Here is a 144,179-nt window from a genome sequence, read left to right as displayed (position 1 = left end):
TATAACATAGTTTTTTGCATATTGTTACTCCACTGCATGTGAAAATATTCCCGCTTGTGCGAAATTTCTTAGTTCTTTTCACTCTTTGGTTAACTGTAACTACATTAAATATGCACAAATAAGTACCATTTTAATATTCAAAATAAGTAGCAGCATGCAGACCTGGCAGAATTTAAGATCTCAAAGGCAGGCCAAGATTTTAGCATATATCTGTCATGATTCTGCCTCATCTTGTCATGTCTTTCTTCATCTTGTGGCAGAATCACGGCAGGATCCCCTGTTTAATGTGGAGAGAAGCATTTTGGCCCACTTGGCTTTCCACATGCTCTCTCCAGGTCGTCTTTGTCCCCGCCCTCTTGTATCCCTCGTTATTGATTGTTAATTAGTTCATGCCCCGCACCTGTCCCTTCTTGATTTCCTACCCTTTAAATAGTCCTCATGTCTATTGTTCTGTGCTCGGTCATTGTATTCATGTGTGTGTGCGCGCGCGCACTCGGTCTGCTTACCTGTTCCTGTTGATGGATATCCCGTCAAGTCTAGTAAGTGTTTAGTTTAGTTTAGTTTGTCAAGTGTTGTTTAGTGTTAGTTAGTCTACGTCCTGTTTATTATCCTGTTTGTTCAGTTATACCCCATCGTGGGTTTTTGTTTCGTTTTCGTGTTCAAATAAATATCCTTGTTAACCGCGAAAGTGCTCATGACAATATCAAGGTTCAGCAGAATCTCTTCAACAGACCTGCCTTCACAGAAACCCTTCGAGATATAATCTAACACCAATTCTTCTAACACCAGTCTAGCTATTTTAGTCCGCTATTCTTACGAGCAGTCTGTTCTAAACACTCTCTTTGATTCTTAAAAATATGTATAATTTTAGTCTCTTAGATTTTTTTGCATTACTTTTAAAGCATCGTGCTTCTATAAGCAAACTGTCTTAAAAAAGTTGCTTTGATTATTGTGTGATACTAAAGAATTCAAGCAATTCAGCCTTGATGGATCATTTTAGATTGCTGTTTTGTGAACAGTAAAGCATCGTAATGATTTCATTTTAATTGTTCATTGTTTGGTCTGTGAGCAAGGCAAAGAGTTTCTCTGCTCCACTGCGTCTTGTCTGAGAGTGAGAGTCCATCAGGTCTGCTCACATCCACGGCTTCATAATGTCAGGCCTTTGAGCACAGATTCACTGAATAAAACATGAATTCTCTTGATGTTCTGCAAACAGAAGGAATTAAATAAAAATATATTTCTTTCCCAATATTTTATCACTCCTCATCTCTAATGTTTGGCTTTCAGTGGCTTGTATTTTGCACGTATTTTTATCCGTTTGCTGGTGTATATTTCACAGGCCCTGGCCTGGACTATATTTATAATAACAGTGTAATCTAATCAGACACTTTTATGAACATGCACTGTTACAATGAGATTAAGGTAGTATTGAGATCATGTAAACGTAATACTGTTATTAAATTAATTTGATCATGGTTATACAAATATCAACACTCATATCAACACTCAAGTACATTTTCGTATTTCATTTCTTACACAAGCAAATAAAGAATCACTTCTGGGAAGCTCAGGAAATAAAAAGCAGCATGGACATGTATTTTATTAATGGTGGGAAACATGCTGAAAAAGGCTGTGTTCCAACCAAGACCTCTGCTAATGGGGTAAAAGGTGATACTAACTCTAGGGTCAAGTGGTCCAGGGGGTCCGCAACAACTTAGTTTTATGTGTTATATATACTTAATTATAAATTATTCAGCTAAACACACAGCATGCTTTAGATTCTTAAGTTCAGCACGCACACACACACATAGATAACTGCACAAACACTAAAACCGACACAATGCCACTTTATATCATCTGCCTGTAAATATGAAAGGCCCCTGGGTTCGTTGTGCCATGTTTTGCAGACATTTGAGATAATTGAGGAAATGATGTGCTACTTGCGGTTATGCGCAGGGGTCAGAATGGCTGTTGGTAGTAAATGCATATGACTTTGTGCCTTATTAATTGTGAGAATAGCTGTTTCTGCTCCTCTTTTCCAGTTGGAATCATTAGTCACTTGACAGGTTCGCCGCAAGCCATCCTGCCCACCAGCTAAGACATGCAGAGAGAGAGAGAGAGGGGGGAAAGAAAGAAAGAAAGAAAGAAAGAAAGAAAGAAAGAAAGAAAGAAAGAAAGAAAGAAAGAAAGAAAGAAAGAATGTCATCATAACATTCTTGTGTTTTGGGGGCGTGGTTTTAGACAGCGCTCTGAAGTAAAGGCGGGATCTTATGCTCAGTGCTAGCTTGCTAACTTTTTAGCCTCTCTGAAAATGCCTACCTTTCCTTTAAAGGGATAGTTCACCCCGTTCACCCCATAGGTACAGCCCCGCGAGCGTGACGTTTTGCTTTGCCGACGCAGCTCGTCTTTCTCTTGGTCTATCTGTGCAGCGTCAGGCAGAAAGCAGCAGCTCATTCAACTGACCGAACAAAACAGCGTTTCCAAAATTCTGTCACTGTTACTGACTGCCTGGGCATATGAACATGAACGTTCACGCTAAAGCCTACATAATGTAATAAAATAATGTTTTAAAAATGGTAATTTCAATAAGGCAGCGTTAAGCGTATGCGCATCATCCTCGGCCAAACAAGTTGGCACAGTTTATCTTTTAATTGATCTTTTGAATGATTGTAAGAGAATTCATAAAGAAAAAGGAAGAAAGCAAGATCCCCACATTTCTAGCCTCACCTACACAGGAGAGAAGCATTTCTCAACATGGCGATGAAGACATCACAGGACTTGGCTCTAAACCGCAAAAATTACCCATCTTCCAACCCAAACCAAACCTGACAGCGCGGCCGCACGAAGCCATTTCAGTTTGTCTGAAGAATTTACACGTCATTTAAAAGGACTGGATGGGTCTTGATCACTGCTAGATTAAAGTCTGCTAATGGAGACTGGAGCAGGCAGGAGAGCTGCTGTTACCATGAAAACGAGCCATGAGTTTAATCGTAAAGGACAGGAGCGTTGTTTGTGAGATGGGAGAGCCCATATCAACGTGTTCCAAAAGCACGGCAGTAAGTGTCATCAGTATATTTCTCTTTTTGCACCAAACGCATGCAAACAACAAATAGCCCATTCCGTTTCATCTACAGAAGCGCACTGTGAATATTAAGACATAACCTAACAATTCCAGAACACTTATCTGGAAACTCAAAGGGCACCTCTCCTTGTATGATTGTCCCAGAAAAGGTTGACTTCACGCTGTATTGCTCAGCCCGTCCCCTGATAACCAGCGCTTAGCATCTGTTTTCAATGGCACAGTGAGGCGTTTGATGCTCATGCTGCATGCTGACAAATAAGCAAATTGCACTGATAATTTGCGACCAATAGGCTGCCAGGAAACTGTGTTTTGTCCTCGTGTATTCCCAGCCACTGAACAAAATGATGTTGTTTTTTCGACATGTTTTTTCAAAGTTTCAAGGCAATATGATCTTCTTGAGACGTTTCCCAGCCTACAGGAAACTCACTGGCATTTTCTAGTGCAGTATTTAAATATCTGTAGCTCAATTCAAGGTAGAGCATGACGCTAGCAACGTCAAGGTCATGGGTTTGTTTTCCAGAGAATGCATGAACATGTACCTGCACTTCAATTCACTGTGAATAAAAGCGCATGCATAAAAATGTATTTGAATGCATACATTTATGAACATTTTCCAGCATGTAATCCATTGTCACCTATGCTTTTTCATGACGTGAATGCTTTCCAAGTAGTCTTTTAGCAAATGCTAGCAGAGTGACTCACAGAATACTTACAGTAATACAGGCACTGCCCATGTCACTATAGTATTGAAAAATACAGCTATTGTGCAAAATCAAAACCAGATGCAATTAATGTTTTCCTGCAATAAACTAATTTTATTTTTTTTACTCTATGAACTATAGTTGTATTTTTCTCATCTTTAAGTTCACAAAATAGCAAATTGCAGTGATGAATTCATATCTTCCTGCCAGATCCATCACACCCCCTTAAAGAGATCACCTAGAAATGAAAATGTATTCATCATTTACTCACCTTCATGTCATTCCAAACCTGTATGACTTTCTTTCTTGTGTAGAACACAAAACACGATATTCTGAAGAACAGTGGTAACCAAACAACTTCCATTGGATGGACACAAAACCGCTGAGACATTTCTCAAAATATCTTATTTTGTGTTCCACGGAAGAAAGAGCTTTGCAACTTGGCAGATGTTGTTTATGCTCAAATAGCTATACTACTCACTAACTAAATATAAAGAGTTAAATTCCATCAGACCTCACCAATTCATGACAATAGCACTACAAGAAGACCATACGTTTGGTTCACAGTGTCTTGAGTGTGGCGCATAGATCTGAAACTCTTACACAGTGTTAATTTGCAAATGTAATCTCCCATCGCTCATCCACTGTCTGGGATTCATCAGCACGGAGGAGAGTGAGAGCAGGAGGAAGCAAGGCAAACATGTCACTCTAATGGTTCCCTCATTCTACAGCAGCGGGCAGGTTAATATTTGTACTGGATGATCTCCCAGCTCTCTGACAAACAAAAGAGGGGTAATAATAAAATGGACCAAGATGGAGGCTTTGAAAACCATTTAAAAGCTGGTTTCATGGACTGCTGCCTTAAAGTGGTTGATTTATATAGTATGTTGATTTGTCCTAACTACTTTTTCTGAGTGTATAACAGTTCCAACAAAATGTGATAAATTGTCCTGTATATTTCTGTAGCCGAACAGTATGGAACTATTTTTGATCCCAATGGAGTACATTGATAAATCAAAGTCGTATACAGGTTACTTTGGATAACAGTGTCTGCTAAAAATATAAATGTATAACCAGAGATAACGATTAACAGAGGAAACCAGTAGACTTTTTCTATCATGAAGTTATTACAGGGTATTTGTACAATTCATCCAAGTATATTAAAATAGCAACCGACAATATGGACAGCAATGGGGCAACATGCTTCAGCTCTTTTAAACCAATGTGGCGTAACAAAAAGCTCTTTAAGGAAAATGTTACCTGTTATCATTAGTTCGACTTCATAAAAATTAAACAGACTTTTTTAGTTAATGTTGGTGCAATCACAATGAACAGTCCCTATTCTTCTTCGCAAATAGTCATTGCATTGCCTGTTTTTTCCTAAACCACTGTTTAGGAATGCATTGGATTTAAATGAACACTCAAAAGACACAGCAGATAAGACTGATAAACCAAATCATGAGGTGTAAATTAGTCAGAGAGCCTCCATCCGAATTGCTTAAAATGCAAGGCATCTAAATTAAAGGTTACAAGACTCTAAAATGTAAACAATGTATATTCATTGTTCCACAATTATGCGTGTAAACGATACACGTATTGCATATACTATATAATATACGTCTTCAGCCTAACAACAATGCAATAAAAACAGCAGGGGAAAACTGTTACTAAGAAAATAAAATATCAATCATCTATCTTTCTGAAACATCCACATCATTGTGTGAGCGCATCTGCTCCCCCAGGTCCAGTTTTCCCTATATCTGTATGTAAATGTGAAAAGGGATGTAGTTCCCACAGTCTATATACACATTAAACTAATATACATATTAAAGAGTCCTTGAAAGCCTACATTATAATATGATGATGAAGGATATTACCTCTTATCCTCACTCAGCCCTACAGGATGAAAGATGAGAGAATGTATTCATTTAATCCATTTAAATGCGCAGTGTACATGAAGCTTCTAAAGAGAAAAAGTTTCCGCTGTACGAAGCAATTACACAGAACATTCAATCTAAATGTTGCGGTAGACGTTGCAGATGTAATATCTAAGACTGAATGAAGTAGGATGAATAGCATTTGCACTCTGTGCCATCAATATCCTAAAGTCATAGATGTCACACAAGCTAATATTTCAATCAATTCTCAGTATTAAAGGCGGGGTAACCGATTTCCGAATTACGCTTTAGACAACTGAGTCGGGCCGAGTACCAAAACAACCTTGTAGTCAATCAGCAGTAAGGTGCGCAGTGCACAGGACAAACATTCGCCGAGCCGAGCGCTGACGAAAGCGAAAGATGGGGTTAGGGGTGTGTTTGTTTTGGTGATTTGAACATCAACAATGGCTAAGAGAAATCGGACACCCCGCCTCTAAGTCGAAGAATAAGCCACGGCCTGCGTCCAAATGTACAGGACATGTTTACGCTGAAGCTCTTTCTCAAGCCTGGACGGACAAAACTGCACACATTCACAAGGTGAAGTCACTCTTTCCATAGCATACTAATTCAGTCGATTACAAATGTTTATTTAAGTACTCTTGTTATTATTTTGGCGAGCCTCACATTGATTTACTGCCAAAGCGGGGCGTTAATATGTGACAGGGAATCTGTAAGAATGTCAGCGGTGGTCATTTAGTCTGTCACCTCTCTTCCATTCCTAATTAGCGAGTGTGACGGACCTCAGGCAGAAGAGGGTGAGATTTCAGGATCAACAGTCAGTAGGTGTGACATGTCGGCTGGCGGGGCATCTCCTTAATCTGCTGGCTGCTTTCTTGACTCTTAAAATCACCAGAAGAGATGCATTCAACAGAGAGAGAGGTAAAACTAGGGTTGGGTATCCATATATCAGGTATGTAACTAGACCGAATAAAAACGCAGAGTTCGGTGCCCCATTTCGGTGCCACTTAAACTGAGCCGCCGATCAAAACATTTACCCTCATTCATATGAACGAGTCGGAAAGCTCTGATAATACAAATTCAACACACCTTAATGGTTAAACGGATCGCGAATTATAAGTGATCCACACGGATTATGGGATTACTTTTGTGTCAATAAAATTTAACGCAAACTTTAAAAAAACGAACAAAAATATACAATGAGAAAGAAAAACAACACTTTGATAATGAAAACAATAAACTCAATTGCAAGAATGTGACATGATTTTCCAATAAACTGCTATAAACAATTTTCTACATTTCATTTTGGCAAATAATAGTTTTGTATTTTAGTTTATCTTGTCAGTCACCCCCTCGTGGGTATTTCTTTTGTTTTGTGTTTATTTAAATAAAAGTCTTTGTTTACCCCTTTACCACCGCCTGCCTGCAATTGGGTTCTCCACACCTCACTTCTCATGACAGTTAGAACCCACCTGTTAAGTGCGTGAAAGTTGGCAACCCTGCTAATATATTAACAAAGTAAGAAAGTAATTTAAGTACAAACACTAAAACAATTAGGGATGCACCAAAACGAAAATTCTTGGCCGAAGCCGAACATGATGTGAAACACTTGGCCGAATGCCGAATAATACCGAACATGGTTTTTTGCATTTCTTCTATTTATTAAGCTATTTTTTCACTATTGCACAAACTGAATAGTCAAAATGTGCTTTTTATAATTTGTCTTGCTTTTCAATAAAATACAATACAACTTAATATAAAATTGAGCAAAACAGTAAATTCAAACAAAAGATTGAGCCCTCTCCCTTCATGAATAGCCTATATTAATTAGGCCTATAACTGACTGCTAAAGGAATGTAATGTAAGTTACTCTGTACCCCTACAACAAAACAGTTCTTTAAAAACTGTCATTACACATTAGGCCTATAAGCTAAAAATACGAATAAACTAAAACTGTTTGGATTATTATAGGCTACATAGCAAAATGGTTTGAGAAAAAAAAACATCCAATGCAAGCAATTCTGACTGATGCTGACTGACAACCATATCAGTTCACGTCTTTCCTCCAAATTCCGCCCACAAAAACTGACTGTTCTCTCAGAAGGTGCACAGAACATACTTTGACAAGTTGTTTAGTACAGGGAACTGTGTGCACGCGACCACTGTATGATGTCAAAGGATGTCGCGAGCGGCGGGGCTACTGTCAGACAGCCCGCTTCCGTCGGAAGTAAAGTTACCGACCGGTAAAGACGCTTTCATTCAGAAATTTACTTCCGTGCGGCAAGTCCCGTGCTGTGTCTTTCTCTGACACTTTAAAATGCTCCACGCACACACGCACACACACACGCACTGCCAAAATGTTTGCGGCAGTAATAAAGCACACGCGTGTCTCTGTCTCTTTCTCTCTCTGCGCTGGTTGCTGTTTGATCGTATCATGAGTCATGTTCAGTCAAATTTATTCGGCCATTTCACACATTCATTTGCTATTTTCGGCCGAACATTTGGTGCATCCCTAAAAACAATACAATACAGAAAACCGCAATCAGATTGCTCTCTAATCCGCTGCACTGTCTTCAGTGTCGACTTCCTGGTCAGGGAACTGTCAATCCAAATCTCACTAACCAATGAGAGTAAAGTGGCCATAAATCCCGCCCACACGTTAGATTTGTGCCAGAAAGGCGAACGAAAACTTGAGAAGCGTAAACAAAAACTCGGAAAGCGCAAATTAAAAATCTAGCAGCGAATTCAAAACTATTATTTGCAAAAACGAAACTTAGAAAATTGTTAAGAAAATTAGCAGTTTATTTGAAAATCATGTCACATTCTTGCAATTGAGTTTATTGTTTTCATTATCAAAGTGTTTCTTTTTTCTTTCTCACTGTATATTTTTGTTCGTTTTTTTTTAAGTTTGTCTGTTTTTAAAATAATGCACATATAATGTAACCTAGAAGGCTCCCTGTTGATATATTCAACGCATGTTCTGCCCATATTTAATACAACTTTGGTGAGCATTTAGTTGTAGCTGGTGGGTAAACAAAGTGAACAGTAAATACTATAATATATTTTAATCAATGTTAGTGTCCGTGATCATTTCACATTCACTTAAACCTTTATTTGTGAATTTGTTGTGAAATTGTTTTTAATTATTTAATAAATGTTTTTTAATTGAATATATTGTTCTTTAATGTCATCCACTGGTGTTTTGTGGCTCTTTTTTAGAGACCGTTTAAGCACCGGTGTAGTTTTAAAAGTATCGATTTGGCACCAATATCGAAAAAACCCCAACGGTACCCAACCCTATAGGTAAAACCAGGTTTTATCCAAACTGGTCTATTACACCACAATGTACACTGTAAAAAAAATACTTTTACAGAATTTTACAGTTTTTTTTCCATTTATAATGTAAAAAAAAACTGTAATTTCATGATTTACAAATTTTTGAATTACGGTCAAAAACCAGACGGCAAATTTACAAAGAAAACAGTATTTTTTTTATTTTATGCTAAAGCTGTTATTTTTACTGTATTTAATTTTTTATTTTACGGTCTATTTTTGAAATACGGTTAAAACAGTCAAATGTCAGAAAAACAGACAAAACCATGTAATTTTACAGGAAAAAACTGTTACTCTACAAAATATTTTAGAAAATAACAGAAAGTCTATAGTCTATAACAGAAAATTTCAGGTTTTTTACAGGAGAAAATTTGGTCATCTTTTATTCATCCTCTTGTCATTTCAAACCAGTGTGATTTTCTTTCTTCTGCAGAACTCAGAATAAGATATTTTGATAAATGTTGGTAATTAAACATAGGTGGTACCCATTGACTTCTATTGTATGAACACCAAACCAATGCAAACAAATGGGTACCACCATTGTTTGGTTACCAACATTCTTTAAAATATATTTTGTCTTAGCAGACGAAAGAAAGACCTTAAACCTAATCCTGAAATCTGACTGGTTGATAGAAATGTTGTTCAATGACCAAATAACATTGACCCAGGAACCCAGCCCTACTTGGGAAACTTGAGTTCACCTCAAAATTACTCAATTTACTTAAAATCCAAAGCAAAAGAGCTCTCACGTTGCATGTGTCTTCTTAGTCCACCTTTTCTTTCTGTTTTCACTTTTTTACTAGTTGAATCTTTTTTCATCAGATAAATCGTGACCTTCAACTGAATCTCACAGATTTGCATGTAAAAGGAACGTTTAAAGAGTTCAAATGAAGATGAAAGGACACTATTCCCTTACTGGATTTTAATGGTTCCCGCCTGGAGGCTTGTACTCGTGTTGCTTTATCTTGGTCTGACAACCTCGTGCCCGATTCTCACATCTCTCCTCGAGCTCTTGAACTCCATAAATAAGTTAAGAAGCTGACATAAACACACAAAATAATGGCATACTCAATTAAGCCCAATATGAATAAGAACATGCAGATGAGAAATGTCTACAAATACAGAGAGCTGAGATTTCTCTCTCTCTCTCTCTCTCTCTCTCTTTCTCTCCCTCTTTTTCCGTTTAAAGTCTCTCCTGAGCTCTTGTCTTGTCTTCTGTGGATTCTGCCTGGACCTCTTTGTGTTCCTGTGCCTCAGGCAGCCACTGCGAAGACCCGTCTCGAGACGAAATGCTCTCTGGACAGCAAGACTATACAGAACAGCAGGTTCCAGACTTCATATGTGTCTGCCTGTGTAATGAAATTGTCCCTGGCCAATAGGGTTTGTTCTTAACCTCACTGTGATCTGACTTGTTTTTTTTCCTGAGAGGGAGCTTTTACTTTTGGACAGATGACATTTCAGCATTTACATTTTACTCTGATTTATGTCATTTTACAACTGTTCAAATATATGTGGGTCAAGCTTAAAAATCGAACGCAATTATGTAAAGATACAGTTTTCTTCTGTGACCTGTACGAATAACACATCTTCAACCAAATTTGACTGGGATGCCCTACTGTACCATAAGACGGCAGAACTCAGCTGCAGGATATCTTTGAGCCACTGGTACTGTTATGATCCTGTCCTTCTTGTCCAGAGTTTTCTAGTTCGGTGGACAGGGTCGTGACAGTACCATGTCTTGTGTGTGTGTGTTATGTCTTGTGTGGAGACACGTGGCTATAGGCTTGTTCGACTTGATGCGGCGCCGCAAGATCCGACAGGTGGATGACATCAAAGTACCACGAGAGCTATTCGAAAAACTATAAAAAGTTTGCTTTCGAATCGACCTCGCGGTACTTTGATGTCATCCGCCTGTCGGATCTTGCGGCGCCGCATCAAGTCGAACAAGCCTTATATGTTTTGACATTACACCACATGTCTCCTTGTCCCGTGCTGTAGCCCCGCCTCCTTGTTTCCCATCATTGTTCCGATTAATGTTTATCCTCTTCACCTGCCCCATGTCATCTTCCCTTTAGTGTTAATTCTTCCCACCTGACCCTTGTCATTAACCCTCATTAGTTTTCCCTATATCTAGTCCCAGTTTCCCTCTGTCCAGTGTCGGTTTGTCTGTTGTACCGTCGTCTTGCCATTACGTGCTATCCCGCGAGTTTATCCTGTCGTCCAAATTCCCTAGCCTTGTCTTGCGTTTGATTAGTTTCTTTAGTGGTTTCCCCATCGTGGGTTTTTATTTCAGTTTTGTACAAATAAAGTCTTTTTGTTATTATTCGTTAATTATTGTTAGTTACTCTGACAGCTTATTTCACGATCATTTCAAAGCTATAGTCAAATACACACTAAAACTCTTAGTGTCTTTTGGCGTCTTCCAAAATACTTCAGTATTTGCTATAGAAAATTGTAGTGGCCTTGTAGTAAATTGATCAACTGTAGTCAACAATAGTAAGGTTCAAAAACACTATGGTATCTAGGAATTTTACTGCAGTTTACTATAGTAAATATTATAGTACACTACAGTCATTTATGCGGCCAAATATACCACTTTTGTATAGTAAAAATTGAAAAACACAGAACTTTAAAATTAAAACAAATGTAGGTAAATTAAAAATTATATGGCCCTAATTTATCCATCTGTATGTGACAATGTCATTTGTCAGTTACTTGCCTATTCATGTGATGAACTGCACTTTGTCAGGCCCTGTCTCTAGTTTTTTTTAGTTCCCCACGTGCTTTTTTCTGTTTTGTTTTCACTGTCACTCCTCTCCCGCCTGGTCCCTGGTTAGGCAACTCACGACTTCACTTTATTTATTACCCACACCTGTTCCTCATTATTTCGCCACCTATTTATGCCATTTCCTTTCCTTCACTCAGTGTGGCGATGTATTGTATCTCATCTCGTCTCATCTCATCTGGAATGTACTGATGGTTTTTGCTTGCTGGTCCATACGCAGAATTCGCGAGCTACGACTTAATCTCCGCATCTCTCGACAGTGAGGCTGTTCAAGAGAGAGCCGGTTTGAACTTTTCTCCCGTTCGGCTGTTACCTCTCTGCTCACTACCCTTGCGGACACTGAGGCCTGAGTGAACTATTTTTGTTTTGCTGTGTGCCAGGAGTACCCTGTCACTTTTGTGTTCTTTGGATTATTTTTCTGCACGTGTGAATAAACTCTCTGTTTGACTATTTCCTGCATCTGAGTCCTTCTGTTTCGTGACACACTTGCATATTTTTTTGATGACAACAGACGTTTTATACTTGTGCTACAACTTTTTGGCCTGTGCTACAAAACTTTAAACCTCTGTAGCACCAGTGCTATGAGCAAAAAATTAAACGTACAGCCCTGCTTTGAGTAAGGAGGTAGGCTACTGGTGAAAATGACAAACATGACAACATCTTTGTTCTGTGTCAGCCACCATAGTGCTTCAAAAGGAAGGGGTGGAGTGAGCCGCTGGTTGAAATTTGCAACCTCACCGCTAGATGCTGCTAAATGTTATATACTGGACCTTTAACTCTATTTTTTTAGGGTTTTTACAGTAAGATAGAACCTTAACAACTGCCACCAAGTGTCTACACGCTTAGAATATTAACGTGGCTTCTTTATCACAGATAGTAATAGAATTTATTGAAGTAATAACAGTGTCCCTCTGGCCATTTTACATTTATGCATTTGGCAGATGCTTTTATCCAAAGTGACTTACAGGGCATTGAAGGTACATTTTATCACTTTGTGCGTCAGTGGACATCAAACCCATGACCTTGGCATTGCCAGCACCATATACACTTTAATACATTCAACAAAAGTTATTATCCAAAGCGACCTACGGTACAGTGTTCAGATTCAGAATGCACATTTTATTAATACTGTACATGCATTGCAAGGGAATCAAACTCGTGATCATAATCCTCAATTCTATACTTAGAGCAAGATCATTTTGAAAAGTTACATTTTACTTTAGAAACAGAACCAAGTGCTTACTCAAAACATGAGTTTTTCGTTGGTTCACATAAGGTCATTTATGTTTGATCTGATTGTGAGTATTCATATCCCCCCTGCTTTTCATCTATTTTTATCACTGAATCCCTGTAATGAAGCTTTTGGCAGGCAATATTCAGAATAACACTATCAATATTTATTGCCTAGCTATTTGTCACATTTGTTCTCATGATATATTGCTGGTGTTGTATTGAAACACAGTAATTACATCTGAGATCAAGGTAGACAAAAAGTTAAAATTAAAAAGGTTTTGTACAAACAGTGCAAGTTGTATATGTAGCTACTCTGCCTGTTATTTATCCTGTTTATCTGAATATGATAACAAATAGCTAAAGGTATCCCAGATGGCCCTGCTTTACGCAATAACATTAGATGATGCATGAGTCATTTGCCACAAAATCAATATAAAAAGTATTTAATAAGCTCATAACGTGAGGCACATGATAATGTAGATCAAAAAGAAAATGTAAAAAACATCACAACACAAGTGTGTGATTAGTTCATAAAGAAAGCCTCACATTATTAAACTGTAGGAAAAGATAAGATTGTTTGTCGCCACTGCTAAACAGAAAATGATACAATTCAGTCAAACATTAAATTGAGAAAATGTTCAATTCAATTCAATTCAATTTTATTTATATAGCGCTTTTCACAATGTGCATTGTTCCAAAGCAGCTTTACAGGAGCAAATAAGAAAAACACAGAAAGGTAAAACACAGCACAGTGCATGGTGTGTATAGACCAAGCAAGATCATTATAATAAATAATATCTAATAAATAAATGAATAAATAAATAAATGCAGTCTCCCGGTGAGCAAGCCAACACTGCTCTGCTGTGGCGAGGAACCCAAACTCCAATGATGAATAAATGGAGAAAGAAAACCTCGGGAGAAACCAGGCTCAGCCGGGAGGGCCAGATCTCCTCTGACGTGTCATAGCTGCAATCAGTGACCCCGACCAAAGCCACCTAGCAACGTCCACGAAGAACAGGGAGAGCCCACGAGCCGCGACCCAGGAAGCCCCACCTGCCGAAACCGTGCAGGTCCAACCCGGTCCCATTCCGCGATCAACAACAGACAACAGAGGAACAACCAGGGAAAAGTAGTAATGGCATAATTAACTTTATTCCTCTGTTGTCCGACATCGACCACAAAACAAGACCAACCAGACCAGACCCACACAGTCCCAACAATGAAACGCCCCGAACCACAACCAACAAGCCCCCCCACTCCCCACAAACACCCACCCAGCTACCTCCAATCAAAGTCACTGAGTGCAGCCATAACTTCAAACTGCTGCCGTGTGATGTAAGTTTAGCATTAAATACCAACTATTGTAAATTTAGCATTTATGTGACAGCTAGTCCGTCTTTGCTCTCGGTTGGGGATGGAATTGTCTGAGCTGGGCCGGTCAGATGGTCGCCTTTTTCTTGGGTGGTGATGGAATTGCCTTGGATGGAGCTGGATGGTCAGTCAGTCCGCAGGCTCTCGCAGGAGGATGGCACGGGATTTTCCGATGTAACTGGCGTAATCTCCAGTTGGGGATGGGCATATGACGTTCATCTGGGCCTGGCGGATTCTCTCCCTACCTCGGGATGGGCATCCCGAGGACGAGGGCAGAAAGAGAATAATTAGCGTAGCTGCTGTTCATTAGCTATGTATTAGTGAATGCTTGGCTGAAAAGATGTGTCTTTAATCTAGATTTGAATTGGGAAGTGTGTCTGACCCTCGAATAGTATCAGGGAGGCTATTCCAGAGTTTAGGTGCTACGTATGAGAAAGCTCTACCCCCTTTGGTGGATTTAGTTATTCTAGGTGTTATCAAAAGTCTGGAGTTTTGAGATCTTAGAGAGAGTGATGGGTTGTAGTGTGGTAGAAGCTCTGTTATGTAGGTATATAAATGTAATTTATATAAATATAAATGTGTGTATATTTCCAGATAAACACCACAAAATGATTTGGTATTCATTGGATTGTGTTTCCCTTAGACCTTTTGAAATTAATTTCCACAAAAAAAAGTGAATTAATAGGAAGTCTAGCCATGTTTTTTTTGTCCCCATAATGGATATGATGTGTGAATATAAAGTTTACAAATGAAACTGTAACACTGCCATTGAAGTCGGAAGCCTTAACTGAACTTCTGTTGTAACAAGCTTGACATGATGAAGTCTTGACATGTGACAGTTAAAGCCAAAGTGTTTCTGCCCTCTCCTGGGTTTCATGGCAACACGCTGGTAAGTTAATGCTTAGGGGAGGCTTTATCGTCCAAGTGTAAAGAGTCTGTTTTAAACTGTCTTAACTTCCATTGGGCCTGACGGACAACTTAGAACGTACGCATATCACTCTCTCTCCTTCTCATTTACTGCACTGACCCACAGAAGGGAATGACAACAAGTAACTATATTACCCACCGAAACCCCCCTCAAAAAAGATTGTCATTGTCTTTTCCAGTTAATGGATATTGTTTCACATATTTTCTTTAAGATGATGACAAAGGTTGTGCATTATTTTTGTTTGCCACTTTCTCCATTTTAGTCTATAATCTCCTATTAATACTGTCTTCTTCCAAGAAATAGATGCTATATTTTACTGACTTGATTAAGGTGATGGCACCTTGACAAGATTAATTTCTGCAATTCGTTAATTGCTGTCCAATTACACCCATGTCAAGCTTAACACGTCTCAAATTGAAGAGTACATGGCCTTCTCGGTGGAATTAATTTTTTAATGATATGTCAATAAAAGTGCAGAAGTCATGTGACCCAGCACAGCGGGAGAGCAGAGGTGATGCATGATGGATGAGCACACTGGAAGAAGATTATAACTGTACACACACACAAGAAATTATCCACTAGTTGTATTTGGGTATTGTTCTATTTTTAATTTATCCACTAACAATGGACAATGACTTGTGAATATTTCCACCACAGACAATTATTCTCAGATAGTTTCGAAAAACTTTTTGAAATATTTGCAGTAATAACACATATTATGATGTATTCCATACATTTCATAATTTCAGTTTTTTCTTCTTCTAGTTCTTTTACCACTACCTGTATGAATGTTTGTACAGTAAAGCTGCTTTGCAAAATTGTGAAAGAATACATTTCCATTGAACTAAATCTTATGGTTGAAATAATGCCACAAAAAAAGAGACTTTGGGTCAAATGTGCTATAAAACTTCTAAGAAATATTGAAATGGTTTATGTGTATTTTACTATTTGTATAGATTATCTTTTTTTAATTGTTTGTATGATATATTTTCATAGTCTGTGTCTGGGAAAAATAACATCCCAAGCACGTAAAGCATATAAAATTCAACAACAAAGACATGGTTAATATAAAGTCTGCAAGATATTTGCAATGTGACCTTCATTTACCAAAATGAAAATAAAGTTCTACCACTGCAACACAGCGTGCCCATAACTGAAAATCACCTACACGTTCTTTACCATCGCACCTGAAATCTCAGTGAACTGTATTATTTCAACAATAAACCTATTTTACTTCCTTTTTATGTCTACTTTCACTCTTATACTCTCTGTTTAAATCTGGCAGTATTCCTCTCACATCTGTCCCAAATGCCCATTCCTTCTCTCATAGCTGAATCCTCTCTCCTCAGGCACTGATCTTAATAGCAATCCTGTCCATTGGGACTTTCTCCCAGACCCAACTCTCCAAAACAGCAGTGCATTCAGGAATAAATACCAGCCTATCCCGCCAGCTCTCAGCAGTGGAGCTGCCATCTCATCAAGACCCCGAAATGAGCACCCACCCCAGAGCGTGGACCTCAGTGGAGCTCCACAAATAGACTAGTCCAGCAGTGTTTAAAGCTGGAGTTTCTCTCTCTCTCTCCATCTAGTAAGGAGCATAAACAAGTCAGCTACATACGGTGACAATGAAGCCAAAAATCCCTGCTGTTTAGAGACACAACCTGTAGATGAGATTGTTTAGTCTTGTTGTTTCATTTTCACCTCTGAGGTTATGAAGGTCGTTCTGTTGATAATGAGTCGGTAAGCTTTGTAATGAGGAGTATTCAAAGACTGTGATTATTCCATTCACGCTAAGCTCCGTTGGCGACGCGCACATCCCATTTATTACATTATTCTTGTTAGCGTTCTTTCCTCGCTACCTTCCAGCGCTCGCAGCGTTGACAGTCAAACAATACGGAATAATGAATATTCTAATCTTGAGCTCATTTACAAACTTTGCTTTAGAATGGCATGTTTTGAAAGTGAATTGATGCACAGAGCGGCTTGAGGTTTTGTTCACGCGGTGTTGGTGAGGTTTCAGAAAAATCCACGTAAATTGCTAATTACTTTGTCTAAATTGTTATGGAATTGCTTCACTAATGACTCTAAACTGAATTAATTACATTAATTATAATAATTAACTTTTCAAAAACCTTACCAGACGTTAAAATTCACATCAAAGGACCCGGGGCTACAATTCTGTTTGTCTACCCGACAGCTTTAACATGCACTGGCACATGGATTGAAATCGCAGTCTATCACGGTTGCTCGCCTTGAAGTCTTTCGTAGTAACCATTTCAATCATTTAACTATTGTATTTAAATAATAACATTAAAACTAACATCAACTAATGCCACCGGTGTCAGCGTGTTCTGACTTTCAAAGACCAAAACATGAGCCAAAGCACTGCATAATATTTCATAAAGTGCTTTAGATGTCTCACAGAGTTTATGGCATCAACACAACATTTTAAAGCAAAGTTGTCCATTTATTGTACATATAATGGTGCGTTATGTAAGTCCAAACAGTGATGAAATCCACAATGTGCAGCATCCTGTGAAGACACCATGTCGATGTACTAAATGATGCACGGCAGCGAACGTTAAAACGCATTACTGGACGTTCCATGCCCACCACCCACATTCATTACATCTCCAGGAAAATAATGGAAGCAATTTACCGTTCCCCAAGAGCATCAACCAAAACATGTCCATCTCTTTTCAAAATTTGTCATGTGTTTATTTGTAACGCCTGCAAATTACGGATATTTCTCTTCATAATGTGTTGGATCCCACTTGGCAAATATGCAAAATTATGAAGAGTGCATCTTTTCGCCGGATCACACGCATTGTACTGATGGCATTACCAGGAAACTCAATCCGATGCTAATACATTCGATTTGACATTCGGATGCTGGGGAAGATGGTAAATTATTCGATCTACCATACAAGGAAGATTATTCATTCTCTCCTGCTTAAATATTTACTTTGATAGTGGAAAGTGCACACATACATTTGCAAGTCACATAATCAACAAATCATAAAAAGTGGATAGCTGCTTTCTGCAGTATTTCTGGTAAAAATAATTAGGCCTTAATTCCTCCCGGGTGGTGATGGAGGAAGCATATAAATGACAGCCTATGAGGCTTCACCATAAATTGTTGTCACTTAAGAAATAATAGATTCTCCCTGATCAGGAGAGGGATGAATATTTATAGGGTAAGGAATTTATTAAAAGTCACTTGATATTCTACTTTTTGCTTGATTGGCTCTCGTGGCGAGTGTGCGAGGCAGCGTTGATCTTAAAGCATACACGGTGACTGAATTAATGGGCTCACATTAGACAAAAAAATAACTGGGGGTAAAAAAAGAAAAAGCAGAGAAAGAAAATTTGTGACAGTGATTGCAAATCATTACATTTTTGTGACTTAAAGGAGTCATATTGCACAGCTAAAAGGAATATTATTGTTTGTTTTAGATGTAACGCAATGTGTATACACCATTGAAAGTTTAAAAAACGCTGTATTTTCCACATACCATGCATGTTTGTATCTCCTCTTTGCCCCGCCTCTCTGAAACGCGTTGATTTTTTACAAAGCTCATCGCTCTGAAAAGCGAGGTGTGCTATGATTGGCCAGTTCACCAGTGCGTAGTGATTGGTCGAATACTGCAAGCATTTCACGGAAATGTAACGCCTCTTACCATATTCGGAACATCAGGTTCCAAAGCAATTGTACTGACAGGCGATACAATGAGATTTACAATTACGCCACCTTAACTACGTGTAGATTTGGGCGGTCTTAGTCAAATCATGTTATGAAGTTACGTAGATTCGCCGGGGTGTGGTTACACGAGGTGTTTCAGGCAAGTCTGGTTGAGCATTCGCTTTTAGATAGAATGCATCTTTTGTTCCCACACTTTCATTTGTGCAATTTTACGTGTCTAATACATGCATGGGCAACTTATAACACACCAAAGACACAGAAAAACACGTACTTCCGCCATATGACCCCTTTAACATGCCCCGCATCTTTTATGATGTATTGAAGGGCAGACTTACAGTAGGTTGGTTCAGCAGTCCCCTGAACATAAATTGAACAGAACATAATGTCTCTAGTGTAATATTGTTAGGTGGAAATATAATGTATATAACTCAATGGACACTCAAGTGTTTTTCTGGGAACAGTTTGAATTGTTTGTGTTGGATTGTGGTTCAAGTTGACAGTTTTGCATCACACAGTTTGCTGGCTGCCCATTCATGCTGTGAAACTGCCACTACACCTCACAGGTGCTCTACTGTATAATATTGGACTGAGAGCTGGTGACTCTTGGAGTACAGCAAATGAAGCCTCGAGAAATGAACCCTTTTGTGAACCACTTCGCTGAAAAGCTTCAATGCTTCACTGGGCTTCATCTCGCCACCACTACTGGGCAGGAACAAGACGGACAAGGTATCAGGGAAAGACATTTTCACCCCGGACGTTCTTTGTTTTTCCTCACCAAATTCTAGGGGCTGCCAAAGAGATTCCAGGAGATTGGCAGTTTCTGAGATACTCAAACTTCCCTGTCTTGGCTCCAATAAGCATTCAAAAGTCACTTTGATCACATTTCATACCCATTCTGATGTTTGGATTGAACAATAACACACAATCTCTTGACCATGCCTGTGTCCAAATTCTGAAAATGTAGACTTACGGAAGGCATCAAGGCACATCAAGTCCTGTACACAAAGACGTTTTTATCATAGATGCTATCCAGTGTGTTGCAGTTGCTCACACAGACGTTGTTGGAGAGTATAAGGCCCGATTCACATTTAGCGTCTTTTCCGCGTGCATATTCATTATTTTAAATGTAGACTCGCGGCAGGCGCGCGGAAATAGGGAGCGACGCGCTCTTTATTTCAGGCGCGTCGGCGCCACTTCGAGATGAAAAAATCTCAACTTTTCAGAAAGCCGCAAGCGTACCGCAGGTCATGTGACAAGAACCAACCAGACAAGCTCAATGAAGATGGAGACACAGATGATCACAGCAGAACTAAATCTAGTAGCAGAGTTATTGCAAGGTGTTTTCAGTGCATATAGTCCATATATCCTTTGTTTATACCTCCTCGTCTCAACGGCTATCGTGGCCCATGGTTGCTTAGCGACAACAGACGCCAGGAGAGCGCAAAGTCCAGGCGTTTTGGAAAAAAAGGAGAACGCAGTGCAGCTTGCGTTTTCCGCGTGGTTTTAGATGCGAAATTTGAATCGGGCCTAATGGTGTTAATAAAAGTATTTAAAAAATAACAGCATTTTTTTGTGTTTGTATGTGCTTGTTGTATAGGTCCATGTGACATCAGATTCACTTCCTCACTTAACTAACAAAGAACAGAACTGATTAGATTACAGGATTCATTGTGCTTGACATCAGGGGAATTAAACACCGTACACAGATCGACCAAAGATACTAAGCCTCTGACTTCTGTATCGATGGACCGCTGTTGACTGCACAGCAGTGAACAGAAAACAAGCCTGTTCTTTTGAAAGACCACCTTTAGTCCTGACGTGTCATCAAGATGTGTTATCACAACAGGAGAGAACTCTGTGTATTTAAGACAGAGTGTGTGTCTGCTCGCTTCACGTCTCGACACGGTGTGTGAGGTTTAGCTAAGGTGGATGAGCAAAGAAAGTTTCAAGCCCCTCTAGACCAGGAGAAACACTGGAGTAGCACTCAAGAATGATTTGATAAAGGCTTTAGTCTGTCTGTCTCCGCTTGTCATCTTTCTATCAGTTCTAAACCTGTGAATGATTGTCAAACACTATCCAGACTCTTACTGTGCGTTCAGACCACCGCCGTCGAGAGCATCAAAAATCGCTCTGGCCGCCTTGCCAACAGCGCTGTAGAAAGATTCGTGGACGCTCTGGCGCTCTGACGTAGACCAAAGTTTACAGGGCTGCGTTCTCTGGAATCCTCTCAAGCGGTGGGCTTCTACGTTCCGATTGGTTGCCGCCGAATTGGTTGGTTGCCATAGCTCATTACCATAAAGTTGACCTGATTTCAACTCTCCTTGATGCCCTCAACGGCCAAGACGCGCCGCGCCGCTGCTCGCTGCCGGCTCACATTGAAAATGAATGACTTCCGGCCACTTTGACGCTCTCGACGGCGGCGGTCTGAACACACAGTTACAGTGGGATATGTGGTGGACTTTCCAGTAGCTTTCCTGTAGCTCAGTGGTTAGAGCATGGCACGAGCAACGCCAAGGTCATGGGTTTGATCCCAGTGATTCCACATACTTAGAAAACAAATGTATAATATAATGCAATGTAAGTCGCTTTGGACAAAAGCATCTGCCAAATGGGTAAATGTAATGGTTAATAGGGTGGTATTTCAGCTAGGTAGGTACAAGACAATACCTAAAGGAAAATGTACTGCTCGGTGATTGCTCTTCAAAAAGGGAAATGGAAATCTTAGTTTATGACAGTATCAACAGAGACTTAGATGTTTCTAAGCATGTCTTAACAAACCTGAAAGGCAAGTAAGACCAGTAATGAATGTGTATAACTGGGCGCTGGAAGAATTTGATGAGATCTGTTTGTCATATTGAAAATATATTTGGTTACAGAGCAAAATATGTAAGCACAACTAAGGACAGCTTATTGAGCCTATTAAGTTGAGCCTATTGCTGAAATTCAGCAACTTTGAATTTCATTGGTTCTTGCATGTCGTCATGACGCAGCATGTGTATGTTTGTAGCATCTTTATCCACAATGCAGTATTTTTTGACTAGATTTGACTAGACAGAGATGGAAGACGTGCAGTGTTTAGGGTGAATGTTTTAACACTGTGTGGGTAGTGCCAAAGTATTCAGAAGTTACTGTCAAAACTAAAAGGTTTTTCATAAGTGATTATGATGCCCTGGGATACAGCAGACACGACATCAGAGAGCAATAGGCTCAACTTAATTATAGGCAAGCTAAAGCCTTATGCAAGATTTTTTATTTATTCTGTCTATATTATTATCTCCCACACAATAAGAAACTTAGAATCTGTCACTTCTCAGTATGCACTCCCACACAGACAGCACAGACTTACAGTGATGTTTTTATCCACTGTGATTTTAGAATAAAGGGCACCCACAGACTATGATTTCATTGATTTGATCTAGAGTTTGTGTTAGGAACAGAAAAAAATGATTTAAAGGAATAGGTCACCCAAAAATGATTTTATAAATATCAAAAATTATTTAGAAAATTTCATATCAAATGAAAAATCTATTTAAATATCACATTTTCCAAACAAATCATAAATCAGGTAAAATACCAAATTAAATATCAATATTTACACAACCTCATGTGGTTCGTGAATGCTAAGGTAATAAACACCACTTTGTCTCATCTAATCACAGTTTAGTAACCATGTTAAGTCTTATTAAACGTATTCAAATGAACAACAAAATGAAAGTAATTATATTCTGAAAATCACAAATGACACTTTTTATGCATCATGTCAGGTTGCATGTCAATCACATCCTTGAATGTCATTGGTTAATGTGTCTCATAATCATATTTAATTGGAGGCCTATGGCAAACAACTAGACTTCCAGTTAATTCAATTTCTGCCCGTTTATCTCACCCAGTTTTTAAATGACAATGAACAACTTTATGGTGCTTTTTGGTCCATTTTGGTGCTTGACAGACAGAGGTGGAAAGAAATAAGGGTGTGTTCACATATGCCATGTTCGGTTTGATTAAAATGAACTCTGGTGCGATTGCTCTGTTAGTGCGGTTTATTCTTGTAAGTGTGAACACTGACACCCGTACCCTGCTGCGCACCAAAGAAGCTGACCGAGACCGCTGAAAAGATGGTTCTCGGTCCACTTTCAAACAAACTCTGCCGTGGTTCGATTGAAATATGAATGCAACATGGACCAAAGGCATCGAACCGAACCAAAAACAGGAAGTCATAACAATATATGACCCGAAAGTCAAGTGATTTGGTAATACAAAAAAGGAGTGTTTATTAGAGCTGTGCTTGCGCATGTAATGGAGAAATTCCTGGTGCTGTTTTGACTGCTTTAAACACTTCATGAGGTCTTCGCGAGTGACTTGCTTAAAATACCCTCATATGTGCAGGCATACACTGAGCATGTATAACCCAGCACACAGCATTGTTTTGGATGTCCGGTAAGTTCCGTTTTAAAATATAAATCAAACAAGCTGTCCAATCACGTTTTGACTTTACACAAAAGCTGTTAGGTTTGATATCTTTAAGTTCGCTGTTAAAATGCCAGTCTGAACCAGAACTTTTTTTTTGATGCGGACCAAAATAACCCAAAGAACCGAACTACAAATATGAATGCACTCTATGATTCTTCAAATTCCTTCTTTTAAAAACCAAAGAAGGTTTGGAAGGATGAGGCTACGTAAGTAATGCTATTTTTCCTTTTTGAGTGAACTGTTCCTCTGATTATGTAGCACACTTAAAACTTTTATGTTTCTGTTTTTTGTTTTCTAGTTAAATTATTTATATAATCCTTTAGTCAGATATGTAATGCCTCACAGGGCTATATGGTAACTTGTTTTTTAGGAGCACAGACAAAAATTTAGGCGCACAGAAAATTGAAGTGTTTTTTTAAGAAACACGTATAGCATGCAAAAAAATGATAAACTAAGCTAATTGGTTATTATTGATTATACCAAGGGGGCTGTTGAATGCCTCATTGTGATATGCCCTTTTCACATGACGTCACGCATCCTCCATTCTGCTGCGAAGCAGTGTATCGTTGCTTCCGCTAGCACTCCAGTTCATAAGGTGGCGGTAATGCACCTATGAACTGGTTTGCCAACCGTCAGTAAAACTCAAGAAGAAGAACAAGTTACTTCCGCTAGCGCCTCAGAATGGAGTTTACCAAGTCCATTGCACATCTGCCACAAATACGGCTAGATGATGTACAACGTCTTGCAGACAAATTTTCGCTAACGACAAGATCAAATCTAGAGAAAGGATACAAATTCTTCGTTGAACAGTACCTGTTTGATTATGAAGGTAAGTGTTTTGTTTCCTTTTTGTGTTAGCGAAGGTGCTAGGATAAGTACTTGAATACGTGTTCTGTCAGTTTTTTTTCACTGTTGTTAAATTCCAGCGCGACAGCAAAACGAAAGTTCTTCTTCTTCTTCTTCTTCTAGTTTGTTGAAAGACGGATGTTATGATACACTGCTTTGCGAAAAGGCGGAAGTTAAGTGACGTCATTGTGAAAAGGGCCTATTGACTGGCGAACATTCTAAGGGTGTGCATTGTTTTTCAGGAACCGCACACCTATAAAGTAGTTCCAGATCTGTCAACCACATTACAGCTTCATATCACTACGCCAAGTTTAACTGAATGACGTTATTATACCGTAGCATACTGTCCACCACAGAATACAGACAAGCCGAAACACGCAGGGAATCATTAAAATATGTTAAATATGCATATGCCTAATTTAAAACATTTGATTTGAGATTTACAAACGATGAAATCAAATTGGACTTTAGTCTCGTGTGAACTTTGTGTCTTGCCTTGGTTACAGCCAGCTCTCAAACTGCAACAAAAGAGGGAGATCAGACGCAGCACTTTAATAAATTGTTTCTGTAAGAACTTGTTGGGAATATCATAGTGGGCGTTCCGTCCAATTGGCTACTCCGCTTTTCGATTCCAGCACTCACAGTATGTGGTTCCCAAACTGTCATTTGGGGAAGGCCACTTGGCTGTTGTGGTGCATTACACTTAAAGACAGTTTATTCCTATGACTCAAAAATGTCACTTGTTCATTGGTTTATGCGTTTTTGTGCTTGGACACTGGATGCACAACAAGCGCAGCGAGCTTGTGATGCACGCATCTGGACTGGAGTTGGCTCTCTGTCTTCCGCAAATATAACTCGAGTGTGTGCAACGGGACATGGTGAGAAAGTGGAGTTTTAGATGTTAATGGCCCCAACAATACACCCCACCACCTAATGGTCGCAGTGTAGAGCTCTGCCTCATATCCATTACGAGGCATTTATCCTCAATGACACATGCACTACTTTACCAAATGCACTATAAATGATTTTTATTCTCAACAACAAAAAAAAATAACTGGTCAAGAGGATAAATTCATAGAGAGCTAAGATACCATTTACTATAATCTTTATATTTTAACATTGCCGTCTAAACCCAAACACACACAAGCTGCATTTCCATTACCCTTCAAATTGTTCAAATTGAAATTGAGAATCCACCCAACGGAAACACATTAATTTAGCAAAAAAAGGTTTTTTGCTCATATGAGGTGTTTTTTGAAAAAAAAAGGAATATTTCGCAAAACTGCATTTACAAGTCACCTGGCATATGATCATTCCTTAAAGACTTGAAATTGCAATCGTTTGTATCGACATTTAGAAAAATCCTTAAAGTTTTGTGCAAATCTGTAATGAAAACCAGGCTGCTGAAGGACAGAAGCTTGTCACCATATGGGCACATTTAAAGACACAGTTTTCTGTCATGATCATGTACACCTTACACAAATTATGATAGAATATGTGTGTCAGGCTAAAAGGTGAGCTTTCTTGTAGGATGTTTTTGGATTCATTTCACTCACAAACAACATTAAACCCTTCCCGGTCACACAGAAACTCATCTCTCACAGGATGTGATCCAGGCTCAACAGAGCTGCAAGTAATTATCCTTCAATCAAGCTCTTCGGCACCTCCACAGGGAAGATCCGTAATTACACCACCGCCACTCTGGACCGCTACAGCCGCCACCAGCAATGACAACATTAAGGCAACAGTGGACACGATTTCCTTTGAAATGAATGAATGGTAAAAACTTACTCTGCATACACGAGAACTGCTGGCTGAGAACAGGAAGAAAGGTAAGAAATACGATTAGACAACCTAGACACCATTAGTAGCAGAGGAGGGCAGGGACAAGGAAGACATAGAGGAACTCATTCATGGCCAACGGGGACTCTACTATGTGTTTGCTGAGACTGAGCACTGCACACTTCTGCGCTGATTACCGCCCCACTGTCAACTCCACAGTCCTCATTCATTTATCAAGAGAATCAAGAGCATTGCTATCTCACGAGGCCCCGTGTACCTTGCATTTGCACATCAAAGACTCTCTTATTTCTAATTCCATCTAAAGTAATTGTTAAATGAACATTGTTAACTGCTGACGGAGGCTTGGATATTGAAGGAAAGAGGAGCTACATGCCGGAAGGGGTGATGGTGTGATCAAAGGTATGGAAATATCTTCATAAAACAGGCTTGGTGTGTGAGGAGCTTTGACAATACTGAGCAGGTGGTACCAAATATAGGCTTGGGCGATGCCTACCAAATTAGCATCGGACGATGTCTACAGTGAAACATCACGACGGACGATGACATCGCCCTGCGGTGTTATAAAGTGAGGCGCGTCTAGGCACGAGCTGTGCAGAGATACATCTTCTTTGTACAGCGCAATCTGGGCAGTTATTAACTCAGGCATATGTCATCTGTACAGTGTGAGCTTCACAGTTATAAAGTGATACTTGATTGCATTGTTGTTCTGATGTTATATTCAATAAAAAAAAGTTATAAAAGTGGGGTGCGTCTTTATACATCATGGGCTGCGCAGACACGCATCTTCTTTATACAGTTATAAAGTCAGGCGGGTCTGCGCAAACTGCACATCCTCTAAAACGCAAGCTCCACAGTTATAAAGGCCCAATCCCAATTCTATTGTATACCCCTTCACCTACCCCTCGCCCCTTCCCCTTGCCCCTTGAAACAGAGTGGCAATGGGAAGGGCTAAAAACATTCCCCTATATTGGGACACCACTACTACACTGTCATACATCATTATAATAAGTCACTTATCCTACGGAGAGGATGCGGCAATGTTTATCACAAACTTCCAAGATTCAGCTGTAGTCATATCTGTTTCGTGGATTGCAGCCTAAAAATTGACCCAGAACTTTTTCGTCAAAAGCAGCTTACCACACACCCCTCCGTTTGCTGTCTCCGGAGTGCGGTCGCAAGCGTTTTGATTAACCCAGTGTTTGTGATCGCATTCCGTTGATCTCTCCTTCCGGGTGGGTAATCGGAGGGCGATCGCAAACAGACAACCCGGTCTGTTCAACGCATTGGTCGGAGGCTCATCCCCCGGTTCGTGATTGCATTCCGGAGACGGCCCTCGTTATGTGCAATCAGTAATGCGTAACGTTTGGAAAATTGAGGGACTTTATAAACGTTTCAAGTATTCAAGATAAGAAACTGAACACAACATTAAATTTAACATAAACAAGATGATTATTTGTTGTTTAAATCCTTATTAAAGCCTAAGTAAAGGCTTACATTATACTCGCATGAGCAGCCATGTTAGAAAATTTCATACCCCTTCGTTTGAAGTGAGGTCCCAAAAAATCTTCATTTGAAGGGCTATATGGCCCTTCCCCTTACCCCTACCCCTCCACCTAAAAGAGAATCGAGACATCCCTACCTCTTCACATGAACACGCTAAACAGAGGGGTAGGGAAAAGTGTAGGGTAAGGGTAGAAATGGGATTGGGCCAAGGCCAGTCTAATCTGTACAGTGCAAGCTTATGTGCCCCTTAGCCTTGTTCACAGGGTTTTTTTGTTTACAACGCGATTTGCAGCCTGCAGCACAGAGCAGCGAGAGTCATGTGGCGAAAGTGAAACATTTGTTGGAATCACATTGCCGGCTCAACATCTCCATGTCTGTCAGCCATCAGCGATGGATGATGGCATCGTCTATCGGCTCAACCCTAACCAAGTATGATCTTTCTTCGCTAGGGAGAAAAAGAAGTTTGAAAAGAGTGAGGGTATACTGTCTTCAAACATCCACACCCCTTTGTTTATAGATACAGGGTTTACATTGAGATCTGTTTTTTTAACAAAAACGCATTTCGAAACAACTAGAAACAAACAAGAAACAAAGACATTACAAATTCAATAGTGTTTAGTTTACCTCAACGCCTTATTGCCAGTATTACTTTTATCCTGGTTATCTTGGTTTTTGAAAACATCCTTCATTGCAAAAATCAGCCTTTGTTTAACGCATTTCCAAATGTTTTACTCTGTATTCATGTTACTTGTATCTTACTGTTTTGTTTATGTTGTGTCTGACCTCCACAGAATTAAGTAAAGAGGAAACGATTCCCATGCATGTCAATGAAGGCTAAATGACGTCACACCAGTTTACCCAAAGCACATCAAGGCCTTAAGGGGCATTTACCCAACAACGCTTTCCACTTTCTACAAATGTTAATCTTTAATTTTTTATGCACTTTGGCCATTTATTTACATCACAATAGCATTTTTGAGGCCTGAAAACGCAAACTTCTGGAAACTTGTTTCACAGTGCAAGATTTTGACGAAATATTTCTAAGGTGATGTCATGTGCATATACTGTGACATTTTCAGTCTATCTGCTTGTCTATCTGACATCACGCACCACCGCTTCCGGGTCCAAACACTGCTGGATTTCATGGATTTCATAAAATGTGAATATACACTCATGGCGTACACATTGAGCTTATGAAAGTTTCACTTAAATTTGTTATATGAATAAATAGTGCAATGGCTGTATAAATAGGACCTTTACCAGAAATGAGTAGGTGATTGGACCCAGAAACTGTATTCTTTACGTTATGACTTAACAAGCAGGCATGCATGACAGGTATGTTTTTTAAACACCTACTGGCCTAGAATTCAGAATTATTTTTTAGTGATTTTTGCAGATTTGTTTGTATGCTAAGGAAATGCTAAGGAAAACCTTTTCCGTTTTCAGTAAATGTAAACAAACCCTTAAAGTATGTGAAATCCTCCCTGTGCTTTCTAAATAGTGTCTGAGCAGTGTCTCATTAACCTCATGCTGTGTGTGTCCTCTTCAACAATCAAGCTCATTAGGACACTCACTCCACAGGGCCATTTTTCAATTCGTACCTTTTAATTTAATTAGAGCTAAAGGGCAAAGACGAAGTCACCTAGACGTTAGTTATAGCCATCCACAATGGATCAATTTCACATGTGGGTGCTGAAATCCCAATTTGCAAAGTTAACAATGGCATTACAAAAGAATCACAGGGAATGGTTTGGTTAGATTTGTTGTGAAACTAGATAGAAAAACTGTATCCACCCACATTGGGTCACAGGGAATACTGGAGCATATTCTCGAATATCCTGGCCCAAAGGCAACAACAAACCTGAACAGGGGCCCATTTCAGAAAGGAGGTTTAGTGAAAACTCGGAGTATATTAACCCTGAAATGAGGGAAACTCTGGGTTTTCCGTTTCAGAATGCGAGGTATGTCAAACCCGAGAAAGCGGGGTAACTCAAGCCCATTTCTAAAAGAGAGGTAACTTATACTCATAGTCAGTATCCATAGTAACTTACTCTGTGAACCTAACCTGGTCGGAAGCTGGTTTTCTTTGGTAGACCATTTTTACAGCACAAGCGGTGTAACTCATTCATTTATACAGTCATTCATGGCACACATTTTGATCACACAGAGACCATCTCAGTGACTAATATCTCATTTGTGCTTTTATAGAGGATGTGAAGAGCCTGCGTTAATTCATATAGATGTTCTTTGATTTCAGGAGTGCAAATTATTAAAATATATCTCATCCATCCTCAATCAATCAATAACATCAGCCATGGTGGCCGTGTATTACATCAGAGCAGATTCTTCCCTTTACATTTTCTCACAAATGGTAGTTTTCTATGGAGGATGAGAAATGACTTAATAAAGTGTATAAATAAAGTGCATGAATAAATGAATTAATAAATGCAGAAATTAAGCGATAAAGGTAATAAACAATTCATTTAGACGTGCAGCCATTCCTACCCAAAACTGCTCCAAGCAGGGTTCGAACCAGCCTAAAACTCTCATGAGAGTCTGACATACTAACAAGTGTCCTATATACCATGACGTCTCACTCTACTCAATAGAACACTGATGGGGTCATTTTAAATAGGCTTGTTCGACTTGATACGGCGCCGCAAGATCCGACAGGGGAATGACATCAAAGTACCGCGAGAGTGATTCGAAAAACTATAAAAAAAAGTTTGCTTTCGAATCGCTCTCGCTGTACTTTGATGTCATCCGCTTGTCGGATCTTGCGGCGCCGTATCAAGTCGAACAAGCCTATTGGTTCTCGTGTATCTTGTGACCGAGTGCGTCATTACGTCTGCACTGAATGTGAAGTCTTATTGGCTCTCAGTTGTGTCATGACGTCAGTCTGAACGAGCTCTGCCTACATGCGTTGCATACATGGATAATCTTCGTCTAAACTTATTTTTGGCTTCAATTCAGAAGGTTTGCAACGCGATTTGTTTTGTAATATACTGTTTGTTTGTCAATTTATGCAATAAATACCTGTGACTGTACATTTACATGTGTTGCGTTTTGTATGGGAGTAGGGTTAGGGGTTCAAAAATATCTTTAAAACTATAAATATTGATGAAATTATTGATACTATAGCAAATACGAATATTAAATCCATAAAAAGTGTAAAAAAACAAGCTAAATAGAATGACTGTACTTTATAATAAGCTGCTGGTGCTAGAGGGCGACCGACTGGGTTGTATTTTGGGAGTCTGTATACAAGGAAGAATTAGAAACATCTCAGTGGACAGTCAGCTGGAAAAGGATCTGCTCCTTCTTCGTGTACTGACACATGACCCAGAGTAATTCTGTGTCGCAGACATCAGTAATGATGCTGTAAATTCAACCTTTAGAACATGTTTAAGTATAAAGCTTATGGGAAAAACAGACAGTTCCAAGATTTCTGTGAAGCAAAGAGAGAACTTTGAAGTCACCGAAAGCCTTGTTTTGCCTTTGTCTTTTTTTTAATTTAACAAATTTAAGTAGATCAGGGCTGCGTTTCCCAAAAGCATTGTAGCTTTAAATTGATTTTAGAACCATTGTTACCAATGGAGCTACGATCAACTGAAGGCTATGATGCTTTTGGGAAACTCAGCCCAGACTGTTAAATAAATACTTCAGTTTGAAGTCTTGTAAAACTTAATCCAAATGTCAAAACAAAATATAAACTAACTACTTATATAGCAAGGCAGAAAGATGACAAGGGATTACCCATCAACCCTCATCGCCATGTTTATGCTCTTCTAATAAAGACACACCATTCTGTTTTCTCTAAAGAGCCTGTTAAAGTGTGCTTTGCATTGCTTTTACCACTTGTTTCTATTTTGTTCTTTCTAAGGCTCTTCTTGTTCCTCAAAGCCCTTCGTCAAGTAAACGGCTTTCTCACCACACCATGAAAGCCAGCAACAACTATGGTTTCAAAATCAATCTGGTGGAACTGCCTATAGCCTCGAAAGAGGTTCATGAAAGTATATTCATATATTGATGTATTGATGTTGTTTTGACAGATCACATGTAATGTTCTTTAATTAGATGTAATTTGCTACATACATCAGTCAAATGTTAATCTTACTAGCTAATCTGGATTTAATGCAGTGTAATTAGTCACAGGGACGGCAACGTCAATATTCTTTGTTTCAGTGAACGTTTTGTCTTTGATCTAGAGTTCAATCTCACCCTGTTCAGGGTTCAATCTATTTTTCTTTAAAGAGCCTAGTCAACATTTTTTCTAAATTCACTTATTTTATTATTATAATTAAATTGTTTAGATGTGCCATGGTTTCAAAGCCTTAAACAGTGTTAATGAACAAGCAAATGTCATTGTCTTCATTTTATAGACAAAATGTAAACACTGGCCCAGAAGAACTTCCGGTTCCATTAGGGGCCAAGCCCCGAAGGGGCTATGGCCTCTATTGTTCTTGTCAGTATTATTATTATTCTAAACCAATGGTAGTCTATGCTAGCCCTATGAACCGTATGTAGGAAAATGGTGAAAATTGGCACACTCGTAGAGGTCGTACTCATTAGTCATGTGACCAAGTATGGGGTCTCTAGCACTCACTCTATAGCGCCACCAGCAGTTCAAAAATGCACTTTTCAAACGGCTGTAACTTTTGAACCCATTGATGTACAAAAATTGTACTCAACACACGTCACGCACTTGTCACGCTCATCGCATTCCGTGCCTTATACTAAGACTCCACCCATTACAGTTGTGGCCATCTTGAAAAGTACAGTATTGCGTTTTTTTGCTACTAGTCCTAGAAATTGTGACCGATTATCACGAAAATCGGCTGAGACGATCTTTGGACTAAGCCGCATAGAAGAGATGCTCCGGAATGGAGATTTTCGCTGTTGCTCAAAAGTTACGACGCCGCAAACTTTTCAAAGTTGACCCAAAAATGGATCTTAGGCCGTATCTCAAATATTTATTGATCTATCGGTAAGAAACTTGGTACACTTCATTGACACCTCGGACTGGGGGTCCTTGCTAAAATGGCGAACAGCGCCACCTATGGGTCGCGAGATTTGAAAAATGGCAATTTTTGCTCGTAACTTTTGAAATGTTTCTCAGAAAACCGAGATCTCGGTGTCTACGGATTCCTTGTGTCATGCCGGATCGTGCGATTACGATTCTGTCAAGATTAGATGATCGGCCTGTCCGCCATTTTGAAATTTGTCATCAATCGTGATATCTTTTGAACCGTATGATATATCGGTACCAAATTTGACACGCTTCACCAAATTACAGTCCCAAACGTACCCTTTAATTTTCAAGACAGTGCCACCTAGCGTTCATGAGATATTACTCTTTTATATAATGTTTTATAACACACCAACTGAGTGGCACACCTGATAAATTGCAAGTTTAGGGTGCAAGAGGTCGCTGGTTCGAACCTCGTGTTGCAAATTTCAATTTGCAAGTATGTGTACAAATATTGCAAGTATGTAAACAAACGAATTGTGATGTCATTTTAGTAATGAAATAAAATAAAGTGCGATGTACGTAGTGCAACTTAAAGTGTTTTATAATACATATAAATAGATACAAACAGAAACAAGGTAAGTACAAAATGAAATTCTTTCTTTCATTGTTACTTCAAACATCTGTTCCTCCTATACACTGTATTTCAGCTACTTCGGGATTGGCACATCAATGTTTGAACCTCTGAAAACTCTCCTCGGGATGCTAGGTCAAGCACATCAACTGAGTGGCACATCTTATAAACTGCAAGCCTCGGGTATAAGAGGTCGCGCGTTCGAATCTCGTGTTGTGCTTTACTATACAAAACGATGTTCTTGATTTCATTCTCACTCCTGACATCTGCTTCTCCTGTACACTGTAGTTCTTCTTCTTTTGCTTTACTGTCTCATTTCATGTTGTGGGTACACGGGGGGAAGCGTGGGCTGGGTGTGGGCATGTGGGGGAAGTGTGGGCATGCTGTGGGTACACTGGGGGACGTGTGGGCATGCTGTGGGTACACTGGGGGACATGTGGGCATGCTGTGGGTACACTGGGGAAGTGTGGGCTGTGTGTGGGCATGGGGGGGAAGTGTGGGCTGGGTGTAGTGGGTACGCTGGGTAAAGTGTGGGTACGCTGGGCAAAGTGTGTGCTTGGCCCCGGTGGTGTTGCTTGCAGCTCTTGTTTTCAATTATTTTCTTTTTAAATCTTATATATAATTAAATCTTAAAGATATTCGTTTAACATTTTGATTTGGTTATAAATGCTCTGTTGGTTGTGTTTTGTTCAAACATTTGTGTAGAGTTAAAAAATCTGAAACAGGAAGTCCTTCTGGACCAGCGTTGGATCAGCATTGCTCACATATCCAAAGTGGTCTATATGATATATGTAAGGGCTTTCTTCGGTTTGCATTTAATTAATATTTTGCACTGCTATGTGCATGAACAGATATAGTACACAGATATGTTTAGTGCGTTCTTATGAAAAAAAAACAATGGCTACAATTAAAACAATTATTTCTCTGCTGCTTTTAAGCTATTTAAAATATGTATGTCTTACGAAAGAGGCAGCGTAAGACACATTGTACAAGAAAACTCCCAAGAAAAGATTATCAGAATTTTTTTTCATACAACAAGAACCTAAATGTGTAGCATGATAAAGAGTAAACTAGTAAACTGATTGAAAAGGGCGGGCCGGAAAGAGAGTGCTAATGGGAAGTGTCAACAGAGGTATGAAACTGGCAGCAGTTCCCTGTAGTTTGTCAAATCATGTCACCATGGCAAAGCAACATGTGCCTGGTAATACAGAGGACCATGCTAATGCAGCTCAACACTCTTCTCATTTCAAGCTTCATTTGTTTGACTCTGAAACTGTGTCTGTTTTTTACACTACAGCAACATTGACACTTCTGGGATGAATTCACATGAAATTATCATATTTTATGAAAGTAAACTGATACTGTTTCTTCTTGTACAGGATCCACAGAATCATCTGATGGATTTAAAGCATGTCCAAACAGGATAAACACATGCACAAATAGATAAGCAAGCAGCCTCCTACACAAGGTTTCATTTGATCTAAACCGCAACAACAAATTTACCATGTAGCGTTACCATATGCCATGTAATTATATACCATTGAGAAGCAGGGTTTCTACTCATAGAATGCCAATGATAGCAATAATACTGTGACAGAAATGATTGATTTACAGGTCTCTTCATCCTTGGTAAATCTAATAATAATTGGTCAATCTAATAATGAATCTAACAACAAGGTTTTAAAAGTATTACATTAGACTCTAATACAATAAAACAATAACTCTTTGTGTCATAATAATCCTATTTAGTTTTAAATATGACAGTAAGATATATGCACAATTTCAAGGAAAATAATGAATGATATTATCATAACAAAGACAAACAAACATGGCACACAAGCTAACACACAAACATTATCACCTGCAAAACACTAAGTCTAAAGGGATAGTTTACCCAAAAACTAAAATTCTGTCATCATTAATTCACCCTCTTGTCATATAAAACAAATATAACAAAATAAAACAAAAGATTTGCACATACAGATCTCACAAAGTACCTGTTATTCACTGACAGAGCTTCAATGAAACACCCAACGTCCAGGCATAAGATGCCATTTGTTCTGTCCTAGTTTAAACACACAAGGTCACTTTTTGAAGGCTGCACAGCGCTGGGTTCAAATCAGGCAAAACACAGAAAAATCACTAAGCTGTCGACGCCTTCATTCCAAAGGCTCAGCTCATACATTCCACAGTGTGCTAAATATTTAGACATTTTGACAAACAGCGTGTCAGCATAAGTCAGCGGTGAGCTGCAAGACCCACAAACACCCAGCCAGAGCAAAGTTAAGAATCTACAGTATGTTCTACCTCATCTTTCACCTTATGGAACAATTCTGCCAAGTACACAGGCTTTATTAAAGCAGCTCAGAGCAGCGGATTCAGCCTCTGCGTCAAACAGAGTCATTGATGGGAAGGGAGGATAGAGATGGGACGAAGAAATGTTGCTTTTTTATGGATTACATGATTACATATTATTCACAGAATTGCCATAAATTGTTTAAAGCAGCTGTACAGTATCTCTCTTTTATAAATTTGATCAAACTAAATACTCTTCGAAGATGCGACGTATGCAATACTACTGTACAGGTAGTCAAGATTAATATGAGTTTAAACTACTGCCATCTTCTGGTGATCGTCATCTTCTCTATTTAGTTATATTCTTGCTATAAATCCTGTTTAGCTAGATACCAGAATAGGTATTTTCTACCTTGAACACTTCTGATACATTCTAGTATATCCTTAAATTCTTGTCCCACTAATTCTACTTTTACGAGCTGCTGCTTTCTCACATAACTTTATTTAACTGCTACCAGAAACAAAACATCCCCACATGACCACCAGTTGACATAATGCCATGCTACCAATAGCCGCCATGTCACATCAAATACACACATTGTTTACATCAGCTTTCGAGTGAAATCACGTGATGTGCGCGTTCTCAGGTACGATAATCGTAATATTATCTTGTAGTGTGTGATGAGCCAGGAGTTTCAAATTATGAACACGATTAAGACTTGACATAAGAGAATCTGTGTGTGCTGCAACCAGATTTTATAATCGGTAAGGATTTTTAAACTCCTGTAGTCTGAGGCAGGTTTACCGCGAGAACGATTAAAGAGCATACGGACCAGTCTGCTCTCACGGTACTTGTGGCTCAGATCAGACTGCAAAGAAAAGGCATGCGTTCTAGAAAGGTTGGTTGAGGTTTACAACCAAACAATCTTGTGTTCTTGATGTAGTCATGAAATAATAATGTAAAACGATTGCGTTTATTTTGAGGAAGTTTGCATTTTGTACTGTTCTCACAGCTCAGTCGGCATGGGCAAAATGGTTTGATTCCTAAAGAACACAAATACTGATAATTATCCAAAATAACTTTAATGCAGCTCGCTTTGAAAGTGTCTGCTGAATACAATAGGTGGGTGTATTTACTAGAGGACTAAAAATAGGTAAAGAGTGAGCTTTGATGTTCGGCCTTTGACCCATTCTATAGTAATTGTCATGGTGTCAGTTACCAGCAGGTTTACAGGGAGAAAATCTTCATCATTATCTGCTTTCAGCATTTGGCCTTTGTGCAGGTTCAATACAACAAATAAATGCACCTGTATGTGCTTGGAATATCTATACCTTTGTAAGTAAATGAATATGTTTGTACAGGCCTGTTTTTTCTCGTTAGATCTTTTTATTATTCACATTTATGTTAAATGTAGTTGCCTAGGTAACACAGACTGTATTTTGCTCTCTTCACTCTTCACTTTACTATTTAGGCTTTTAGTGTCTGCTTATTTAAAAAAAAATGTAAAGGAATCCTTATTCTCTTGTCTTTAGTCTCTCATCTCCAGAGTATCTTTGTAATATTGGACCATTTAAACAGAAATTCATTCTTGACATGTTTCATGAATGAGGCACATCATTGCAAAGATACTGTTTTATTTAATACAGGAACACAAACCTGAAGTCAAACAACATTGCAGCTCTACCAAATCCTGAACAGCAGGTTTGTAAATGATTATGGTCAGACAGTAAATAAATTCTCTCTTGTTCACTCTAAATGATTGTCAGATAGTCCCACAGTCTAGATGTGTCCATAAGATTTGTTTCTGGAACAGCTCGACTGAAGCACACGTGACATAATAAGAATTATGACCATTACAATGTCTCAACCTATGTGCCATTCTCACCAACTGAACACTAATAAGGGGCAAAGAAAAGAAAATATATATAAACAATGTGACTAATTGAATTTGTACATGACCGCAGGCTAAAGGAGGGGAATTCAATGTAATCAAAGGTGACAGTTGCACAGAGAAATTATGCAAATGTGCTTACGGCTCAAGATTTAGGGAGCCGACACAGAACAAAAAAATTATACACATGCATGTGTGCCCACAAAACAAATCATATGGCATTTTATATTTAACATAAAAATAACCAAAAATGTAAATTCAGCCCAAACATAACGTGACTTTCTTCTCCAAAACACAAAATAATATTTTGAAGAACGATGGTAACCTAACAACACTGGATTGTATTGACACCAACCACTAATTAAGATATATATTTTTTTATTATATAACAATGGTTACAGGGGTTTAAGTTAACATGGCCAATGAGGTAAGAAAAATATCCAACATGATTGAATAACTTAATTCAACATAATTTAACCTCTATTAGAATGTAGAGGGTTTTTGCCCCTTTAGTCCTGTTTTATCCCATTTATTTTGCATATCAATTAAATTTTATATCAAGTAAATTTGGTTATTTTTACTGCTCATTACTTTTTTGTGTATAGCCTAAAACAATTCACCTTTTGAGGGAATAAGAATCTTTTCGGAGCACTGGTCATTTGAGTACAGTTTTCACAATTGCCTCTTAAGAAATGTTCAGCAAACGTTATTGCTCTGTTAATTTTAGCAATGCTCTGCTGGAGAAAAATATAAACCTTTAAAGGCTTTGCAGCCATCAATGCCATCAGTCGAACACTTTTTGTGAGGTCTGGATGACATGATGTGCTTTCAGGAGCTGAGTAAAAAGTTCAATCCATATGCCACCATCATGCAAGAATTATATTACCTGATACATCATCATTTTCAGCCGTGAGCCATAATGTGCTTATGCCTGTGAGGCAGCTTACAGTATTGTGAACCCCATCAGCCAATGCTTTTCATCTTATTTTCCTCTACTATCTTCATCAAAACAAATGACCCAAAAATAATGGACATTTAGCTCACTATAAACAATGTTTCATTAACATATAGAAAATGCAACTGTTAGTGTAAACAAGGTCCACATTAATTAACTGCTAAATTCCAACTTAAAAGAGGACCATCACATCATCAGCATCAAATGTGCAGCCGCGAGTAACATCACATTGAGTTAAAGTCAAGTTGGAAGTTTGATGTTGGCGGGGTTGCTTCAGGTTTTGAATGAGGACGTTAGTCAAGCCCATTTGTACCTAACACAGCGCTTCAGAAGTGCCATGAGGCAGCATGGGCTTAGTTAAGCGCTAGCTGACCCACTCTTAGTAATGAATCTTTCATCAGAACCACATTACACTTCCTCAGTCTGGTGCCTGATCTGTGTGCAAAGCCATCTCCGTGCGCTATCCATTATTAAACATAACGAAGAGAAACCCGGGACAGCGGGGCTGGAAGGAGATATTTCAAGCACAGCACGTGAATAAGCAAAAGTGTGGAAGAGCAAAAAACACCACCTGTTGTGTTTTACAGGTAGGTAAGAACAGAGGTTGAAGTGTTATTAAAGGGATAGTTCACCCAAAAGTGAAAATTATTTGATCATTTGCTCACCCTCAGGTCATACCAAAACTGTATGACTTTCTTTCAAAAGACACAAAAGAAGATATTTTGAAAGAATGTTGGTAACCTCCCCCAAATTGACCATTGAATAAAATGCCCCCATGTTTCTCAAAACTTTATTTGTATATTTATACAGATTTCTACTTTATACCAAAGGGCAAGACTTGCAGATTCACTGTGCTTCCTTAAGCATGAACTTCTAGTTCCATTTTTGTATGTTCACAAATGCCACCAGTGACCTTTCCAGGATTTGACTGAAAAGCAAAATGTGAAGTGGCAGGTAATTACTCATGTGTGATGGCTCCCTGTCAATCTCCCCTCCGTAAGCCATTGTTAGTTCGCCCTATTTCACTTCATGTTCTTTTCTTGATGCACATTTCTTTAGGGTTTAAAATTAACATTCTGGTTCTTTGTCCGGTTCGATACAGTCACATTGGCAATTGCCTATATGACTATACAGAGCAGAATTTGCATGTACAGTAAAAACAAAATAAGAGAAACTTTTAAAAAAGGCGGCAACAACACCTTATGCTTTAACCTTCAGAGCATTTTTTCAGTCTCGTAATGAACTTGCATGCAAACACATTCTGTGTATTCTGGCTAAGCCCTTTAACTTTTTGTCAACATAACTGCTCTTCGTCCCCGATGGGCGCTCAACTCTTCGACTCCACTACAAAGGCAGAAATTTGCAAATGTAAAGAGTGCCTCTCCCCAGGGCACCAATTAAAACTTCCTTTGACTGAACGACAGCATGAATTCCATCTTTTGGTTGCTTTTTCCTCCATCTCCCAACTTGCAACAAACTCTTGAAAACTGCACAATAGCAAGCTATTAAAAGCCCTGATAGAGATGGAGGAAGATGCTATTAGTCACGCATTAGGCTTAAATTATGGAATCATTTCCGAATGTATAATCAAATATCTGGCGCTTGGGAATCATTATCATATGCTTTGCATGAACTTAAATCGTAGTGCATCCAGCGGACTGAGGCGGACGAATGGAAATGAGATTTTACACTCTGTGCCATTTTAATTCCAGTGAACAGCAGACCTTCATACTCGTCATCCGGCTGTGCGCCCTAAATCAGTTTACCACGGTGTGCTGCAGGTTTTAGTAAACTGAATATGCAGCATTTATTCGCATTGGACAGGGCAGACCAAGACAACACTGAGCACGACCGCAGGCAGATGTATCACTCAAAATTATTGTTTGGCCTGTTGCCTAAAATCTGAGGAGGACAAAGACAAGATGGCAGCAGGTGGCTGTGCAACCTCGTTTTTAATTTGAGGGAGAAAATCTGTTTTTTCCATCAGAGAGACAAAATACTTGGTGGTATTGTCCACAGCATCAGTCTCTGGATGTCCATCTGTCTGTGGCTATAAGAAATCAGACATGTGGGATTATCCAGTGATGGAGAGCTTGAGGGTCAATGATGCAATCAACTTTTAATTTCAGTTGCTGATTGTTTGGATACAAATGAATAGATAATTTTGAGCGAAGCCGTTTGTTGGTGTAACCAGTGGCAACAGCAATATATTCTGGAACATTATGCGACTCAAATTTCCATTACTTTTCCAACAGGCAAAGGTTCTTCATACTGAATATTGTGTTGATGTTTATCATTTTGATGATGTTAATAGTTTCTGTGCAAAGACAGTTATAAACAAATTTGTTCCTCGCAATTATAACTCGTAAATTATCATTTGTAATATTGGCTTTGATACTGCATTGCTGTGTCACTATCAAAACATCTGCAATATAACTTGGTGCAATATTTTATATATGTAATTTTTAATTTTATATGTGATTTTGTGATTTTTATTTTTGCCATAAATCATTATAATTATTCACCCTTTATGTTTGTCAAATATTTTACCAATAAAAAGTAATAAAAAGTGCTAGTCAATTTTGACAACACAGTATTTCATCATTTAAAAAGAACAGTGTTTGTTCCATTTCCAGAAAAACAGCGAATTTGGACCTCTGATGTTTCGGAAGGACACTGGCGATTTGTAATTCGAGTTCGCCTATGCAGATAATAACAATAGCAGGGGTAGAAAGGTTATGTGTATTTGGCGTGCTATCCGGGGAGTGCGCTGCGAGCGGTATCGACTTGAACCCAGAGTGCTCCCCCCTGGGATCCTGCTAGATGATCGGGTTCGGGGAGAGGAGCCAGGGTGGTGGAGGGATGATGATAGGCTGAGAGATGTCGCAGGTAATCGTATTGTCTATATATATATGCTCGCTCGCTTGAGTTGATAGGGTAGGTGCCGTAATTGCTGATAGCGAAAGAGCCGGACTTAATGCTCCGGCTCCTCCCGAACTTTGTTACTAAAACATCATTATGATTTTTGTGTCTAGTACTAAGGGAAGCAAATCCTAATTTTTAAGTCCTAATTCAAGGCCTAATTTTGTTGTACATTAGTATAATTTAGTCATTCATCAACCATCCCAACACAGTAGCCTTCAAAAATGGCTTGAGGTTTGGCCATCCAATGACAAATACGACATAGCAGACAGCATTAGCAAGTAAACAGCGCTATTAATTTTTATTGAATAACCTTCCCGTTTTTCTGCAGTTTTGTTTAGTGCCACAGAAGTGGTGTAAAAATTACACACACTGCCTTTAAGTGTCAAACTTAGAACTTGTGTCCGTTGGATGGCACTGCTTAATATTTGATTTCATAAAATTCATTTTTATAGCCAAGCAGAGGGGTTGAAAAAAAGATGCAGGGTCATCCAGTAAAGTGCTGAGCAAAGAGAGAGAGAGAATTTTAAATCCATTTCTGATCTCAAGATAAAGAACAGTACTACTGTCTTGGCTGTTGTTGAAAAACAGTGGAACACCAGCTTGACTCAAGCTCCTCCAGCCTGAAACACACTCTGTCCCAAGTGATCAATTTTGATTCAGGCTTGTGCTGCAACATCATCTCAACTAACAGAAAACGTCTTGTATCCACAGTGTATACAGTTCGTAAAATCTATAGTGCAAAAAAAAGTTTGAGGTTAAGAGGAAGAGAAGAAAAATATATTATAGTCAGCATGACCGCAGTCAATAAATATCACAGACAAGTTTGATATTTGTTTTTTGTCAGACGGGCTTTAAATTGGGTCTGGGGATTGTGCAACAATATCAGATTTTAGCTGATATATGATCCTACTTACAACAGCTGTAGCTGCACAATAGAATCAGATGTGGTGATTTCATCTAAAAAAAATATTGAATTTTTGTGTTCAGTTAAACACAAAAGAAGATATTTTGAAGAATTTAGGAAAACTGAGAGTTCTGGGGCACCATCGACTACCATTTTTTGACTACCCCAGAAACTTCAGTTGAGAACATTCTTCTTAATATCTTTCTTTGTGTTCAACAGAACAAACTAATTTATTCAGGTTTGAAACTACTTGAGGGTGAATAATTCATGACAGAATTTTCATTTTTGAGTGGAGGATCCCTTTAAACCTGACACCCACAACGTTTGTTTCCTAAACTTAAATTGCACTTCTTTTATCAGGTCGCTTCAGCAACCGAGCATGCGCGCAGGTTGGCAAGCATCTTACATGCCTCTGTTAAAGACAAGCCCTGCCCCAGAGAATCATCAGTCTGTATCGATTCACGATTGGCTCTTTTTATTGGAGATCGAACTTCCTTCGCTAAAGCGGTCATATTGAGTATCGTAATCCCTGCACATAGTAATGGTGCATCTTTGTAACTTGAACTAGCCCCACTTAGGAATAGCCTAAAATCACATTGTATTGTTTTACATGTCATGCAGGGGTGGGTTTATCCTATTATTTATATTATAGAGCAATAATGTAACAATAAAATGATTGTGCTTGATGAGACTGGATCAGAATCCCGCCAAAAGTATTGCGGGCATATTTAAAAATAGAATAAGCGTAAATCAAAAAATTAAAACCTTGAGTCAGAACTTTAAACACATTTAAATTATATTGCACAAAATTAATGCATAAAGACAAAGTTGTCCAAATTGCACACAAATTAATGTTTTCCTTGGTTGTTTTTTCAAGTTCTGCGCTTGTTTTTCCAAATGCTGCAGTTCGAGTTTCATGGTAATTAGGGCGGGCTTTAGCGTCACCATTGGTCCACTAGTTCTAGGTTGACAGCTCCTCCTCTAGCCAATCAGTCGAAGAGGGTGTTGACGTCACTTCAAACGCGACTCGCGGCATATACGATTGAAGATGGATTATAACCGTCAGCTGCAAATCCCGGACAATCACAGGTAATTGAACATAATTATATCGTTACTGAGTGTCAGATACACTTCTTATATCTGTTATGAGTATTCTCTGCCAGGTTTAAGTAATTTGTTCAAAAAAAAATATTTACGCTTATTCTATTTTTAAATATGCCCGCAATACTTGGCGGGATTCTGATCCCATATGAGACTACCTGACTGCTGTTGATTTAAAAAGTTTTGATTGGCTTGACAGCAGTCTGCTTCGCTACAAGCTCTATCAATAACAATACACATAAAAACATGCTTGAAAACTGTCATAGCTGAATTGATTGCATTGTGCATGATAAAAAGACTATCACTTTGAAATAAAATATTTAAAACTGATGTTGAAGAGTTTGCAGCATAAGAAGACTGACAGATTTGTGGACTAAACTTGTCAAGCGCTCCAAAAATCCCTGATTGATCATAATTTGTCATTCTAATCAGAATTCAACAAAGGAATCACACAGCACTTTTCACTTAGGGAAAGTAGGGTGGCGACGCATTTCAGTCTGAATAAAGAATGTAAAATTTTGTGGGCAGATGGAAATTTGTGATAACTACCCTTGAGCCATTGTTTCATTATTTCCTCTGGGGTGGATATGCACATTTCATCAAGAAATAAACATAGTGATCAAAATCACTTTAATCTTTTAGACTTCTGCAATTCAAAAGTAGGCTAGATTTTGGAAGACTGTGCATTAGCATCATGCTTCTGTGTGCACATTTTATGAGCGGTGCTCCGGACGTGCAGCATTTGAATTCATTCATTCGACTCATTTGAATTCAGAAACATTCTCACTAAGAAGCTAAGGTAAATCACACATTATATAGTCATGAAAGTCCAGCATAGTATATTATGATTAATGAGCAAAGCTGTCCTCAGAAAATGACATTTAATGTGTAATAAAATAATTAAAGGTGAAGTTAGATGCCCGGCTCTCTAAAGCCGGGGCCACACCAAAATATTTTTTTAAATCTTAGAAGAGTTTTAAACTGTGAGAGACCACAAACATGAGGACAAAAAACCCTAGATTTAATCATTTTGCTCCTATCATGTGTGGTGCGCCGTGATGTGATGAAGAAAGAACACCACACACGAACAGGTTTTCAAACAGAGTCATGACTGAAAGCTCGCAAATTCTCTCGAGATTTCAGAATAAGTTTTTTTTTTATTTCACTGTAGGCTATGTTTATTATTTATGTGTTCAATATAAACAAATGCATATAACCTTTTATGCGATTTTGAAAATATCATTTATCGTTGAGAAATTGTTCAAGCAGCGTCGTCTAAAGCATTTAAGGTGGCACAGCACTAGATATCATTTTATTGCAACTCAAATATTGTTTTAATAATGTCTTCACAGTAATTAAAAAATAATATTTTACTATTACTATATACAATTTTTTCAGTTTTACCTTAAAGCATTCGCACACCCGGACTCCTACCACTACTGTCACTTGCACATAGCCTGAATTGTTTTATTTAAATTATTTGTAATTGAGATGATAGTGTTTGTAATGCTTTTGACAGAACATTTACAGAATAAACAAAAGGGTTTGGTTGAAGTCATGACTATGGTTGTTCTGCTTCTGTCCGCTGGCTTTCTGATTGGGTAAATTCCGTTCCACGTGACAATCAACAGAGTTCTTGTGTGTTTGTCCTCTGGGTTTCCCTCACACATCAGGATTTCTGATTGTAAATATTCAGCATGTTGAATATTTACGATTCGCGATTGGGGCGGCTCCGATGTTCTTTCGATCAGGTTCATTCACTCTTAACACACATCAAACCACAGGAAAATCTGATAAGATCTTTAGAGCTGTTTAAGATCATCGGGACTATAGGATTGTCGGAAGGGGAAAAATCGGCCGGATTATCTTGTGGTGAGGCCCCGGCATTAGAATTTGTGTGTAAATATCGAAAGTAAGATGACTCTTAATGCAATGAATGCTCTGATCTCTTGTTATCGTCCTCTGCTCACTCCCTTTTATCCCATAATTGACTCACTTACGGGCCATGTTGTGTTATTCAACTGCAGGTATAAATAGCACTTTGATCCACCAACAATGGACCCATGGTCTTGAGGATAATGCTCCCATCATTCAGCCTCAGCATCTGCTCTTTGTCTCTAAAGATACCCACTCGACTATGTGGGCACACTCAAGCACTGTGGGTGGACACAAACAAATGACCTTCAATCTGCGCATTATCATCGACATCTGACTCCATACCACTGCCAATACGGTAGATTAACCATCTTGATGCTGTTTAAACAATTCAAGTTTTCTTTAAAGCTTCCAGTGTGGTTTCATATACCAGAATGCTTGAGATATGAGACTGTTCGCTGAGCGATTCAGTTGGGTCCACTCCATGTGACATTTTTATATATTGAAGTGGGTAAACACAAATAAAGATGTCCGTACTAATGGGCTGGTGGGTTGAAATTTAAACACAAAATGCATCAGCTAGACACTTTGTCTGCATCTCTGCCTGTGTCTGTATCCGTGACTGCATCTGCACCTGTGCCTGTGTCTCAATGAATCTTGAATGCATATAAAAAACTGTAAAGGAAAGCCTACTTTATAGCGATTTTAGCATGTTTATTAGTTAGTACTATGTTTAGAATGGAAGCCAAACCAGTAACCCATACAGAAAACTAATGTATGGATATACAGTATAGTAAATGTAAAACAATATAGCCTATGTTCATATATGTATTTCACAAATGCAAAAATCTCACATGTATAGGATGCAAAATATATACATCATATATTTCAAAATACTACTGAACTGGCTGTTTTAATATATAGTTTATATTAGATAGACTTCTGACACCTCTTAAAGTGATAGTTCCCCAAAAATGAAAATTCTGTCATCATTTACTCACCCTCTTGTCAAACCTGTATGACTGACTTTCTTCTGCAGAACACAAAAGAAAATATTTGTAAGTTGGTAACCGAACAGCACTGGCCCCATTCTTTTCTATTGTATGAACACAAAACCATTGCAAGTGAATAGGGGCCAGTTAACAACATTCTTCTAAATATCTTCTTTCGTGTTCTGTGGAAGAAAATCATGCAGGTTTGAAATGACAGGGTGAGTTAATGATGACAGAATTTTTATTTTGGGGTGAACTATCTTTTAAAGCAAAGAGAGAAATAAAAGGTAGATATAAGGCTTTGGTCCTCATAATCTCTGGGGTTAAATGTAAAAAAAGGCACTGCACCAGATTTGATACTATTTATCATCAACGGGGACACAATTGCCTGTTCATGAACTCTAATAATACATTGTACATTAATATTTACTTAACTAGTCCTTAGGTTATCTTTAACTCCTTACATGCCATATTGAACCAGACATATAGACACAATTTGCTTTTCTTCATTGTGACAAGATATTGCACTGGCTGCTTATGCTGTATACTTATATTGTCTCCATTTTTGCAAAATGTCTGTAAAATTTTACTAGTGTGTTTTTGTGTATTGTGTATAGTCTATAAGTGTATTTCTACTGAATATTACCTTTACCTACAAAAAAATGTGCTATATTTTCAAAAAAGATTTAAGATAAATTACTGTTTTTATGTGTTTCCATGTGTGACTGCATTTTCACAGCTACATTTAAATGCAACCCATGGTTTCCCCATTGTTGTGTCTGTGTGTGAATGTGTGACATGGGAAAATTAACCAACATGCTCTTTTATTCAGTAAATGGCTGCAAGTGGAGGCAATTGTGTCCTGCCTGGTCATGCATCACATGTCAACAGACTTAATAGTCTGATAATTCAAGAATTCAATACGTCCCAAACTATTCTGATAGAACTGAAAGGGTAAGATAAAGTTTATCTCTCTAGGGGCATTTTACATGCTACGTTCATTTACTGTCCCCTTTGCCGCGCATCTATAATTTTAGTATGCACTACACACTTGGACAGATCTGGCTCTAAATCTTGCCTCAGTGATGCAACACTAGAGCCATCATGTGGCTGAAATAGAAGTTGCGGTTCACTATCTCCATCATAATAGGGGCCACTAACATCTCCCAAAAATGTCACCCCGATCCCATGTGAATTAAAGTGATATTCCTGACATTTCTGTTCTCTAACTCAGGTGAAGTATATATTTGTGGTTGAAAGTATTGGATAGAAACAATGGTCTAATGGCAAAAAATCAAATAAGTGAAGATAATAGTTCCATTACCACTATTTTACAAAGTCAGATCACTTTTATAAACTCATGACATTCTGTGAATAACTGTAGGTGTAACTTGTATTACGTTTGTATAATAGGGTAGTGGGGCACAACCTAATGGACTTTGTTTTTGGATCAGTCATTAAAAAACATTTGAGTTAGATTATTAGTATTTGTAATATACTGTATATTTATATGTATATGTGGGCCATTCTACAGAATTGGTGCAAAATAAAAAGAAATGTTTTTTTCAGTTTTTTTCAAATTCCGCCATGTAAATAGCGAATCCGTCATGGCGCGACCGCAACTGGCTCTTAAAGGGAATGAGAGATGAGACTCTGATTGGTTTACTGCACGTTACGCCCAAAAAACACCCATTACTCATTAAGAGAATCGGGACAAACTGTAGACCATGCGCCCGGTGCGACGACCGTTTTCCCGTCATTAAACTGTTAATGTATTGATTTTGATGCTGACAAATTAAAACACTTTATTTGTTACAATAAGGGTGAGCAGCTAGACACTGTACAGTTCAGTTCAGCATAACAATTAAGAGTCAAAAACAGCTGCAGGGCATGTTAAGCTACAGGCCAAATAACTTTGACATGCTTCTCAAGATGTGTCAAGACATTTGGACTGTTGAGATAATCTAACCCATAATAATAAAATAAACTACAGTTTCGCTTGTCAAGCTGTTATAATGAATAAAAATCAATCGGATAAATTAACAGACTTAAAGGGATACTTCACCCAAAAATGAAAGTTCTGTCATCATTTACTCACTTTAGAGTTGTTCCTAATCTGTATCAATTTCTTTGTTGAACACAGAGAAAGATATTTGGAAGAATGCTTATAACCACACAGATTTTGCCCCCCATTGACTCACTTTTTGGGTGAAGCATCCCTTTAAAGATGTTGAATCCCTGTTTGAAAATGAAGCAGTTTTGCTCTGAAGCACCAACAAATAGATGTGTTCATATCATTCTGTGATTACTGGGAGAAAACTCATGGGTGCACTGAGCAGAAACAATTGTTCAAAACAAATTAATTATTGTGTTAAACATATATTTATTCCTATTTATTTATCAGTTACTAATGACAGTAACCATAAGGGTTTGATTTTCTCAGACGTGACAGAAGCAATCTAATGTTTCAAGCAAAACTCATTAGTAACAACAAAGAGCACAATCTGCATTTTTGAAGGAAAAATAGCATGATTTTATTTTTAAAAGATCTTAGTTTTATAATTGCATTATGGTATTGCATGAAAATGCAATAGGAATTAAAAAACGCTATAATATTTGTTCAAATCCAGCATTGGTTTTTTGGCAGAAGATAATCCTAACATGAGTTCATATTACTTACGTATGAGCAACATAATGTTTGCATTTTAGCATAAATGAGATAAAGTAATTTTCCTGTGTAAAAAAGTCAGAGTCAGATCCTTCAAGGAAATTGAGGAAATTGAACTTCCCACATGGGCTGTTAATGGGCTGATAATTTGATGAAGACCCAAAACATTTTGGGGATGGTTGAGGGGGAAATACCTGGGGGTAATAGATTTGTTACAAATGACGTGTAAACTGGGCCCATGTTAGTTTGCTTATAGCTTAAAAATGTGTAGCCTACTGTTTGTTATTTCAGCAGAATAATCGCCAATGAAAAAATTACTTAAACTTAAGTTACAAACACTTGAAATTAGGGCTGTACTCAAAATATCGATATGGCGATACATCGTCATGAGACGATGCGCGCATCGATACACCTGCCTCCGTATCGATTCTGCAGCACTTTTGAAATTAGCCATTATTACGCAAAAATATTGTCTAACAATTATTAGTGGTATAAGGATCTGATCGGAGTTTATCCGTGATCCGTACAGATCGCTCCTCATGATTCTATATTCATGTGACCCGCATGTGATCATGAAGAGCGCGCTCTCTCACCTTCTCTCTGCATCCGTGAGCGCAGTAAGTTAAACATGAAAGTCGTATCATTCACTTAAATGGTTTCGTTTAAGGCGAAGTGTAAAGTGAGTGTCGTGTAGGCGCTAATTCAACACACACATAACGCTGTCTTATCCACTATATAAAACTATTGCACGCGTTTAAAATCAATGAAACTCCCGCCGCGGAGCGATGCAGTGATGCGTCGCTCGCTCATAATACATGAAAAGTAAGACGTGGAAGAGCGACAGTAAATGTGGGTGTAATAGAAAGTGAAGAGCAAAGACCTGCTTAAATCTTACAGCACCCATACATTAACAACATTATATCTAGAAATCTGACAACTAGAAAGAAATAAGTCATCTATTTAAATTCAACACTTTCTTGTTTAATTAAATCTATTTACTCTGACTGCACGTCAATGCATATATTCATATCTATTCGTTAGACATATAGTCTATTTGTAAAACACATGCACACATATGATGTAGCCTAGACACCCTGTAGAAACAAGGGTCTCTGTATAAGGACTTCTTTTGCAACTACTCATCCTCAAAGCTATTTTATGCATTGATTTGTCAGATTAACTGATAAGTACACAGATAAAGTAGGCTACTGGCAGAAAATTACCAGTACATTTTCCTTTATTTTACGGACATTTCCGTTAATGCTAAAATGCAAATGAATGCAGTGTAAAATGTAAAATACAGGTAAAATAACTGTAAAAATGAACATGGAAAATTCCTTCATATTAATACAGTATATTGTGCCCTATTTTTACGGCTTTTTTACAGTGTATGGCAGTTTTCTGCAAGTATATTTTGCTGTAAATCTGTCGTATGATAAGTGTAATTAAAAAATTGACCCGTATCGTGGCCTTGTATCGGGATGCGTATCGTATTGTAAAGTTGTTGGCGATACACAGCCCTACTTGAAATATTATGAAATGTTTAAAGTGATTGAAATAACAGGAATGATATCATATTCCTGTTACCCAACCCCTGTTTATTGCTCCATACAGTGGCTTGCAAAAGTATTCATCCCCCTTCATTTTATTCAAATTTTGTTATGTTGCTGCCTTATCTTAAACTACTTTAAATTAAAAATAATTTACATTAATCTACACTCCATGCACAATAATGACAAAACAAAAAACAGGTTTGTGACAACTTTGCAAATTTATTAAAAATTAAAAACTGAAGTAAGTACATTGCATTAGTATTCATACCCTTTTCTGGGACACTTGAAATTTCGCTCAGAAGCATTAGTTTTGCTTGTTGATGTTTATACACTTCGAGTGGAGTTAACCTGTGCCAAATTCAATTGAATAAGTATGATTTGGAGCGGCACATACCTCTCTATAAAGGGTGCAACAGCTGAAAATGCATATCAAAGTAAAAACCAAGACATGAGGTCAAAAGAACTGCCAGTAGAGCTTTGAGACAGGACTGTATCAAGGCACAGATCTGGGGAAGACTTCTGAAAAAAATCTGCTGTATTGAAGGTTCACAGAAGCATGTAGCCTCCATTTATCCTCAATGAAAGAGGTTTGTAACCACCAGATCTCTTACTTGAGCTGACCTCCTGTCCAAACTGAGCCATCGATGGAGAAGGGTCTTGGTTAGAGCGGTGACCAAGAAGCTGATGATTACTCTGGTTGAGCTCCATGATCATATATGGAGATGGGAGAAACTTACAGAAGGACAAACATCACTGCAACACTCCACCAATCTGGGCTTTATGGCTTAGTGGCCAGACTCAAGCCTTTGCTCAGTGAAGACACATGGAAACTTGAAATATGCAAAAACATACTTCAACGAATCTTTCAAACTGTCAGAAACAAGATATTCTGGTCTGATAAATCTCAGATTCATGCATCATGTTGGAGAAAAACAAGCACTGCTCAACACCTGTACAATACCGTCTCAACAGTAAAGTGTGGTGGAAACAGCATCATGATGTGGGTGTTTTTCAGCTTCAGGGACTGTACACAAAATACGAAGATAATGATCATGAAAACCTAGCCCAGAACATTCAGAACCTCGGACAGGGCAGAAGGTTCATTCTCCAACATGACAATGATCCTAAGCACACAACTAAAACAATACAAGAGTGGCTTATGGACAACTCTGTCTATATCCTTGAGTGTCCCAGCTAGTGCTTGAACCCGACTCAACATCTCTGTAGAAACCTGAAAATGTCTGTCTACTGATGGTCTCCATCCAACCTGACAGAGTTTGAGAGGATCTGAGGAGAAGTATGATAGAAAATTGCCAAATGCAGATGTGTAAAGCTTTTCACATCATACCCAAAAAGATTTGAGTCTGTAAAGGCGCTATAACCATTTTCTGAGTTGAGGGTATGAATACTTATGCAATGTACTTATTTTTGTTTTTTATTTTTAATAAATTTGCAAAGCTGTCAAAAATCAGTTTGTTTTGTCATTATTGTGTATGGAGTATAGATTAATGTAAAAAAATAATCCTTTAAAGTAGTTTAAGATAAGGCAGCAGCATTACAAAATGTGAATAAAATGAAGGGGGATGAATACTTTTGCAAGCCACAGCATCTATACAACGTAACTGGTTGCCATTTGATTCATGCTATGCGCTTTCACCCTAAGTGTAGGCTAGGGGGCAAATAATAAAGCTTTTCATGATATATGGTAAAAATGATCACTTTCACAGACTTTAAGATTAAATCTCAAAAATTTGTAATGATGCGTTCAAGACGTTCATCTTGCTTAAGACTAGATATTTTCCACTACAAACCCAGAAATGTCTGGATGGAGTTACATTAAAAGTATTTAGTGACATTAAAACATGTTACTAATGATTTAGTAGCCTAGTAAAACATTACAAGTATATTTATTAACATTAAGAGAGCGCAGTTCTAGAAATTAGTCGCGAGAGTGATTAGAAAGCACCGCTTGCTCTTTCCGGTGTGATGACCTCAAGTCTGTACCAAAATGCACTCCCATGTAACCTTGTGGACTCATGTATAGTGCCCTGTAGGTCTGCACTTACTGACGTCACCGAGTGTGGACTCTGGGGAGGTCCACAAGACCGGAGTGCGCCATTTGGGCAAGTGGTAACGAGTGTACAACTGATGTACACTCACGGCTAGCTGCTAGCCATCTATCGTGATGCTCGCGCTGATGAATTCCCGCCTCTCGACAGAAGATGGTGCCCGCAGCACTTCCAGTGCACCGAGTGTCCGAATTTACTCACTCGTTAGGTAATAGTGAATGAGGGTATAGTGGGCGATTTCGGACACAGCCAACGTGTGATCCAAACCCTTACGCGCGCCACTAGAGTGCGCCAGAACGTCAGTGGCTGTTAAGGATTTGATTTGGGGCGGAGGCTCGTGAGCTCATCCGCCTTCCCACTTCTATGCTCTTCATCACTGCAGCACGAGCACGGCCATTTTACAAGCCGTTTGTGCGAGATAAGAAGACACATTCCTCAACGGTATTTATCGGCAGTTCTTGACCACCGTGTGTTTTTAATCGTATCTATCATTTTCTTAACCCCTTTCAAGTCAGCAATAGTGTGATTATGTCTCGTGACCGTTCCCGTAACCGCGGAGGAGGATTCCAGCAACGAGGCCGCGGAGGAATAATGGGAATGCGTGGTGCAATGGGAAACCCCTACTTTCGGAATCAAAACCAGCAACCTTTTCAAAACCGTGGAGGCCATGTGGGTGGTGGATTTAACGCAAACCAGGATGTGGGTGGTGGATTTAAGGCAAACCAGGGGAATCAACCCAATCCAGCAGCTAACGTTAACGTTACGCCTCAGAAACCGCAAGAATCCGTACAGAATAAGCCTGCCATTCAGTCGCCCCCTGCCCAGGGCCCAACTTTGGCCCAGCAGGGTAACAACAATAAAGCCCCGTCGACACCCCAGACTGCCATTCCCGCTAACGTTGCGCCGAAGATTCAGTCTCCACCGCCTCAGAATAACGCCAACGTAAAGACCCCGGACCTCGGTTCTCCACAGAACCAGCCTAAACAAAACACTCCTCGAGGTGGGATGGGGAATGGCCAGAAACAGCATGTTCCGCCTGCGAAGAAAGCGCCAGAGCAGAAGCCACAACAAAATCCAAAAAACGAGGACGTGTCTCATTCTCAGGTATAATAACTAAGAATTTACCGCAAACAGTCATTTATAGCGAAAAATTGGTGTTTGAGCAAGCTGTGTGTGAAATTGTACTTTAAAAGATTTTTTGGTAGAATGGCGTTGCTGCGGCAGAGCAGCCATTTTGTAGGCGCCTTAAACAATAGGTAGGACTCACGGTGCTGGGCCGCTCATTTGGATGTCCTTTTTATGTAAAAAATGGCAAAACCTTTAGTTGTCTTTGTTAGTGTTGCGTGTTTGTATTTTATTTAGCTAAAAACCTCTTAATGGCTTAGCACGGCCTTGTCTGTTGTAAAAGTAGGTTATGTTTGTGTTGCGCAAGCGTTTGGATCTGAAGCAGGATTATTGATGGTAGAAGCGAGGCCTCTCGAAGGTTCGCATCTGTTTAAAAAGTGATTAAGACATCTTTTTAAACGCGTATGGTTAAGAGATATTATTTTAAAACTTGTATATAATTTTTTTATCTTGTATTTTAGGAGTTGAAGGCAACATTATCTTTGCTTCGCAAACCTGGGGAGAAAACCTATACTCAACGTTGCAGATTGTTCATTGGCAACCTGCCAAACGACATCACCGATGTAGAATTCAGGAGGTTGTTCGCCAAATTTGGAGACCCCAGTGAGGTCTTCATCAATCAAAGCAAAGGTTTCGGCTTCATAAGACTGGTAAGATTTAATAGTCACTCCATTTTGGCTGTTCTATAAATTATCCTCTGCACTGCTGGATTGTGTAAATGCATACATCATACACATTCAAATCCTAATCTTTTTATTTATAGGAATCTCGTGCCTTGGCTGAGATTGCGAAAGCCGAGCTGGATGATACTCCAATGAAAGGCAGACCACTCAGAGTTCGCTTTGCCACTCACTCTGCTGCACTGTCTGTGCGTAACTTATCCCCCTTTGTCTCGAATGAGCTGCTGGATGAGGCCTTCTCTCAGTTTGGAGTAGTGGAAAGAGCTATAGTTATCGTAGATGATCGTGGCCGCTCAACAGGAAAAGGCATTGTCGAGTTCTCTTCCAAACCCGCAGCTCGGAAGGCAATGGATCGTGTTAATGATGGGGTGTTCCTTCTCACATCGTAAGATGGAGTTCTTTGTACAATGAAGCAGTGTGTTTTATTGAATGTTTGGAAAATGTGTTGATGCTACTGTGTGTCTTTTGTTAGGGCGCCCCGTCCAATTGTTGTTGAATTATTAGAGCAATTTGATGAGGAGGATGGTTTGCCAGAGAAGCTTGCGCAGAAGAACCCCACGTATCAAAAGTAAGCTATGTTGATTTATCGCTTTTTTCTATGAGTACAATCACAGTTTTTTAATCTCTCTTAGGGTTTAAAACTATTTCTTGTCCTTATCATGTAAATCAAGCTGGACAGATGGTGTAATAATTTGGGTGGCATGTGGCAGCAGTAACAGATGTTTTCTAGACTTAACATGCCGGTTTAACTTATTTGATATTTGAGTTTTTTTTAATGGGCATTTATTTCATTTCAGGGAGCGGGAGCAGCCTCCACGATTTGCCCGTCCTGGCACCTTTGAGTTTGAATACTCTCAGCGCTGGAAGTCCCTTGATGAGATGGAGAAACAACAGAGGCAGCAGGTAGAGAAGAACATCCGTGAAGCCCGTGAGAAGCTGGAAGCAGAGATGGAAGATGCCTACCATGAGCATCAGGCAAACATGCTCAGACAGGGCAAGTATAACGCTTCATTTATATCACCATAAGATTATGCTATCAAATAGGGCTGCAGCTATCGATTATTTTAGTAATCGAGTAATCTACTGATTTTCCATCGATTAATCGGGTATTCGGATAATAAGTACTTTTTCTTTATTAAAGAGCAACTCTAAATATACAAGAGAAAATAAGACGGGTCTCTTAAAATGAACAACTAATTCGTTTTCTTTTTAGAAAAATTCACATATTTATTGCTGAAATTGCATACATTAATATCTGTGAAAACTAAACGCATTTAGTACATTCCATTGCCATATTACATTCAAAATGCAATATAGGCCTAATACAAATGTATAAATAAGAAACATTAATAAAAATAGAAAGAATAATTTCAAAGGTAAACAACTAACTTCAGCTTATGCATGATGCATTTAGTTTATGTAAATTAGTTTTTCTTTTTTTACTATTAAATAGTAATATATTTGTCCACATAAAAATACAGAGTTAACTGGACTTTTATTTTGGCAGGTCGTCGGAAGACGCTTATTTTTTAGTGTGTTAGCTTCACTTAGTAAAATGTTCTGAAATAAACTCTCAGAGCAACTCTGGAGATGAAGTTCATGTCCTCATTCAGCGCAGACAAATTCATGAGCATCACGCTTGTGGCACGTTAAACTGTGCTGTTCATTCACTCAGAACAGACAGATGACGTGTAAATAACAGGATTCGGCATCCACTAGTCCGTATCTAGTTTGATGGACTCAATGCAGCTGGAAAACAAGTTTCACTCGCAAAATAGACTATAACTAAGTAAAATAGCAGTTCACCATTTCAATAAGCTATCACTTATTTATCAGCATGAGAGATACGTGTGAGCGTGTGAACAGACTAAAATGCGTGTCTCACGGTGAATGAGTGAGACTTGAGAGCCCTGTAACATGAATAGAGTTTAACGGGCTGTGCGTCAGTAATAACGGTCTGTGGGGAAACGCAGTGCTCCGTGTGTACTGTAGTTAAATGGATTAAACAAAGCTTCGAGCAACAAAAATTGCCTCAATGATTTTTTTGTATTCGAATTACTCGAGTTACTGAAGGAATCGTTTCAGCCCTACTATCAAATCTAATATGTTGTTTTATTGATTTTTTTTTTAATAGACCTCCTTAGACGGCAAGAGGAGCTCAGACGTATGGAAGAGATGCATAGTCAAGAGATGCAGAAACGTAAAGAAATGCAGCTCAGGTACGTCTTGTTGTGGTGCAGTTTTGATAGTAGTCCCTTTTTTGGTTCACCCTTTTTAATCACTGACCAATTGTTCTAATCTATAGACAAGAGGAGGAGCGCCGCAGAAGAGAGGAGGAGGTGATGCGTCAGAGGGAGATCGAGGAACAGATGAGACGCAAACGCGAGGAGTCTTACAGAATGGGTGGCTACATGGACAATGTAAGTGTTGCTGTCAGGGTGTTCTTAATATAATAATGCTATGTTGATTAAGCCCTTAAAGTATTTTTTGTGTGTGTTTCTACAGAGGGAAAGGGAGATGAGGATGAATACTGGTGGAGGCCTGGGATTGACCGGTAAGATTTGTATTAGACTTATAGTTCAGAAAAAATATGGTCGTTGAATTAAAGTTTTGAAGTTAAGAGAATATATTTAAGTTATTGTTTTTGTTGTTTTAACTTAAATTCATTCCACGTGCAGTTGATAATAATAATCTTCTTTGTGTATCAGATATGTCATATGGATCCCCTAACCAGAAGTTCCAGTTGGCTGGAATGAACTTTGATGCACACCAAGGGTTGGGTGGAGCAGCAGCAGGGGGCATGGCATCCAACGAAATGGTAATGTATTTCTGATATGAAAGGAAGTTGATGTATGTGTGTGTTATGTGGCTGTTGTGGTTCATAAGAACTGTAATTTGTTGCTTAGCTGTCAAAGATTTGATGTTAGGTTTGGGTTTGGAAGCTTGTGGACAATGTGATTTGATCCAGTTATGATTTTATTGTATTGCCACCAACAAATAGCACTAATAAAGTCAGTACTGAAGCTCAGCCCCTTTTGTTTTGCAAGTCTGTCTGTACTAAGGTCTAAGAAACGCAACCGTTTACTTGTATTATTTATTTGTAAGCCCTGTCTTAATTGCAAATACAGACAGGCACACGTATGCAATGTGTTGATGTGTAGTCTTGGCATTAGCAATGTGGCATCTTTTTTATGAAAAGCCTCGTGGTATTTAAAATGTGGTGGAACAATGCTTTATAAAATGCTGTGCTTGTTTTTGTGGTGAACACTGCTTTGGTCACTTCCCTGTTACAGCCCCCAGTCATATCAGTGCTGCACTGGTGCCCATATGAAACTCCTCTTTCTATGTAAGGAGCTCTCTTGTAAATGTACTTTTTGTAGTTTTGAGAGTAGGTTCTTAAGAGGCTTTTAGTGCAGATAGACTTCAAAGCAGCTTGTTCACAAAATGTGGAGTAAAGTAACTGTAAATGTTACATGGCTGAGCTTTTAATGAGCTGGTGTTGTTTGGCACCTGTTTTTTAGTTGTGCTAATTTTGGTTGGCAAGAATGGAGTAGGGCTTGACCCTGTTTGCTGTGAAGAGAGGTTGGCAGTTTTTTATTTGGGACTGTTGCTATAGCAAGGGGCAGTCGTGGCCTAATGGTTAGAGAGTCGGACTCGTGACCAGAAGGTTGCCGGTTCGATTCCCAGGGCCGGCGGGTAACGACTGAGGTGCCCTTGAGCAAGGCACCTTACCCCCACTTGCTCCCCGGGCGCTGCAGTGATAGCTGCCCACTGCTCTGGGTGTACGTGTGTTCACTACTCTCTGGATGGGTTAAATGCAGAGGTATGGGTCACCATATCTGACTAATAGGTCACTTTCAAACAACATGGCATACATTCTCATCCCCCAAGATATTGTGCGTGTATAATGTGGTGTAATTTCCTGGATTTCTAATTTGAAAAGTTTTGAAGCATTTGTCTTAAAGTACACCTGTAATGTGTGTTTTGGTGCATCTAGATAGAGACCTACCATCTATGCGTTTGAGAAAATTTATTAAAAACTGAGCTTGATGTTAAGCCTTTTCTTGGAAAGTAAAGTGCAATGCAGTTCTCAACAGCAGCAGCAAGGTCTTATGATTCTTTTTGATGACTATGTTTTGAAATAAAGGGAAATTATTAACTCCGAAACATGATCAATGTTGATCCTCTTAACTATAGTAAAGAAAATTAGTCTTATTGTGCACAATTCACTGGTGCACACTGGTTAAAAAAACAAGTGGTTTCTTGTAGGGGTGGGCCGATCCCAATACTCTGGATCGGCATCCGTCGATACGGACATTTTTTGCTGGATCGGGTATAGGGCTGAACGATTAATCGAATCGCGATGTGAGACGTTGCGATTTGCTAATCGCAAGAGGCTGCGATGTGAAAAATAGGAAACGCGTCTGTTCCAAGCCCGCTTCGAGTGGCATTCTTGCTAATCAACTGAGTGAGCGCACCTCCGTTATGCCTAATCAGCACTGCCCTAGCCAACTGTGAAACGTCCGACATAAAAAAAAAAAAACCAGAAGGCAGGAGAGAGAGTGTGTGTTATTATGGCATATGCAGAGTCAGATCGATCATATTAGGCAAATAAATACAAAAAAAACGTCCAATTCAGAAGACCGCACACACAGCCTGTCATACTCGCGCGACACTTCCCCGCGTCTCGCGGACGAGCCGTTTAAACTTGATGCGCACACACGGCCTGTTTCATACTCGCGCGTCTCGCGGACGAGCCGTTTAAACTTGTTGCGCACACACAGCCTGTTTCGTAATGATGTTTATAGTACTTGAGTCCGGCTCCACACGGGCATCTGGCAATATGGACGAGGCTTGACGCATGCGCGCACCCTGTGTCAACTCACGCCTATCTCCACGTTTCAAACAAATGTAAATTCTATCTAACTGTTTTGCTAATTTCACTTGGATGAAATTAAACATTCAGCACATTTTCTAATGGTTTTAAAAGATCCCACATACTTAAAAAATTATAAATCAGCCTATGTAACCTATGAACTATTTTAATAATTCACTAACACAATAGAAAATGTTATGGATTTAAGGGTTACAATGGGAGTTGTATTTGTTTTAATGGAAACTATAATAGTGTACACTGGTATTTGGATTTTATTGGTGTGATGTAATCTGGAAGTTGGGAGACACATTGAATAATGCCCTATTTGAATAATGCCAAAAACACACTACAAAAATTAATTTTGTAATGGTTTTAATGGAAACAATTAGAATTTCTGTAATGTTTTTTGTTGTTGTTTTCTTTTAGCAGGGTAACTATACCCATACTGTGCTCCACACAACAATATTGAGCTGAAGCTTGAATTAGAAAAGTTAAAATCGCAAATAAAATTGCAATCGCAATGTCCGTCAAAAATATCGCAATTAGATATTTTCCCCAAATCGCACAGTCCTAATCGGGTATTAGAAGTGGGGGACCGATCCAAAATCCGATCCTGTGCTGAATAATATTATCACGCTTCAAGAAGGTTGAGCTATTAGTAAACCGCTGTGAGTTTTCATGAGCTAAATAAATAAAATTCTTATGTCATTCGATAGCAGTCATCTGTCACTCTCCATTCAGCATTTTCTAGTGTTCGGTGACTGTCAGGATGCTTTTTTCAAGATGTTCCAATTATTCTGCAAAATCTGTTTAAAAGGACTGCATTTTGCTGGAGTTGGTAATCACTGATGGGTGTCTTAGATTAAAGCATTGGAAGTGTCTGAGTAAAATGCGTCACTCACACACAATGGGCCTCATTCATGAAACATTCGTGAATGAGTAAATTCTGAGTAATTTGCCTGTAAAACAGACCTTCCCGAAAACCCAAATACTTCGTAAATGTCCGATTTGATAGTAACGTGTGTGTATGTTAATAGATTCCAATCACTCATAAATAGGGCGCGTATACACACTCACTCACAATTAGCATAATCCCCGCCTATGAATTACAGCTACACAAATTATGTATCTAGGAATGCCGGAATCCTCTTGACTTCATTCTCTGGTTTGGCTACATTATATTGCATAAATAAATAAGATACTAATAGGCTATATGCTTACCAATAATTTAATCAACTAAACTGTCCACCAAAGCGTTTTTAGCCAGCTAAAATAATAATACCTGGTGCTCTTCTGAATACGACCAGCTGGTGGCGCCTGAGAATGCTTTGGAGGCACTGCGCGTTATTCCGGAGATGCGTTGGTTGCTGTGATTTTGAATATCCGCAACAGTTAGCCTACTTGTTACTAGTATCTTATTTTAAAGAATATTACTTGATATGAAAATGCAGTAACCATTAATATTAACTTCTCCATTGTGTATTATGGTTGGTAGTGTTGGGCGATTTCAATATAATCAGATCGTTCTATCGCCAGCCTGTGGGTCGCCGATACACGATAGTATCGAGGGGCGGGGCAATTACGCATTTATCTATGACAAGCTGGATTTGTGGACAAAAACAGAAGCTTGTGTCTAGAAAATGCTTATGTGTGACTGCAATTAGCATTCTATCAGAGATTAAGTTCAGTGCAGTTGGCAACAGTTACTTACCACCACAACCTTTTAAACAAGAGAAAGTAAACTATTGCTATAAATCAATATCATTCATCCAAATGCGTCATTGATGCATTGTTATTACTTGATTGCCAAACGGGAACAACTCGTGCGGTGGTTTTAAACCCTCACGCGCATAGCAATTCCTGCGAGGAAAAGCCCGAGCCACGCGCATCACAAGCTCTCTCGTGCACTGAAAACTCAAAGCCCGCACATTATAAACTCTCTGGTGTGAGGAAAAGCCTAAGCAGCGTGCATTGCAAGCTTTCTTGCATGAAGAAATGCGCAATGCGTGTTTGTAATATTGATTTGCAACATATATTGGCAAACAGCAACTATCGTCTAGGGAATCAGCTATCGCCGATAGGTCTGAGGATCGTCTATACACGATAGTATCGTCTATCGGAACAACCCTAATGGTTGGTCAATGTAGTTTTTTTGTCCCGCCTCTTCTCCGCTGTGATTGGGCGGCTGTGTAAAAAAGTAAATTGACGAGCTCTGCGGTTTACCTAAAGTTAAGAAGTAAAAAGTGATAAAGGACAGGGCAAAAGAACTCGTGAAATATCATAATGATACATAGTGCATCAGAAGAAGGTGCGTTAAGCACGATGTAAGCACATCATTCTGCGCCCGGGATGCTCATAGTATGCGTAAATAAGAGAATGAATTAAGCTCATCATCTAGCTCCCAGAATACGCAATACGGGTAGAGAAGCGGAGCCATTAAGGGCATCATTCTGCACCCGGGATTGACATGGACCCTTTTGTGCCACTTTACATTAGAGCAGAGATGTACAGTAGTAGTAGTACAAGTTTCTGTACTTATGAGTGTTTTTACTTGAAAAAAAAATATTGCACTACATTATAAAGCATATATGTTCAATCAACTTTCATAAATACGTTATAGTTTTGTTCAATACAATAAAATACATGCAATTCTACACTGATCAGGAAAAAGCAGTACTGTTATTGGATCGGTATCGGCTGATTCTTACAGCGGTTTCATACCGCACACGTAAGCAGCGCGTGCTCGCGGAGCAGAAGCGGCGCGTAAGCAGCAGTGCAGCGATCATTTCGGCGATAATCTATTTTTGCTGCGCTGCTAACGCTCAATTAAAGCGACAGTGCATTCTTTACGGACAAAATCCAAATGGATTGACAGGAAAAAGTAACACTTTTACCTTTAAAGCATGTAAGTGCTGTCTAATGTGTTTTTAACAGTCGCCATGAGTTTCAAAAACACTTTTGCCAGGAGTTTTTTGGCCAAAACCACAACAACACATTTAAAGGATTTATAATACAAGTATATCTTAGACTGCTGTCAGTGTACTGTCTGAAACCCACTGTCATCATAACCTTCTGAAAAAACAGATAAGACTACATAGACATCGTGTTATATGCTTATTGCTAGGGATGCACCGAATGTTCGGCCACCGAATATATTCGGCCGAAAATAGCAAAAAACGCATGTTCGGTATTCGGCCGAATATGTGAAATGGCCGAATAATTTTACCGAACATGACTCGAGAAACGATCAACTAGCAACCAGCGCAGAGAGAGAGAGAGAGAGAGAGAGAGAGAGACGTGCGCTTTATTAATGCCGCAAACATTTTGGCAGTGTGTGTGTGGAGCATTTTAAGGTGTCAGAGAAAGACAAAGCACGGGACTTGCCGCACGGAAGTAAATTTCCGAATGAAAGCGTCTTTACCGGTCGGTAACTTGTGGCTATTTCAGACGGGAGCGGGCTGTCTGACAGTAGCCCCGCCGCTCGCGACATCCTTTGACATCATACAGTGGTCGCGCGCACACAGTTCCCTGTACTAAACAACTTGTCAAAGTATGTTCTGTGCATCCCGGCCACGAGTGCACCAGAGAACAGTCAGCTTTTGTGGGCGGAGTTTGCAGGAGAGACGTGAACTGATGTGGTTGTCAGTCAGCATCAGTCAGAATAGCTTGCGTTCGATGTTTTTTTTTCTTACAATCATTTTGCAACGTAGCCTATAATAATCCAACAGTTTTAGTTTATTCGTATTTTTAGTTTATAGGCCTAATGTGGAATGACACTTTTTAATGAAGTGTTTTGTTGTAGGGGTACAGAGTAACTTACATTACATTCTTTTACCAGTCAGTTATAGGCCTAATTAATATAGGCTATTAAATTTTTTGTTTTAATGTATTTTGTTTTGCTCAATTTTATATTAAGTTGTATTGTATTTTATTGAAAAGCAAGACAAATTTTTAAAAGCAAATTTTGACTATTCAGTTTGTGCAATAGTGAAAAAATAGCTTAATAAATAGAAGAAATGCAAAAACCATATTCGGTGTTCGGTATTATTCGGCCTTCGGCCAAGTGTTTCACATCATGTTCGGCTTCGGCTTCGGCCAAGAATGTTAGATTCGGTGCATCCCTACTTATTGCAGTAAGTCAGTCACTCTCTCCTATGATAAGTTAACCCTTAAGTGACTTTGTATCCTTCAAAGCATGATGGCTTTTTATTTATAACTTGTACTACATAGATTTAAAAAAGCATGAAACAGGCGGATATAACAAGTCATAGTTATGCAATCTACTTAAAAGCGCTTTGATGAAGTTCTGGGAGATATTTTGCTCATTGATGTATGTAAATAACGTAATGTGAAATTGCATTGTTGTACTGTGGTAACCGTTACCCAGGCAGCACGGTGCATACGCTGCCGGTATGAAAGGACAATGGCACGCGCTGCTGCCGGTCCACCTACGCGCTGCTCACGCATGAAACGGGTGTTTCAATTCAGGTATCGGATCGGTAAAGGAAAAACTGGTATCGGCCTACCCCTAGTTTCTTGCTGCTTTCAGGTCTGGCTACATCTGATATAAAGCTGCTTTTATTGAATGATTATGCGGGTAGCACTGTCCTTTAGTGTAGCAACAAACGCTATAGATTAGTAGTAAATTGGTTTGCAAATGCAGTTTCTTGTTGACTTTAAATTCTCAATAATTGTTCCAAATGATTTGGCCATAGTAGCAATGTGTGAGTAAATTACAGAAATTAGTGATGCACCAAAAAGAAAATTCCTAGCCAAAACATCTCTGCTAAAAACTAAAAGTGCAGATTTCAGTTAGCCTTTTTTCAGACTAATTGAAATTTGAATGTGAATTTTTTTCTGTTGGTGCAAACCACCTGTTAACTTAGGACAGACTTAAATAAAAATAAACCTTTTTTTATTTATAGAGATGGGTTCCCCAGTATTAAACGAGCCACCGGGCTAAATTATGAGAGAGCAGCCTGTTGAAAACCTCTGCCCTTTTGAGTTCTGCTTTAGGTACCATAGAAGCATGCGGCATATAATAACAGATAACAACGTTGAAGTATTGGACTGAAAAGCAGTATCTGTAATAGTAATACCGTTAAAAACGTAACGATACCCATTAGGGGTGTGACGATACTTCGTAGTATGATATTTCACAATGCAAAAATGTTACAATACGCATCGTAGAGAGGTGGGGATAATTTGCGATATGAAGTTAATTCTATTCGTTGAGCGGTCAAGATGCTACCTACTCTGAGCCAGCACGTCACGTGTGCTCATCTCACATATGCCATAGAGAGAAGTCTCTGGGAGAAGGGGAAGCACAAGACACAATCTGTGTCTCCAAGTGGTTTACAAAGCGTCTTATGTTCCTTCACAATCGCCGGTAAAACACCGCAAACTTGACTGCTGGCAAGTCGCCCCGAAACTCATTACAAAGGCAAGCACAAATGTTTTTATATGCCAATGTTAATATATCCGCTAACGTGAGCTGCTGCATAACATGAAATGCAATATAAAGTAAGTCAAAAGAAACTAGCGCTGTTCCGATTAGAGAAGTGATGAAGTGAGTTGTGCTGTACATTAAAATATTGAATGACATGCTAAAGATCACACCAAGTATGTGATTTGCATGATTGAAGAAGTGTCATACAGTTTATGTAATATGTCTTTTTGAAAGATTAGATGTTTCTCATGCATTACTGTCTCAAGCAAAGACTTTTGAGGCTTTTCATAAGGCGTTTGAGTGTGAGCTCAGTACAGAATGTACTGAATGAATACGCCCTTCATTGAACGAACGAGTCAAAATGAGATCGAATGAACTGGTACATGTCGTTCGTGGTCTGATATTCTCTGTGTTGCAACAATGCATATCCAGTAGTTACTCAACTTTTCTGAAAAATAAAGGTAATGACCTGGGGCCTCATTTATCAAAAGTGCGTAGAAAAGGTTCAATATTTTGTCGTACGAATGAAATTTAGAACGTGTGTAAGTACAAAAAAAATCTGTATTTATCAAACGTGCACATGCACTTCTTACGCACATAAGCAATCATTGTTGATAAATCCCACATGTGCACAAGTACCAAGCTCGTTCACGGTCATTAGCATTTGGAAACGCCTCGAAATTTACCATATATGGTGACAACACCTGCCTTTATAAGTCACCTGAATGTATTCTGTGACCGCAGTCTTTTGGCTTGTTCGACTTCATGCATTAAGTCCTTTTGAAAACGCATTCTTTGCACAATGCATGGTTTGCTCAATTTGGGTTTTATTGTTAATTTGACAATTATTTATAGGAGATTTATTTTCCATAGCCTAAATTAAACTGTTCAGAAAACAAACAATATTTTCAGTTATTTTTGGTGTGATTGGTTAAATCTTATGATTTGGTAAAGCGATGTAGTAATAGAAAAGCAATAAGATGTCAAAATGTTTTATTTATATAATTTTATAATGATTGTGCAAACCTCTTTTTAATCTTTTTCAATTAGTTTGAATGTTTTTTTTTTCTTAATTTTTTCATATATTGTTCTGTTAAATGTGTCTTTACATTGTACTTTCAATAAAAGAAGGTTTGCCAAATCATCCAGCAAAGCGAGATCAGCCATGACACTAACTACATTTCAAATGATTTCCCATTTGTCTTTTACAGCGTCTCACACGCAAATGTGTACCTCGAACTATTTAATTACTAATCGAGTATTTGAAACACACAGTGGCACTTTCTTTTTGTAGTATCACCATTCTACCACTAGATTCTCTGCGTAAGCATGCTCAGAGGTGTGCTTATATTTACACACAATTCTACATACAAGTACAAATTGGTAAATCCCACACTTTGCGTGAATCTGTTCTTACGCACTCACTACGCACATATCTGTGCGTACGCACTGTTGATAAATGAGGCCCCAGGAATTAGAATTAATTTAACTCTAAGGTCAAGTAAACTATGTCAAAACCGTTCCATCTTTGCATAGAACATTTAATTACACCAGTTAACTTGGTTAAACCAGTTAGATTTTATAAGACTAAATATAATATAGATTTAGTTGACTAAAACGTAAATGATGGGGATGAGTAAAATATGACTAAATTTAAAATGCATTTTAGTCAAAAGAAAATTACTAAAATTAAATCGATATATGCTGTCAAAAGACACTGGTCTTAATTCTCATTTCATGTTAAAGTTGTAAAAGAAATTCAGTGACAAACCTGCAGTACAGAAGTTTCAGTTAAGCCTTAAAATGTTTAGTTGTATGTGCAACAAAAAAGTTACTGAAATTGTTAATATTTTGAAAACAAATGTTATTTGAATTTAAATGAATTTTGTTCAAAATACCGAGACATGAATCGTATCGTGAACCCAGCATCGAGATATATATACCAAATCGTGAGCTTGGTGTTAAATGGTGTTTAAGATGTTTTTGGCTGAATTTTGTGTCTTAAATTTTGGTGCATCACTAATTACTGATGCTTATGATTTCAATTAGGTTTTCATAGGATAATCTGAATACTGGAATATTCTTGTATTGTCAATCTGGATTGGCATTTGCATTAGGAAACATTGTGCAGTGTGACCCTGTACTGTCAGGACGCATTTGATGTTTCATTTTGAAGTAACCTGCATCGTAGTTTCATGGTCTAAGTGTTTTTTAATCGTCTGAGTAGTATGTGATCTTAATCTTTTTCATTCATGTCTTTAAAACCAAAAAGTAAAACCAAAAATTAATGTTTATTGAATGTATCACCAATTCACATTTTTACCACCTTTCAGGTAAGGCCCACATGCACTGTTCGATTTCTGTGACGATTTTGTAAAATATTTTCACATGTATAATCACATGCGTGTTAAGGCAAAGTTTAGAATTGATGTGTTCTCACTGTGCGGTCCAATCCTCGTGCTTCAACTTGAATTATGCGTGACTTGAACTATGTGAAAATCAAATGTAGCTCAGCTTCAACTGTGAAACCCTCACATGATGCAACCAAAATTTCTGACGTCAGAAATTTGTTTGATATTAAGATCGCTTTCCACATCCACTTCTCAACATACGACAAATGGCAAAGCACAAATTTGGCCCTAATCTTCTCAAATCCATAAGAAAGTCGCTCAGTGTGTGCCTGCCCTTAGTCATTGAAAAATGGCATTGAAAAACTTTTTAAATTTAGGCATAAAAACAATATCCACATGGAAAAAAAACAAATTGATTTCGATTCATACCCTGATGACTAAGAGGTATTTATTACAGTAAAATACATTAACAGCCTCATTAGCCGGGTTTCTCTCACTCTGGTTTTATGCGCATTTTGAGGTTTTGCATCAGAAACGAGTGATGGAAATGCCAAATTTAAAAATAAAAACCCTTAATTCACAAAAAAGTTTTTACGCTTGCTTGAGGTGGTTTTTCTTTTTTGCGAAAAAGGGTTCATGCGAATAATGGGAGATGGAAACGCATTTGCCAAATAAATTCCTATAAAATGTTATGTAACTGCACGTTGGGACGGCGTAACCTGACTAACCAAAGTACCGATCTTGTTGCACAGCATCTGAAATGTTGTTACGGTCATTCTTAAATGCCTGAGCAAAGTCGTCTAGGCGAAAAAGTATTTCTGGAATTGCCTCCCAGAACGGGCACAACTGTTCCCAAACAGCAGGCATCCAGTAAAGCACCGCATTTGTGTTTTGTCGTCTTGTTTGAGGCGCAAGTTATTACAAAATTTATGTATTTGCTTCTCTTTAGGGTCATTTTATTAGGAAGTGACCGTTTTGACTCGTTGGATGGAAGCTGTGCTTATTCGCAAAAGTTTAATATGATATTCCAATTTTGCGCATAAGCTAAATTCACAACTTTGGAAGGAAACCCGGCTACTGCCATGTTAGTGGCTTTGAGGCATTAAAAAGTGAACATCACAACTTTATCGCATTTGCACTTAATCTCCCATGCAACTGTCTTCAGTATCTTTATGCTGTAGTGTTTATCAAACCTGCGCTTTTAAAATGAAATGTTATAGGATTTGACTAATGAATACATTACCCTCTCTTCCTTTTTCTATGTCACCCGTGGCACCGTGGATCTGCGTGTTGGAACTGTTACACCGATTGTTTTCCTTGGATCCCGCTTTTAAAACACTTTGCTCATAATATGAACTCATGGAACTTATTGACCTCTATTGAATTTCTCCCCTACCCATGGAAACATCATAATTTCTACAAAATTAAATCCTCCCGACTGATATATAACTGATGATCCATGTAGCGCAATGAGCGTTTCCCACAAGGGGGTCCAAGGGGCATGGGTGCTGGAAACCCAGGATATGGCAGGGTCCGTGAGGAATTTGATGGGCCTGCCAAGAAGCCACGCTTCTGATCTGGCACTTTAAAGCAGATTTTGTGTGTGGAACTCCAGAGGCATTTCTGGTATCAGAATTGATGTATTTAAGTTTCAAGAATTTTCTTGCAATTTTAGCCTGAAGACTCCCGAAGACCCTTTTTTCTTTGCATTTTTATTTTATATTCTTAATAGGTTTAATAAAACTGCTCAAGTCAGCACTAGTTTAGTGCTACCAATATGTAACTTCCCTTCCTACTAGTCTATACCTTGTCATCATGTTATTTGTGTTATACTGGTGAATATTGTGAGTTGTTCTGATCTTTCTATGGCTTGTGTTCTTTGCCATTCACATTTAAACTAATACATGTACATTTTCAATAAAGAGTACAGTTGGTTTTCCCAAACCCCATTCAGTTGTTGTTGGCACAGTTTTAATTTTAAAAAGTCTGAGATGACACTGACACGCTGGAGAATTACCTTTGGCTAGTAACATTTTATTCTCCATGCTTTTGACTTAATTTCAACATAACGCAACAGAATAAATGCGCAATTTAAAAAAATTTAAAAATCATTTACCGGTTTTAATTTGTCTGGATTTCATGTTTTCAGTTTTTTACTCTTACAGTAAGATTATTTTGGCCGGCTTAAAAAATAAATACTGTAATATAGTAAGTTTATAGTTCAAGGAAAATTCATTTATACTATAGTGTTTTGAATCTTATAGTAAATATTGAAGTATACTACAATATTTGCTACAGTTAATCAATTTACTTTAGTTGATACTACAGAATAATATAGTTAGGTACTGTAGTTGCATAATGTTTTCAAGTTAACCGGATCTTTGACTTTTGGTGTGTGTTTAATAGCTTTTCTCAAATGAAGCATCAGAATGCTCTGAGCAGCTCTGAAGTTCACGTCTCCATATAGTGAGATGTAGTACACGAAACCATGTCATGTCTCATTTACTTAGACACGCAGAACAAACGGATGACATATTTAAACAGCATCTGTATCATAATCCGTGTTTGATTAGCTGTTAAGCGCAACTTTCTGATTAAGTTGTCGTTAGTCAAATTCCAAGCCATTCTGAGCTACACATTAAATGCTGTCTGTCTGGATTTCGCAATTCAGTATGTTTTTTGCAAGCGTGTTTTTTACACTTGCCTTTGGCTCCCACCTATCATTGATGTTGAACACTTCCACCTTTTAACATTTTGGTCTACAATGATCAATCAGTTATTGAGCTAGCATTAAAAAAATCGGTCATCAAGTCTGTTGCCTTACTCCAACTAGGAATGCCAAGTTCATAATAAACATTTACAGTTTTTAGCTGTCTAGTACAATTTTGCAGGTAATGACAGTCTAAAGAAAATAACAATGTTTATTTAAGGTTTTTTTGTTTCATTTAGATGTTCTGTACTGTTACATTAACTATTTGATATATTAATTTTCCTGCAAGCAGTTTGTATTTAAGTTGTTTTATAGAAAAATGTTTCAAGGTTTGGATCTTCAATCTCTTGCACTTGGAACAAAAGCAGTGATTGATCCTTAAACATCTCATTCACAGAATCTACAGGTGGATTGAAAGCTTTCAAGAAAAAAGTTAAACCATCCTTTCAACAAATTGTCCTGAGATGCACATTTTAGTCTTAATTTAAGATACCAAAGTCGGACTTTCAAATATATTAGGATTCAGATCTGCTTGATCTGGCATCACTAGATACATTTGCCTGCGTGTGAAATCATGCAACGTTATAATTGCATATCATTTTGTTTCTTAAAGCAACCTTATAGATTTGGTTGCATGTTTTTGTATGTACTGAAGATTAAACCAAATCAAATTGTTTGTCAACAGCAAGAAGGGAGGGAGTGGGTTGGATTGAGCAACTGTGATCTGTCAAAGACCCATGCTGGCTCACTAAATATCAGCCACAAAGTGAAAAAATAAGATTTTTATTGCAGTAGAAATTACGACAAGCTTTGTTGAACGACATGTTTTTCCATTTGAAAGTAACTGAATGCCCTTTTAAATAAGATTATTTGTATCTTGTTCGTGTAGAAACATTTACATGATTATATAGATGCAATATAAATAGTGTCTAGCTTCTGTTGCTCAGACATCTCTTGAGTGATTAACTCGCTGCACAGCTTTTTGGATCATTTTTCTGTAAATTGAGTCAACCATGTTCATGGAATGGATGTTCATGGAATCCTAAAGGGATACTTTGAAAATTACAAAGATACAAAAATGAAAATTCTGTCATCATTTACTTGCCTTCAATTTGTTCCAAATCTGTATGAATTTCTTTGTTCTGACGAACACAGAGAAAGATATTTGGAAGAATGTTTGTAATCAGAAGTATTTTGCCCCCACATTGACTACCATAGTAGGAAAAAATACAATGGTAGTCAAAAGTGCCCCAGCAATGTTTGCTGTCCTACATTCTTCAAAATGTATTTTGTGTTCAGCAGAACAAAAAAATGATTTTTCCTAATATGGGAGTCAATTGGGGGCAAAATGTGTGTAATCAAATAAGAGGTTATAGGAATTTAGTCTGTAAAATAGGAATGCATGGTAATGAAAGTTGAGCACATCTTTTGCACGTAATTAATTTCATGCATTACACATTGACAATTTATGTCCTCATAAATATTGATCCATTTTTTTTATTAGGTACTCCAAAACAGAATTTTGGCAATCAATGTATGAAATGTTTTCAAAAATGTGTGTTTTCATACTACCATTATGACTTCCACGTTAATTGTAATCTTAATGTGATGGTGTGCTTGAATCGACTTCATTTGTAGTAAAGTGATTTAAATCCCATGGCAAAAGTCAGGTTAGTAATTACATGAAGAAAAGGTAACTACACTTTTGTTGTTTTACACATGCATTGTGGAAAACTGTTTTGTCTGTTGTGCTGGTTTTCTATACTTTTTCCCTTAACAGGTTTGTTCGTGACTATCTTCGGTTTTGGATTTTAGCAATTTATCTACTAAAAGTGTCATCTTCAGACATCACGCCCATGGACTGTTCGCCAGTGGTTTAAGACATACTGTGCACAAGAATGGCAGTTTCCTAGAGTTTCAAGCTGTGGTTTAATAGGCTGGCCTTTTTGTAGCTTTTTCACAAGGTAGCTAAATCGTATTATTTTGTAAGTTGTGGAAATAAATCCATACTAAAGCTTCTCTAATCCTACCTAACTGTCACTGGCACAAAAGCAAATTGTACTAAAACTTGGAGTCTTGAGCCTATATTTGAGCATAAAAGTTGATCATGGGCTGTCTTGTCAACTCTTCTCTAGAGTGGCATTGTATGAAGATGTGAAGTGTCAAAATAAAGGGGTGCCTCTTAAAGGGATAGTTTACCCAAAAATCATTTCATTTACTCACCCTCAGGTTGTTTCAAACCTGTATAAATTCCTTTGTTCTGATGAACACAAAAGAAGATATTGAAAAATGTCAGTGACCAGACAGATCTCATCCCCTATTTACTCCCATAGGCTTTCCTGTAGCTCATTGGTTGGAGCATGGCGCCAGCAACGCCAAGGTCATGGGTTTGATCCCAGGGATTGCAAATACAAATGTATAGTATCATGCAATGTAAGTCGCTTTGGATAAAAACGTCTGCCAAATGCATAAATGTAAATGGTATTTATTTTCCCTACTATGACAGTAAGTGGTGGATGAGAGTTTGGTTACTGACATGTTTTCAAATATCTTCCTTTGTGATAAGCATAGCAAAGTAATTTATAAAGGTTTGGAACAACCAGAGGGTGACTACATGATGAAAGAATTTTCATTTTGGGGTGAACTATCACTTTAATGTGTGTAGATATTGATTTTTTCCTGTTGAATTAATACATCTTCGCATTAGTTGTGGTCCAATATTGATCCATAATAGTGGGTGGGGTGGAAATCGATTCACCTAATTATCGCGATTCTTTTTTAAAAAGATTCTAGAATCTGTTGTTTATCCCAGAATTGATTTTAATTATTTTACTTTTCCTAAGAGGTGCTGGAGAGACTCACTTATTCCACCAGAGGATGAAATGTAGTAGATGACATTGTATCTGTTTCATGCTGGCACGAGAAGGAAAACCATGGCGAAAGCAGAGCATCAAACCTCTTCCAGAATAGCTTTGTTTTAAATCCAGATCTAGACTGCGACCTTTTTTTCCTCCTGGTGCAACCATTTTTCTGTCAAATTGATGAATATATATATATATATATTTAAATTCTAATGTGCAGAAATGTATTCTGCATTTCAGACAGCGCAAAATACTTGAAAAGTTCTTTTTCACGTCGTCTTATGCCGGGACTTCACCACAAGATAATCGGACCGATGTCTCCCCTTCCGACAATCCTAGGTTAAGTCACGATGATCTTAAACGGCTCTACAGATTATTTTATCAGATTTTTTCGTGGTTTGGTTTGTTAAGAGTCTGATTGGAAAAACATTGGAGCCACCCTGATAGAGAATCGTAAATATTCAACATATATTTATTCAAGTTGAATATTTATGATCAGAAATCCTGATGTGTGAGGGAAACCCAGCGGACAAACGCACAAGAACTCTGTTGATTGTTACGTGGAACGAAACGAAACAAATCAAAAAGCCAGCAGACAGAAGCACAACAACCCTAGTCATGACTTCAACCAAACCCTTTTGTTTATTTTGTCAATTTTATGTCAAAAGCATTACAAATGAACTGGTGCGGTTTCGATTGAAATATGAACGCAACATGGACCAAAGGCATCGAACCGAATCAAAACCAGGAAGTGATAACAATATACAACCCGAAAATCAAGTGATTTGTTCATATAAAGGATTGTTTATTAGATATGTGCTTGTGCATGTAACGGAGGAAATCCTGGCACCGTTTTGACAGTTTTAACCACTTCATGAGGTCTTTGCGAGTTACCGGCTTGCTAAAAATACCCTCATATGCGCAGTCATACACTGAGCATGTATAACCCAGCACACAGCATTGTTTTGGATATCCGGTAAGTTCCGTTCCGTTAGGTTAGAAATATTTAGGTTCGCTTTTAAAATGCCAGTGTGAACACTAAGCGAACAGAACTATTTTTTTTTTGGTTCGGACCAAAAGAACCAAACGAACCGAACTACAAGTATGAACACGCCCTTAGATGACGCTGATGTCGCGAGTGGCGGGGCTATTGTCAGACTGCCCGCTCCAGCCTGAAGTACACAAGTTACCGACCAGTATAGACACTTTCATTCAGAAATTTACTCCAAAAATGCTCCAAGCACTGCCGACATGTTTGCTGCATTAATAAAGCATGCGTGTCGCGCTCTCTCTCTGCGCTGGTTGCTGCTTGATCATATCACACGACACCGAACATTTTTTTTTTTTTCTATTTTCGGTTGCCGAACATTCGGTGCATCCCTTTATACTACATCCGTGCCCTGGCTCTTAAAGGAACAGCAGCAGCATAATAAACTTTTGTTTTAATGTTTATCAAGTTGTATATCTTAGATAAAATGATTAAGGTTATCAAAGTATCTTTATTTTTTGTCTTTAGAAGTGCAAAAATTAATTAATTTTTGAAAAATCAATAATCATATGATTTTGCAGAAGTGATGTAGGTTTAGTTTATTTTTGTACATGTTTGTTTATTGTTTTTAGAGTTTACTCAGTCCCAATAATAGCTCAATGTTGGGATTTTGACAAAAACCCTTTTTTGTCACTGGTAGGTTGTGGATTAGTTTTTCTTGCATGTCAGTGAGTCATTTGTTTATGCTAGAATTATTTGTATTGCATGAATTTATTATACGCAATGTAATTTTAAAAAATGAATCATGAAACTATTATATAACCATCGATTAAGTTGCAGGCTAACATTCTCTGAAGGTGCCAGGTATTCACATCAAAGAAGCTCAAGAAATCTCTGACCTCCATTTGTTGTTGTGTCTGGTGGGTACATTGGGACTCAATCAACCATAAGATCTATCCCCTCCTTGTGTCTACCCACTTCTGTGTGGTTTCATCTTTACTGAAAGTTGCCTAGGAACTGTATGTATTTCATGTGACAGCATCTGGCCAGCCCAGGATAAACCCATTTGTATTATGGAGCTGTCTAATCATATATGACCATGATGTTTTTGACAGAAGAGCCTCCACTTCTTGTTTGAGCTGGTGTTTTCTCTTCAGTTTCAGCTTTGCACACAAGAGCCTGTGTATCCTTCATGCACCTGTGATGTTCTGTTGTAGCAATGGGTGAAGGAGTGGAGTTGCACTGAAGAAATAGCCAAATACCTTGTGATGATTATGCTAGGGCATGTCACTGGGACAGAACAAATCCCTAATACCGGACTATAACTTGCTCACATTTCCTATCCAGGAGTCGCATGTTTTTCTTTATTTTTTTTGTATCGTATGATTGGTGGCTTCTATAAGAACAATCTTCTAATTTTATTAAAATCCTTCAGAATTTGTTAAACGAAAGGTTGTTTCAAGTGTGTCCAATACTGTTCTCATTTACAGTATATGAACTTCGCCTGATTTTTGGTTACTGAGAGTTTTTGCAGCTCCTTCTCAGAACTTCTGATATTGAAATTTCCCTGATTTCCGGCAGGCCCTCAGTTATGTTCTGTCCTTACGTTCTGGAAAAGTGGTAGATGCTTGAATATAAGAGTCATGATTTAGGCAGAAATTTTCGATTAGATACCCTTCAGATTACATAATTGTAAAGCATTTAATCATGTCATTTTGCACAACATTATATATATAAAACAAAAACAATTTATAGTTTTTTAAAAGAGCTCACAAAACAATTTTTGCATTCAGACCATCCAAAATGTAGGTGGCATTGTTAGTAAAGGTTTTTTTTTTGCTGAAAGTATGATCTTCATTTAGAAAATCCAAGCCCTCATGTGTCATTGCTTTGAGTCACATAAGCTGGTACAAGCAGCACATAAGTAATTCCTTCTGATGATATACTGACGTTTTCTAAAGCGAAAAGTTCCATCTGCGCAGGAATTTGCACAGTAATTACATATTTTGTGCATCGTAAGCTTCAGAGAAGTTCCGGTCACTTCACTGTGCCCTACTCACTAGGGGCACCCTAAAGTGAAAACCCTGGAGGCTTTACCTTACATTGTATTTCTGCAAAAAAATCATATTTTTTAAGCCCCAGTGTTAAATGGTTACTCTGGCCCAAAATGAAAAATCTGCCATGAATTACCCTAAAGTCATACGATAACCCTAAGATATAGGTTCATCTTTGGAACACAAATTGAGAGCTTTCTGACTCACCCATAGACGGTAACATAACTGACATTCAAAGCCCAGAAAGTGACTAAAGATATTCTAATAGTATTCAAAAGTAGAATTAGTATGTCTGAAATCGTAGTATGTTGAAAATAATATTCCAAAGAGTCCCAGATGGTCTACTACTTCCTGTAGAAATTCGAAGTGCAGAACGATGCACACTAGCGGCTGATATTACCCACAACTCACCGCGAGTAGGCGGAGATTAACGGCACTCCACTGCATGAATAAATTTTATAACTGATGCTTAACTAAATTAACAAATGTAAGTACGCAGTAAACATTACATACGAAATAATGAATGAATAAATACCTTAATGGAAAGAAGAGCTGTATTTTGATGTGTGTGGCAGTTATTGGCCACAATGTTGTCTAGGCAACAACGGCCACTTCCGCTTCCTGTTAGTATGTCCCAGTGCGTGCAATCTCTTTTGCCATGCACTCAAAAGTACCTACTATTAGGGCTAGTATAAGTAGGCGAATTGGAACTCGGGGATTGACTGTTTACATGCGCACCAATAATGTGATTATTTCCAATAATAAGAGTAAGGACTTAATTGCAGTAACATGTTAACATGACATGAGAACACCTCTGCTCCCGTTTACATGGACGTTTTATGTCTGATTATTTTCTATAATACACAGCACAAATGATGATCTTAGATATAGTAGGTGTGTGTGTTAGGCTACTGGCTATCGTTTCATCGCGTCAAATGCAAAACAGTATTATGTGGATGTATTTTATGGTTATTCGGCACTGATGAATATAGAAATATGATGGAGAATGTCTCCGCAACAGTGATGTGCGCTGTCATCGCGTTCGCGCTGTTTCTGTATGAAGGTAAGGAGCAGAGACTACTGACGGCAAGTTGTGTTGACGGTAAAACTTCAGACTGTCATGTTTACAATGAATTTGCGCTTAAGGTGCGTGACAGAAGCACATGCACACCTTGATCAGAGAAGCATAAATGCGATTGTGTTACATGCCTTCATATTGCGATTAAAACCAACGTACGCCACATATGTTACTTTGATTATGCTTACTGCGATTATGAGCTTAATCGCATTATTTAAATCGAATGATTGCATGTACATGAGGTAAAGCGTAATCGCAGTATTTCCAAAATCCTATTATAATCGCATTATGAGAGTGTATGTAAATGTAGTCATTATTGAACTAGTCCATGTGACTTCAGTGGTTCAGCTTTAACTGTATAAAGCGACGAGGATACTACTTGTGCACAATCGAACAAACATAACTATATTCAATAATTTCCTGACATTCCACGTCAGTCTCCAACGCGTGTCCGGAAGACCACATGACGCATGCGTGTGGCGCTCAATATGCATATGTTGTGAATGCTGGCTCTTGCGTCGGCTCCACAGCCCCTGCGTCGTGAACGCCGGCTCCAGCGCCTGCTCAACACGCACGCTTTGTGAACGTCAGCAACGTGCATATGTGTTGCGTGGTCTTCCAGATGCACGTTGGAGACTGACGGAGTAGAATCTGAATCAAAGGAGGCTAGTTAAAACAACAGTAAATATTCACTAATAAATTTGACTTGCTTTTCCTTAAAATTTGCTTGCTATAAAATGATCTTTGTATGAATTTATGGGAAGAATCCTCTTTTCCTACCTAAAACCCTTTAGATCCCTGTCACTATAAGCCAGAAAGGAAGAAAAAATTAATTGACTTCAAATATCAAGGACACAACATCTTCAGACTTGGTAAGTGCACAACGCAAATAATTACCTAACAGTCTGCCAAGTCTTAAGCAAAATATTGTCATTGTTGTTTTTCTCTACAATAGCTGTACATTTTACTAGATATTTGTGATCTGGCAGAGTAACACCAAGAAGTTGTATCGGCACAGAAACTGCAAATGAGCCTTATGCCACATTTAAGGAATAATTTACTTTAATCCTGTTCTAAGCTCATATAACTTACTTTATTTAACCAATTTTATTAAAATGCACAAGTAGTTTTATAGCCAGGTACTGTTAAACTTTAATATAGTTATTTCCTGAAGCCAAACAATTTTTACAGAAATATTAGTCATTGAAGATTATGGTGGTATTGCTCAAATAAGAGTATGGTATGCCGTGACGCATAAGGACATATGTGACCCTGGACAACTTGAAAATACACATCTGAAAGCTGAATAAATAAGCTTTCAATTGATGTGTGGTGTAATAGGATAGGACAATATTTGGCCGAGATGCAGTTATTTAAAACTCTGGAATCTGAGGCTGCAAAAAATCTAAATATTGAGGAAATCACCTTTGAAGTTTTTAATCAGAGACGTTGTAGCTGGCCGCTAAGAAGAAACAGGTTTGTTTAACCCTCTCATTACCGCTGTAATGACGTTGTGGAGAGTAGATAAACCCAAAGAGGAAATTCTAAACTGTACAAAGATACCAAACTTAAGTGGATAATTCCCAGAAGCGAGAGAAGTTTGCAGGCGTGTTTCCTGCCATTTTCTTAGCATTTTTGCTGCATCCACTCACAAAACGTTTTGATATATTTACAGTAGGAAATGGAACATAACCTTTACTTAATATCCTCATTATTTTTGCCATAAACGAAAAATCTATCATTTTGACCCATAAAATGTTTTGTTTGCTATTGGCACAAATATTCCCATGCTACTTAGACTGGTTTTGTGGTTCAGAGTCACATATATAGTCACAGATATTTCATCTTACATTTTATCTTGCAGCTCAGAACTGGAAATATGAATTTACTCTGATATTTATCAGGGTTTTTCCTGCCTGAGAATTTGGAGGCAGGTGTCTCCATCAAATTCCATGCCATCTCTGACTGTCGACAAAATGATGTCAGTCAGGTGTCATCACGGAAGACACTAACAACAAGTGATCTCTGTGGGTTATTCATTTATGACTGCAGTAGCGGCATTGTCACTATGGCGGCGCTGTTTAGTTATCAGCACGGACACGCTGACAAAACCTTGGGAGAGAAGAACTGCAGTTTTCAACAAATGTATTCCTAAGGCTATGACCTGTGTTTATTTCGCATCAAAGTATGTTCATTTTCTTAAAAGGTTTCCAAAATTAACGTGACATCCAATTGGTGTAATGTTTTCAGCTGTGCAGTTACTGTATGGCTCAGCGATTACACTTTACACACCGCGAGGAGATCAATCATAAGTGCAGATGAAACTGATCAATTCGCCAATTTAGCTCAGAAAAAGTTAAGATGCAAAAGTAGTGACATCCTGAACAGCCTCTTACCGCTCTCTCATTGTGTTGGTAGTATCAACACACAACATTATCAGTACAATTCACAAACGGAGGATTCATTTGAACCGATTTGCTTTAATAAACAGTTGAAACAAGTCAGTCATTAAGTGAATCACAGCTAATGATCAGTTGAAGCACGGTGAACTGCAGAATAAAGAATGAGCTGGTTTTACTCATGATTTACCCTAAATAATACAAAATATTGATGGATCGCAAGCTACAAGGAATGTCTACTTAAATACCTACAAAACCAGTTTTGAGGTAATTATTCAAAGAGTAATAGATTAAACAGAAAATGAAAGAAGAGAAAGGAAAGCAAATAATAGTCAGAGAGAGGTAAGAAATTGTTTTTCATGTAAGGGCTTCCTTTATGTTATTAAGTATGATTATATAGCAATATAATTTCAGATTACGCAAATGATTCACTTAAAGGTACGGTAGGCCTACACATGCGCAAGTGTGCACGCAGTCAGGATTGCACCACCTCCACCTAATTTTGAGCCAGGAAAAACCCTGTTTATGGTTTGTAAAATTGGTCCGTGCCCTAATATTAGAAATTAAATTTATTTTTAGAGAGCACCTTTTTGTTCCAATAGATGACTCCGGTCATTTAAACTTTAGATTTCTGTACATTGGGACCTTGAATTTAGTACTTTTCATAGGGTGATCAGATCAGATACTTGATGGCGAGGTGTGTTTTGCCCTCATCAGAATTGATTTGAAATATGCCTTTTTCGCATTTTAGCGAACGTGGCAAGAGCTTGTCTCTGTGTCTGTATTGTGTATTTGAGCGAATGGTGGTAGTTAAGCATTAGGGGCCAGTGTTCAGCTCAACCACTACTCCACATTTGAGACTCCAGCAGTTGGTTACATTGAGGATGAGTAGTTCTGCAGATCAGTGGACTTGTTTGCATCAAGGAGGTATACTTGCATATCACCAGAAAAGGTAAGTGACCTCGTCTTTTGTTCCATGAAATAAACCAAATACTACTTTCTCTTTTACCAATCACCCTTTGTGCTGGAATTTAACTGGGGTTCTGGCATCACACCTTCGAAAATGCATTCACAGTGCAGAATGTTTCTTTTGCTGTTCATTGCAAAGATACTCTATTTGAAATGTGTGTGATACTTTGGCTTCAGCTGTGTGTGTTTCAAAGTCCGTTTACAGAAGTCGTGCCACTCGGCGGCCATGTTTGCAGTGTCTCTGGGCAGCTATTTCAGTGAAAGCAAGACAACAGCTCTATCGACTTAATCTATCTTCATCTACTTAAATGGGGAATAACAGATCATTTCAAAATCGCTGGCAAAAATCACAATTAAATGGCATATTTCCAACCCACTATTAAACCTGACATCAACTGTAAAACACAGGTTGGCCAAAACCTTAGAGAATCGTCAGTCTTTATCGATTGCGATTGGCTCTTTTTACTGGAAGACGGGACTTCCTTAGCTAGAGCGGCCATACGGAGTGTTGCAATCCCTCTCCATTTATAGGAATGGCAGTGGCTCATCTTGGTAATGTCTATTATCTTTGATATCTACAGCTTCTCTACAAGGTCTCTCACACAGCAGCTTTATTTGGGGACGGCATGGGCAGCAGCATAACTTTATGTATGTAAACACTGCACAATAAGGAAAGAAATGCAGGCCCCATGACTGGGGGTGGCAGCATTTTTGTGGGATTGACATATGAGGCGAAAGAATTTCAAATTGATCTTATTTTGTTGTTCAATTTTGTGATGTTGCTCAGTCATTACACTTACAATGATGTGCAAATAGCAACATGTTTTTGCTTTTTTTTTTTTTAAGGCCAGACCATGTGAGACAATACTGGAGAGTACAGACCACTTGTTCAGAAATGAATAAGAGAAATTATAATGTGTAACATGCTGAATTTTCTACATTTGGATGTAGGAATCACTTTTTAAATAATTTCATTTTACGCAAAATTCACTTTATTCAAATGATATCAAGAGCTTATGGTAAAATGTACAACACCCTTTGTTAACTTGAGTTATTCGAGTTAACAATTTTTTACAAGTACTTTTGGATGTTTAATTCTTCACATTTATACATTATGCATTTGGTTGACACATTTATCCACAGTGACTTGTGTATATCGTCGCTGTCGGGCGTAATCCTCGTATCTCCAAAACCATTATTTTTCAGGAAATTAAAAAAACTGCATATTTTTTGAGTTATTAAACATTGTATCGTTAAAGTTGGTATTATACTTATATTGCTATCATATACTGTTGTGTACCAACATTAACACAACATTTCCCCAAAACCATGTTTAATCAGAGATACAAGGTTTATGACTTGGGAGCAGGGAGATACGAGATTACGCTGTCATTGATAAGAATGTTACGGACACAGACGTCGCTGCTGCCAGCAGTGTTCATCAAAGTCTGCGGTCGTGTTGAGCCTTTTGACAAGAGACGAGGCTTTAAGAGCTAATGAAAGCTAATGATTGTGGTTACATACATCTTCCTAAACTCTATTTTAAACGTTAGAGCTATGAGTGATGCAATACCAAAATAAAACGTTAAACAGGCTGTCTAATATAGGCAGAAATTAATCTGCACGCAAATAAAGTCCGCGGTCGCGTTGAGCCTCTTGACAAGAGAAAAGGCTTCAATCGTTAACCAAAGCTAACTACTATGGTTACATACATCTTCCTAAACTTTATTTTAAAGGTTTAAGAACTATAAGTGATGTAATACAAAAAACGATGAGCTGACTAGGCTGTCTAATAGGCGGAAATTAGCCGAATCTGCTCGCAAATTTACCTTCGTGGCACTTACCTTCTGCACCGAAGCATTACATCTATCGATTTTTAACAAAACAGGCCCACTCAAATGTATCTACTCTAACTATTTTCACTCGTTATTGTCTAAAAAACTTTCAATCAGGAGACGTAATGCCGAGAAGCTCCCGCGGAGTGAAGAAGAGGTGGAGTTACGAGACTTCTCAGACAGTTGAAGTGTCCAATGGAGTTAAGAGATTTGCTCTCAAGCTATTTTCAACACTTTAGATTGGTTAATAATTTGTAAAAATAACAGACCCACATGGGGACTGACCAATAGCATCGATTTGTGAAAAAATATGAAATTAATCAAATTTGGACATAGGAGGTTTCCGACCGACAGCGACGATATGTTCAAAGGGATAGTTCATCCAAAAATGAAAATTCTGTCATCATTTACACACCCTCAGGTTGTTTCAAACCTATACAAATGTCTTTGTTCTGCTAAACACAAAGGAAGATATTTGGGAGAATGTCAGTAACCAAACATATCTCATCCCTCATTTACTGCCATAGTAGGGAAAATTAATACTATGGGAGTCAATGGAGGATGAGTTCTGTTTGGTTACTGACATTCTTCCAAATATCTTCCTTTGTGTTTAGCAGAACAAAGAAATGTATACTGGTGTTGGAACAATCTGAGGGTGAGTGAATGATGACAGAATTTTCATATTTGAGTGAACTATCCCGTTTGCTTTCTGTGGATTGAATCTACAACCTTTCACTGCTAATATAATGCTCTACCTGTTCTGTACATAGCAATGTGTGCTTATTGGACACCAGTTGCCCCTTCACGGTTATTGAGGCCAAAATAATTCATATTATATATTATCACAATATCTATTTAAAGGTGCATTGTCGAGGTTTTAGTGGCATCTAGCTGTGAGGTTGCGAATTGCAACCAACCACCACTCACCCCTCCCTTTGCAACCACTACGGAGGGTGACACTGGCAAATCAGCGAAAACCTGACACCTTTGTCCTAAGGAGAGAACATTTACAAAACGCACTCTGTGGAGCAGTATGTCTGTTTAGGGCTACTGTAGAAATCTGCCGAGTTCGATGTAAGGCAGTCCGCAGTGTATGTACATAAAAATATCTCATTCTTTGGTAATAAAAACATGTATGTTATAAAAATTAACAAATAATGCTATCAGGCAAGTTCATCAAAATTGTATTTTGTGGCCAATAAATCGCAGTTAAGTTAACTGTAGGCATTAGAGAGAAAGTTTGAAACCATTGTGGCTCATAAGGCAAAACTGGATGGGCGCTGAATTATTTACGATATTATCATTCGCACAATTAACATATGAATAATCATGGTTTTTAATATCACAGTTATTGTTGATACCAATATATTATGACATCCCTATTGGACACATGTTCAACTGGCAAAGTGTATTGGATACCAAATGAGCTAAGAAAATGATTCTTTTAAGTCTTTAATGCAAACATTTTACTAGACCTTGTTACTTGTTTTCTGTGGAATCTCCCGAGTGCTTAAAACATCTGAACACATCACGGTATTGGTTTTCTTTTGGTTGCAAGAATACATTTGTTTTATTTTTCCTCAAAAAAAATATTCTCTTCCCAAACTTGGCATTCAACGAGTTTGTTTACTCCATGGCCGTTTAAATATTACAGCAATGCTGCCTCCACACTTTTTTCATAACTTCTGTATGAGGACTGGGGTGGGAAATACTCGGGGATAATAATACATTACTCAAGTGCATCTTTAGGTCTTCTGTGAACTTTGTGAAGAAGAATAAAGAACTGCAGTCGTACCTCCTCCAGCATTGTAATGCAGCTGTGTTACTAGAGAGACTATACATGGTGCTTCAGATTCAGTCTGGTGAGTGTGCGTGCATACAATATGCTTGTTACTACTGGGTGAGTCGTATTTTACATTTGTATAGTAGTGGATCAGTATTTTGACTGTCTGGATGTGTGTGTGTGTACATGTTTGTTTATCTGCACTGTGATCCATTTACTTTGGTTCAGGTTTTAGGTTTTAATTATCTATATTTGGTTCATGTTAAGTTTATATCTGAATGAGGTGTGATGCCAGAACCTTCATTGTGGTGTGATTGCTGCCTCTGGAGGGGCCCGCTTTTAATCCAATGTGCACTTCATATACACTATACTTAAGAAATCCAGCATCATGTTTGAGGTGGTGTTGTCTGTATGAGCTATCTGTCATTTCTTGGTCAGTTATTGAGTTGTACAGCAGCATATACACAGATACATAAGATACACTGTAGTGTTTGAAGCAGATGGAGGAACAGAATTGGCCTTTTGGCCTCTTTCAACAGTATACTGTATGTACATTTTTTAAATGGGACTCAGCTGTTCATCAAACTTAATTTGCAAAACTTCCATCACATATATTTAAGAAAAGTAATTCTTACAATTTCTTTAAAAGATCTTTGCATGAACTTTATAAACTACACTTATCACATACTGTATATGAATGGAAGACATTGCGTGATGTTTTACTAGTAGGCTAATATAGTTTATAATGGCAACCAGCATTAATTCAGCAGGGGTGTCAGAACATTTTATTACATGTCTGCTCACTGTGTTTTTCTCACCGCAGGGCTCTTGGGTCATTGAAGGTGGATGAGACGTTTTAGACACTGTAAGAAACTGGTAAGTATTCACTTGCATGCATGTTTCTGGGTGTTTGAGTAAAATATAATTCGTTGCACTTTTATATCAACACAGAAAACTGTATGGCACTGGCCAAGAACCACAGTTTCAACTAAAAACGTTACTGTTCTACTGAGGAATAGTCACCTGCATCTTGGATGGACTGAGGGTGAGTAAACTAACAGCAAATATTAATTATTCTATAAAATCCCCCTTTAAACGTGGTGTGTATATATATAAACGGAAAAATTAAGAGACCATTTAAAAGCATCATTTTCATTTTTTCTGAGTTTACTTTTTATAGGTAGATGTTTAGGTAAGATTATTGTTCTTGTTTCATTCTGTGCACTGCTAACAATATTTTACCAAAATTTTAATAAAAATATGGTTTCTATTCGCATTTATTTGCAGAAAATGAGACCTGGAGGAACAGGTGAAAATAAAAGATGCTCTATATTTTTTCAGACCTCAAATACTGCAAAGAAAACAAGTTCATATTATCTTTTAAGCTATACAACACTAATATTTGTACATGTATTTAGGGAAGGTTCAAATTGTAATTTTTTTATGTGATAACCTAGATTTTTATTACAGTTTTCATGTGACTGGAATGGCCACAATACATCTAGAAATGCTGATTACATGAAAATTTGGAATGGTCTCTTAATTTTTTCCCTGGCTGTATATTCATTTTTATTTTAATAGTATACTGAAAAAGTATTTGCCTTCATTTCGATATTCAGGCATGTGTGAAATGCCATCATGAAACAATTATTATTAATTGCCCTGTATTTTCTTTTTATATGTCCTGTTTAGTCCTGGAGTTTAACAGACATGACCATGGTGACCGGAGGATCCTGGATACAGCATTTGATACCTCTTTTTTTTTACTCATTTCTAAATAAACTGAGATGTCAAGATCTTTTTGTTTGTTTGTTTTTTACATGTTTTTCTTACATTTTAGATGAAACCAATGTGCGTTGCAGTACATTCAATCTGATAAGAGTTTCTGCTAGAATATTAGAATTTGGGCAAATTTCTTTACAGACAGACAGACCTCTGTAACCTAGTAGAACCTGGGGTGCTGTCCTGTAGCAATTCAGGTCCAAGGTGCTATGTTTCTCTTGTTTTGTCACTTTTGCGTCCTACTGACTGATGGTTACTTATTGAAATAGTTTTAAAAGAAAAAAGAAACCTGCAATATAAGAGGCAAATGTCATTTACAAAGGCATTCAGCTGATTTTTTGTTAAACCACTGTATAAATGGAAGTCAAGCTAATTTAAATAAACTTATGCAAGTTTGAAGGATAATTTAAGAGAAAATGATTCCTAAAAATATTTCTATAATATAATTTTGTTTCATGGATATCAAAATGTGTTCCTTTATTTTGATTAATGTACTTCTAGAACCCAAATTTGAGTGTTGAACAAGGGTTTATAAAACTGATTTAAAAGACAGCACTGACATCAGGTTCCTGAATGTCTTCTATGTGAGACATTTTGTGTGCTATCTAGTGTCTCCTACAGCTGTAAACTGACGACCTAATGAGGGAAAGGGACACGGGGAGGGAGAATTTGGTGGTGTGCCACCAATGGGCTTGCCTCGTGTATGTTTAATGTACATGAATTATTCATCACTGTATGTGGACACATGCACCCCTAAAGACTGCATGCAGTCAGTCTGGTGCTGTTGAGACAGGCATGAGTCCTGCATTAGACATGAAACCTGTAGAGTATCAATGGGCAAAGCAAAGTCGACAAACTCTGGGTCAGACGTACATCCTGTCCAGCTCCATGCTCCCACTTTCTGCCTCCAGTGGCTCTCGGCTTAAAGAGGATTTCAGGCTCCCATCAGTGCCCACATCAACACATGGTCGGACCACCACAGTGCCTCTCAGGTAAGCTGATACCTGGAGCTCAGCATCGGCACTGGATCTCTTTGTTGGGCATTGTTTATCTGTGACTAAGGAACGGAGTAGTATTAATTTTGGAAAAGTGCTTGAAGGAATAGTTCACCCAATTACGAAAATCTTTATACCCTCATGCTGTCCCAGATGTAACTATTTCTAATTCCTCACAACGTGAATAGGCACATTTTAAGCTTGACTGTTTGATGTGATTAAACATGAGAAGGTTATGCAACCATATTTAAATGTGTTCAGATCTGCTCTTTACATTTTGATTTCCTCACTGGAATTGTCTGGATTACTTTAATGATGAACATCGGTGCTTGAATCCTTGCAATTATGAATATCATATAAAAAGATAACAATGGCTTTTTAATATAAAATGGTTTGTGTTCAACTGAGGAAGAATGTCATGGGATGGCATGGTAAATATGAGTTTCATTTTTGGGTGTACTAGCCTATTTCTTTAATGTTAAGTCTGTTTAGCTAATCATTTCATTCAGGGATATTAAAATTAAGAGTTAACTTGTTAATGTATTCTAAGTAATTTTGGGGGGTTGCTCAAAGTGAGTGCAAACATCTGATAATACATGAATCGTACATTGGAGACGTCTCTAGAAAACAAAAAAACTGCAGCAGCCATATGTAGTGTAGTTGGTGATTTTAAAGTTTGAAGTGTTGAAAGTTAACCGTTTTACTGTATATATAAAGTGAAAGTGTAGTTCTTTACTAGTTTGTAAATTATAAAATTCAAATGACAGATTTATTTCCTAAACATTTGCATTTTCAATAATAATCTTTTCGGTAATATTTTTGTTGCACACACAAGGGATACTCCCTCAAGTTGTTCCAAACCTGTTTATACCATGGTCTTTTTTAATACTCGATTCTGATTGGCTGGAAGGTGTGCATTAAAACCCTTTAAGGCACAGGTATGCTCCAGTAAGTTTGATTACATTTGAAATTTAACTGACAAAATCACTGTAATTTTCACCTGTTTGATCTAAAATTTCACTGTAAACATCAATAAAAGATTTAACTTGGCAAATGACCATGGTATAAGCGGGATAATCCACAGCTAGCGGTGCGTTAAAGGATTTTAATACACTTCGCAGAGGCAACCAGGTTCTTGGCCTCCACGTCGTGCATTAAATCCCTTTAACGCACCGCTAGCTGTGGATTATCCCTTACTTCTGTTGAACACAAAGAAAGGTATTAGCATGTTAGCAACAGTTTTGTCACTTAAAAAATTAAAAAACAAATTTTTATTTTGTATTTATATATCAACGTAAAGAGAGAACTTAAAGTTGAAAAAAACGAGATTAAAATATATTCTTATTTATTTATACACGTTCTCAGCTCAACCAATAGGATTAAACAGGCGACGTATCGTAAATTAGGACGTATTATGATGTGGCATATTTACACCGCCACTTCTTTGGCTTTAAAAGAAATGTTTTTTTTTTCCGTTATATTTTGAAATGGTGTACCTCTTGGTTTTCGCAGTATCAGTGAGCCTTCCTTGTTTAGACCGAGACACTGGGCATTTCTTGGAGAGTTTTCCAGCAACTACTCTCCTCCGTTACGAAGCCGTGCTCCATCTCTTCCGTCTTGCAAGACCGCGGAAAACGCAAAGATGCCACAGCAGAGCTACCATCAAGTCTACGTGCAATTATCTCAACCTCTGCGACCAATACCAAAGGTTGGCAAGAAGACCGTTACTCGTGGTGGACAGAAACAGACAACAGAGCGCAGAAGCCTACAACCATTAGCGAGACATAGTAGGCAGCTTCCCAACCACGAAACTTTATCTGTCAGAGGAAAGACTTGTCTCCCGTCCCAACCATTACCTTCTGCAGCATCCCGTAAGGAATTGCATATCTTCTTGCCTGCAGAGGGCGCTGAAGAGGAAGAAACTAGGGACAGTGAGTCAGTTGATGAGGGTTTTATGGATGAGCTGGATAACAAAATCAGCACCATCGCGCTTCAACATGATCCAAAGATCCCTAAACAGTCTTACGTAACAGAACCACTGCTAGGTGACGTGGTCCAAGTAACATTCTAGTGTCATGCAATTTTATTCTTTCATAAATTGGCTTGAAAAAAGATGTCTTTGATGTATGATTTGGTCATTCATTTGTGACAATTTGTGATTATAAATGAATAACCATTCATCAATGTGTTTATATGCCATAGATGAAACCAATATTGTGATAAATATGTGGATACAATGAGCCACGCACTTGTTTTAAAGCAGTCATATAAAAATGAAGTGTCTGCATCAATTGCAATTCTGTCTGTGGTGAATATAGTACAAAATGTTATTTTTTGTTAGTGCATTATGTCCAGAGTTTGGATGGTCCAGAAATCATCTCTAAATGTGTGGGTTTAGTGGCATGTATGTGACACAAGCCTATGAGAATATTTTTGTATTTATTGTACATCAGTAGATGTAGAAGGCCTATAAATGTTTTTAAATGTTTTTCTACTTTAAAAATCTGATAAGTGCAGTGTTACCTTAACTATTTTTGTACTCAATGACTGGGGTAAATTGTGCCAAAAGACAACATACTTTTGATTTGGTAGTTTTTAAAGAGGGTAACTGTATTGTTTATCCAAATGTTTTTCTACCGGTGTCCTGGACACATCTTCGATACATGGCACTGTGGATTCCATCATATACCAACAGATGATAATATTAACGTATTAAATATTATTATATAATTTTTGTTTGTCCGAATGCATGAGTTTTATCACCAAGGAGCCATGCAGATTTATTTTTACAGACGTTATTATGAGAAACAATTACCATCCGAATAGGGCTATAGACGTAAGAAATGTGTAAATGTGTCATTAGCTGTGTCCCAAAATGACGTACTATGCACGACTCATCAACCATGCAGTGCATGACTTTTAGAAGGGTAAGTTAGTATTCCATTTGGGTTTTATACGAACCGGAGGTATGTCGGTTTCCCAAAAGAGCGCAAATGACGTCAATCGCAGGGCACAATGCGTGTGAATAAAAATCAACTTGTACATTGTACAATTAATGTAGTTTTCATCTGTTTTGCCCAGCATTACTTTAGCATCACGATAGATGGCTAGCAGCTAACCGTGAGTGTACATCGGTTGTACACCCGTTATTATGATGCATCATGGGATTGAATGAGTGCACTCAATAATGAGCACTATGAATTCGGACACCTCTAAAAAAATGGATGTCCCCTCAAAAACGGTATAAGGGGCTATTTCGGACACAGCATTAATATTTTCGGTTGAAAATGTGCATCATCCCGGTACTTAAAGTGCACTTGTTTTTTGAGGATTTTAATGTGAACTCACACCATTTATACTACAAAATGGCGTAGTGCGCGATTTGGGATGCACCGATTGAGAATGTCGCGCATGCGCAGTTGTGCAAGCATGGTGCTCGTCTCCCACAATGCATTGCTGTAGGCGGAGAGGGGAAGTGCTTTCGCGGGAGTTCTAGCTTAGCGAGACCCTCTCGGTTTTCCACGTATTCGTGCTTATTAATTGTTTTTACACTTTAGCGTTATATTACACATGCGATATCAGTTGTATGTAGGCTATCCTGCTCGAGAGATCGTTGAAAGAAGACGATAAGCTCCTTGAAGTGAGTATTTAAACTGTTATAAAGAATGGCCCGCGTGTTGTTTATCATTTGTGCGGCGGATCGCTGTAAAGCTAACGTTATGCGTGAATTGCAGTATTTTACAGTTATGTTATGTGGTTGCTTTTCAATACACGCTTCTCTTTAACTTCAAAGCACATGATGTTGTATTTTAATGCTCCAGAATAATTGGCGCGAGACAATAGAGCGTCAAGCAACAGGCAAATGGCTCGTTTTGAGGTTATATGTAACATGTGTATCAAAAAGATGTATGCCTATATAATATGTATGGTCGTTCTAGCACATTACTGTTTAGAAATGTAGGTTTATTATTTCTACATTGCATTTCAGGTGCAATAGCAAAGCTCTAAAGCATTTTCAGCAGAAGTACATTTAAGACTAGTATTAAAGGGATAGTTCGGGGGAAACAAAAATGACCCCATGTTTAACTCGCCCTCAAGGCATCCTAGGTGTATATGACTTTCTTCTTTCAGACGCTAGGGCTGTGCAATCAATCGAAAATAAACCGCACGTGATATGGCGACTGTCTGCGATTTATTATGCACAGCTTGTCCGTAAAGTACGGTTAAATGATGCTGCATCCAGTGTTGCCAACTATTTTCAATGTAAAGTAGCTAAATGTCGCCAGATGACGTCACTAATTTGCATATCAGTGACGTCATCACGTAGTATCTGATCAGCTAAGCGCTTCAGGTCTGCTTCAAATATCTACCCTCTGAGATGTCGTATACATATTTAAAACAAAACACCCAAATGCACAATAAATAGGTTCTTAATTCCTTATTTTTCTGTTTCTGTTGGCAGACAACAAAAATATGTTATAGTGAGTGAACTCGACCACTTAAAACTACACACCAGCAGTTACTTTTGTTGAACATACCTTGATTCCGTCTGTGTTCATGTCTATGTGTCCATACAGTCATCGCGATTTAAATCATAAATGCTCAAACAAGGTCAATAAGTGATTAGTTCTTGGAAACGCTGTTTGTACATGCCTATCTCATTCACGCGTAAGTTCGGTCTGAACTTCTCCCTGCCGCTCACCGAACAGAGTAGACACTGAGGCGGTGCTCCATTGGGAAAGCATTGCAAAGACTCGCTCTAGCGGGGCAGTAGAAGTGAAGCAGAATGTTTCGCAAAGTCGCCAAGGCTTATTCAGAAAGTAGCTAGATTTGTCGCTAGTCGCATTTTGAAAAATAAATCGTTAAATCTAGCGACAAAGTTGCCAAGTTGGCAGCATTGGCTGCATCTGAAAGCCAGAGGGCGCTCTCGCACAGAAACTCAGAATACGCACTGAATGCCGAAGTAGTACAATGACACACGTAGGCCGTTTCTCAATATGCGTTGTTTAGCATTCTTGTGTTCTCGATCTACATCATCAAAAACCGTCAAAGTCTTGTTCCAATACTCAAGAACAGAGAACGCATGAATGTCCCCGGATGTGTTTTCGATATAAGGGATTAGTGTTGTCAAAAATATCGATATTTAGATACGTATCGATACTGGAGAATCTGAAACGGTTCCAATACCCATGTCCCACGTATTGATACCAGCTGTGCGTTCCCGCTCTTTTTCTCTTGCGACGGTGAGTTAACACACACTGCACGTGAACGCATAACAACAGAGCCCCGCCTCCTCTCACAGACTTGCCTCGTTTGCGGCAGTCAAATAGTGTTAATGTTAGAAAAGATGGCCAGTCTCAGTAACACATCTGGCGTGGTGCACGCTCGTTACGCTTCCCGTGTTTACCATAGCGCTCCATGTATGTGCGCTGATCAATAATTTCACACACTCGTTTCATTCACCCTGGTTATATGTTGTTTATGTTAGTACAGAGTCTCCGCAACAGTTCTCATGTTTAATGCACGCGTTTCTGTCTTTATGTGCGCTCATCAATGACTTCATCCACTCGTCTCATTCGCTCCGATTAAGTTGATGTTTGAAATGATGCTGGTGCGAGTAAAGTCTCCGCAACAGTTCTCGCGTGTGATACACGTTTGCACTCCAGTGTTTACCATAGCGCTCAATGTATGTGCGCTGTTCAATGATTTCATCCACTCGTCTCATTCGCTCCGGTTAAAAGTTGTTAATGTTAGAAAGATGTCCAGTGCGGAGTCTCTGCAACAGTTCTTGCGTTTAAGTTTGCGTTTCTGTCTATATGTGCGCTGATCAATGATTACAGTATGGGCCTATGTGAATAAAAGCCAATTTAGCCAAATAAAAAAAATTGAATCATAAAAAATGTAGGCTATTAACTAACATTAACGAACAATGAATGAGCAATACATTTGTTCAAGTATTTATTAATCTCTTTTAAATGTTAGTTAAAAAATACAACTATTTATTTAAGCTCCCCTGTTGAAAAAACCAGCATATGCTGGGTAAGGTATGTTTTGATCGCTGCTGGTTTGATCTTAAACCAGCTAAGAACCATCTTAAATCAGCATATGACCATCTTAAACCAGCACATGAACAGTTTAAACCAGCATCAAAAAATACCAAACCAGCTTAGGCTGTTTTTTTCAACAGGGTCTGGTTCATTAATACTGACAAATACAACTTTGATTTTTTACGTGAGTAAATGTATTAGTAAAATTAACATTAGATTAACAATTAATAAATAATGTAAAAATATACCTCATTGTCTAGTCTTGTTCAATTTAATTAAAAAAAAAAAAATTTAGGGCCTTATTGCTATGGCAGTTTATTCCCCGTGATATCGAAAATGGTATCGAATATCGATTTTTTTTAGGTATTGAATCGAAGTTAGAAATTCCAGTATCGTGACAACACTATAAGGGATGCATCGAATGCAGTTAAGTTCCGCTTGAAGTCCCAGAAGTCACTGCGGCGCATCCATCCAAGTTCGTTCTTCTGAGGCTGCCTCGCAAGACCGGTCTCCATGAGAACACAAGTCCATTCTTTGCATTCTTGGAATTGAGAAAGGGCCGTAGTTCGAAGGAAAATGCCTATGAGCATATTTTTATCACTGTTCTTCAAGCCGCCTCAGGTTTTTTTCACGATAATAAAGTATATTTACAATGATAATGTTTGACAGGTGTTGCTTTTTAATATGCATGTTATAAGCGGCTCAAACTCGCAGTGCTTTTCGATCGAGCAGCATTTCCTACCGATCACAGAGCTGTGCTTCACGGACAAACTGTACATAAAACAATCACATTTTGCATGATCACAGCGAATTAATAATCACACTAACCAGCTCGATTTATGCATGCTGATTAAGTGGTACAGTGTTTCCCACAGAATTTTGTGAGACTATGGGGGCTAAACGTATTTTCCTCTAGGGGGTCCGGGGGCATGCCCCCCGTAAGAAAATTTAGCATATTTTAAAGGTAAATGCTGCAATCTGGTGCATTTTAAAAGCAAAATTAAGTGATTCAATCTATAAGAATACAATTGCTATAGTAGTAATTTAATCATTGGCACCATAGATATAAATGGGGATAACACATGGTAAAATGAGTTCACAAACAAAAAAAGTCAAAAACATGTAGAGCACGAGCCATCAAAAAATGAAGCAAAAAAGTGCCATTATATAATAGGCCTACTGCCGTTGTCCCACTCCCCCGCATGGCAGTAGACCTATCACTTTCCTATCCGGACCAGAGCATTCATACATTATTATGATGCGGCGACTGTTTAGAGTTAACCCGTAAGAAAAGCGCACACTCTCTCAGCACAACAGAGTAATGTTAAGTTTGTGATTTATTATGTTTTCAACTTTATGCGTGCGTTTCGCAGACCTAACATGAGAGCAATTAATGACAAGACACTTTCTCCTGCGGTACACGCCTATTGGTCTGAGCAGCGCTGCTTGATGTCCGACAAACCAAATATATTGACAAGTTTTGGACACGGTGACACACAGAGCAGCATGTAATCGTGTGTAGCGCACCCCCGTTTATTTTTCTCAGCCGAAGCTAAAGGAGGAATTTAAGCAGACTCATGCCCATCATGCATTCAAATCATTAAAATTGGCGGTTGGCAATCAAACTACGTTCTGTGCCTGAGCAACAAAGAAATATACTCAAAACATTTTTCTAACCTAATAAAGAAATGAAACAAAATATAACTTTTTAACTGTTTATTTATTCTAAACTATTTTAACAGTTTAAACAGTGTCATTCACATCATTAATTCAAATTCGTGCTCCAGCACATTTGGCTATCAAACTATGCATTCTGCACATGAGCCACAAACAAAAAAATACTCCAAACATTTTTCTAAATTAACTTAATATCGAAATGAAACGAAACATGAATAATTTGCCATTAAAAACAAAACGGAACTATTTTGGCGATTTGGAAAAGTTTAAACGAAGTGCTTTTGGTGCTAAATAAGGACGGATATTAGAGATATGGCGCCAAAAGATAATCATTATAAATGTCATGGGTGCGTGTGCTGCGTACAGCTCCGTTGTGTAGACGCGCTGCTCATTTTAAACGACAGAAATGGTGTTTGTCAAATGTCCCTATATGCAGACTGCTATTTTAGCTGGAAATAATATGATGCTGAAGCTGAATATAATGATGTTAACGCCATGAGGTAATGCTATCTGTTTGCTCTGTCGTACACTGATAAAATCATGTTTGTACTGTGGATAACTGCAGTGAATACTGAAACATTAGATTTTACTTCCCTCAAACGATGTTGTATTCCGTATGGCTTGGCGATGTCTTAAATCCTGGCCAGTTCACGTGTCTGCCTTTCAACCGCGAAAGCTGAAACAGTAGCAAACGAGTGTGCGTACGTATGCACAGTATGTGTCTGTGTGTGTGCTACGCACATCGCGCTGAAGCAACAGAGAGGGGGATGCATTTTTAGCCGTGAATAATTGCACAACAACAAAACAGCGGTGCAGAATTCAACGTTACAAATAGTTTTGTTGTAAGAAAAACAATTCGGCTCATTTTAAGACTGTGGCGGAACAAAATAGTCTATGGCGGACCGCCATAGTCTCGTCAATGAATGGGAAACACTGTGGTAATCACGATTTATTGTGCACATCTCTAGTTATGACATTTATCCTGGCTCTTCCAAACTTTATAAGGAGAGTGAATGGGGGAGGGGATTTTGAAGCTCCAAAAGTACATCTATCTATCAAAAAACAGCTCCATGGGGTAAATAAAGGCCTTCTGAAGTGAATCGATGCGTTTAAGAGAAATATCCATATTTACAATTTATTAACTGTAATATCGTTATCTGTCGGCTGCACGGGCACAAGAGGGAAGCGTTCCGGCAAATGAAGCAGGCGTGTTGTAAGTTCCGGTGACGACCGCGGCAGTGCAGAGGAGACAGTAAAACAAAACGCCGGTCACGAAGTACAAAGCACTTGATGGAAAGTGCCGTAATTGTTTGAGCTATAATCTACATTTTACTACTCTTACAATGGTGCGTTCGTGTATGTATCCTGGATGCCTTAATATGTCTAAATCTATAGGATTACGTGCGCCGTCGTCACGGAAAGATGCACCATTAACATTTCACACATTCCCTTTAAGTGATCCTGAGCGATTGAAGCTATGGCTGCTCGCTATTCGTTGGGATGTAAATACACTCATGGAAAAACTCAAACATATCTTGCTGTGCAGTGAACATTTCAGCTCCGATGATTATGAGCCACATAAGGGAAAGCCTAAATGGATTTTGAAATCGACAGCTGTGCCTGTTCCTGCGCATCTGCTAAACCAGGTATATATTCACCTATAATGTAATAGGATTGTTATATGAAGTTTATAAGTTATTGCTTATATTTTTAGGGGTCAAACCCCGAAGGGGATATTCGTTTTCTTATTATTATGACATTGCGTCTATGGCAGCCCATAGAACAGTATGGTAAAAAGTTATTAGCAAAATTCGCAGTACACAGTTTGCCCGATTTGCACCAAATTTGGTATGTAGCATCTGGAGGCAGTGTTGACAAAAAGTTATTAGAATATTTTTGATTGGCCCATCCGTTCTCGTATAGCGCGTCAACGAATTTGACAATGAGCACGCCGAAATGGTTTTAAGGCATTTATTGATACGAAACTTAGTATGTCATCAAGGTCTGGACCTGAGGTGACACATCACGTTTTGGCTCAGCGCCACCTACTGGTCATAAGATATAATTTGTTTTGCTCATAACTTATTCAATCTTTCATCCAAAATCCTAAGAGTGGTCTCGTTTGATTCCTTGAGTCATGCTGAGTCGAACCAAACCAAACTTCCTCTCTCAGCCTTTGGGGGCGCCACTCATATTACAGGGCTCTAGAGTGCGACCTTATTTCTCAATGGTGCGACTAAGAAAAATCGGAGGTGCGACCAGCCGTTCGAGGGAGAAAAAAGTCTCCGCGACTCTGAAAGTCTCCCTGTGATTCAACAACAGACACACATTAGGCGCATATCGTGGTCTAAACCAATCAGAGATAGTGAAGGGTGGACCACCCTCTGATTGGCCGTGGTCCAGATTTTCCTGTACATGCGTGTACCAGAGGTCGCGTTAAACGAAAATTCTCTGTCATTGACAGATTTTTTTTACCAGTGACGGAAAAATCTGAAGGCCGTAACAATTTGTAACTCCCCGTTACCCTTCATTAGAGCGTGATATGCTCGCGAAGGGACGTGCGTGTTTTCACCCGTCATTGTTACCGACTAGATATATGTGATGTGATCTGGGAAAACCCGTCGGATGTCGCGCTGGGACGCGGGAAAGACAGTTCACCTATCAAAGTAAACCACATAACATGAAGAATGAAGGAGTAGCAATGCACATTTCCCGCCAGTCCTGTGTAAACTACGGCATGCAAAGTTTTTTATACAATGTTTTCGTGAGATGACAGAGCTCCCCGTCTGCAGCACCGGGAGTTATCCGATCGCAAAACATACAAGGGATGATCAAAAGTCCAGACACTATGCACATGATAAACAACGTAAAACTTGCTTCACTGCTTATTAGTTGTTGTGCGTAATGTTTGCTAGTTTCCTTGTGTAGTGATAATGGCAGAGCTCTCGTTCTTTAAGTGTGCCCGCACCATTTTCCTTACTTTCGTTTTATTCAAACGGTTTTGTACAGTATTTTTATAGACTTCAACACTGGGAAATGTTTTTTTTATTCAATTGTTATTAGAGTAAGTCTTTTACTACTCTAAAGTGACTTTTACTTGTGATACTGGACTGTTGTGCTTTTATTTTCATCACTTAACTTTAAACCCGTTTTCCTCCAAATTCCGTTCCTGAAAATCATAGCGCTTCAGCCGACCTCAGCCATAACTTTTGTTACATACACAAGGTATGAGCTAAATAAAAACTGATTTGGAAAGGGCTTGAATATGGTATCAAAAACTGTAATATATAAATTTGCACCATGTGTTGGGTTTTCCCAGATCGAATCACATATGAACATAAACATTAAAACATTAAATATATAGATGAATATAAACAACAACGGCTTTATTGGGCATGCAGTTGTATTAAAATACAACAAGTTCCGAGACGCAAGTACAGCGTAATGATGTCACGAACATACTAATTACCACGTAAAGCCACCTTGCACCATAGTGACGGGTAATAATAGATTATGACGGATTTTTTACAAGCCTGTCAGTCAAAATGACGGACAATAAAAAGTCTAGCGCAACCTCTGCTGTGTACGTGTGAAAATGCGTGTGCTGCAGTCAGTCAGAGATAGGGATGGGCGATATTATATCGTTTGCGATATACCGGTAGAAATTCCCCACACGATAGGAATTAGTCTTCCCGCGATATAAACGATAAATTCTAGTTGATGACGTCATCCCCTCTCTTTGTAGATATCTTTGTGAGACCCATTCACAGCTCACATGTGAAGTGAAAACGGGTATAGCGGAGGGCGGACGTGAAGCTGAGAAAGAGTTTGCACTAAAGCTCTAAATCTCGTTTAGGTTGGCACTGTAGATGCGTCCGAGTTAATGTTTAGTTTCACTTTCGTTTTATTTAATTCGTTTGTTAAGTATTCGTTGATAGTCATAATGCGTTACACCACAACATTTAGTTTGGCTAAAAGTATTTATTTAAACATTCGTTAGATGTTATGCGCGCGTGCGCAAATAGTTTAGTATGATTTCTTGCCTGTTATATACAGGATGAACGGAGCGTCCCGTGCGCAGCTCGCGCCCACATGTGCTTTCATAGCGACACAGCGTGCACAGCACTGCTGCCTGTTTACATACGGTACAAATGCGAGTTTGTATTACGTTATTTTAAATACGTTTATGAGCGTATAAAAGCATGGATTATTTAATTAGATTTCTTTTACCCGCATTTTTCTGTTCTCTTTCTGTAGCGCGAGTCATAGACAGATTCAGTGTATGTTGCTGTGAGAAGAGAAGGTTCACACATTTCAAGAGAGAGTGATTGACAGCGTGATGCGATCGATTGTTTCCACCCAACAATAGAATATATACAGTTTTAGGTATGACATGATGTGTTTATTGAGCTTTAGTTCATTTAACTTTTCTTTACTACAACCTTTTGAAGTCGAATCTCACTATTACATTTTATATTTACAAAAACACTGTAGGTATATTTTAGGAGCTGTTTGATTTGGGGTAAGTTTTACTTTTTGATAATATTTGTTTTTCTGAGGGTCTAGACTACATGCAGCTACTATCACTTGACGCAAAAAACAGCGGTGGATGACATTATGGATATATCGTCATTTTTATCGTTATCGCAAGAAATACCAGGAATTATCGTGATAAAGTTTTAGGGCCATATCGCCCATCCCTAGTCAGAGAGGGGAGGAGCCTATAGGCCCGTCAGTTAAACAGAGTGGATGTAGCGCGGATGTTGAGAGAAGATGAAAAGAACGATTGACAACTTTTTCGTGAATAATGTTAAGTTAAGGCCTGATCTGTCCAAAAATCATAAGCAATGCTCTGACACGGAGCCATCAACCTCCCAGGTTATGTCAAGCCCTGGTCCATTTATCTTGAGATGTTTTAAGTTTCAGTTCAGTGAAGCACTTTAAGCACCAACACTTTTTCAATAAGTTACCTTTCTTGTAGAATTGTGCTTCAAATAAAGAACTTTATGTTGACCAGATTGTTAGTTAATCATTTACAAGTCAATTTTGCCTATATGGACAGCGATTTAAAAAAAAAAGCGAACTGGTAAAACTGCAGTGTTAAATGCGATGCAGTCGAAAATTTGGGTGCACCTAACTTTTGTGCTGGTGCACCTAAGAAAAAAAAGTTGGGTGCACCAGTGCAACCAGTGCAAAACGTTAGTCTAGAGCCATGTATTATATATTTTGTCATAAAATTCAGTATTTAAGAACGCGATGGCGTATCACTACAAAATTTGGGATGGTTCGTCATGACCATATTCTTAAAGTACCAGTAAAGTTTTAAGTCAGCACCCCCTAGTGGTCAAGAGACATGATGAAATTTGTTTAATTGCGTATAGAATATGAAAATTCAACATTGTCATGTGATCTATTACTACATTTGATCGCACATGTCGACTACTTTAATACCAAACTTGACATATTCCACCATATTGGATTTTATAAAAAAATACTTTTTCAAACTCCTATAAAACTTAACAAAATTGTAAGCTTTTTGATTGATCGAGCAGTTCTCGTATACCTTGTCAATGAATATGTTCTGTAAAAATTATTCAGCCATTTCACATATTCTCGCTCTCTCTCTCAATTTTTCAATTTCAAGGTACTTTATTGGCATGATTGCATGTTCTTACAATATTGCCAAAGCATTGAACATATAACAAAAGACTAAAAATTAAAATAAGGTGCTGAGTAAGGCATAAATATAGAATGAAATATAAAATTAAGTATATGTAAGTAGGCAAATGAAATATGGAAATAAAATATCAAATGTAGATTTCAGGCAGAAACATGAGAATGGAATAAAAGTAAACCGTGTAAATGTGAATTGATTGTAACAGATTGAAGGTCTTTGCACATACAGTCCGAAATTTTCGTATGAGTTTTTTCGTATTTGGCTCTCGTTTGTACAGTGTCTCTGAATTGTTAAAAAGGCCACTCAAAATGCTTGACGGATGCGAAAAACGCAGAAAATCAAACCCGGTCCAAATTTTTTTATGACGGACGAAAATATCGGAGGCAGTGTGTAAATGTGATTGACACAATGTGAGGTCATGTTTATTTTTTAACGTGCGGAAATTTCGGACTCAATGTGCAATGGGCTTAAGGCAGTAGTTTGTTTCTGAGTGTGTGCAGCTGATGTGTGTCTCTTCTCCCCCAGTAACATCTGCATTCGCTCTGTTTCTGAACACCCATCAAACTCTGGCATGAGCTTTGACATTTTGTGAAAGTGTTTCTCTCTCCCTTCTTTAAATTGATCACAATAGCCGGGTTTCCATCCAAAGTTGCGAATTTACCTTATGCGCAAAATTGGAATATCGCATAAAACATTTTCGAATAAGCTCCGTTTCCATCCAAATAGTCAACCGTCACTTCCTAATAAACTGCCACTAAATATCAGTAAGAAAAGTAAGAGAAGCCACTGAATATAATAATTTTCATATATAATAAAACTTGCGCAAGCAGACGATTACGAAACATAATAAATGTGGTGCTTTTGTGGATGTCTGCTGTTTGGGAAACACAGTCGTGATAGTCGTGAAGAGGCAATTACAGAATACTTTGACGACTTTGCTCAGGCATTTAAGAATGACCATTACAACATTTCTGATGCTGTGTCACAAGATCAGTACTCTGGTTAGTCAGGTTACACCGTCTCATAGTGCAGTTACGTGGCTTTTTGGAGGAATTTATTCGGCAAATGCGTTTCCATCTCCCATTATTCGCATTAACCCTTTTTCGCAAAACTGAAAAACCACCTCAAGCGAGCGTAAAAACTTTTTGCGAATTAAGGGTTTTTAATTCGAAATTTGGCGTTTCCATCACTCGTTTCTGATGCGAAACTTCAAAATGCGAATAAAACCAGAGTGATGGAAACCCGCTTAATGAAGGAGAAAGTGTGTCTCTGTTTCGACATCACCAGTGTCACATTGTGCACAGACTCGTTCTTCCATTGGAAGCCATGTTTGTCTGTGTCTGCCTCTCTCTACGGCCAGTCTGTGATCACTGAGTCTGTATTTGGTCAGGATCCGTCTCTGTTTCACATCTCCAACAGTGTAGAGATAATCTGCCAGATTGTATTTTCTGTTTAGGGTCCGATTGCATTCTAGTTTACTTTTGTTTTTACTTTACTTTTCCGAATGATCTAAATATGACTTTTTACTTTCTTTGATTATTTGGTTTATTCTGATTTGGTTTTGTTCTGTTGTGCCGGTCTGAAGTTTCAGAGCCAGCTGGCAGAGGGGACTGGCTTTAGGTATCAGCTCTTGGGTTTTAAGTGCTTGATATTGAAGTGTGTTAGGTTGAATTAAGGTGTGTCCAGAATTTCAGGGAATGTTTTTGGATGTGTATTATCATCTCTTTCTCTCTCAAAAAAATGCCTTTTTTGCTATTTTCGGCCTTACATGTTCGGTTGCCGAACATCCATCCCTAAATACAACACCAGTACAACATCTTGTTCACCTCATTTTTGTGTTTCATGACCAGACATGAGCACGTGTATTTCCCTTTGTGCCCTTGTTGGGCATGACCCCATAATTGCTGCTTGCAGTCTATATGCAACTTATTATCTAACTTTGTTGTAGGACCCAACATGGGATCCTGTTCCAGCTCAACCAAGTCTGTATTGCCCAGCAACAGGCGAAGATGAGGAGACAGATGTCGGATGCATCAACATTTTTTGAGGGTTTTCCACAATCAACTCCAGTCAAACAAAGCCACATTGAACAAAATGAGAGAACTGACACAGGACTCCGTTTGACGGTAGCTAGTCCAGAAGCAGATTCCAGAAAGACTTGTCCATCTACAACTGGAACATACATTGCCTTCCCCCCCATACGTTCATACCAATCAGTATGTACTCTAAATTGTCTCTTTTCATTAGAGCTGTGATGATTAATCGTGTGATTCTTATGCTCAGTTTCTCAATGAATTACAATTAAATGCCGCCACATCCGAAAGCCAGAGGGCATAAACTCCAAATAAGCGCTGCAGGCCCACTGAAGAAGTACGATTTACACACGTAGTTCGAGGTAATGCCAAAGGGCATATTTTATCGCTGTTCTTCACACCTTTTCAGGTATTTTTATGATAAAGTATATTTATAACGATGATGTTTGAGGAGTGTTGCTTTTACAAATGCATGTTATAAACAACTCAATCTCATAATTATTTTAGATTGAGGAGTACTTCCTACTTATCAAAGTCGTAATTCACGTAAGAGCTGTGCATAAAACACAGAATCAAAGCCTTTGCGATTTCAGAATCGTCCTAGACGGGTATAATTAATGTGAATCTCGATGCATCGTCCCCAGCCTAAATGTTTTTTCAATATTTTGCCAAGTGTTTGTGTTCTTTGTGTTTCTTTGAAAAAGTATTCACAATTTAATTCAAAAGTACTTTAAACACCTTTTTTATTATTAAAACGCGTTACAGCAATTGTCATCCAGCGCTTTGTACGTCGCGACCGGCGTTTTGTTTTGCTGTTCACCACCGGAACTTACGACACGTCTGCGTCATTTGCCAGAACGCCACCCTCTCGTTTACACGCGGCCGATGGATAACGGAAGTAAGACAAATACAGTTTATAAAGTTGTAAATATGGATATTTCTCTTAAACGCATTGATTCACTTAAGAAGGCCTTTGGAGCAGTTTTTTAATCGATGGATGCACTTTTTGGAGCTTAAAAATCTCTTCCCCCATTCACTCCCATTATAAAGCTTGGAAGAGCCAGGATAAATGGTATTATAACTCTGATTGTATTCATCTGAAGGAAGAAAGTCATATACATCACCTTGAGGGTGAGTAAAACATGGGGTAAATTAGTTTTTCCCCTGAACTATCCCTTTAAGGCTGAGGATTTGATGCATGTTATGAATAGTACAACCTATGGCAACCCCTATGTTAAATGCTGGCCTATGATTTATTTCACTTTTGTCAAATAAAATCTTACAACATCTTATTCTTTATTCTTGGATTATTTTTGTGCATGGGTAAGCTTAATGCTAAAAAGCTATATACCCTTGTTTGTACAGAGACGGTCAATGTACAGAAGGCAATTCCGGGAATTGTTTCCCGGAAACGCATTATAAATGTTAGAAATGTATTTAAAAGAGTTGGACCTTAAAACAGTTTTTCTCACCATTTTTGTGTTCAGGATTTATTGGGCGTGCCTGAAATTATGTCTCGATGACGCACTGGAGCCACTGAGCATGACCCCTCCCCTAACACTATTTTGACTAGAGCGCATTAGCATCAGTGGTTATTACAGCTGACAGTTTGCTAGCTAGCTATGCATTTGTCACGCAAATGCCTATTTGGCTGCGATCATTTACGAAACAGCTTATTTAAATTCCCTAAAAACGATGATATGAAAAAGCGGTGGATTAATTTTGTGAAGAGCCACCTTAAGGGAGAGCTGAGGATGACCACCAACACCCGCCTCTGCAGTGAACATTTTACACCGGATAGTTTTACAAACTTCCATAGGAGACAACTGGGATTCACTGATAATCCGCTGTTACTGGTGAATGGGGCCGTACCGACTATCTACCGCCCCGGCCTTCAGCCTCCCGTCACGCCAAGATCTGGTGCCATCGTCGGCAGTACGAGCCCACCAATGAGTGTAAGTTGCCTTGTGTGCAGCTTTCACGTGAGTGGGTGTGGTTTCAGTGCCCCTAGTTTGAGAGCAGTGAATACTGCTTATTTTATTTTAACTTATTTTATTTACTTGGCGGTTTTAGTCACTCAGTTTTTATCTGTAGACAGCTTATCCGAAACCTTTTTCTCTGTCCAGTGACTTTAGCCAAATACAACAAAGGCCATTTACTTAAAAAGGTGATGCGGCACCAAAACTGAGCGTTTTCAGACAGTGGATCGAAATAGGAATAAAATAAATGTTGCAATATGTGACAAATTTGCAAATGTAAAGTTTTTAAGCAAACAAAAGCTTTGCTCTTTTAGGTGTACTTACATTAGTATAGAAATATGTGTGTAAATTACATTTTAGAGATGTAGAAAAGCTTTTAATTGTCTTTATTTGCAGAACATCGCAGAGGTAAACGTGAAAGACTGTCAAGAGAACCTAATGGAAGAAGATCCCAAGAAAGATCAGGAGGAGGAGGAAATGAACACGGAAGATACAGCACAGTCTTCAGAAGAGCTTGTGATCGCTAAAGTCGAGGACCTAAAAGATGAATTGCCAATGGATGTGGACCAGACTAAAGATCACAATGGGAAGGCGGAGGATAAACCAGAAGACGCAGGTAGGTTCATTGTTAGATGTCATTTACTCACCTTCAAGTTGTTCCAAATCCGTATAGTTTCTTTCTGATGAACACAGAACCAAACAGTTCTTGGACCACATTGATTACCATAGTAGGAAAAAGTGCTTGATCATTTTTTGTTGTATTGAACATTTAAGATATTTTGAAGAATGTAGGACAGCAAACAGTTCTGGGGAACTTTTGACTACCATTGCCAATTTTCCTACTATGGTAGTCAATGGGGTCCAAGAACTGTTTGGTTACAAGTATTTGTCCAAATATCTTTCTCTGTGTTCAAACAAACAAAGACATTTATACAGATTTGAAACAACTAGAGAGAGAGGGTAATTCATAACAGAATTTTCATTTTTGGGTGAACTATCCCTTTAACAAATACATTGACATGGCATGGTTATAGCTAGTGAAAAATGATGGTCTGATTCTTACACTGACAGAAAAAATGCCAGCTACAGAAATAAAAAACGAGGTGCCGGAGATGCCCGCTGCAACGGTGAGCACAATATGAAAAAATTCAATTAGTTATGTATTGAAAAGTTTGTGTTAGTTTATGGATTAACTATCTCGTATAACTGATATCCAGGTCACACAACCAGTGTTAAAAAGTAACACAAAAGCGTCCCTGTCCTCTGACCTGCTACCTGTGAAAATCAAGGATGAACCAATGGATGAAGAGTATGAAACAGCATCAACACCACATCGACCAATAGGAAACATTAAGGATGAGCCTGAAACCTCAGCCGTAAGTTTCCACATTGAATTTTGCCGTTGAATAAGGGGGTAATAGAAATGGTTTACAAAAAGGTGAAAATTGTCATTTGTTTGTCATTTTTCACACTTTCAGGACTTTAAGCAGACACCGGAAGAATTCAAAATCAGTGCTGTGTTCTCTGTGGGAGAAAAGAGTGTTGGTATGATCTTATTTTTGAACACAATTTACTACGTGGGTGAATAGACCTGGTAGTGAATAGTTTATTAAGGCTCTCAAGTCAGTGTAAATGTAAAAGTGTTTACAATGTCCTCTTTATGCTACAGGAGCTCCAATCGCTACCACAGCAAATACAGCAGCCGTCCCTGTGGTTACACCACCTCCACTGGCCCCTATTATCCCAGTTGGTGTAGTCTGCACAGGCTGTAAGAAAGTTCTGCTAAAGGGCCAGACGGCTTTCCAGCGCAAAGGCTGTTCCAAACTCTACTGCTCGCCTCAGTGTCTCTGTAGCACTTCTAATCTGGTGGTCAAGTTACCCGAGAAGAAAACGTGTCACTGGTGCAACAAGTAAGGCAGACTTTAACTTTTGACTAATAGTGTTTCTTCCCCCTTTCCTCCACTGAAATCTGTTTCTGTTTAACCTTCTTCACTACAGAGATATTGTTGACCTAAAGGAAATGGTCAATGCCCCGGACACATCAGGGGCTATGAAGGACCTCTGCAGCCAGAAATGCCTCCATGCTTCTACATTCAGGTGCAGCAGGTGTCAGAAGAAAGCTGTGGTAAGTGACCACCATCAGTGCTGTCAGAAGAGATCAGAATGGAAAGGAATAGTTCACCATACAGGCTTTGTTTTGCGTGGATGGCCTGAAGATGAGACATTTAACAGCAGATTTTCATTTTATGGTGAACTATCCCTTTAACCGTGAAGAACAAATAAAGTGCTTTAATATATTAATACAGGACTGTTAATATTTCTGAAATGCTGTCATTTCTCATAGTGTTACACTCACCAAGTGAACCTCATGAACTCAGTCCATAAGCTGTGCAGCGAAGTCTGTTTCAACCTGTTCCGCACCTCCAATAATATGACCATCAACTCCTGTTTGAACTGCGGTGCGTTCTGCGCCGATGGTTCGTGTCCCACTCTACAGATAGAGGGCAACACTGACAAGTTCTGCAAACAAATCTGCCTCACAGCCTACCTAAAGGTAACATCCTTACAAAATAAAAATAAATTCAATTAGAATAGTAATGAAAAGTAACTAATAAATGAATTGGTCTTTGCTTCTAGAAAACTAAAAAACCTGTTGCTTGCAAAATATGCCGTGCCATCCGCCCGACTGCTGAAATGGTGGACAGTCCAAACTCAGAGGGCATCACAGAGCTCTTCTGCTCCACTTCCTGTGTCACAGCAAATAAAGTCCAGACTGTCAGTTCTTCAGGTAACATGCAACAAGACACAACATGAAAAGTTTTTTAGTCTAATCTGCTGTACCTTTGAAGGGAAAAATCAGCCAAAAATAACACATCTGGCATCATTTACTCATTGTAACCAAACAGTTCTTGGACCCCATTGACTCCCATAGTAGGAAAAATTACTTTACAATTTTTTTGTTCTGTTGAACACAAAAGAAGATATTCTGAAGAACGCAGGACAGCAAACAGTTCTGGGGCACTTTTGACTACCATTGTATTTTTTCCTACTATGGTAGTCAATGGGGTCCAAGAACTGTTTGATTACAAGCATTCTTCCAAATATCTTTCTCTGTGTTCAACCAAACAAAGACATTTATACAGGATTGGAACAACTAGAGACTGAGTAATTCATGACAGAAGTTTCATTTTTGGGTGAACTATCCTTTTAAAAAAGTTTCATGGTCTTTTGTTTGCATGTAAACAAGGTGCTGCCGTGGAATGCAACAGCTGCAAGAAGAAAGTACCACCTCAGTATCATCTAGCCATGTCTGATGGAACCATTCAGAACTTCTGCTCATTTTCCTGTGTGGTGTCATTTCAGGTAGAGTTCAACTACTGATCTTTCTGTGTCAAAATACTTGCATTTGTTGAGCTTTTTGGAAATTACTTGTTCGCATGGATCTTTGCGTTTCACTTCGTTTTAGGAGTCTTTAAGTAAGAAACCATCTCAAAACCAGGTTAATACAATTACCTCTACAAGCAACATCATACATACACCGGCACCTGCTCCATCCAAACCTGCCACAGCGGAGTCCAGCTCATCAACAAAGACCAATATACCGTTGCAAACAGTCACCAAAATCCCTTGTGCTCAATGTCTGCTATCATTCTTCCACAAGCCGGATCTGCTGGAGTTCAGGGTACTGTTTGTTCAGTAATAATAAATGAAACATTTGTGCCTAGTCATAATGCAAGTATTTTTAGTGCTTTGAAAGTTTTAAACCTGAAGGTGACCTGTTTTATTTGCTTTTCCAGAGAAAAATGTATGCTTTCTGCGGTACCGTTTGCATCGAAGAGTTCAAAAGAATCAACAACGTCATGGCTCGCTGTGAATACTGCAAAATCGATAAGGTTGTGAAGGAGGTCAAAAGAATCAACAAGATCGACCGGTCTTTCTGCAGCGAGGGTAAGTAATAATAGCTTAACTGTCAAATAACAACATTTGTTTTGTTTAATACGGAACAGAACTTAAACCACAAACATTTTTTGTACAGGATGCAGGTTACTCTATAAGCATGATCTGGTCAAGCGCTGGGGCAAGAAACACTGTCGCAACTGCCTGTACTGTAACGGTTCATCTCAGACTTCAGTAACCAAGGTTATTAATAAGAAGGAGGAAGAGTTTTGTGGAAACGTGTGCTTGTCGCAATACAACATGATTCTCAAGCAGGTAATGTATATTTTTGTGGAACAAAAGGGCCTATCTGTAGCATTGTTTAAATGTCTAAATATCTTATTTATAATAGCAAGTCAGTAGTGTCACAGTTCATTTTCAAAGGGTTGGTAACCAGATATGCTTAAAATAGAATATTAAAACAAATGTTGCCTCTGATGTGACGCTTTGCATTTCTGCTGCTGGATTCTAACAGGAGATTAAGTGCACAATGTGCAAGCAGGCCAAGAAGATGAATGAAACTGTGAAATGGCTGGGTGAGATTAAGCATTTCTGCAGCCTGCAGTGTCTGATGTTCTTCTGCAGTCTGCAGGGCACCACAGGGACGGCCATTAAAGCTGCAAGCAAAATTCTGCCTGCACAGGGTATGTCCTCTTGTACATCTTTATGTTGTGTTTATTTCTCATTGCATCGTCTTACGCTTTAATTATTCTTTTTTCAGGGACAACGAGCCCAGTAATACCTATATTGCCTCAGAATACAGTTAATCGCACACCAGCGGCTACTAAAGAAGCCACACCCGTCATTGCCAATGTTATATCGCTCTCAAGTGCACCTAATGCACAGCCAGGTGTCTTGGGAAACACAATTTTGCAAGGTGATGATTCTTTTTTACATTAAAGTTGCATTCAGTCGACATCATCTGCCTAATGCTGCGATTTTAATTTCCTTTGAAAGGAAATGTCGTTTATTTACATTTAAATCATCTGAACAGAAGATGAGTAACATCTGAGCTGTTTTGTTTTATTCAGGCGCTGTTCCAGCTTCTACTGTCAAAGTGACAGGACAAGTGAGTTGATTAGCGAAACATGTATTTACACCCTGCTTGTCAATAAATGTATTGAGAAAGGTCTGAAATGCGCTGTTGCTTTCATCTAGTTTTGTGCTAGTACGCAGACAGACGCTGTGAAGACTCCTACTCAGCCACCCAAAATCCTTAAGAACAAGGCTTTACTGTGTAAACCCTTAAGCCAAAACAAAGGCACATCCTGTAAACCCAATGTATGCAACGCGGACACGCAAACAGGTACTTGCCAGCACTGCCAGACATGGGTTTTAGTGTCTTTGCGTATGCTTGACATTTTGCATGCTTTTCTTGTCTTCCAGATGCACCTAATTTCATGGTGTTGCCTGTTCCAGTGCCAGTGTATGTGCCAGTTCCCATGAATCTCTACAACCAATACACACCACGGCCTGTGGGCTTTCCGCTGCCGGTGCGTATCAGTTAAGATGGAGTTAAGAATTAATATATAGAGTTCAGATCTCTCGTCTCTCACGTGCAAGTTTGCTTTTTGAATTGAATGGAAAGTATTGGAAACATGGAAATGTGGCTGTGTCCCTGTGTAGATTCCAGTGCCCATGTTCTTCCCTACAACTCTGGACAGTGCTGAACGCATTGTGAAGACCATCCAGGAAATCAAAGAGAAGATCCCTGATGATCCTCTGGAGGCTGATCTCATCATGATGGCGGAGATGGTGGCTGAGGACGCAGAGAGGGAGAAAAACAACACTACTAATGGTAAATGATAGAAAATTCAAAGGGTTAAAGTTCAGCTGTGCCTAAACGCGGGTGGAACACACGCAGTTTCTGCCAATCTCATATTAATCTTGAGTACCTATAGAGTAGTATTGCATACTTTGTATCTTCGAAGAGTCTTTAGTTTGATCACATTTATGAAAGACAGATGCAACTGTACGATTATTTCTGAAAACCGGCAAGCCCTGAATGTGTGCAGGGGGGCGGAAGAACTAGAGTTCGAGCACACAATATATCATCGCATTATCCCTGCATAACTGTTGATTCACTGTAAGTTAAAGTGGTGTGCCTTATGCACGTATGCGCCGATTGTCAACAAAACACAGACATTGTACTCCTTTTCACTCACCGTGTGCAGTTCATGTCTGGTATCTTTTAGCGCTGGGACCGCGCCATCTATCAGTTTCAAACAATCTGCAAATCTTGCCTTATATCCACCTTCTACATAACATTCCTCACCGAAAGGCAGTGAGCAAACAAACACTGCTAAATTTCGTGAACGCAGTGCTCTTTCTCTTGCTCCAGCTGGTTGACATGTGCGCATGCCCCTTCTCCTGCTCTCCCTGGTTGATGTGTGCGCATGCTCCTTCTCCTGCTCTCCCTCTTTGACGCTTGGGTGTGCTTTTCCGGGAGAGTTGTCCAATAAGGGACAAAGAAAAGTTGATACGAAACAGAATTTGTCCGAAAAAACTTTCCGAAACATATACGAACTTTGGGGGAGTGTATCGAGCACAGAAATACTATGTCTTACGTCCAACTCGTTTTTTGACCATGTCCAGCATGAGAAGCCAGCTCGTTTAACAGTGTAAAGAAGTCAATGAATAAAACACTGTGGCACATCCCCCCCAACATATCTAATGAAACTATTTTAGGAAAAATTATGAAATCTGAAGTCATATAGAAATATTTTGTAAATATTTTAAAGGTCCAATGTTTGGAGGATCTGTTGAGAGAACTTCAATATAATGTACATAACTATGTCTTCAGAGGTGTATAAAGACATTACCTAATGAAGCTTTATGTTTTTATTACCTTAGAATGAGCTATTTCTATCTACATACACCACGGGTCCTCTTGCATGGAATTCGCCATGTTGTTACTACAGTAGCCCTAAACGGACAAACTGCTCTACAGAGCGCATTTCGTGAACGTTATCTCCTTCAGCAAAGAACCGAAAACGTGTTGACATCTTTGTCCTGTGTCAGGCACCATGGTGTTTAGGGGTGGAGCAGGAGCTGTTGGTCACCAGAAGTTGCCGCTACATTTCATACACTGGACCTTTAAATGAATTTAAAGCATTATCGAATTCATGGAAGTTCATTGGTCAGAAAGTGTGGGAGACCTGCAGTTTTTATAAAACAATGTGCAAACCTAAGCCATATGCACATTCTTTTTTGCACACTTTGTATGGCAATAGAAATTGAAGAATCTTTGTAAAATATAACAGGAAAAGTATGTTGTGTTCGCATGAATATATTTAAAGCCTACTGTTTTGCTTTTCAGACCAGACTGCTAACCTAATGGACGACCTCGATTTGGAAGCCTTATCCAGCAATCTAAGTTGGGAAGAGGATTCTGTCTCTTCTGCCCAGACGTGGGATCCAACCCCAGAGCTAGAGAAAGCACAGTCTAAATCTGTTTCTCTGACCATCACCTCTGCCCCAACAGAAAAGCCACAGATGGATCTGGAGGCTGATTTTCCAGTCGGTAAGAGCTCCCTTGTGTCCCATTTATGCTTAAGAGGTTAAAACAATACACATTAAATCATTGTTTAGACTATGTCCTATTCATGTTTTTTCATGCATGTTTTTATCGATTGCAGAGAGCATTGAACTTTTGAGAGGACAAACGCAAGAGGAGCCGCAGGTGGTATCAAATTTTGTCAAACGGAGACTTCGCAGAAAAGGTCGAGATGGCCTCCCTCAAAAGAAACGGGTATGAAGATCTGAAGCAGATCTTTCTAAAATGTCCAGGCACTTAAACTTGGGGTGGGGGGTATACCAGTTTAAGTAATTGTGTAAGCATATTTTGTTAGTTATTACATGTGTATTGTTGCCATGTAGGCCCGTAAGAGTGCGACACCGGTAGTGGCAACACCAGCCCAAAACACTCAGACTAACCTCTCCCAACTGCAACAACAATACGGCGTCAGTGCTTGGAAGAACTGGGTGCGCTGGAGGAATGCCCAACCTCATTTGGAGACTCCCAAATTTGGCTGTGAGTCCAAGCTTGATTTTCTAGCATTTAATCTTAAAGAAAGCTCTACAATGTTTACCAAGTTGTATACAACAATGACATTTCCTAAGATTTGTGTCCATGGTTTTGTCATTTTTAGCTTCATTCTCTACCAAATGAGCCACAGATAATACAAGATCCCTGCAAAAATAAATGACAGACGCCTCAGATTTATTTAATACCAGAGTTTATTTGTAGAGGATGGTGAGTTCAACAGCATGTTAAACAACATTTTTCTTCTTCATCCTCAGCGCGAAGCATGACGCTCAAGGAGGACTTGTTGAAGTGTAGCACTGCTGAGTTGAGCTACGGCCTCTCCAAGTTCATCTCTGAAGTTTGTCGACCCAATGGAGAGAATTACAGCCTTGATAGCATCTTTTATCTCTGCTTAGGCATCCAACAGGTAAACATCACACGCACACAGTTGGTAATTTGTGGTTCTTAAATACGCACCTTATTTTTCACCACTGGTCATGCTTCATGTTAATATGTTGAATGTAGCTTATTTCATTTGGACATTTTGTTGTTCGTGTGTGCAGCATCTGTTTGACAATGAACGGATGGAGAACATATTTGCAGACGTCTGCTACAGCAGATTCTGCCAGGATATGACCAACATGCTCAAAGGATGGACACCCACTATTTTGCCCAGTGGTAAGATATACATTTTGTGAAATGAAGACAGATTTAGTGTTGTCCTGCTTGCAGTGCTTCATGTTCTGTATATGACCGGTTTTAAATGGTCTCTGTGTATTGCAGGTTATGTTCATTCTCGAGTAGAGGAAGAATACCTGTGGGACTGTAAGCAGCTGGGGGCGTTCTCACCCGGCGTGCTGCTGAACACACTGCTTTATTTCTTCACCAAGTTCTTTAACTACAAAACAGTGGAGCAGCATCGTCGCCTCTCTTTCGGCCACGTCATACGCTGCTCTCGGAGCAAGGGCAGCGGCAAAGAGGCCTGTTTGCGTTTCTACCCGCCCAAAGAGGAGGCAAACACAGGTCAGTGGTTAGTCTTTTTTCACAGCACGACTACATCTTTGAGCTTGTTGCGTTACTGGTTATGTTTTGTTCAATTAAGATGGAGTGCCGGCAAAGAGGAGAAAGGAGGATGAAGAAGACAAGGAAACTGCGCTAGAGATAAAAGAGAATTCTCAGAATGCCCTACGCTGTCCGGTCAGGCTGTACGAGTTCTATCTCTCAAAATGGTACGTGGACAGTCTCATTCTAGACCAAAATAGCAGAAACATACATTAAGACAGAAAAACAAATCAAAGATGCATGTCTGTCTAATATTGAAAAACATAAAAAAGTGCAAAAAGTGTCAAAGGTTTCATTCTCTCTTTCTCTCTCCTAGTTCTCCCACCGTGAGACAGAGCACGGCCCAGTTTTACTTGAACCCTGAACGTTCCTGTGTCCCAAGCAGTCCCATGTGGTTCTCCACATCCTCGTTGAGCGATGAGACTCTGGAAAACATGCTCGCCCGCATCCTAACTGTTAGAGAGCTGCACCTGCAGGAGGACAAATCGCCCCATGAAACAGAATCTGACAGTGACTCGGATTGAGAAACAGACCACAAACGCACATAAATGACTAAAGCAATGTGTCTAGAAATATTTCTCCATGATTAAACACAAAGGAATTAAGGCCGTACAGTTTTTTTCTCAGCGATCGAGCATGAACGTATATTTGAGAAATTCTCATGTGAAGATGACAGTGAAAACTGAAATTGTATGGGCTGTGGATAAAGTTTATGCAGTGTGACATTACACAGCTTTTGGAGTCACTTTTTATGTTATGATGAAACACTAAAGCGTTCTTGATCAGTCAGTGGCTGAAGATTGTGCTCTTTGTTCATTTAAAATAAAAGTATTGAGCGTTTTTATAGTTATTTGGCAATCATACAACTGTTTTTCTGCATGGATTTTTTTATCGGATAAAAGCATGAAACTCTAAATTTGAGCCTTGTGTGTTTTAGGCTATAGGCTAAATCAAGTGGGGTTAAAATTGACATATTAGCCATATCTGTCTTAAAGTTCCACACAGAGTGATATTACCAATTTATTAATACTAATGAAACGTATGCGGAATTATCGGAAATATAAGTTTGCGATGTAAAAAAAATTGGACATGAACGTCCTCTTATGTCGCGTTTCTCACTGGTAAATTGGAAATAATTTTGATTCCCGAGATGGCCGGGCCTTAAACTTTAAACATGGCGGATAGGAGAAGGATCTGCGGTGACGGATGTTTTATCAGCTTCGTTGACTTAAATGGTACATATTTGAATAATCATTTGCGTCATTGCGTATGTTTTCTACACAGCGAGAATAGCATGTAACGTTAACTTATTTCACCGACAGAACAGTAAGCAAGCTGACTATCTTCTAAAGTAAATCGATGGGTTTTTGTCAATGCAACTACAATTTTATAAACCACGATTTCTGTCTTCCGGGCATCAGCAGTGCGAGTTCACGTTCACGAGAGAGACTGAACTCTGAACTGACGTATGACGTAGGTGGCTGGGCGACTCTTGCGAACACGTTACCGCGGATTGTTTACATGAGAAGAGGACGGCGAAAAGAGTTGTCTAGGCGTCAATGTCGATTTTTTATTAGTATCCATTTTTAAAATGGTGCGTACGTGTGCCTATCCGAGATGCTGGAATTTAGAAAAAACCGTAAGATTGCGCGCGTCAAAAACAACGAAGGATGAAAGATTAATATTTCATAAATTCCCTTTGAATGATTTTGTGCGATTGGAGCTATGGCTGCTCGCTATTGGGTGGGATTTAAATACCCCCTTTGAGAAAATCAAAGGGTCCAGGTTGTGCAGTGAACATTTCAAACCTGACGATTATAAACCAGAAGAGGGAAGGATAAGACGAATCCTGAAGAAGTCAGCTGTGCCTGTGCCAATTTTACAGCTAAAAGCGGTATGTATTGAACTAACGTTACTGTTAAAAGAAAGAAATCGCTCAAAAACGAATTTTAATACATCATTTACTCACTCTCAAGCTATTCTGGGTGTATATGACTTTTCATTTATACATTTAATAAATATCCAACTGTGATAGATTGTTGTGCGAAGTGACTCGTTACATTTCAGCCAAGTGTAGACTGCTGCAAACAAAGATGAGAAAATAAGATCCTGGGTCCGCCAGCATTTTTAAATGGTAATCCACAGTTAAAGATATAAATTACTCCACCCAAAAATGAAAAATCTGTCATCACTTACTCACCCTCAGATTGTTCCAAACCGGTATAGATTTCTTTGTTCTGCTAAACGCAAACGAAGATGTTTGGAAGAATGTCTGTAACCAAACAGATCTCATCCTCCATTGACATAGTATTTACTTCCCCTACTATGGCAGTAAATGGGGGATGAGATCTGTTTGGTTACTTACATTCTTCCAAATATCTTCGTCTGTGTTTAGCAAAACAAAGACATTTATAGAGATTTGGAACAATCTGAGGGTGAGTTGTTGAGCAGGTTCACTTCAGTAAAGAGTACATTGTACTATTAAAACTAATTTTACCGCAACATGGCTTTAAGACATCGTGGTGGCTTTAAACGGCTAGCGATGACGCTCCAGTCCACTAGGGGGAGGAAATGCGTTATGTTTTGTCAACAAACACAACACACAAGAGCTGTTCATTTTCTACAACAGCAGTGGTTGTGGCATGGGTTGTCAAGCTTCATAAAGTCCCGCTAAAGTAACCATTGTGACTCGTGTGCTGTATTCAAAGCCTTCTAGAGCAGCACGGCAGCTTTATGAGAGGAAATGTGAACATCTGGCTTTACGTCGTAGCTTTCGTCTCTGCTTCTGCACGTTCAGACTCGCACATCTGTTCAACATAAGGATAACGTATAATACTTGTAAACGCAACTGGTTTCGCGTAGGAGTGAGTCTGGGATAATAACTAGTTATTCAAAATGGTACGAGTGTGCGCTTTTCCTGGATGCTTCAACCGAGAGAAAGCGTTACGTCTGCGGCCGCAGGGATCGGCGCAAGATGAAAGTTTGACGTTTCACACGTTACCGATGCAAGATCCAGAGAGACTGAAGCTGTGGCTGCTCGCTCTACACCGGGATATAAACTCACCCGTTGAATCCATCCGTGCATTGAGAGTGTGCAGCGGGCATTTTTCGCCTGACGATTTCCCTGGTCCAAATCGACGATATCTGAAATCAACAGCAGTGCCTGTCCAGTTAGTAGTACCGACTGAGGTATGAGAATAAAATTGATGTACTTGATCTCAGACAGTGTGTGCGCGCGCGTCATTTTTTTAAACAAGCGTAATAGATGACCAAAACAAATCCAGAACCATCTATAAAGTCAGTCTATTTTAGATTTTCCATCAATGCTGGCCGACACCAAAATATAGCCAAAGAAATCCTTAAAGGGATAGTTCACCCAAAAATTAAAATTCGGTCATCATTTACTCACCCTCATGTCATTTCATACCTGTATAAATGACTTTGTTCTGATGAACGCAGAGAAAGATATTTGGAAGAATGTTAGTAATTTTCAGTTCCGGGACATCATTGACTACCATAGTAGGAAAACTTAATTGGCAGTCAAAGGTGCCCCGGAACTGTTTGTTTTCCTAAATTCTTCAAAATATCTCAATTTGTGTTCAAAAGACCAACAAAAATACTATATATTTTCCCTACTATGGTTGTCAATGACGTTCCAGAACTGAAAATTGCTGACATTCTTCCAAATAGGGCTGCAGCTATCGATTCTTTTACTAATCGAGTATTCTACTGATTTTTCCATCGATTAATCGGATATTCGGATAATAAGTACTTTTTATTTATTAAAAAGAAATACTAAATATACAAGAGAAAATAAGACAGGTCTCTTAAAATGAGTAAAACAACTAATTTGTTTCCTTTTTAGAACAATTAGTTTTTATTGCTGAAATAGCATACATTAATATCTGTGAAAACTAAACCCATTTAGTACATTCCATTGCCATATTAAATTCAAAATGCAATATAATACAAATATATAAATAAGAAACATTAATAAAAATTTAAATAATAATTTCAAACAATAGCCTATGACTTTTATTTTGGCAGGTTGTCAGAAGACCCTTATTTTTTAGTATGTCTGTTTGTTTCTTCACTCAAACAATAACATGTTTGTGAAAAAAACTCTCAGCGCAACTCTGGAGGTGAAGTTCATGTCCTCATTCAGCGCAGACGCAGACAAATTCATGAGCATCACGCGTGTAGCACGTTAAACTGTGCAGTTCATTCACTCAGACACGCAGACCAGACAGATGACATGTGTAAATAACAGGATTCGGTGTCCACTAGTCCGCATCTAGTTTGATGGACTCAATGCAGCCGGAAAACAAGTTTCACTCGTAAAATAGACTAAAATATCAGTTCACCATTTCAATAAGCTATTTATAGGGCTGTGACGGTGGCAGTTTTTTACCACCGCGGTGGTTGAGAAAAATATATTATTTATATAAATAATATTTATATTATTATAAATAGATGAAACATCCGTCAATGTTTAACGCGCAAATCCATCAGTGAAACGGCACACTACAGCACATAAAACATTTAAATAAACATCAGTAAATAATGAAAACTTAAATGATATAAGAAAGCTAAATACTATATAAAAAAGCTCTTGTTGCAGTAACTTCAGTCAGTGGCGTATTAACCCTTACAGTCCTTAACAATTCCATTTGAAACAAACTGTTTAAACCTACATTGGCTTTCCTATTCAGATTGCCATAAAAACTTTATTTTTTCCGACTCGTTGATGTGAAACTTACTTGTTGACATTGTCCAGATTAAAATGTGTACAGCTGCACTAAATGCACGTTCCATAAGATGTGCACAGGAGCGCAAATGAAGAGATGTCTCTCCGCAACCGCGCGCGCGCTCCGACACTAAGCAAGCGGGTCATAGCAGTTTTGATTTTACGTATCTGTTCATTTCACAACAAGATCCATTGCAGAAGCCGCAGAATAACCTGGGTTTTGCCGTGCAGGCCTGCGCTCGAACGCACCAACGGATACGTATGCCAATAATTTCTGTTAATTTAAAATCTTTTAAATAAAACCATCCACAACTGAAAGGCTACAACTAGCAATCGTTATCGCAACTCTCATATTTATTACACCTATATTTGTCAGAGTGACGTGCACTACCGCCGGTGGCACTTCACCACCGTGGCACTTTACCATCGCGGTGGTGCGGTTGTTACGGCAACCGTCACAGCCCTGTTATTTATCAGCATGAGAAATACGTGTGAGCGTGTGAACAGACTAAATGCGTGTGTCTCACGGTGAATGTGTGAGACTTGAGAGCCCTGTAACATGAACAGAGTTTAGCGGGCTGTGCGTCAGTAATAACGGTCCGTGGGGAAACGCAGCGCTCCGTGTGTACTGTAGTTAAATGGATTAAACGAGGCTTCGAGGCAACAAAAATTGCCTCGATGATTTTTTGTATTCGAATAACTCGAGTTACTCGAGGAATCGTTTCAGCCCTACTTCCAAATGTCTTTCACTGTGTTCATCGTAACAAAGACATTTATGCAGGTTTGGAGCAACCTGAGGGTGAGTAAATGATGACAGAATTTTCATTTTTGGGTGAACTATCCCTTTAAAGAACCCACTCACCCTGGACATCATCTATACTCTCTCCTATCCTCTCAGAAGAGATGCAGACTGATACAAATCTAAACCAACAGACTGATAACCACAATAGCCTTCTATAAGAAGATGTTGTATCAGAAAGCTGTATTTAAGTATAGTTTTTTAAGTTTTATTAGCAAAATGTAGACACCTGTAGGTCTCATACCTCATACTGTGGTTAAAAACATATAACCGCAGAAAAAAAAATTTTAGAGACTATTTTGAATTTTCATTTAATCATTTAATAAAGCATTTCTAGATGTATTGTGGCCATTCCAGTTCAGTGTCTGTTGAATTTCACCAAAATCAAACCTCAGGAGTGACAAAGTCATCCAACAGCATGAGAAGACACATGAAAACTGTGATAAAAATCAAGGTTATCACTTGAAAAAATAATTTTTGAACTTTTCCTAAATACATGTAACAAAATTAAATGTAATGTTGTATTGCTTAAAAGTGAATATGAACTTGTTTTCTTTGCAGTATTTGAGGTCTGAAAAATACAGAACATCTTTTCTGTTATTTTCACCTGTTTCTCCAGTTTTCATTATGTGCAATTAGAAACAATATTTTTATTTGAAATTCGGGTGAAATATTGTTAAAAATGATCAATTTGGAATAATGCTTGTCTTGAGTGTCTTTCTACGTAATTGAGACATTGAACTGTTTCTTAATGTCTGTTATGTCTTACTTTGCTAATACCGACTTGTTTTTCGGCATATAGGCTAGACATGCGGGAGCTGAGCTGCAGATGGAAGGACGGTATGATGTCAACATGGATTCTGACTTTCAAAATGATTTTAGTTTTGTTACTGGGAGTCCAGGAGCTGCACTGAAACTAGAAGGTATTGTGGATGCATCTTGTCTGTGAAATACAGAAGTTGAAAACCACTTTAGTATTTAGTAGCTATCCTTAGTTTTGTTTTTCGGACGGTGCCGTGGATATGGAGGAATTTGTTTTCTTTATTCAGGAGGGATGTCTGCTTCTTCACAATCTACAGAGGCCTTTTCACCATTGAGCTGTACATCCGCAGCAGGTTTTCCTCCGGACAGTGAGGATTCCAGTGAGGCAGGAACGAAGTCTGACCTTCAAGAAAGCGTGATAGAGGGTCATCGTGTGAAGCTTCAGAAGACCATGAAGCAGGAAGATGTAGATTTGCGACTACATGATAAACGCATGGAGGTGACAAGTGAACCAAGAAACGATAAGCAAACAGATGAAGAAGACGACGAAGACCGGGAGATGAACACAGAGGATACAGCGCAGTGTTCAGAAGAGCTAGTGATCACTAAAGTTGAGGACTTCACAAGTGAAATGCCAATAGATGTAGACTACACTGGGGATCACAGTGGAAGGATGGAGGTGGATAAACCAGAATATGCAGGTAGGTGTAAATTTGTTTTGATTTTAGCAAACCGGTACTTCAGAACAGTGTTTGAACATGGTTTGTACACTTTATCAGATACACAAACGGCAAAAGACGACAAAAACAGGATGGAGTCATTTGGAATGGTGAGCACATTCTCATTGTTTCATCTTTAAAATGAAAATGCTGTCATTATTTACATGCCCTCTTGTCATTGAAACCTGTATGACTTTCATTCCTCTGCCGAACACAAAAGAAGATATAAAATGTTTGTAACCCAAAACTGTTGGTCCCCATTGACTTGCATTGGTTTTGTGTCTATACAATAGAAGTCAATGGGGACCAACAGTTTTTGGTTACCAACATTTTTCAGAATATCTTCTTTTGTGTTTTGCAGAAGAAGGAGAATCACACGGGACGACAGGTTGAGTAAATGATGACAGAATTTTCTTTCTTTTAACTTTTGTTTGCTTTCAATGCTCCAATAAATCTCTAAACCATCATTTCACTTACATCCAGCAAACAGAGCCTGTGGTGAGACTCAGGAAGCTTCATTTGGTCCAGCCCTCTGTCGATCTGTCTGTGAAGATCAAGGAGGAGCCAATAGATGAGGAGTGTAGAAAGTCTCCTCAGGCTCCAGAGAGAACCTTGAGGGAACATGAGGTGATCTGCTGTTTTAACTTAGATTCTTTTCTCCTCGACCTGCTTTGAATCCACTCACTTACCCTGATCCTTCTGCGTTCATGGTTTCAGGATTTTACCCAGACACCTGATGAGATCACGATCCGTCCGGCGTTCCCCGTGGGAGGAAATGCCATTGGTATGATATTACATGAAAGTTCTCATTATTATTCCTCATCTCCACAACCTTCTCTAGTTATTTGGCTCAAGTCACCCTTGAGTAGATATTCTTGTTCCTTTTTTAAGTTCCAAGAATGTTTCTTTACGGAGCTAATGTAAGTCTTTAAATGTCTTGTCATCTTCACACCACAGGAGCTCCAGCGGCAAGAGCCGCAAAAGCACCATCAGTCCCTGCCGTGTCCATTCCCGAACAAGCCCCTTTCAGTGCCATTGTTACGGTGTGTGCCGGCTGTAAAAGGATCATACTGAAGGGTAAAACGGCCTTCCAGCGCAGCGGCTCTCCTAAACTCTACTGCTCACCTCAGTGTCTCTGCATCACCTCTGCCATTGAGGTCAAAAAGAAAACATGTCACCACTGCCTCAAGTAAGCTTAAAACATCAATTCTACAACCAGAATAAACTGAAAAGCACACTTGTAAGTGAGCTATTACACAGTGTATCATACTTCCTACAGAGAGATTTCTCACCCAAAGGATGTGCTTTTAGCCTCAGTGGACACGTCAGGAACTACTAAGGAGTTCTGCAGTCAGAAATGCATTAGTGCTTTTAACTTCAGGTGCAGCGTGTGTCAGAGGACAAGTGTGGTGAGTGATCATCTCCATCAGAAGAATAAATATTTAGTCTTCGATACGTTGAGGTAAAACATCTCTTGTCATTTCTGATAGACTCATGGTCACGAGGTGAAGTCCATGGGCACCGTCCATAAGCTGTGCAGCGACGTTTGTTTCAACCAGTTCCTCTCTTCCAATAAGTTGACCATGAACTGTTGTATGAACTGTGGTGGGTACTGTAAAAGCACAGACGGTTCGTGTCCCTCTCTACAGATAGAGGGCAACACTGTCAAGTTCTGCACCCAAAAGTGCCTCAAAGTCTACAAAAAGGTAAAAGCCAAGCTGTCATCTGATTTTAGTTTAAAAACCAAATTAGCTGAAATAAACTTGGTCTTCACTTGTAGAGGAGTCTCAAAACTGCCACCTGCAAAATGTGTCACGCCAAGCGCCCATCTGCAGAAATGGTGGTCAGTCAGAACTCAGAGGGTGGAGAAGAGCTTTTCTGCTCTGACTCTTGTGCCACGACCTATACAGCCCAGACTCTCAGTTCCTCAGGTAACACAACCACATAGACACAGAAACACAGTACGCTTAAATTGATAGTTCACCCAAAAATGGAAATTCTGTAATCATTCTCTGGTCATTTCAAAGCTGTACGAGTTTTTTTCTTCCGCAGAACACAAATGAAGATATTTTGAAGAATGTTGATAACCGACAACGATGGTACCCATTCACTTCTGTTGTATGGACGCAAAACCAATGCAAGTGAATGGATACCACCGTTGTTTGGTTACCAACATTCCTCAAAATATCTTCTTTTATGTAATTGTGTTTTTGTTCATATTGGATATCGTCTGTGTCATAAATGACAGAAAATAGTTAATTGTTACATCAAATACAGGACACTGCAGCTTCTTGTTAAAGGGATACTTCACCCATCAATGAAAATGATGTCATCATTTACTCACCTTCGAGTTGTTCCAAATCTGTATAAATGTCTTTGTTTTGATGAACACAGAGAAAGATATTTGGAAGAATGCTTGTAACCAGACAGATTCCCCCCCCCATTGACTCCCATAGAGGGAAAATTACTTGATCTTTTTTTTTGTTCTGTTGAACACAAAAGAAGACATTTTGAAGAATGTTGGACAGCAAACAGTTCTGGGGCACTTTTGACTACCATTGTATATTTTCCTACTATGGAGTCAATGGGGGGCAAATCTGTCTGGATATAAGCATTCTTCCAAATATCTTTCTCTGTGTTCAACAGAACAAAGAAATTTATACAGATGGAACAACTCGAAGGTGAGTAAATCACGACAGAATTTTCATTTTTGGGTGAAGTATCCCTTTAAAGCAGCATAAAAAATACATTATTATCAAGTTGTTTTAAAAGTGCAAGATCAAACATGGAACTCTTTTGTGGGAACTACAGGTACTGCTGTGGAATGCAAAAACTGCAAGAAGAAACAAGTACCACAGTATCATCTAACAATGTCTGAAGGAACCGTTCAAAACTTCTGCTCCTTTACCTGTGTAGTGTCTTATGAGGTAGACTTCAGTCATGTCTGCTACTGATCTTTCATGTAAGAATATTACGTTGATATATTAGTTATGGCTCTGTTTTGCTTTGGTTTAGGCGGTAATAAACAAAAAGCAAGCTCCTAAGAAGATAACCTCTACAAGCAACAATGTTCCTGCCCCAAAACCTGCTGCCCCAAGATCTGCTCCTGCGGCGACCAGTTCATCAGTAAAGACTGCCTCCTCCAGTAGACCGGTCCAAATGGTCACCCGACTCCCTTGTGCTCAATGTCTGCAGTCATTCTCCCACAAGCCAAAGCTACTGGAGTTCAAGGTACTGTAGGGTTCCTTATGTCAACGAATAAATCTAGAGTGAAACCTTTGTCAGCGAAAAAACAACACTAAGGTTTAACAGCCTAGAGTCCAGCATAGATGGAAATTCCTTCAATACTGTTTAAAAAGCGTCCCAGGATTAGACATCAAGAAGCAGACTTATAAAATGCCATGAGAATGATTTTGCAAATTCTAGTCAAAGGGTGACTACTTTGAAAGTGCTAAAATAGAAGTAGAGTTCATTTATTTTTAATGCTTTTAGTCACAACGTAATTCCCACAGTTACAACTGTATTATTCCATGGTTTTGATGAGTTTACTATTATACTAAAATGTGGGAAAATATAAAGAAAGAATGAGTTAGTGATCCCAGACTTTTGACCGGTAGTGTACGTCAACCGAAACAGACTTCATTATCATAAAAAGTTGCTATAACTGTAATACAGTATTTTTGTACTGCGGTAAACTGTGCCAATATTTATTGTTATACCCTTTATAATCATTATTTCTTATTTATCCAATCTTCCAGAAAAAAATGTATGTGTTCTGTGATGACTCTTGTGTTGGGGACTTTGGAAAAACAAAAAACGTCACAGCTCTCTGCGAATACTGCAAGACCGATCAAGTTGTGAAAAGTGTGAAAAGGATAAGCAAGGTTGACCGGACTTTCTGTGGGCAGAGTAAGTGCTTCCAGCGTAATTAAGATTATTTTATTATTTCTCTCTTTTTTTCACCCAGTCAAACACTTGTTGGATTAATACAGATTTGTTTTTGTCTGTACAGAATGTAAGTTACTCTTTGAGGATAACCTGGCCAACGAGTGGGGCGAGAAATACTGTCGTGACTGCTTTTACTGTGATGCTGGCTCTAAGACTCGAGTGACTGGGGTTTTTAATGACAAGCAGGAGGAGTTTTGTGAAACCCAGTGCTTGTCAAAATATACTTCACTGATCCATCAGGTAACATTTTTTGTGTCTTCGCTTTTTGATTTGTTTAAAACATCTCTAGTTCTGTCAGGCTGCAGCATCAAATTTAATGCACTGGTCATGGCTTCAAGTGACATATGGTGTTTCTGCTGCTGGATTCTAATCCAGGATTCTAAGGGGATCAAATGCACAATGTGCAAGCAGGGCAGTAAGATGAATGAAACTGTGAAATGGTTGGACGAGATGAAGCATTTCTGCAACCTGCGGTGCCTGATGTTCTTCTGCAGTCTGCAGGCCGTCACAGGGGCGGTCACTAAAGCTGCAAACAAATCTCTATCCAAACGGGGTATGTCCTCCTGTCCGCTTATCTTTAAAGTATGGCTGATTAAAGGGACCGTTCACCCCAAAATAAAAATGTTGTCATCATTTACTGACCCACGAGTTGTTCCAAATCTGTGTTCATCAGAACAAAGAAATTTATACAGATTTGGAACAACTTGAGGGTGAGTAAATGATGACAACATTTTTATTTTTGGGCGAACTGTTCCTTTAAAAAGGCAATGGTGTCACTAAACACACACATGTAGGCATAGTGTCTGTGGTCCTTCAAACTGTTGATGAACGTTTTTGGCTCTTTAGAAGTGTTAAGAAGCTGGTGATGTCATTGTCTCCACAGGTGCAACGTCAGTGTCCTCTACAGTCCATCAACGCCCTAAAGAGACCACACCCATCATCGCCAATGTTAGATCGTTCTCAAGTGAAGCCAATGGACAGTCTGATGTTCTGGAAAGCAAAGATATGGATGGTGACTAGTTCACATAGAAATAAAAATTCTGTTGTCATTTATTCACCCTCATGCTGTTCAAAACCTGTTTATGACTCTCTCTTCTGTAGAATACAAAATATATTTTGAGAGATGTCTCGGTGGTTTTGTGTCCATACAATGGAAGTCAACATGTGCCAAGGATGTTTGGTAACCAACATTCTTCAAAATATCTTCTTTTTTGTTCTGCTGAAGAAAGAAACTCATACAGGTTTTTAATGACATGATGGTGAGTAAATGATGAAGGATTTTTTGTAAACCATCCCTTTAACAGAATTCAATTCTTTGTTTCCTCAGGCTCTGTTCCATCCATTACTGTAGAAGTTCCAGAGGATGAAAGTTTTCCAGAACAAACGGTAAATATACCTGCTGTCCTAATACATTGTCACAGGAGCTGGTATTAGAAATCTATTTATCATTTTACACAGCTTTAACACTGTATAAAAATGAGATCCTCATTTGAGATTTTTTTCTTAGGTCAGTACACAGAAATGCACTGTGAGGACTTGTGCCCGGCCACGTCGAAACCAAAAGAGAAAGGCCTTACCGCATAATACCAAGCACAAAACTATAGCCTGTAAACCCAACACCCGTAATGCTGAGACACAAAGTGGTACTAACCATCTTTAATAGTCAAGTTTCTAGAAATCTGTCTTGAGAGATTTATAAGAAATCCTTACTCATCAGAGAAATGAATAGGATTTTTACTTTCTTCTTTTCTTACTGTTGTGGTCTCAGATGAAATTCCTAAAGTAATAGTGTTGCCTGTGCCTGTGCCGGTGCCTGTGTTCGTGCCGGTTCCTATGAATCTCTACACACAGTATGTTCCTCAGACTGTTGGGTTACCGTTACCGGTACGTCTTCCTTACTCCAACAGAATATTGGGGTTTAAATACTGCGGCTGTCAATTATTAGTATAAAATCAATTGTGTTTGTCGTAGATGTGTCATACGGTTCAGGGTAGTTTTGTATGTTAACGTGTCTCTGTGTAGATTCCAGTGCCCATGTTCCTCCCTACAACTCTGGACAGTGCTGAACGCATTGTGAAGACCATCCAGGAAATCAAAGAGAAGATCCCTGATGATCCTCTGGAGGCTGATCTCATCATGATGGCGGAGATGGTGGCTGAGGACGCAGAGAGGGAGAAAAAAATCAAAGCTAGTGGTAAATAATGGAAAAGAGATCCAGACTATATAGTGAATCTGCAAATGTACTTTATTTTGGTAACGTGAATCTCGTTTTTCAGATCAGAAAAGTAACTTAATGGATATTGATTCGGAAGACGTGTCCAGCAATCTAAGTTGGGAAGAGGATTCTGTCTCTTCTGCTCAGACATTGGATCAGACTCCAGAGCTGGAGAAAGCACAGTCTAAATCTGTTCCAGAACTAGAGAAAGCACAGTCTAAATCTGTTCCAGAACTAGAGAAAGCCCTGTCTAAATCTGTTCCAGAGCTGGAGAGAGAACTATGTAAATCTGTTCCAGAGCTGGAGAAAGCACAGTCTAAATCTGCTCCATCCATCAATCCATCTACACTGACCCCCACCCCTATCCCAACAGAAGAGCCACAGATTGACCTGCAAGCTGATTTTCCAGTCGGTAATAGCTCTCTGAGCTCCTTTGTCTCATTTATGCTTAAAAGGTCAAAGGAATACAAAAACGAATATAACCCATCATATAATGTCATACATGTTTATTTGTTCTGATTACAGCGAGCACTGAACTTATAAAAGAGCAAAAACACAACAAAAAGGAGGTGAAGGTATCAGATGTCAAACAGAAGCCTCGCAGAAAAGACAGTGATAGCGTTCTTCAAAAGAAACGGGTATGAACATCTAATGCAGAATATTTTGAGTTCATATGATTCTGACGTGATTTTTGTGTTTTTGATGTGTAGGACAATAAGTGTGCAGCGTCAGCCACATCAGACGGCCCAGCTGACCTCTCCAAAATGCAACATGAGTCTGGTGTCAGTGCTTGGAAGAATTGGGTGCGCTGGAGGAACTCCCAACCTCATGTGGAGACTCCCAAATTTGGCGGTAAGACTCCAATTTTTGGCTTCCTTCTCTACCAGATGAGCCACAGTATAGGATCAGTAAATAAATGACAAACGCTTTGAATTAATTATTAATTATTTATGGAGGACAGTCATTTATAACACCATGTTAAACAGCATATTTCTTCATCCTCAGCGCGAAGCATGACGCTCAAGGAGGACTTGTTGAAGTGTAGCACTGCTGAGTTGAGCTACGGCCTCTCCAAGTTCATCTCTGAAGTTTGTCGACCCAATGGAGAGAATTACAGCCTTGATAGCATCTTTTATCTCTGCTTAGGCATCCAACAGGTAAACATCACACGCACACAGTTGGTAATTTGTGGTTCTTAAATACGCACCTTATTTTTCTCCACTGGTCATGCTTCATGTTAATATGTTGAATGTAGCTTATTTCATTTGGTCTTCCACGTGTGCAGCATCTGTTTAAGAATAATCGGATGGAGAACATATTCACAGACGTCTGCTACAGCAGATTCTGCCAGGATATGACCAACATGCTCAAAGGATGGACACCCACTATTTTGTCCAATGGCGAGTAATTTCACACTTTTTTTTTACTACAGAATGGACTGTGCAGAAGTGCGTGAATTGGGTTCCATCTTTGTTTCTACAGGTTATGTTCATTCTCAAGTAGAGGAGAAATACATGTGGGACTGTAAGCAGTTGGGGGCGTTCTCACCCGGCGTGCTGCTGAACACGCTGCTTTATTTCTTCACCAAGTTCTTCAATTATAAAACAGTGGAGCAGCATCGTCGCCTCTACTTCGGCCGCTTCAAGCGCTACTGTCAGGGCCAGGGTAACAGCAAAGTGGTCTATTTGCACTTTTATCCCCATAAAGAGGACACAAGCACAGGTCAAGCGTAAATACATTTCAATCGTTTGAAAATGTCTTTTAAATTGTTCATTGTTATTAATTAGTCGAGTGTCCATTTTAGATGGTGTTCCAGCGAAAAAGAGGAAAAAAGAAGATGAAAGGGGAAAGCCGCTAAAGATAAAGGAGAATACAGAGAATCCCTTCCGCTGTCCTGTTCGACTTTTTGAGTTCTATCTCTCGAAATGGTATGTTGGTTGTAAAGTCACCTGCTGCTATTTAAATTCACACAGCTCCATTCTAAGTTAATTGGGGGAACTGATACCTCACTGTTTGGCTAAAGTTTCTTTCTCTCATTCTAGTTCTCCCAGCGTGAGACATAGCACGTCCCAGTTTTACTTGAATCCTGAACGCTCCTGTGTGCCAAGCAGCCCCACATGGTTCTCCACATCCTCGCTGAGCGATGAGGCTCTGGAAAACATGCTCGCCCGCATCCTAACTGTTAGAGAGCTGTACATGCAAGAAGACCAATCGCCTCATGAAGCGGAATCTGACAGTGACTCGGATTGAGAAACGGACCTTAAAAACACAAACATGACTGTTAAGCAATGGATTTTTCCTGGATGATTCTGTTTTAACACAAGTTGTTAGGGCTTGTTTGTTTGTTTTGCGTATTGTTCACTGTTGTGTTTAATGTTCTCGTATTTGACTGTACATAGTTTAATTGTTTTTATATGTACTGTATGTATTTATACATTTGAAAAGTGTTTAGAGAGTACATAACTAGGGATTTTTAGAAGGTGTAAAGACACCATTATTTCGAAGTAATAGGCAGTTATTCTTACCTTACTTCTTGACTGACTCAAATTATTCGTTCCGCGATTCACCTGTCTAATCCCCTCCTTTCCGCTAGCCTAGTCTGATGTGATCGGTCAGATGGTCTAGTCTGCTGTGATTGGTCTACTGCGAATGAGGCTCAGGAGTTAGTGTTTGGGGGAGGAGAGTGAAGTTTTCGAAGGCAGTCCTAGCAAAACATAGACGGGGACTATATGTAATGACGTAAATCCGCGGCGGTTTGACTAGGGACGACTCCCTTTTTTCCAAGCCAATAACTTTGTTATTCATTCATCTTCGGATTTACAATTTGGCAGACTGCTTACTTTCTAACACGGCAACATTACACACTGCATGAAATGTGATTTTCATGATCTTGTTATGTACTCTTTAAGAAAAAGCTTTCAAAATGTGCATTCGAGGAGATAAGAGCACAATACTGGATTGTGCAGCGCCTCATTTTGCAGTCTTTGTATTACATTGAAACACTACACTGAAAGACATTAGCAGGCTCATTGTAAAATCACATTCACTGAGAGTGAGGGGAGGGTCGATTTTGAATATGTAAGTGTTATTTTTTTTTGGAAGCAATGCTAGACCTGTTGCAATGTCTCTAATATTTCTAAAATGGTCAACTGTGGTTAACGCTACATTTCATTTTCAAATAAGACCAAACCCAAAACTATGATTGTGTTGATCTTTTTTCCTTAAGTTATAATTGATTTTAGGTTATGAGCTGAGCACAACAAATTAAATGTATTGTTGAGGTGATGTTGTTTGACCATAACACCCTGGTGGTGATTTTAGAATAAGAGTATTCTAAAATCAGTATTAACTTGTATTGACTATAAAAAGGACATGTTTTTCTACAAACAGCAATGTCACACTGTCTAATATAACAATATAATCTCTTAAATGGTGCGGGTATAATAAAAATATAGTTCATAGTTACTGTTTAGAGAAGGACAAGATGACCAAATATCAAATGTGAAACGAACATCAACATCCTGTCAGGAACTTTCCCAACAATCCGGAAGTTCATTTAAACACTTATTTTACTATATAAATACATAGTTTAAAATGCAAAAATGTTACATATATATATATATATATAACATTTATATACTGTGTATATATATTATCCCCAAAGAGAGGACATTCTATTCTGAGCTTGAGAAGCCCTTGAAATTATAGTTGTGGGTGAATAAAAGAAATGTTAATGTCTTGATACATTTTATTAACCCTTATGCGGTCTTCGGGATCTTTTTGACCCGCAAATGACGTTTGCTAAAATAAAAAGTTCTCTTTGTCTAAATGGCATGAAACTTTGTACGGTAGTCAACACTTTCTAGAGCTACAAATAAAATTGAATTTTATGTTAGTGAGAAAAAAAGTCACACTCATGGTCGCTTAGAAAATGGACAAAATTCATCCTCAAAATTAGAAACAACGCAGAACACGCATAGACAGAAATGAAGTGGCACACTTCCAGCAATGCAAAAAACATCCACAATGCAAAATGATCACACACACACAGAGAGAGAGAGATGAAAGGATGAGACAAAACAATGTATCATAGACACAGTTCTCTTACAGTTAGTAACTAATATTTAGATATTATATGGAAAACGGATGATTGAAATAAATGATAAACTCTAAAGACTCCAACTTTTCTCTTTGTAACATCTTGTTCAGATTTGACTAATCATAATGTAACATTATTGAAAAACTTATTTTTTTCAGTAAAAAAATGCTAAACTTTGACAAAAAAATATTTGTATTGTTATAATTGTGATTTCACAATATGTATGAATAATATGAATCTAATCTATAATATGAATCCAACTTAAAAAACGTGGCTTGGCAGCCATCTACTAGTAAAAGTGAAAAAAAAATACTTTTAAAACTGCATTTTCCAAAAGATGGGCAAAAATCTTACACTAAACCATGTCAAATTATCCATGTTATCCTCATAAATGAAAGTTAGAAATGTGTGTCTTTTATAAAGGGAATTTTACATAAAAGCTTTTTGTATAAAAACTTATTTAAAAAACATTTATTTATTTATATAAATTTTTAAAATATCACAAATCTTCCAAAAAACTGCACAAATGTGAAGTAAAAACATTAATAAAAAAGAAAATGTCTTTGTTCTGATGAACACAGAGAGAGATATTTGGATGAATGCTTGTAACCAAACAGTTCTTGGCCGTCATTGACTACAGTAGGAAAAATTTCTTTGGAAATTTCTTTGTATTTGAATGTTGGAAAGCAAATAGTTCTGGGGCACTTTTGACTACCATTGTCATTTTTTACTGTGGTACATAGAAAAAAAAATTATGGGGTGGCACAAAGGTGCCAGTACAAATCTTCAAATTAAAAAAATGTGTTATGCCTGAATCTAATGGTAAAGAGTTTTGGCATTGCCATTAATACTACTGGGAGCATATAAAGTTATTACTAGTATTACAATTTACTAGAGCCAAATAGAAAAAAGTGACTCCACATTTCAACTGCAATTACCCTCATGTTTATTTGCAGTGCAAATTTAAAAGTTAAAATGAGAGTAAAGTACAAAAATATATGCTTAACCCCTGACATAAAACTGTCATTACTGTTACAGTACATTTCAAGAAAAGTGCTAATCTTGCATCTCTAATTCAAAAGAAAATTATAAGTGAACCACTGGATGCATTTTACAGTTATCAATAGAACATCCCACCGTAGTTATTATATTGCATTGTTTCACATGAAAACTGCAGTAACAACTTCAGCAAGTAATACCTATTTTGTACCTAAAATATCATATATTTGTACTAGAACACAAAATAATTTTTCACATCACTTTCTGGGCCAAATATTACCACTCCATGTACCATTTAAAATACCGTATTTTCCTATTTCTACGCCAAGTTTTTTTTAAAGGCATTTACGCAAAATATACTTTTCATCATATTTTCTATAGTCACTCACCAAAACCACCTGTATGATAAAACTGATGGGAAAAATAAAAACCTAACTGAAAATATGTGATGTCTGTTAGGATCAAATCAAAAACAAAGCATGGAGATATACACATTTTTATTAAGGTTACATGAGTGCATTTATATGCACAGAAATCTACAATACACAGCAAACATAAAGCACATTAGATAATAGAGTAGTCCCTTTATCTGTCTGAACACTTTCTCTCCTGCAGACCCCAAATGATAATTTGTTACAGCACATGTAAATTTCACAACTTTAATACAAAAGAAAATAATGTACACATTAACCCATGCAGGGCTCGACATTAACGCTTGTCCGGGACAAGTGAATGTTTTGTATGGGCAAGTGAGAGAGAATTTTACTTGCCCGACCGGACAAGTAACTTGAAAAAATAACAGTGCGACATATATGTAGAATAATAAGAATATATGCATTAGACAGAGCTGCGTGTTTGTGTGTGACAATAATCAATGCGCACCGCACTGAGTCCACGCGGACACGGAATCCTGTTATTTAAATGTCATCTGGCTGTTCTGCGTGTCTGAGTGAATTATGTGCACAGTCTAACATACAACACGAGTGATGGTCGAGGTTTGATCTGCGTCTGCACTGTATGAGGATATGAACACATGAACTTCATCTCCTGAGTTGCTCTGAGAGTTTATTTTACGAGCGTTTACTGTTTGAGTGAAGCTATCGGCAAACAAGCGTCTTCCCAAAGACCCGTCAAAATAAAAGTCCCGTTAAATTTAACACTCAGACAAAAAATACTGTAGTGTACTATTGAAAATTGAAGTGCCCTTGTAGTAAATTGATAAACACTGTATACTATAGTAAAGTACAAAAACAATATAGTAGGAATTTTACTGCAGTTTACTATAGTAAATACTACAGTAACCTACAGTAATTTATATGGACAAATATACCACTATTGTATAGTAGAAAAGGACAAACACAGAACTTAGAAATATTAAAACAAATTTAGGTAATCTAAAAATGATATGGCCCTAATTTATCATTAATGTATGTAACATTAATGTCTTTTGTCAGTTATCTGCCTATTAATAATGAACTACACTTGCACATTTCTGCCTGTGCTACCAAACTTTAAACCTCTCTAGCACCAGTGCTATTTGCAAAAAAGTTAATTTACAGCCTTAACACTAATAATAATTACTGCTTGCCTTTGTTTTATAGCAGTCAGGGAGAGTAGACCTATAACCAAATTCAGGCGGCCAAAGTGGACACTAGTTAAAATGCTTAGAAGCAAACTTTACCAATCTAAATCCGAAACAATTATATTGATTATATTATAATTCAAATGAAATATCATTTTTTTATCTTTGGACAAGTAATTTTTGTACTCGGACAAGTGAATGTCAAATTTACTTGTCCGAAGGACAACCACATGACAATGGTTAATGTCAAGCCCTGACCCATGGACAATTTACAGCTACACTCTAAAAAAAGCCGTAAAAATAGGGCACAATATACTGTATTAATATGAAGGAATTTTCCGTGTTCATTTTTACAGTTGTTTTACCTGTATTTTACATTTTGCACTGCATTCATTTGCATTTTAGCATTAATGGAAATGTCCGTAAAATAAAGGAAAATGTACTGGTAATTTTCTGCCAGTACTTTATCTGTTTTTTTACGGGATTTTTTTTACAGTGTACATATATTTGACTATAAAAAAAAACAATGATAATAACGTTACATCAAATGTTGCCAAAAACTGCAAATCCAATCATTTAAAGATCAGCTGATGGAGTAATATTAACCAAAAATGTACAGTATAGGGATCGATCAACATGTGAGTATGAGCAACAGAAAAATTCAAATCCGATGCTTTAGCGACTAACGTTAGCCTAATCTCAGTTAGCCAACTCGTATTTGAGTTTGATACAATACGTTTTATCATACAATAAAGCACGTTTTACTTACTAGTTTGTGAGTTTCATCTCTCACATTCCTCCTCTCTCGTGAAACGCTGAGCAGGACCGAAGCCAATGGTTAGTTAGCCTAATCTCAGTTAACGACGTTGGCCAAACATTAACGGAATCTGAGTTTCTTTTAGTTACAGCCCAGCATTAAAGGTGATTATCTAAGCTTGATACAATACGTTTATATAACCTATGATAAACTGAGTTTTACTTACTAGTTTGTAGGAATGGGTACCGAAACTCGGTATTAAATGGGCCCCGCGGCAAAATTATATGAAAGACCGGCCTTATCGATTCTGCTTTCGGTCCTCAGGGAAAAAAATATATACGATATTGCTACATTAACGTTTTCTGGCGCATGCATATTCGTTATTCCCAGTTTAGCGCGCGAGGCGGCACGTCACGTGTCTCCCGCGCAGTTTGTGTGTACACAACGCGCGCACACACGAACAGCCGCACAGAAGAAAGACGCTCTTAATTCGCGAGATGGCAGAGGGAACTAGACGTTCAAAAGTGTGGTTACACTTCACCCAAGTTGATGCTGACAGTGACAATGCTCGTTGCCACAAGTGCAACAAAAGGGTGGTAAGGGTGGAAACACAAGTAAAAGCACCCGTTGAATGCTAACAGATGTTACTTGAACTCTGACATTCTTAACAATATATGCTAATGCAATTCACCCTATTTAAAACAACTGTAAATTCGATCTAGCTGGTTTCCATAACCTTAAAACTATGCTAATTCCACATGGGTGAAAGGAAATTACACATTTAATCCAGTTTCTATTAGTTAACTATTTAAAAAAATAAACAATCTTATATGTGTAATCATTTATTATTACACTGAGAACTGAAATAATTCAGTGCGGTATACACAAAATGAACATGCACAAATGCATAACTATTTAGAGTAAAATTCAATTACCCTTGTAAAGATTTTGAAATGTTTTTAAGATGCAGCAAACCAACCCACTCCTTCTGATTCGGCTGGTCCATCCCCAAGAAGATATGTCTTTACATCAAAAAGTACCTGTTAGATTTAATTTCCGCATAAATGAATACAAGCCCGCAAAATAATGAATTGTGAAGTTGTTAAACTCACTGAATACATTGCTGGCTATATAGTTGGAGGAAGGGATTCCTTCTGGCTATTTATATGGAGGAGGGAATTCCTTCTAAGCTAAACATTCTTTGTCTGACCTACTATACCTTTGGTCATTCTGTGAACCCCTGGACATATGAAACCTTCCAGATGTCTTTTGGTACCGTATATAAAGACTTGTAGTTTCTAAAATAAATGAGTTCAAAAGCTTGATGCCTCTCTGTGTCTTGTTTTTGTGCTCCCAGATCTGCAGAAGAATTCTCTCACAACATCCAACCTATTTCTGATTTGATTTTAAGGGTGATCCAAAACACAGAAAGAAACTTAGTGTTCGAAAGGAACCTGAAGTTTAACAGTACCTATAAGAATACCGTTAAAGTACCGGATCGATAAGAGTAGTAATACCGTTAAAATCTTAACGATACCCATCCCTACTAGTTTGTGAGTTTCGTCTCCAACTCTCTACTCCTTTCGTGCTTGCTGACTCGCTGAACAGGAGCGAGCTAGGGGTGGGCGGATCGATCTAAATATCGATAGTATCGATGCCAACACTGGTATTGGTATCAGATCGATACAATTGTAATTGAATCGATATTTTAATTTAAATATCTCACCTCTACGTTCATTATACTTTGCTCGTGTCTTCTACCTACCGTGGCCGAGAAGTGCAAAACAAAACAACAAGTTGCAAAACTAAAAACAAATCTAAAAGCAAAATCAAAAAATCCAAAATCAAAATGACAAATCTGAAAACGCAATATCAAATCTAAAAACAGAATAGCAAATCTTAAAACACAACAACAATTCGGGAAACAAAATAACAAGTCAGAAACCACATCGACAAGTCAGAAAGCAAAACGACAAGTCAGAAAACACAACGACAAATCAGTCAAACCGGAAAAGGTAGGTATTTTGTTGAAATGGGATAGCTACTGCTGATTGGATGAAACTCCTGTCAATCAAGATATCCAGGACGCTCAATGAGAAAGAACATGCATATGTGATACAGCGCATATTCATTGATTAAGGTTCAAAAGCCACATTTTGTTAATAAAGTTGAAACGGGCGATGCATTAGGAGTAGATGCGTGTCTGTTTCACACTGCATGCATGAGCAGAGTCGTCGCGCGGCGTGAGCCCTGAGCAGCACGCATAGACTGCCTGCCATCCATGATCGTTTTCCCCTCACAAGATACAATATAAGCATATGACATGATATGTACTTTAATCTGTGTCCCTGATGGTTCTGGTGAGAGAGTGACTGACGCGATCGTTTGTTTCGCTTACAAATATAAACATAAGCCTATACACGCACATCAAACGCGTGCGGTGTACGCGATGCGGTGCTGCGCGTCTCGGCCGATGTGTGAAGCCAAGCTGGAAAGCGATAACTTTGCTATGGTTTTGTTTGTACAACTGTAAAAAAATGTGAACGAATATAAAGAGACGTTCAGAACAACCACGCGTCAGATGCGCGTTTTCACAGTATTGTTATAGGCTTATGTTTATATTTATAAGTGAAAACAAACGCGTCAGTCACTCTCTCACCACAACCCACAGGGACACAGATTAAAGTACATATCATGTTATATGCTTATATTGTATGTATTTTGTGAGGGGAAAACGATCATGGCTGGTACACAGGCAGTCGCCTTTAAGATGCACTATGCGTGCTGCTCAGGGCTCACGCCACGCGAAGACTCTGCTCATTGATGCTGTGTGAAACAGACACGCACGTTTCAATTTTTAACAAATGTGGCTTTTGAACTCATATGATATACATTAATATGCATGCTTTTCATAGTACAGAGCGTCCTGGATATCTTGATTGACAGGAGTTTCATCAATCAGCAGTAGCTATCATTTCAACAAAATCATACTTTTCCGGTTTGACTGATTTGTCGTTGGTGTTCTGACTTGTCGTTTTGCTTCTGACTTGTCGATGTGATTTCTGACTTGTTATTTTGTTTCCCGAATTGTTGTTGTGTTTTAAGATTTGCTATTCTGTTTTTAGATTTGATATTGCGTTTTCAGATTTGTCATTTTGATTTAGGATTTTTTATTTTGCTTTTAGATTTGTTTTTATTTTTGCGATTTGTTGTTTTGTTTTGCACTTCACGGCCACCGTATCTACCTCTACAAATCTGAGACACAACGCGCCGAGGAGCAGCGAACTGAGTGAGCGAAGCTGATAGCACATTGAATGAGAGATCAGGATGGCCGAGAGGAAGAGAAGCGTTGTGACTTCAATACATTAATAAAAAATATTGTCTAAAGAATTGATCATTCATTCACCTGAGAAACAATGACATACTGCTCTCCCCTACACAAAAGTGTTTTTTTTTTTAAAGTAAAAAGTATCGTATTGGTATTGGTATCGGCAATACTGACCCTATATGTATTTGGTATCGGATCGATACCAAATTTTGCAGTATCGCCCACCACTAGAGCGAGCGAACAGGACGTCACGTGCGTGGGTAGTGCGGCTTCGCGTAGTCGCGGTTTCGCGGGTTAAAGGAGAGGGGAGGGGTTGAGATCGTATTCTACATAACACATTATACAAGTTTATTTTATTTTTTACATAGTGCTTCCTTAAATATTACAACTATTATTCTAATTTAAAAATTTAAATTAAAAAATCTCATTCTGGTTGGGGGCGCCACTGCTATGGTAGACAATGGTAACTGTTTTTTTCCAACTATAGTAGTCAAAGTAACAATTTGGTTACAAGCATTCGTCCATATATCTTTCTCTGTGTTCAGCCAAACAAAGAAATTTATACAGGTTTGGAATAACTAGAGAGTAATTCATGAGAGAATTTTAATTTTTGGGTGAACTATCCCTTTAACAACATGCATTTTAAATTAATATATTTACCTTTTTAAATAATGATGAGATTATGTTTTGTGTATGGTAAAAGAATGTGTTTATTGGAATTGCCTCTTCGTTTATTTATTTACATTTTTATGTTTTACTTTTTAACTGTATTATAATGTGTTTTGTTCTTGTATTTATGTGTGTGTGTGTGTGTGTGTGTGCGTGCGTGCGTGCGTGCGTGCGTGCGTGCGTGCGTGCGTGTGTGTGTGTGTGTGCCGTGCAGGGACACGAATATCTCCACAACCTCGTTTTAAAACAGAGACTTGTATTTTGAAAATCTCAAAACCGTGTTTTTCAGTCGATGACTTCACAGCGCAAATGGACAGCTCCGTTGCTAAGCCCTCTGTTTGGGACGCTCCAAAAATATTGAAACACCATGAACAACAAGATGTTGCTCAAACACGTCCAAAGTACAGAGAGGGAAGACGCCTCAAAGCCGTTAAGGTGAGATTCTTCTATTAACTAATTGTAGATTTCGGAAAAGATTCACTTACCTTACCAAACAGTGCGCTTTTCCCCCAAAACTGCAGTCAGTTGACTAGATTTTAAGCCACACCCATCAAGTCTTATTAGTGTTTATATGGCTACACCTCTGATTTCAGGTATACACCATTAATTTAGAGTCTCGGTTCCTGTTAGTTCAAGGAGTGCCCGCTATTGGGGTGATGACAGAGCTCGTGCAACTCTTTGCTCTCTACGGAGTGATCGAGGAATACAGGGTGCTTGATGAATATCCAGCAGAGCAGTTCACTGAAGTCTACTTATTTAAATTCCAAAAGTTTACGAGTGCCAGGTAAGGATGGACAAAATCTTTTGATAATCCATAGCAGAGAAGAGTCAGCTCATGTGGTTTTCATCTGTGATGTGTTATATTTGCAGGGCAGCTAAGCGTCACACTGATGAAAAGAGCTTCTTTGGAGGACAACTGCATGTTTGTTACGCCCCCGAGTATGAAACTGTGGAAGAAACGAGGCAGAAGTTGCAGGATAGGAGGAGATACGTTAACAGAGTAAACCAGAAAACAGGTATGCCTTGGTTGTTGTGGGTTAATAGACTAACGTAGTAATTCTATGTTGTAACATGTCAAACTCATTGGTTTAGACTATTACATTTCGACAGATTCAGTCCTTTAAGCATCTTTTTGATTATAACCTGTTACAAAGGCTGGCAATATTTATGTTGAATTTACAGCAAAACAACATGATCAACAGGATGAAAGCACAGAGATTCCAAAAGCAGAAACGCCAACAGCTGCAGCTCCTGAGGTCCAGAAAGACTTAAAAAATATAAGAGAGGATAATGTAAATTCTGACTTTCCCTATTTGCCTTCACCACCCAAGAATGATCTTCCTCATAGCCGTCACAGTTTTCAACAGTCGTTACGATTTCACAGAACGGAAAGGACATTACCTACAGAGGACAAGATGGGTTCACTTTACCATTACGTTCCTCCTGTACCAGATACTTCGAAGCATTTTACACCCTGTTCATCCTCAAGTAATAAAGACAAAGATTTGAAGAACCTGTCAGCATCTGCTAGATTTATGCCACGGACTGCACATTTAGAAAGCAGAAAAAGAAAATCCGTGGAAGAATTACTCATTTCAAAAGAAATGGACAAAAATGGACCCATGATTGGTCCAAAACTACCAGAAATGCCCAAATTGGACATGGAGGATGAGTCATTGAATGTAACCGCCAATTTGATTCGTCAAAAAATAACAAAGGTTTGTTTCTTTTATGTTTATTGTAAATATTTAACTGCATTTTATACTGCTGCACAATAGTAAAGTATTGCTTTTATTGTAGTACATTAAAATAATTATTTTTTTTACTTTTTTTCTTTCAGGTTACATCTGTACCAGAGATCAAACCTGCACAAGGAAAGAGCACCACTGCGAAGCCTCGTAGAAGAATTTAAGACAATCCCATAATTTATTTCAATTTTGCCCCCCCAAAAAGTCAAAGTCCCATTTTCTTTCATGGATAATTCAGTGAAGTTCTTGTGGTTCCTGGAATGCTTGTTGCTCAAATGACTGTATGCGCTGCCAAAAAATACAGTAACAGTTTAGATTTTGTCCATTAAAATGGTGCTAAATTTTATCTCCACAAAAATTTGCTTGTGATTTTTACCTTTAGATGTGGAAGGCAGTTGCCAAAAGCTTCTAGTAAAAGGTTTTCATCTCTGACTGTCGACTTGAAATCAGCATAAGAAACTTTACCATCATGGTCATAGTCCTGAATAACAAGTGGCATGTATATTTAATGGTGAAATGTTTTGTATTAAAAATAGTCTATAATATGGCAAACATACATACCATTTTCTTCAATGCGATGTCCACAAGATCCTTAACCCCCTCATCTGGATCCTCTTCAGTGGGTTGTCTAATAAGACTGTCTTTCAGCATGTGAAACATTTCCTCTCGTGAGATGTATCCATCACCATTCAAGTCGTATACATCAAAACAGTCTGCGATTATACGTGAAACAGTATGTGATGTCATGTCCATACCCACGATTATTGCTTTACTTTTAAATACTTACATTTTATTTTTTCATCCAGTGTCCCCCGTAGAAAGAGAGACAGACCTTCTACCCATTCTTTGACACTTATATAGCTGTCATTGTCCTTGTCAAATGCACGGAAGACTGAAAGCACCAGTGGTTAACAACTTAATATCGTAGATTGATATGTTATCTTATATATACAGTTGGGGTTTACATACCCCTTAAAAAAGCTGCAATGTGCTAATAATAAGCGATAAAAAGATATATTTATATTTAGTACTGCCCTGAATAAACTATTGCATTTAATGGATGTTTAACTCACAGTAACTGAATTTCTTCTCCCAACAGTAATAAAGTAATAAGAACAGAAAAGATTTTGGATGTGACGATTCACCGTGAGCCGGCTGAAAATCGATTACTGTATAATATGTGATGATTCAAGTCGGTTGAGACGTTAAAAGAATCGCAGTACTTGTTTTGAACAGCAGGGGCTGCTGTTTTTTCGGCAAACTTGGTAAACGTGGATGTGTTGATATTTCTTAAAAAAAGTAAAAGTTAGGAAAAGCACAGACAAAGTCTTTGTTTATATTAAAGAGACTTTTGTATTATACATTATTTGCCATTATTTGCCATTTTTTTTTAACTACAATTTAGTTTTGTTATTTGGCATAAAAGATGTTGTTATTTTACAAAGAATTGTGCAGCATTAGAGAAATAATAAGATGGCAGTTGTTCATTTTTAATTTGCCTCAACTCATTCTGTAAAAAATCATGAATAAAATCGCATTGTGAGATCAGAATTGTGAATCGCATCACATCGTGAGCTGAGTGAATCGTTACATCCCTATTTATTAGAAGTCAATTTAATCATCTAAACAACAGCACCTAACAGGAATTCATGTAAACTTTTGAGTTGGGGTTCATTTTGTAAAATCAATATAATTGAGTCAAAATAAAGTCAATAAATATGTAAGTTCATATTCGTGTCTTGTGAGCTAAGATATTTGTAAACAACTGTGAAATTAGCCTTAACGCAGCAGTACTTCATGTTTTAAAGTTTTTAATGACAAAAACACTTGTTTTAGATTGAGATACACTCATGACAGAAAAATGTACCTCTGTCCATCATCATATCGTCAGTCATGTCAAATGTGTTGTGCAGTATATGTCGGAAGTTGAGCCGGTCCAATCCATGTCCAGCTTTTCTCTCTGTCTGTTCTCCCAGCAGAGCATTAAACAGTCTTATCAGACACTCCATCTCCACTGTGTTGACTACAACATGATCAACATTAAACGACTGCAACAATAAAACCTCATCTCAGTGTTCACTTTTATCACTCAGAAACACATCCCAATGGTATAAGGAGTTTCTACTTCTGAGTTTGTTAAGGACGTTATGAACTAAGAGCGGCTGTCAAACTTATTTACTAGAATATAAACGAAAATAAAAATAGGTTTGAGATAGGGCCTACTTACAGTGTTTGACTTGTTTGCACATGGTTTCGGCAAGGTTTTGAATTAATTTTCTGTTCATCGCCGACATTTTCTTTCTGTTCAATGTCCGCTTGATGTTGCTATAGAAACGGGTGATGGGGCGGAGCTATCTATTCGAGGGGAGTATTTTGTAGGATTAACACGGATGGATGGGTGATTCAAAGAAAAACACGTTCACGGAGGCAAACAACCTTTTATTAAATGACAAAAATATTTCATACGTCTATTAAATCAATAATTGGTTTGCATAAAATCACAGAATTGCTATTTACAGTGCACATAGGATACACAGATGAGAAATGAATAGATGATAGTCAAAATAGTAAATACACACAACAAAAGCAACGAACCGTTAATTAATTTATTTATTAATTGACAATTTGACTTATTATTTTTGGATTCGTCACATTATACTACGTCTATTGGGGTAATCTTTGGTAACAGGTGAATATGGTCACACGGGTTGTTTACTGTCCTTACAGGACTGGCCCTATAAAACAGAGAAAGTATAATGAACAAAATTGATAATTATAATTAAAATACATGTACTTATTCGATTGAAATCTGTAAATTAATCTTTATCTGATTAGGTCTGAAATAGTTAAATAGTTGGTTACCTCTGCAGCACCCCCACTGGCCATCTCCGGTCTTGCAGCAGAACTTCTCATTTGAGCAGTAGACATTTCCATCACATTGTACAATCTCAGCCTGATTCTGCATTTCAAGAGCGTTATCCACGAGCACAAACTGAAAAAGAAAACGATTTTAGAAGTGTTGCTCTGAAGCCTTATATCCCTGTTTTATTCATGACGTATTGTTAAAAGTATAATGTTTATAATAATATTAATATATGTCGTCGTTTGATTCTGATTATTTTTTATTTCATTTTGTACAATTTGGGAGTTTTTTTACTAGTTAAAATTTAATTTAAAATTTAATTTACTAATAGTTGACAGGGCTAGAGCTGAATTCTTTAAACAGAGCTTTTATTTGTTCTTGACAGATATCCCTCTGTACATTTAGCTCCTTTTATAAATCATCGTCAAGTCACATGACTTTATTTGTTAGTGTTGGTACAACGTTCACATCGGCCCGCCCTAACCTCCCACACTTAACATTGCTAAACTGTGTGATGACATGTCATGTGACAGTGTTTGAAGTGACTCTCTATTACACAAGTCATCTTACACTTTAAAAAAAAGTGAAAGATAGAAAAAATGGAAAATGCATGGTAATTTTCTACCAGAAAATTATCTTGTAATTTTAGGGGTTTTTAACCTTAAAAATGCAAAACAAATACAGGTAAAACATATGCCAAAAATGTCTTCATATTAAACAGTATATTTTTACAGTGTAAAGTGTGATGGATTTATTTCTATAAAAAGAGCACAAATCTGAAAAAATCTTCAAAAAGACTGCTAAGTGATTACACTTTTGAGTTATAAAGTAGAAGCACCTCAGTTTTCTGGATTGCTTTGGAAGCCGGATGGACAGAAGATGGCAGTTTCATCCACCCTCTCAAACAATGGGATGATGTAGAATCACAATGATAGCCATGTTGACAGCAATGAATTCCATCTCTGCAGCACTGACCCTAGAGAAGAATCAAAAACTTAATTATAAACAATAAACATAGACCATAAAAAACAGATTCATTAATCCTGATCTATTTACCATAGAGAATGGACAGCAGAACCACCGGCCGTAAGGACTTCGACAGCATGTTGTGCCATCGGGACACACCGTGTAAGAGTCACAGTGCACCACAGAGGGAGAGGCAGACTCCGCTGGAGCTGAGATCTCAGTTAATGTCTCATCTGCAGCTACCAGCGCTGCTATGAAGAACATCAACACTGGAACCATCTGAACGTTCAAACAGGTTCTTAGTAAAATGTTAAATAATGAATATTAAAAGAACATAAACCTACATTCATACTATACAGTACAACTGTATAGTAGTTTACCTTGCTGTTAAAGTGTGTCTCCTCTTCTGTGGGTCAAGTTTTTCTGCTGTCTACGCTGTCCTAATTCTGCCTTGACTTTTATTCGTGTATGTGGCCCCTCCCTCTTTAAAAAATATCAAGTCTGGTTACATTTTAACCAGTCCAGGACACTACTGTAAATGCTTTACGCGTTTCTCAACTTGTGGAAGTGTGTTTAAGTTTCAATTCTGGGGGAAACAATGCAGTCACATGATTATGAAACAAGTTAGATTAGTGTAACCAGCCTGAAAACAACACAAACACACACAGTTCCATTATGTAGACTTTTTATACACAGCAAGTTCCTAAACCATTCACACCTTTACTGTAAAGGGTGCCGGTTACTTCATGTCAGTAAAGTTATATACAACACACACTTGAGGGTGCTCAGTTTAATATTAAATAGTCATTATAGAAAACATTCACAAATGCAAACAACCGTTTATTAAACAAGGATTTGGCAAAGTGATTTCACAGTATTAATTCTGTTAAATTCATAAATTTGGATAATGGCTCTTCTTTATCTTTGAGAGCAATGACAAAGTATGCAAACGTGTTTGTCAGTGTAAATTCTAGGGGAAAAGTGTAGTCATATGATTAAGTTAGGCTATAAAAAGTGATATAAACAGTACACTTACACACACATTTATCTATCTAAATTCCATTTCAATAATTAATAAAAAAAATTCTACACAACTATAACCTAAGTCATATCCTAACGC

The 144,179-nt window shown here is 38.4% G+C and overlaps 6 protein-coding genes across 14 annotated transcripts; 4 read left to right on the top strand and 2 right to left on the bottom strand.

Annotated features, from left to right (window-relative positions):
- The first annotated feature begins 52,847 nt into the window (after nt 1–52,847).
- sfpq (splicing factor proline/glutamine-rich) lies at nt 52,848–85,439 on the top strand. Of its 2 annotated transcripts, none has more exons than XM_057355177.1 (12): nt 52,848–53,589; nt 54,072–54,260; nt 54,374–54,675; nt 54,763–54,858; nt 55,088–55,284; nt 56,425–56,509; nt 56,596–56,710; nt 56,796–56,844; nt 56,999–57,108; nt 84,467–84,519; nt 84,595–84,688; nt 85,336–85,439. In XM_057355177.1, exons 1-10 carry the CDS (start codon nt 53,014–53,016, stop codon nt 84,491–84,493), a joined length of 1,746 nt encoding a protein of 581 aa, XP_057211160.1. In that variant the 5' UTR covers nt 52,848–53,013; the 3' UTR covers nt 84,494–84,519; nt 84,595–84,688; nt 85,336–85,439. The 2 variants fall into 2 exon arrangements, with proteins under 2 accessions (XP_057211160.1, XP_057211159.1); XM_057355176.1 differs by having other exon boundaries at nt 68,432–84,519.
- A 4,448-nt stretch (nt 85,440–89,887) lies between these two features.
- zmym4.1 (zinc finger MYM-type containing 4, tandem duplicate 1) lies at nt 89,888–114,182 on the top strand. 4 transcript variants are annotated; one of them, XM_057354122.1, is made up of 28 exons: nt 89,888–90,060; nt 103,342–103,809; nt 104,230–104,449; nt 104,905–104,960; nt 105,051–105,209; nt 105,312–105,378; nt 105,503–105,743; nt 105,832–105,958; nt 106,178–106,387; nt 106,471–106,621; nt 107,081–107,196; nt 107,300–107,515; nt 107,631–107,781; nt 107,870–108,045; nt 108,245–108,413; nt 108,491–108,646; nt 108,801–108,838; nt 108,928–109,075; nt 109,156–109,262; nt 109,396–109,567; nt 111,089–111,292; nt 111,408–111,520; nt 111,649–111,802; nt 112,072–112,223; nt 112,360–112,474; nt 112,580–112,819; nt 112,899–113,025; nt 113,175–114,182. In XM_057354122.1, the coding sequence occupies exons 2-28, from the start codon at nt 103,477–103,479 to the stop codon at nt 113,380–113,382; spliced, it is 4,326 nt and encodes a 1,441-aa protein (XP_057210105.1). In that variant the 5' UTR covers nt 89,888–90,060; nt 103,342–103,476; the 3' UTR covers nt 113,383–114,182. The 4 variants fall into 4 exon arrangements, with proteins under 4 accessions (XP_057210105.1, XP_057210106.1, XP_057210107.1 ...); XM_057354123.1 differs by lacking the exon at nt 103,342–103,809 and adding an exon at nt 101,770–102,037 and having other exon boundaries at nt 113,175–114,181; XM_057354124.1 differs by lacking the exon at nt 103,342–103,809 and having other exon boundaries at nt 113,175–114,179.
- A 158-nt stretch (nt 114,183–114,340) lies between these two features.
- Nucleotides 114,341–130,177, top strand: zmym4.2 (zinc finger MYM-type containing 4, tandem duplicate 2). 3 transcript variants are annotated; one of them, XM_057354121.1, is made up of 28 exons: nt 114,341–114,752; nt 119,207–119,327; nt 119,484–119,867; nt 119,946–119,995; nt 120,369–120,512; nt 120,603–120,669; nt 120,843–121,074; nt 121,165–121,294; nt 121,376–121,591; nt 121,666–121,816; nt 122,697–122,812; nt 122,901–123,116; nt 123,644–123,794; nt 123,898–124,073; nt 124,209–124,386; nt 124,717–124,845; nt 125,161–125,219; nt 125,341–125,476; nt 125,602–125,717; nt 125,856–126,027; nt 126,110–126,460; nt 126,574–126,686; nt 126,759–126,900; nt 127,054–127,205; nt 127,334–127,448; nt 127,531–127,770; nt 127,853–127,976; nt 128,091–130,177. In XM_057354121.1, the coding sequence occupies exons 1-28, from the start codon at nt 114,450–114,452 to the stop codon at nt 128,296–128,298; spliced, it is 4,692 nt and encodes a 1,563-aa protein (XP_057210104.1). In that variant the 5' UTR covers nt 114,341–114,449; the 3' UTR covers nt 128,299–130,177. The 3 variants fall into 3 exon arrangements, with proteins under 3 accessions (XP_057210104.1, XP_057210102.1, XP_057210103.1); XM_057354119.1 differs by having other exon boundaries at nt 119,454–119,867; nt 128,091–130,175; XM_057354120.1 differs by lacking the exon at nt 114,341–114,752 and adding an exon at nt 115,470–116,047 and having other exon boundaries at nt 119,454–119,867.
- Nucleotides 130,178–137,774: 7,597 nt separating this feature from the next.
- Nucleotides 137,775–139,561, top strand: rbm48 (RNA binding motif protein 48). Of its 2 annotated transcripts, none has more exons than XM_057355670.1 (5): nt 137,775–137,917; nt 138,076–138,266; nt 138,353–138,498; nt 138,665–139,200; nt 139,323–139,561. In XM_057355670.1, exons 1-5 carry the CDS (start codon nt 137,792–137,794, stop codon nt 139,392–139,394), a joined length of 1,071 nt encoding a protein of 356 aa, XP_057211653.1. In that variant the 5' UTR covers nt 137,775–137,791; the 3' UTR covers nt 139,395–139,561. The 2 variants fall into 2 exon arrangements, with proteins under 2 accessions (XP_057211653.1, XP_057211654.1); XM_057355671.1 differs by having other exon boundaries at nt 137,802–137,917; nt 138,113–138,266.
- On the bottom strand, nt 139,413–141,532 carry clxn (calaxin). 2 transcript variants are annotated; one of them, XM_057355672.1, is made up of 6 exons: nt 141,458–141,532; nt 141,098–141,253; nt 140,018–140,122; nt 139,792–139,943; nt 139,607–139,711; nt 139,413–139,518 (listed from the first exon to the last, which is right to left on the bottom strand). In XM_057355672.1, exons 1-6 carry the CDS (start codon nt 141,522–141,524, stop codon nt 139,465–139,467), a joined length of 639 nt encoding a protein of 212 aa, XP_057211655.1. In that variant the 5' UTR covers nt 141,525–141,532; the 3' UTR covers nt 139,413–139,464. The 2 variants fall into 2 exon arrangements, with proteins under 2 accessions (XP_057211655.1, XP_057211656.1); XM_057355673.1 differs by having other exon boundaries at nt 141,098–141,278; nt 141,458–141,528.
- A 120-nt stretch (nt 141,533–141,652) lies between these two features.
- On the bottom strand, nt 141,653–143,573 carry grna.1 (granulin a, tandem duplicate 1). Its single transcript, XM_057355675.1, has 5 exons — nt 143,440–143,573; nt 143,150–143,338; nt 142,932–143,069; nt 142,093–142,222; nt 141,653–141,965 (listed from the first exon to the last, which is right to left on the bottom strand). Exons 2-5 carry the CDS (start codon nt 143,336–143,338, stop codon nt 141,952–141,954), a joined length of 471 nt encoding a protein of 156 aa, XP_057211658.1. The 5' UTR covers nt 143,440–143,573; the 3' UTR covers nt 141,653–141,951.
- Nucleotides 143,574–144,179: the final 606 nt, after the last annotated feature.

Source organism: Triplophysa rosa, linkage group LG16 (assembly GCF_024868665.1).
Source record: "Triplophysa rosa linkage group LG16, Trosa_1v2, whole genome shotgun sequence".
In the NCBI taxonomy this organism is placed as follows: Eukaryota; Metazoa; Chordata; class Actinopteri; order Cypriniformes; family Nemacheilidae; genus Triplophysa; species Triplophysa rosa.
Note: the sequence above shows the minus strand (reverse complement) of the source record. Positions and strands in the feature narration are given on the sequence as shown.

Excerpts from the sequence above, each read along its gene's own strand:
- zmym4.1 (XM_057354122.1), top strand. The coding sequence starts at position 103,477 with ATGCATTTGTCACGCAAATGCCTATTTGGCTGCGATCATTTACGAAAC. Across the intron at positions 104,961-105,050 it reads CGGAGATGCCCGCTGCAACG|GTCACACAACCAGTGTTAAA; the intron begins GTGAGCACAATA and ends ACTGATATCCAG. Across the intron at positions 113,026-113,174 it reads GAGTTCTATCTCTCAAAATG|TTCTCCCACCGTGAGACAGA; the intron begins GTACGTGGACAG and ends TCTCTCTCCTAG.
- zmym4.2 (XM_057354119.1), top strand. The coding sequence starts at position 114,450 with ATGGTGCGTACGTGTGCCTATCCGAGATGCTGGAATTTAGAAAAAACC. Across the intron at positions 125,718-125,855 it reads CTGTTGGGTTACCGTTACCG|ATTCCAGTGCCCATGTTCCT; the intron begins GTACGTCTTCCT and ends GTCTCTGTGTAG. Across the intron at positions 127,771-127,852 it reads TAAAGAGGACACAAGCACAG|ATGGTGTTCCAGCGAAAAAG; the intron begins GTCAAGCGTAAA and ends TGTCCATTTTAG.
- rbm48 (XM_057355670.1), top strand. The coding sequence starts at position 137,792 with ATGGACAGCTCCGTTGCTAAGCCCTCTGTTTGGGACGCTCCAAAAATA. Across the intron at positions 137,918-138,075 it reads GACGCCTCAAAGCCGTTAAG|GTATACACCATTAATTTAGA; the intron begins GTGAGATTCTTC and ends CTCTGATTTCAG. Across the intron at positions 138,267-138,352 it reads CAAAAGTTTACGAGTGCCAG|GGCAGCTAAGCGTCACACTG; the intron begins GTAAGGATGGAC and ends TTATATTTGCAG.
- grna.1 (XM_057355675.1), bottom strand. The coding sequence starts at position 143,338 with ATGGTTCCAGTGTTGATGTTCTTCATAGCAGCGCTGGTAGCTGCAGAT. Across the intron at positions 143,070-143,149 it reads TCTGCTGTCCATTCTCTATG|GGTCAGTGCTGCAGAGATGG; the intron begins GTAAATAGATCA and ends ATTCTTCTCTAG. Across the intron at positions 142,223-142,931 it reads AAGCAATCCAGAAAACTGAG|TTTGTGCTCGTGGATAACGC; the intron begins GTGCTTCTACTT and ends TTTCTTTTTCAG.
- clxn (XM_057355672.1), bottom strand. The coding sequence starts at position 141,524 with ATGTCGGCGATGAACAGAAAATTAATTCAAAACCTTGCCGAAACCATG. Across the intron at positions 140,123-141,097 it reads CGATATGATGATGGACAGAG|TCTTCCGTGCATTTGACAAG; the intron begins GTACATTTTTCT and ends TGGTGCTTTCAG. Across the intron at positions 139,944-140,017 it reads ACTGGATGAAAAAATAAAAT|ACTGTTTTGATGTATACGAC; the intron begins GTAAGTATTTAA and ends GTATAATCGCAG.
- sfpq (XM_057355176.1), top strand. The coding sequence starts at position 53,014 with ATGTCTCGTGACCGTTCCCGTAACCGCGGAGGAGGATTCCAGCAACGA. Across the intron at positions 54,676-54,762 it reads GGGGTGTTCCTTCTCACATC|GGCGCCCCGTCCAATTGTTG; the intron begins GTAAGATGGAGT and ends GTCTTTTGTTAG. Across the intron at positions 56,845-56,998 it reads TGGAGGCCTGGGATTGACCG|ATATGTCATATGGATCCCCT; the intron begins GTAAGATTTGTA and ends TTTGTGTATCAG.